Source organism: Heptranchias perlo, chromosome 26 (genome assembly GCF_035084215.1).
Source record: "Heptranchias perlo isolate sHepPer1 chromosome 26, sHepPer1.hap1, whole genome shotgun sequence".
In the NCBI taxonomy this organism is placed as follows: Eukaryota; Metazoa; Chordata; class Chondrichthyes; order Hexanchiformes; family Hexanchidae; genus Heptranchias; species Heptranchias perlo.
In genome coordinates this window covers 3,220,636-3,323,033 of record NC_090350.1, presented here as the reverse complement: position 1 = coordinate 3,323,033, position 102,398 = coordinate 3,220,636, and the positions used below count along the sequence as shown (strand labels likewise).

General features: G+C 47.7%; 1 protein-coding gene across 1 annotated transcript; it reads left to right on the top strand.

The window, feature by feature from the left end:
* The first annotated feature begins 9,647 nt into the window (after positions 1 to 9,647).
* LOC137342472 (uncharacterized) lies at positions 9,648 to 79,943 on the top strand. The gene is made up of 9 exons (XM_068006363.1): positions 9,648 to 9,716; positions 10,212 to 10,371; positions 17,578 to 18,372; positions 28,614 to 28,685; positions 46,184 to 46,246; positions 52,427 to 52,531; positions 66,567 to 66,675; positions 74,377 to 74,599; positions 79,704 to 79,943. Exons 1-9 carry the CDS (start codon positions 9,648 to 9,650, stop codon positions 79,941 to 79,943), a joined length of 1,836 nt encoding a protein of 611 aa, XP_067862464.1.
* The last annotated feature ends 22,455 nt before the right edge of the window (positions 79,944 to 102,398 follow it).

Sequence of the window (102,398 nt, the reverse complement as noted above, 5' to 3'; positions counted from 1 at the left end):
GAGGGGATCTCATTGAAACATATAAAATTCTGACAGGACGAGACAGACTGGATGCAGGGAGGATGTTTCCCCTGGCTGGGGGGTCCAGAACGAGGGGTCACAGTCTCAGGATACGGGGTAGGACATTTCGGACTGAGATGAGGAGAAATTTCTTCACTCAGAGGGTGGTGAACCTGTGGAATTCTCTACCACAGAAGGCTGTGGAGGTCAAGTCACTGAATATATTTAAGAAGGAGCTGGATAGATTTCTAGACACAAAAGGCATCAAGGGGTATGGGGAGAGAGCAGGAATATGGTATTGAGATAGATGTTCAGCCATGATCATATTGAATGGCGGAGCAGGCTCGAAGGGCCGAATGGCCTACTCCTGCTCCTATTTTCTATGTTTCCTCCACGTGATCTCCGACCCCCCTCGCGATCTCCGACCATCTCGCGATCTCTGACACCCCTCGCGATCTGTGACCCCTCCCCACCTCGAAGACCCCCATTGGCTGACCTGACCCCCCGATGACTGGACCTCCCCCCCCCACCCTGCATCTAACCTGTTCACGTCCTCTTCCTTCCTCTTCTCCCGTCCGACTGAGGCCAGCCTGTCAATTTGACTCTCTGGGCATGATTTTAACCCCGAAGAAAGGGTGTGTTGGGGGCGAGGGGCAGTAAGAATTTTTAAAGTTTGGAGCAGGAACGAGTCCCGGCTTCAACACATTGAAAAATGAGTTTCACCCAAAAACACCTGGGTGCACGTGCGCTTCAGAAACCCGGAAGTCCCGCCAGCAATTAAACCCAGCGGGATGACATTTAAAGGGGAATTAAGATAGTTGAAGTACTTAAACTAATTAAATTTTGGGGATTGAGGCAGACAAATGACTTTTACTCTGCCTAAACGCGTCTCCCGTGGCCTCTGAAACACGCCATGGAAACGGAGGTGAGTTGCAGCCGGCAGCAGATTAGACTTTAAACCAGTGTTTGACAGATGGTGATTAAAGGTGAGTTTTTGCAGCAGGGCAATCAGTTCTCTCAGACAAACCTTTGGCTGGGAGTTAGAACCATAGAACCATAGAAAAGATACAACACAGAGGGGGCCATTCGGCCCATCGTGTCCACGCTGGCTTGAAGAACAACCAGGTACCCATTCTAATCCCACCTTCCAGCACCCGGTCCGTAGCCCTGCAGCTTACAGCACCTTAGGTGCAGGTCCAGGTACTTTTTAAAAGAGTTGAGGGTCTCTGCCTCTACCACCAATTTGGGCAGCGAATTCCATACACCCACCACCCTCTGTGTAAAAAGGTTTTTCCTCATGTCCCCTCAAATCCTTCCGCCAATCAGCTTAAATCTGTGTCCTCTAGTTCTTGAACTCTCCGCTAGGGGAAACATGGACTTCCTGTCTACTCTATCTGGGCCCCTCATAATTTTGTACACCTCAATCAAGTCTCCCCTCAGCCTCCTCTGCTTCAAGGAAAACAATCCCAGCCTATCCAATCTCTCCTCGTAGCTGCAATTTTCAAACCCTGGCAACATTCTTGTAAATCTTCTCTGCACTCTCTCCAGAGCAATTACGTCCTTCCTGTAATGTGGTGACCAGAACTACGCACAATACTCCAACTGTGGCCTTAGCAGCGTTTTATACAGTTCCATCATTACATCCCTGCTTTTGTATTCTATACCTCGGCTAATAACGGAGAGCATTCCGTATGCCTTCTTCGCAACCTTATCTACCGGTACTGCCACCTTCAGGGACTTGTGCACATGCACTCCAAGGTCTCTCACTTCCTCTACCCCTCTCAATATATTCCCGTTTACTGCGTATTCCCTTTTACTGTTTGCCCTCCCTAAGTGCATTACCTCACACTTCTCCGGGTTGAACTCCATTTGCCACTTTTCCACCCACTCCACCAACCCATTGATATCTTCTTGGAGTCTACAGCTATCCTCTTCACTATCAACTACACGGCCAATTTTTGTGACATCTAAAAATTTGCCAATCATGCCCCTTACATTCAAGTCCAAATCATTAATATATACCACAAACAGCAAGGGACCCAACACTGAGCCCTGTGGCACACCACTGGAAACAGATTTCCATTCGCAAAGACATCCATCGACTTTTACCCTTTGTTTCCTGTTACTGAGCCAATTTTGGATCCAATTCGCCACATTTCCCTGTATCCCATGGGCTTTTACCTTTCTGACCAGTCTGCCATTTGGGACCTTGTCAAATGCCTTACTAAAATCCATGTAGACAACATCCACTGAACTACCCTCATCAATCCTCCTTGTCACTTCCTCAAAGAATTCAATCAGATTTGTAAGGCATGACCTTCCCTGAACAAATCCATGCTGACTATCCCTGATTAAACCATGCCTTTCCAAGTGACAGTTTATCCTATCTCTCAGTATTGATTCTAATAGTTTGCCCACCACCGAGGTAAGACTGACTGGCCAATAATTTGGCCTTTCCCTCATACCCTTTTTAAACAATGGTACTACGTTTGCAGTCTTCCAGTCCTCCGGTACCTCCCCTGTATCTAGTGAGGATTGGAAAATGATCCTCAGAGCATCTGCTATTTCCTCCCTGGCTTCCTTCAATAGTCTTGGAAACAATTCATCCGGCCCTGATGACTTATCAACTTTGAAGGATTCCAGTCCCTCTAGTACTTCCTCTCTTGGTATCCAATATTTCACACCTCTCCTCTTTAACTACTATGTCCGGATCATCCCTTTCCTTTGTGAATACGGAGACAAAATATTCATTTAAAACCCTACCCACATCCTCTGCTTCTACACACAAGTTACCCTCATCATCCCTGATAGGTCCCACCTTTACCTTAGCTATCCTCTTGTTCTTAATGTACTGATAAAACATCTTTGGGTTTTTTTTAATCTTACTAGCTAATATTTTTTCATGCCCTCTCTTTGCTTTCCTTATTTCCTTTTTTACGTCATCCCTGTACTTTCTATACTCCTCTAGGCTTTCTGCAGTATTTAGTTTTCTGTGACAGTCATAAGCTTTCTTTTTCCGCTTTATCTTGCCCTGTATACTTTGAGACAACCAGGGGGCTCTAAATTTGGCAGTGCCACCCTTTCTCTTTGAGGGGACGTGTCTGCATTGTACCCGTAGAATTTCACTTTTTAGTGCCTCCCATTGGCTTGCCACTGATTTCTCCTCAAGTTGTTGTGTCCAGTCCACTTCTGCCAAATCACCTCTTAGTTCTGTAAAATTTGCCTTCCCTCAATTTAAAACATTTACTTCTGATTTAACTCTGTCCTTTTCCATAATAATGCTAAAACTAACTGAATTGTGCTCACTATCCCCAATATGGTCACCCACTGTCACTTCACCCACTTGCCCATCTTCATTTCCCAGGACTAAATCTAGAATTGCATCCCCTCTAGTTAAGCTTGTCACATACTGGCTAAAAAGTTCTCCTGGACACCAATCAAGAATTTTGTGCCCTCTGTGCCCCTCACACTGTTTGAACCCCAGCTGATGTTAGGGTAGTTGAAGTCCCCTACTATTCTTGCCCTCTTATTTTTGCACTCAGAAATTTGCCTACATATTTGTTCTTCTATCTCCCTTTTGCCATTCGAGGGTCTATAGTACACTCCTAGTAGTGTGACTGCATCTTTTTTATTTCTTAGCTCAACCCATATGGCCTCGATTGAAGATCCATTTAGCATATCATCGCTTCTCACAACTGTAATTGATTCTTTAACCAATAATGCTACCCCCCTCATTTTTTATCACCCACTCTATCCTGCCTGAAAACTCTATATCCAGGGATATTTAGCTGCCAATTATCTCCCTCTTTAAGCCAGGTTTGCATTATAGCAATGATGTCATGCTGCCATGTGTCTATCTGTGCCCTTAGCTCATCTGCTTTGTTTGTAATATTCCTTGCACTGAAGTATCTACCCTTTAACCCCGTCAAATTCCTGTGCTGAACATTATTTAACCTTTGCTTCTTTTGCCTTTCTGAGTTGCTAACTACGTCACTAACTGCTTTTCTACTTCCTGTTTCCTGGTCTGAATTTGTCCTATCTGTACCTGCCCTTTGGTTCCCATCCCCCTGCCATACTAGTTTAAACCCTCCCCAACAGAACAAGCAAATGCCTACATGAGGATATTGGTCCCAGTTCTGCTTGGGTGCAACCCGTCCGGCGAGTACAGGTCCCGCCTTTCCCAGAATCAGTCCCAATGCCTCAGGAATTTAAACCCCTCCCCACTACACCATCTCTCAAGCCACGCATTCATCTGGTCTATTCTCCTATTTCTGCTCTCGCTAGCACGTAGCACTGGGAGTAATCCTGAGATTACTACCTTAGAGGTCCTGCTTTTTAATTTATTTCCTAACTCCCTATATTCTGCTTGCAGGACCTCATCCCTTTTTTTATCGATGTCGTTGGTACCGATATAGATCACGACCTCTGGCTGTTCACCCTCCCCCTTCAGAATGTCCTGCAGCCGCTCCGTGACATCCTTGACCCTAGCACCAGGGAGGCAACATACCATCCTGTTCTTTGTGTTTAGACTCAGATTTCTTTGTTCACACTCAGAATTCTTGTTTTCAGACGTATTTGCCTGCATCAGGATGGGGTGCAATGGATTTATTCAGCACTACATCTGAGTAGGAGGCACATCAGCACCCGTGCCAGGTACGGCATGCAGTTATGGGAGTTGCAGCTCCACAAGACAGAGGTGTGCCACAGGTACCTGCAGAAGAGCAGAGAGGGGACCAATGGAGTGGCCGAGGTCACAGGAGGCACTACTCTTGTGAGAGGTTCCATGGACCGAGGCTGAGCTTCCTGGACCTCTCTGAGGAGCAGTGCCTACGCAGGCTCAGATTGAGTCGCCAGGTGGTCGCAGACATATGCAGCCTCCTTCATGCAGAGCTGCTCCCAACTGGGCCTGGTGGCCACGCATTTAAAGTTACCACTGCCCTCAACTTCTTCACCTCTTGATCCTTCCAGTGTGCCATCGGTGACAACACCAGGATCTCTCAGTCGTCTGCACATAAGCGTTTACAACAGGTCACAGATGGATTGTTTTGCGGAACATCCCACTACATCAAGTTCCCCATCGACAACATCAGCCAGACTGAGAGAGCAGTCGGTTTCCACTCTCTGCCTGGCTTCCCACGGGTGCAGGGCACAATTGATTGCGCACATGTAGCAATCCGAGGACCTCCACATGATTCAGTACTGTTCATCAACTAAAAGGGATATCATTCCATCAGTGCGCAGCTGGTTTACGACCACCGGATGAGGTTTCTGCAGGTCTGTGCCAGATTCCCTGGCAGCTGCCATGACTCCTTCATTTTTCGTGAATCCAACATCCCGGCCCTCTTCCACTCACAAAACAGACGTAAAGGCTGGTGCAGACGTGGCTCCATGACACCTCTGAGAAACCCCACCAACGAGGCACAGCCACGGTACAATGGGAGTCACATCACCATCAGGTCTGTCATTGAACAAGCCATTGGAATGCTCACAATGCGCTCCAGGTGCCTGGATCGATATGGGGGAACCCTTCAGTACTTACTGGCGAGGTTGTACAGAATAATAGTCGTGTGTTGCGTGCTGCACAGCATCACTCAACAGAGAGGGTTACCAGTGGATGAGGTCCCATGCGTTCATGAAGCATCTTCACCTGCCATCAACACAGAAGAAGACAACGAGGAGGAGGACAATGTGCAAAGCATCAGCAGAGCTGCATCTCACCTGTCTGCTCGTCATGCCAGGGAGTCACTCAAATTTGATAGTTTCTCATAGGGAGATCTACAAAGTGACTACAGCCAAGTACTCAGAACACCTGAAATGACCGCCAAAACCAGCATTCCCCCCACCCCACAGGTTGCGCAAAACATTCCTACAACAGCACATTGGAAATGTACCAAATGGGTGGCATCAAGTCTCACCTTTCATGAACAACTATATGAAAGGACGCTTTCACAAAAGGGACTCAGGAATGGGCATGACGTGGCAGTGGTGGTGATAATCATAACATTTAATGTGATGTTAACATAAACCAAATGTAAATGAAAAACATGACAGTCAGACACCGCTTGGTGATTACAAAACCTTAGCCTTCTTCTTCCTACAGCTTCTGTGTGGTGCATACCCTGTGGCAGAAGTTGTGGCAGGTTGCTCAGATTCATGCCCGGGCTGAAGGGTATTGGATCCCTTGAGGGGCCTCTCCAAAGACTGCTCCCACCTGCACCTGTGCAGGGACAAACTCGATCACCTGGAGAGGAGGCGGCATTGCGGGTACCGGTTGAAGGGGGAGCAACAGGTGAGACGTGGGAGCGCGATGAGTGGAGTTCCCTATTCCATGTTCCCTTTTCCCATCATCCCTCTCCTGGGCCAGGCCTACAACACTCCCACCACTTTGCTGGTCAAGGATAGAATATTAGAGCCTGGTCTACAGTTGCTTCCAAGCCTTTATTGAAAGAGATCTCCCGTACATACACACCACACCCTAGATAAGCTCTCATATAAAAAGGATGGGCGGAGATGTGGCAGATGAAATTTAATGCAAAAAATGTGACGTGGTACATTTCAGTAGGAAGAATGAGGTGAGGTTTGATAAACTAGAGGGCACAACTCTAAAAGGGATACAGGAACAGAGAGATCTGGGGGTATAAGTGCACAAATCGTTAAAAGCGGCAGGGCAGGTTGAGAATGCGGTTAAAAAAGCATATGGGATCCTGGCTTTATAAATAGAGGCTTAGAGTACAAAAGTATGGAAGTTATGGTGAACCTTTATAAAATACTGGTTCGGCTACAACTGGAGCATTGTGTCCAGTTCTGGGCACCACACTCAAGGAAAGATGTGAAGGCCTTAGAGAGGGTGCAGAAGAGACTTACCAGAATGATTCCAGGGATGAGGGACTGCAGTTACGTGGGTAGACTGGAGAAGCTGGGGTTGTTTTCCTCAGAGCAGAGAAGACTGAAAGGAGATTTGATAGAAGTGTTCAAAATCATGAAGGGTCTAGACAGAATAGATAGACAGAAACTGTTCCCATTGGCGGAAGGGTCAAGAGCCAGATGACATAGATTGAAGGTAATTGGCAAAAGAACCAAAGGTGACATGAGGAGAAACTTTTTTACACAGTGAGTGATTAGGATCTGATTAGTTCAGCAGTGTATTTTGACTATAATTCAGCGTTGCAAATTGACGAGAATTCGGCATTGAATTTCCACTATAGTTCAGCATTGTATTTTCATTATAGTTCAGTATGGTATTTTCATTATAATTCTGCATTGTATTTTGACTATAATTCAGCATTGTATTTTGATCATAGTTCAGCATTGTATTTTGACTCTCGTTCAGCATTGTATTTTAACTATAATTCAGCATTGTATTTTGATTATAGTTCAGCATTGTATTTTGATTATAGTTCAGCATTGTATTTTGATTATAGTTCAGCATTGTATTTTGATTATTTTTCAGCATTGTATTTTGATTATAGTTCAGCATTGTATTTTGATTATAGTTCAGCATTGTATTTTGATTATAGTTCAGCATTGTATTTTGATTATTGTTCAGCATTGTATTTTGATTATAGTTCAGCATTGTATTTTGATTATAGTTCAGCATTGTATTTTGATTATATTTCAGCATTATATTTTGATTATATTTCAGCATTGTATTTTGATTATAGTTCAGCATTGTATTTTGATTATAGTTCAGCATTGTATTTTGATTATTGTTCAGCATTGTATTTTGATTATAGTTCAGCATTGTATTTTGATTATAGTTCAGCATTGTATTTTGATTATAGTTCAGCATTGTATTTTGATTATAGTTCAGCATTGTATTTTGATGAGAATTCAGCATTGTATTTTTTCTCTAGTTCAGCATTGTATTTTGATTATAGTTCAGCATTGTATTTTGATTATATTTCAGCATTGTATTTTGATTATAGTTCAGCATTGTATTTTGATGAGAATTCAGCATTGTATTTTTTCTCTAGTTCAGCATTGTATTTTGATTATAGTTCAGCATTGTATTTTGATTATATTTCAGCATTATATTTTGATTATATTTCAGCATTGTATTTTGATTATAGTTCAGCATTGTATTTTGATTATATTTCAGCATTATATTTTGATTATATTTCAGCATTGTATTTTGATTATATTTCAGCATTGTATTTTGATTATTGTTCAGCATTGTATTTTGATTATAGTTCAGCATTGTATTTTGATTATTGTTCAGCATTGTATTTTGATTATAGTTCAGCATTGTATTTTGATTATAGTTCAGCATTGTATTTTGATGAGAATTCAGCATTGTATTTTTTCTCTAGTTCAGCATTGTATTTTGATTATATTTCAGCATTGTATTTTGATTATAGTTCAGCATTGTATTTTGATGAGAATTCAGCATTGTATTTTTTCTCTAGTTCAGCATTGTATTTTGATTATAGTTCAGCATTGTATTTTGATTATAGTTCAGCATTGTATTTTGATTATATTTCAGCATTATATTTTGATTATATTTCAGCATTGTATTTTGATTATAGTTCAGCATTGTATTTTGATTATTGTTCAGCATTGTATTTTGATTATAGTTCAGCATTGTATTTTGATTATTGTTCAGCATTGTATTTTGATTATAGTTCAGCATTGTATTTTGATGAGAATTCAGCATTGTATTTTTTCTCTAGTTCAGCAATGTATTTAGATTATTTTTCAGCATTGAATTTCGATTATTTTTCAGCAATGTATTTAGATTATTTTTCAGCATTGTATTTTGATTATTTTTCAGTATTGTATTTAGATTATTTTTCAGCAATGTATTTAGATTATTTTTCAGCATTGTGTTTTGATTATAGTTCAGCATTGTATTTTGATTATTTTTCAGCAATGTATTTAGATTATTTTTCAGCATTGTGTTTTGATTTTTGTTCAGCATTGTATTTAGATTATTTTTCAGCATTCTATTTTGATTATTGTTCAGCATTGTATTTAGATTATTTTTCAGCATTGTATTTGGATTATTTTTCAGCATTGTGTTTAGATTATTTTTCAGCATTGTATTTAGATTATTTTTCAGCAATGTATTTAGATTATTTTTCAGCATTCTATTTTGATTGTAGTTGAGCATTGTATTTAGATTATAGTTCTGATGTGGAGATGCCGGTGATGGACTGGGGTGGACAAATGTAAGGAATCTTACAACACCAGGTTATAGTCCAACAATTTTATTTTAAAATCACAAGCTTTCGGAGATTATCTCCTTCGTCAGGTGAGTGAGTGAATGACAGGTTCTCAAATCGCATATCTCATATTAGGCTGGGACACCATCACACCAATCAAAGGTGTGTTTGGTGTTCAGACAGGTTAGCCACGGAAAACAGTAGCTCCCAGTGTGCTGAATACACATTGGGCCCGATTTTAGCAGGCCTGCGGGTTCCCAGCGGGTGGTCCTTCGGGAGTGTGGAAAACGCGAACCGCTAAATGAGTGCGCCCCCCGCGCGATCGCGGGATAATTGATTCCATTAAGCCGTGGTTACGGGTTCTCCGCTCCCCAGCTGCGCGCCGGCGGGCTGCGCATGCGCATTAACGTTATCGCGATGGTGGAGCTCTATTTAAAGGGGCAGTCCCCCAAAGCCCCTCCTGCTGCAAGCAAGAGGCATCACAGCATGGCGCACCCCAGGGGCAAGGCTGCGCCACGGTTCTCCGACTTCGCGCTGCAGCTGCATCTGGAGGGTGTGAGGAGGAGGAGGGACACGCTGTTCCCGACAGACGGACGCAAGTGCCCTGGCTCCGTCACCAGGAAGGCATGGGCAGAGGTGGCGGCGGAGGTCAGCAGCAGGGCCAACACCACCAGGACATGGGAGCAGTGCCGCAAGCGGTTCAATGACCTCACTAGGTCCGGCAAAGTGAGTACACCAACGCACCCTCCCACAACCCGTCCCCACCATCACACCAAACAGATCACAACCCCTCCTGCAGAGCCACCACAGCGCTCCCGCAGCAATCCTCACAGCCACTCACTCACCATCCTCGCCGTGCCCACAAGTACCCACCGTCCCTGTCCCCACTCGAACACTACCACACACCCCAATCCCCATGCAATGGGATGGGCATGTGGCACACGCATCCTCCCATCCATCTGCCCCACGCTCAACCCACCCACACCGATGCTTGAGGCGTCTCACTATGCAATCTGCACTCACTCACGCATCTGTGTTTTGCCTTGACAGGAGAAGAGATGCAAGAACGCGCGAGAAAGGGCCCGCACCAGAGGGGGCCCGCCGCACGTGCTGGTACTTACGGATGCAGAGGTGGAGGCGCTCGACATCAGCGGAACGCAACATTGCCTCTCCATGGCGGATGGCGAGTCTGGCGCTGCAGAAACGGCCGGTAAGGGAAAGCTGACACTCACCACTCATGATCGCGAATGACCTTAGCATCACCTGGCATCTGCCGCACCGCAACATTTGTGCACATGCCTGATATTGTCCTCTGTTCTCTTGCAGGGCCGTCTGCGAGCGCTGTGTGTGAGGAGGGCGATTCCTCAGAGGACATGCCGGTCTCTGAGGGTGCATCGTCACATATAAGCCAACCATCCACCAGCGCAGAGACACACACCTCGGTGGATCCCCCTCGCCAACTAGTTGGGGTTGCACATGGTGATTCACCGCGCACGTGTGAGCACGAGCAGACCCTGGTGGCAGGGGCAGCCGCGGAGGGTCCGCGTCGGTGGGAGCACTCATCTCCAGGCTCTGCTCAGCCGGACCCAGATGCTGAACCCAGGGGGCAACCAGTCAAAAGGAGAGTCGTCGAGGGGCACCAGCACATTGCCGAGGTACTGGCAGAGGTGCCACGCGCATTGTCCACGATCGCGCAGGTGATGGAGGAGTCCAACTCCTGCATGTGGGCATTGGTGGCACAGGTACAGGAGGGTATCGGCGACATAGTGTCGCGGGTAGGTGCGGGAACGCCTGCGGTGGAGGACAGGCTGGCCTCCCTCGAGCGTCACGCACAGCTCCACATCGAGTCCATGCAGGCCCTGACAACGGCTGTACGGATTCAGGGTGAGCAACATTCCGCCGCCATAAACAGACTGACGGATACATTGGAGGTGGCCTTGCAAGGCCTCACACATGCCATCCAAACTGTCGTCCAGCAGGGTGGAAGGGGTGATGTGGGCCGAGGCCACGAGAGGGATGATGGTGAACGGGGACATGGAAGCGGGGACGCTACTCAAGGTAACCCCCTCTCAACCAGTACCCGCAATGGTGCCTCCTCTCCAGGTGGCCGAGTCTGCCCCTGCACAGGTGCAGGAGGAGCAGTCTGTGGAGGTGCCCTCCCGGGCACCGAAACCCAGGGGGCGTCGGCTGAAAGCATCTACCAGGTCAGGGCACCAAGACGAGCAACCTGCCACTACCTCTGCTGGAGCCACAGGGGTAGCACTACGTAGGGGTACCCGTAAACGTAACCCAAGGGCGTTATAAGCACAAAGGGAATGCACCAGGGTGTCTGTTAATTTGTAATCTTTTTGTTTATAGTCGTTCACTATGTACATATTAAACGCAATCGTTCTCACCACTCCTGCCACCTCTCGTCCATTCTTCTGCGGCCTGTGCAATAGGTGGATGAACTGAAGGTGTTGATAAACACATGGGAGTATGATATTGTTGCTGTCACAGAGACATGGTTGAGGGAGGGGCAAGACTGGCAGCTCAATATTCCAGGGTACAGAATCTTCAGGCGAGACAGAGGGGGAGGTATAAGAGGAGGGGGGGTCGCAATATTAATTAAAGAATCAATTACTGCCATAAGGAGGGATGATATATTAGCAGGTTCCTCTAATGAGGCCATATGGGTGGAGCTTAAAAACAAAAAGGGGGCAAGCACTTTGATGGGAGTGTACTATAGACCCCCAAACAGTCAGGGGGAGATAGAGGAACAGATATGTAGGCAAATCTCAGAAAATTGTGCAAATAATAGGGTAATAATAGTGGGGGATTTCAACTTCCCCAATATTAACTGGGATACTCAGAGTGTAAAAGGCTTAGAGGGTACAAAATTCTTAACGTGCATCCAGGAGAGCTTTTTGAGCCAGCATGTAGAAAGTCCTACAAGAGAGGGGGCGGTACTGGACCTAATTCTAGGGAATGTGGCCGGCCAAGTGGAAGAAGCGCTAGTAGGTGAGCACTTTGGTGACAGTGACCATAATTCAGTGAGATTTAAGGTTGTCATGGAAAAGGACAGGGAGGGGCCAGAAATAAAGGTTCTAAATATTGGGGGAAGGCCGATTTTAATAGGATAAGGCAGGATCTGGCCAAAATGGACTGGGATCAGCTGCTTGTAGGAAAATCCGCATCGGAGCAATGGGAGTCTTTCAGAAGGGAGACTGAGACCATACAATGGCAACATGTTCCCGTAAAGGTCAAGGGTGGTTCCAAGAACTCCAGGGAACCTTGGATGTCAGGGGATATACGAGAATGGATTAGGAAAAAAAGGAGGGCTTTTGGCAGATACAAAAGGCTAAAGACGGAGGAAGCCCTAGAGGAGTACAAAAAGTGCAGGGGGATACTTAAAAAAGAAATTAGGAGATCAAGGAGGGGCCATGAAATAACACTGGCGAGCAAAATAAAGGAAAATCCTAAGATGTTTTATAAGTATATTAAGGGTAAGAGGATGACTAGGGAAAAAATAGGGCCCATTAGGGACAAAAATGGCAATCTGTGTGTGGAGCCGGCAGATGTAGGAGGGGTTCTAAATGAATTTTTTGCATCTGTTTTCACTATGGAGAAGGACGATGTAGACATAGAAATACGGCAGGGGGACTGTGATATACTCGAACATATTAACATCGAGCGGGAGGAGGTATTGGCGGTTTTAGCAGGCCTAAAAATGGATAAATCCCAAGGCCCGGACGAAATGTATCCCAGGCTACTGTGTGAGGCAAAGGAGGAGATTGCGGGGGTTCTGACACATATATTCAGAACCTCTCTGGCCACAGGGGGTGTGCCAGAGGACTGGAGAACCGCTAATGTAATACCATTATTAAAGAAGGGGAGTAGGGAAAAACCGGGGAACTACAGGCCAGTGAGCCTAACATCAGTGGTAGGAAAATTATTGGAAAAAATTCTGAAGGACAAAATTAGTCTCCACTTGGAGAAGCAAGGATTAATCAGGGATAGTCAACATGGCTTTGTCAAGGGAAGATCATGTCCGACTAATTTGATTGAATTTTTTGAGGGGGTGACTAGGCGTGTGGATGAGGGTAACGCAGTGGATGTGGTATACATGGATTTCAGTAAGGCCTTCGATAAAGTCCCCCACAGGAGACTGGTCAAGAAGGTACGAGCCCATGGAATCCAGGGTGCCTTGGCACTTTGGATACAAAACTGGCTTAGTGGCAGAAGGCAGAGGGTGATGGTCGAAGGTTGTTTTTGTGACTGGAAGCCTGTGGCCAGTGGGGTACCACAGGGATCGGTGCTGGGTCCCTTGCTGTTTGTGGTCTACATTAACGACTTGGATATGAATGTAAAAGGTATGATCAGTAAGTTCGCTGATGATACAAAAATTGGTAGGGTGGTAAATAGCGAGGAGGATAGCCTCAGTCTGCAGGACGATATAGATGGGTTGGTCAGATGGGCGGAACAGTGGCAAATGGAATTTAACCCGGAAAAGTGCAAGGTGATGCACTTTGGAGGGACTAACAAGGCAAGGGAATACACAATGAATGGGAGGACCCTAGGCAAGACAGAGGGTCAGAGGGATCTTGGTGTGCAAGTTCACAGATCCCTGAAGGCGGCGGAACAGGTAGATAAGGTGGTAAAGAAGGCATATGGGATACTTGCCTTTATTAGCCGAGGCATAGAATATAAGAGCAAGGAGGTTATGATGGAGCTGTATAAAACACTGGTTTGGCCACAGCTGGAGTACTGTGTGCAGTTCTGGTCGCCACACTACAGGAAGGATGTGATCGCTTTGGAGAGGGTGAGAAGTGTTCCTGGTTCAACTGGTCCGTGGGTGGCACTCTACACCAGTATCCCCCACAATGATGGCATCGCTGTATTTTGATTATAGTTCAGCATTGTATTTTGATTATAATTCAGCATTGTATTTTGATTATAGTTCAGCATTGTATTTTGATTATAATTCAGCATTATAATTTGACTGTAATTCAGCATTGTATTTTGACTATAATTCAGCATTGTATTTTGATCAAAGTTCAGTGTGGTACTTTGACAAAAGTTTAGCATTGTATTTTGACGAGAGACCGATATTGTATTTTGACTGTTGTTCAACATTGTAATTTGTTCAGCTTTGTCTTTTGACCTCAGTTCAAGGTACCCATCGTTCCTTCCTTATGAGCAGTAATCCCCACTGTCTCATCCTCCTCTCTCTCTGGCCTTGCTGCTCAGAGTGCACTCCATGGGCTAATCTCACCAACCTCCTTCCCGTCTCACTCAGCCCTACCATCGCTGCCCCCTTGGACTCTTCTCATCTCTGCATTTCCCTCCAGAATATCCATTCACTCATAAACAAGGCCCTTGCCATCCATGGCCTTATTGTGGATGATTGCATTGACATCATGGCTTTGACTGAACTTGGCTTATGGGTGGCGACACCTTGCCCCTTACATAGGAACATAGGAACAGGAGTAGGCCATTCAGCCGACTGAAGCCTCTCCGCCTGGCTATACCTTCCACCACCTGCCCTGCCCAAATAGTCGAGGTGGAGGTGTGGCCCTTATCACCAAATCGCCTAGGTCTGTCCCCCAACTCCTCTGGTACCTTCTCCTCCTTCGAGTACCTCACCTTGTTCCACCCCTCTCACCTCTCCTTTAAGGTCCTTGTTCTTTACCGGCCCCCAAGCCCCACCCCATGGTTCTCACTGAGATATCCTCACTGAGCGACTCATCCGTGGTATGATTTCAACCTCCATCTCAGCTCCCCTTCCTCTCCTCTTAATTCACTGCCTTCCTGTCCTCCCTAAACATCTTCCTTCATATAAACTCTCCTACCCATATTCACAGCCACCCCCTCAACCTTGCCATCTCTCGGAGCCTCTCTATTGCCATCGTCTCAATCACAGACAAGGCCACCTCTGATTACTTCCTTGTATCCCTCACCACCCGCATCCCCCTTCCAACCCCACTTCCTTCTGTGTCCGCCCCTGAAAAAAACTCTCCCCAAGTCATTTACGATGGCACTTTCAAACTCCCAACTATCTAGCCTTTGGTCCTGCATTTTCCACTGGATTTCTGCACTGTCGATCTGCTCAATCAGTCCCTTTGATGCCTTTGTCCTCAGTAAATCCCATACTTTCTTCCATTCTGGTCGTTCCTCTTGGTATGACCCCGATCTTTGCTCCCTCAAGTCCAAGGGGTGCCAACATGAGCGTATCTGGTGCACAAATGGTTTAGCCACCCATCACCGTCAATAGATAAGTGGAGCGAGGGAGTGTACTGTTCCGTGAATAAAGGGAAACAGGAAGAGTCCGGCTACACTGTTTGTATTTAGATCACCGCCTGACACATCAATATGAAAAGTGCTACCATCCAACTGAGCTTACAAAGCATCTGATTGATAAGCATTTTTACAACTTATTTCTGAATGGCAAAACCTCTCAGACTTACGAATGCTCTTACTATCTTTTTTGTCTTCCTTTGCTGATCTTAATATCTCTCCCAGTCCCCTGGATCTGCACTATTCTTTGCACTTTTGTATGCTGTTTCCTTTAGTTTTATGTTACTGCTTATGTCTTCTGTTGACTGTGGATGTTTTATTTGGTAAGTAGAGTTCTTGCCCCTCGGGGGTATATATCCATTGTTTCCTGCCCATCAGCCAATTTCTAATCTTTACCCAAGATTTACCCTGAATCCCCAAATCTTTGAGCTTAACTTTTGCCCTTTCGTGACAAACTTTGTCAAAGGCCTTCTATAAGTCCAAGTACAACATGTCATAGGTCAACATTACCACAGTCCACTTGGAATGTCATTTCCTCAAAGAATTTAAGGAGGTTGGTTATGCAGAATCTTCCCCTTCTGAAACCAGTTATTATTGTACAGATAATTTTCAAGTTTACACTGATAATCGTTCCATTGCTTAACATGGGATTGAAGTATAACTAATGGGTCTGCAGTTGTTTGTGTCCGTTTTGTCCCCTTTTTGAACATGGGCACCACATCAGCCTGTTTCCAATGTACGGGTACCTCCCCAGCGACCAGTGACTCCGGCATAATGATTGTCAGTGCCTCACAAATCTCCACCCTAGTCTCTCAGCACTCTGGGATAAGTACTGCCTGTTTGTGAGGGTTTATTGTTTTTGAGTCCTTGTCAGACACGTGGCTGACCAAAAACAAAAAATAACCTGACCTGGGAGTGCCTGATGGTGACATTGTGCAGGGAAATGTTATCCTCTATCAAACCAGTTATATGTCTGACCTGGGAGTGCCTGATGGTGACATTAGGAGCCAATATATAATCAGGTAGTTCCGTTCTGAGCAGTGACATCCCTCACCCCATTGAACAGAAAGTAAAATCACCAAAATAATAACTAATAATATTAGTCGGAAGTGCTTTGAAACTCAAATGGTTCCAAAAATGATGATCTTACATAGAATTACATAGAATGTACAAAACAGAAACAGGCCATTTGGCCCAACAGGCCCATATTGGTGTTTATGCTCCACACGAGCCTCCTCCCACCCTTCTTCATCTAACCCCATCAAAATATCCTTTTCCTTTCTCCCTTGTGTTTATCGAACTTCTCCTTAAATGCATCACCTTGGTAGCAACCCCATTCCAGGAATCCAACCTGAATGAAAATCCCAGCCAGACGATGACATGAGGTCCACACCTCAACTTTGGTTCAATTTTCTCCCCCTCGCCCTCCTGAAACCTCATCCTTCATCAGTAAGTGCATTTGGTCCAGTGGTACAAAGTACACGGGAGCTTCCAGACACAAATGCAATACATTTTCCACAAATTAACAATATGATTAATGATCTGAACTCTTTCTCGACAATTCAAAGGATGTTATTTTTAAAATTCGTAACAAAATATTATAATTCATTTAAATTAGGTGCACTGCACATGCTCAGACTGCACGGTCCAAATTCAGCTCCCACCATTGGCCAAATTATCAAGGCCAAGTCCTGGATTTTGGGAAAAGCTGAAGCCTTCAAGTAAAAACGTTATTGAACGCATTAAGAGACAATTCAATGGACAAATGTATCCATTGAACCTTCCTAACCCGAATGTTATTGTGAATTACAGAATTTTAATTTACATTTGTTTAAATCCTTGTTTGGCTCATTAGAAAAAAATGGCAGATGGAAAAATGATCAAAGCATTTGGGAATTGAGCGACCAGATGCCCATTCAGAGTTAGGAGTTTACACGGGGAAATGCCATTATAAATGTGGACATAGGAATTTATAAAGGGAAAAAGTTCACACAAAAATGTGACAAAACGTAAATCCATGGGAAGAGTTTTTAATGATTATGGATATGTAGCTCCAAATAATTCATTCCATTCTCCAAACTCCATTAATTTATTTCATGCTCTTCTTCCAACTCCATCATTTATCGAATTCTCCCCGAAGCCTCAGTGATTGATCTTATTGAAGATCTTTCCTCCTTTTCATCGCAAAACTCAAAAGTCTTTTCCCCATCAACCGACCCCACGCTCCGATTAACCTGGAGCACGGCACGGGGCTGGGAGCAGTGCCGGTGCAACACAGCGGGAGCTGGCGGGACCGGGAGTCCCCGAGTCCGGATCGAGCCGGCGGGACCGGGAGTCCCCGAGTCCGGATCGAGCCGGCGGGACCGGGAGTCCCCGAGTCCGGATCGAGCCGGCGGGACCGGGAGTCCCCGAGTCCGGATCGAGCCGGCGGGACCGGGAGTCCCCGAGTCCGGATCGAGCCGGCGGGACCGGGAGTCCCCGAGTCCGGATCGAGCCGGCGGGACCGGGAGTCCCCGAGTCCGGATCGAGCCGGCGGGACCGGGAGTCCCCGAGTCCGGATCGAGCCGGCGGGACCGGGAGTCCCCGAGTCCGGATCGAGCCGGCGGGACCGGGAGTCCCCGAGTCCGGATCGAGCCGGCGGGACCGGGAGTCCCCGAGTCCGGATCGAGCCGGCGGGACCGGGAGTCCCCGAGTCCGGATCGAGCCGGCGGGACCGGGAGTCCCCGAGTCCGGATCGAGCCGGCTGATGTGCCCGTTCACTGTGTCCCGGAGCCGGAGTTACTGAGCAAGACTGAGCCCGGAAACATTTGTAATTCTCAGCGAGCGATTGGCCGCGGTTTTGATCGACTTGTGACACATCATTGGGAAACGAAAGTGGAACCTCGGGCGGGAGAGATCAGAAAGCCCAGCAACAGGAGCTCGAACCTCCATCCCGGTAAGTGTGAGAATTAGTGTAACTGTACAATCAGTGAGTGAGAATTAGTGTAACTGTACAATCAGTGAGTGAGAATTAGTGTAACTGTACAATCAGTGAGTGAGAATTAGTGTAACTGAACAATCAGTGAGTGTGAGAATTAGTGTAACTGTACAATCAGTGAGTGAGAATTAGTGTAACTGTACAATCAGTGAGTGAGAATTAGTGTAACTGTACAATCAGTGAGTGAGAATTAGTGTAACTGTACAATCAGTGAGTGAGAATTAGTGTAACTGAACAATCAGTGAGTGAGAATTAGTGTAACTGTACAATCAGTGAGTGAGAATTAGTGTAACTGTACAATTAGTGAGTGAGAATTAGTGTAACTGTACAATCAGTGAGTGAGAATTAGTGTAACTGTACAATCAGTGAGTGAGAATTAGTGTAACTGTACAATCAGTGAGTGAGAATTAGTGTAACTGTACAATCAGTGAGTGAGAATTAGTGTAACTGTACAATCAGTGAGTGAGAATTAGTGTAACTGTACAATCAGTGAGTGAGAATTAGTGTAACTGTACAATCAGTGAGTGAGAATTAGTGTAACTGTACAATCAGTGAGTGAGAATTAGTGTAACTGAACAATCAGTGAGTGAGAATTAGTGTAACTGTACAATCAGTGAGTGAGAATTAGTGTAACTGTACAATCAGTGAGTGAGAATTAGTGTAACTGAACAATCAGTGAGTGAGAATTAGTGTAACTGTACAATCAGTGAGTGAGAATTAGTGTAACTGTACAATCAGTGAGTGAGAATTAGTGTAACTGAACAATCAGTGAGTGAGAATTAGTGTAACTGTACAATCAGTGAGTGTGAGAATTAGTGTAACTGTACAATCAGTGAGTGAGAATTAGTGTAACTGTACAATCAGTGAGTGAGAATTAGTGTAACTGCACAATTAGTGAGTGAGAATTAGTGTAACTGTACAATCAGTGAGTGAGAATTAGTGTAACTGTACAATCAGTGAGTGAGAATTAGTGTAACTGCACAATTAGTGAGTGAGAATTAGTGTAACTGTACAATTAGTGAGTGAGAATTAGTGTAACTGTACAATCAGTGAGTGAGAATTAGTGTAACTGTACAATCAGTGAGTGAGAATTAGTGTAACTGTACAATCAGTGAGTGAGAATTAGTGTAACTGCACAATTAGTGAGTGAGAATTAGTGTAACTGTACAATTAGTGAGTGTGAGAATTAGTGTAACTGTACAATCAGTGAGTGAGAATTAGTGTAACTGTACAATTAGTGAGTGTGAGAATTAGTGTAACTGTACAATTAGTGAGTGAGAATTAGTGTGACTACAATTAGCGAGTGTGAGAATTGGTGTAACTACAATTGGTGAGTGTGAGAATTGGTGTAAACTACAATGAGCGAGTGTGAGAATTGGTGTAACTGTGTCAGTGCTCACTTGTTTGCTCACAGCTCCCCTCTCTATCTCTATGGTTTCACCCCCAGTCTCTGGTATGAAAGTGTGTCCCGGGAGTAACCAGGGCCATTCATTCTGTGCCAGTCCCCAATGTGCTGCTTGGGGCCAGTTTTTAAGAACGTGCTTTGTATTAAGATCGATACATGAGCCTGTGCTCGGTTTAAATGCACGAAGTGCACTCCTCGCAGACTGAGGAAGCGGTGGATGCTTCTTAGAGCAGCAGAGAGGGTTTGGGCGTGAAATGTGCAGATCTCCCTCCATCTCTCACACACCAGACGTGGGAGGAACTAACCGCCAGAGCAGGGGCTGAGAATCGCAGAAATCAAATCAAAACGGCAACTGCAAGAATTTACAGCAGATCTACTGCACTTGAAAGAACCATAGTCGCAGGCAATTCGGCCCATCATATCTGTGCCAACCCTTTGCCAGAGGAATCCAGAACTAATCTCACCGCTCCGCTCTCCCCATAGCCCTGGATCAATCCCAAACTAATCCCACTGCCCCACTCTCTCCCCATAGCCCTGGATCAATCCCAAACTAATCCCACTGCCCCACTCTCTCCCCATAGCCCTGGATCAATCCCAAACTAATCCCACTGCCCCACACTCTCCCCATAGCCCTGCATCACCCTAAACTAATCCCACTGCCCCACTCTCTCCCCATAGCCCTGGATCAATCCCAAACTAATCCCACTGCCCCACTCTCTCCCCATAGCCCTGGATCAATCCCAAACTAATCCCACTGCCCCACACTCTCCCCATAGCCCTGCATCACCCTAAACTAATCCCACTGCCCCACTCTCTCCCCATAGCCCTGGATCAATCCCAAACTAATCCCACTGCCCCACTCTCTCCCCATAGCCCTGGATCAATCCCAAACTAATCCCACTGCCCCACTCTCTCCCCATAGCCCTGGATCAATCCCAAACTAATCCCACTGCCCCACTCTCTCCCCATAGCCCTGGATCAATCCCAAACTAATCCCACTCCCTCCCCATAGCCCTGGATCAATCCCAAACTAATCCCACTGCCCCACTCTCTCCCCATAGCCCTGTATCACCCTAAACTAATCCCACTGCCCCACTCTCTCCCCATAGCCCTGTATCAATCCCAAACTAATCCCACTCCCTCCCCATAGCCCTGGATCAATCCTAAACTAATCCCACTGCCCCACTCTCTCCCCATAGCCCTGCATCAATCCCAAACTAATCCCACTGCCCCACTCTCTCCCCATAGTCCTGGAACAATCCCAAACTAATCCCACTGCCCCACTCCCTCCCCATAGCCCTGGATCAATCCCAAACTAACCCCACTGCCCCACTCCCTCCCCATAGCCCTGGATCAATCCCAAACTAATCCCACTGCCCCACTCTCTCCCCATAGCCCTGTATCAATCCCAAACTAATCCCACTGCCCCACTCTCTCCCCATAGTCCTGGATCAATCCCAAACTAATCCCACTGCCCCACTCCCTCCCCATAGCCCTGAATCAATCCCAAACTAACCCCACTGCCCCACTCCCTCCCCATAGCCCTGGATCAATCCCAAACTAATCCCACTGCCCCACTCTCTCCCCATAGCCCTGTATCAATCCCAAACTAATCCCACTGCCCCACTCTCTCCCCATAGTCCTGGATCAATCCCAAACTAATCCCACTGCCCCACTCCCTCCCCATAGCCCTGGATCAATCCCAAACTAACCCCACTGCCCCACTCCCTCCCCATAGCCCTGGATCAATCCCAAACTAATCCCACTGCCCCACTCTCTCCCCATAGCCCTGTATCAATCCCAAACTAATCCCACTGCCCCACTCTCTCCCCATAGTCCTGGATCAATCCCAAACTAATCCCACTGCCCCACTCCCTCCCCATAGCCCTGGATCAATCCCAAACTAACCCCACTGCCCCACTCCCTCCCCATAGCCCTGGATCAATCCCAAACTAATCCCACTGCCCCACTCTCTCCCCATAGCCCTGGATCAATCCCAAACTAATCCCACTGCCCCACTCTCTCCCCATAGTCCTGGATTAATCCCACTGCCCCACTCCCTCACCATAGCCCTGGATCAATCCCAAACTAATCCCACTGCCCCACACTCTCCCCATAGTCCTATATTAATCCCAATCTAATCCCACTGCCCCACTCTCTCCCCACAACCCTGGATCAAGCCCAAACTAATCCCACTGCCTTGCTCTGGCTCTATCCCTGTATCATCCACGGTTCTGTTAGTTGCAGTTGGTAGAGACTCTTTTTAAGCAGACTGTAAATAGACCTTGTTTGCTTTGCTGTTTGCTGAGTAAATAAACTTTGCTTTGTTTGCTGTAAAACACACTGGCCGCAAATCCTGCCTGTCTTAAGTCCCGATCCGCCTCCAACTGATTGGCTGACACAGTGGTGTCAATAGACTCTCCGATCTTCCTCTGCTTCAAGCATTTATCCAATTTTCCCTTAAACATGTGATGGTCTCTGCACATCCTCTCCCAGTGTCCTGACCAATATTTATCCCTCAACCAACACGAAAAAACAGATTGGGGCAGAAATTGCGTGGAGCGGTGAAGTCATGGTTACCACCGCTCTATAGTTTTAAATTAACGAGCTTGCTTACTGCAGTCTTTATTTTGGGCACTTCCTCAGATAGGAAGTGGAGAAGAGCTCAGCGTCAGTTCAAGTGAAGAGGAACATGCTTTCCCCTCGAACAATCAGATTGCAGCTCCCAAACTGTTTCTGCAGGAACTGAATTAAAACCAATTTAAAAACAGTTATAGACCGCAAATAAAAAGTCCAGGCCAGAAATAATTGAAGTAAAGACCGCAGTAAGCAAGCTTGTTAATTTAAATAAGAGACAGAAGGGAAAAGTTTAAAACAAAAAGTAAAATTTTTTAATTTAAATTTTTTTTAATGACCAAAAACTACTAAAATAAGGAGTAATGAGATCCACATTTTTAAAAGTTAATTTTCAGTTGTTTGGCAGTCATTAAGACTTACCGCGCTGTTAAAACTTAGATTAGACCTGGTATTTTTAAGCATACCTCTTTTATGGCGATATTACTTACTTTCCAACTGGGCAGATGAGCATGTTGGCCTTTTCAATGATTTCACAGATTGCAGCGTGCAAGATCCCTTTAATTAGAAGCTGTCGTATCGCTGGCGAACCAGGAGGAGCAAGTTCCGGATTTCCACGTTTCACTGCGCATGTGCGAATGCCGGAAACTTGCTCCTCCATTTCGCCACGATCAAAGGTGAACGCTGTTGAGCTCAGCATTCTTTTCCAAGCAATTTCTGGCCCATTATCTCACCATTTCTTATTGCTGTTTGTGGGACCTTGCTGTGCACAATTTGTCCATGTTGCCCTATATTACACCAGTGACTACACTTCAAAAACACTTCATTGGCTGTGCAGCAATTTGGAATGTCCTGAGGTTGTGAAGGATGCTATACACATGCAAGTTCTTTTTTAAACCCTTCCACCTGTCCACTTCCCTCTCCTCTTTTAAGATCCTCCTCAGAACACATCTCTTTGACCAAGCTTGGTGAACCTCAACTTCTAAAGGGCACTTTACAAAGTCCCTCATGAAAGGCTATTAATTAAACTTAAAAGTTAGGGGATACAAGGTAAAGTCTAGGAATAGACAAAGAACTGGTTGAAGGGTAGAAAGCAATGAGTATTTGGCAGAGGAGTTTGGTTTTGTGGGGTGAAGTACTGACGGGAGTGCCCCAGGGCTCGGTGTTCTCATTTACGTAAATGACTTGGACTCAGAAACCCAATACAACGTGGTCAAACTTACTGATACAAAACTGGCTTAGTGGCAGAAGGCAGAGGGTGATGGTCGAAGGTTGTTTTTGTGACTGGAAGCCTGTGGCCAGTGGGGTACCACAGGGATCGGTGCTGGGTCCCTTGCTGTTTGTGGTCTACATTAATGACTTGGATATGAATGTAAAAGGTATGATCAGTAAGTTCGCTGATGATACAAAAATTGGTAGGGTGGTAAATAGCGAGGAGGATAGCCTCAGTCTGCAGGACGATATAGATGGGTTGGTCAGATGGGCGGAACAGTGGCAGATGGAATTTAACCCGGAAAAGTGCGAGGTGATGCACTTTGGAGGGACTAACAAGGCAAGGGAATACACAATGAATGGGAGGACCCTAGGCAAGACAGAGGGTCAGAGGGATCTTGGTGTGCAAGTTCACAGATCCCTGAAGGCGGCGGAACAGGTAGATAAGGTGGTAAAGAAGGCATATGGGATACTTGCCTTTATTAGCCGAGGCATAGAATATAAGAGCAAGGAGGTTATGATGGAGCTGTATAAAACACTGGTTAGGCCACAGCTGGAGTACTGTGTGCAGTTCTGGTCGCCACACTACAGGAAGGATGTGATCGCTTTGGAGAGGGTGCAGAGGAGATTCACCAGGATGTTACCAGGGCTGGAGCGCTTCAGCTATGAAGAGAGACTGGGAAGATTGGGTTTGTTTTCCTTGGAGCAGAGGAGGCTGAAGGGGGACATGATTGAGGTGTACAAAATTATGAGGGGCACAGATAGGATGGATACTAAGGAGCTTTTTCCCTTCGTTGAGGGTACTATAACAAGGGGACATAGATTCAAGGTAAAAGGCGGGAGGTTTAGAGGGGATTTGAGAAAGAACTTTTTCACCCAGAGGGTGGTTGGAGTCTGGAACTCACTGCCTGAGAGGGTTGTGGAGGCAGGAACCCTCACAACATTCAAGAAGCATTTGGATGAGCACTTGAAATGCCATAGCATACAAGGCTACGGACCAAATGCTGGAATATGGGATTAGAGTAGACAGGGCTGATGGCCGGCGCGGACACGATGGACCGAAGGGCCTCTATCCGTGCTGTATGACTCTATGACTCTATGATGATTCAAAACACGGAAGGGCAGTGGGATTGGAGGAAACAGCTCAAAAATTACAGAGTGAGTTCAACAAAATAAACATGTGAACAGAGTGATGGCAAATAAAACTTAAAGCAGACAAGTGTAAAGTACTGCATGTAGGACGGAAAAGTAAACCATACACGTACTCCACGAATGGTGCGGAAATAGCTAAGGATGAAGTGGAAAGAGACCTAGGAGTCACAGTAAATTCAACACTGTAGAGCAGCAGTCAACAAAACCAATAGAATGTTGAATTACAGAGCCAAAACAGTGAATACAAGTCCGAGAAAGTCATGATCGTACTGTACAGGGTTCTTGCCAGACTCCACCTTGACTATTGAGTCCAGTATTGGTCACAGAGACACAAGAGAGACATTCAAGTGCTGTAGGCAATGTAGAGAAGAGCCACAAGGCTGATCTCCAGTCCCCAGGGTCGGGTCTGGGATGTGAGGAAAGACTGGAGAAACTTGGAATTTTCAGCCTGAAAAGAAGGCATCTGAGAGGTGATCTTATCGAGGGATATAAGATTGGGAGTAAGACAAGGAAACAAAGGTTCAACTCGTGAAAGGCAACTTCAAGACTAATATCAAGGAGTTCTTCTCAAAGAGTAATTAAACATGGGATGGACTTTAGTTACATTTCCCCTTCACCCCTGAGTGATTGTACTCCCTCTGATTCTTTTACTGTTAGAACTGGTTAGAATGTGTAACTTAGAAGGAGGAGTTGAGGTGACGAGCATAGATGCTGGTAAGGAGGGGGGAGCAGGGGGAGGCTCGTGTGGAGCATAAGCACCGACATAGACCTGTTCAGCCGAATGGCCAGTTTCTGTGCTGTACGTTCTTTTGAATTCTATGTAAGCCTGAAGCTGTGATGTTGTATCGTTCATCGAAGAATGGAAGGAGCTGCAATGGAGACTTTCGGTTAATTCCAACAGCTAACGCAATGCTCATTCATTGGACCTGTCATTGAAAGCTTACCAAGATACCAAGTCTGATAGAGACGTTTGTGAAAGATTCACCAGAATGTTACCAGGGCTCCAAAGATTTAATTATGAGGAGAGATTACATAAACTAAGCTTTTATTCCCTGGAATTTAGAAGGATAAGGGGTGATTTGATTGAGGTTTTTAGGATTTTGAAAGGGTAGATAGAGAGAAACTTTTTCTGCTGGTGGGGGAGTCCAGGACAAGGGGATATAACCTTAAAAATCAGAGCCAGGCCATTCAGGAGAGAAGTTAGGAAACACTTCTTCACACAAAGGGTGGGAGAAGTGTGGAACTCTCTCCCACAAAAAGCAGTAGATGCTAGCTCAATTCATAATTTTAAATCTGAGATCGATAGGTTTTTTGCTAGCCGAGGGTATTAAGAGTGACGGAGCCAAGGCGGGGACTCACAAATGAAACTAACCTAAGAGGCAAAAAATCTAGAGTAAGAAGGAAAGAAAAGGCCAAAAATATATCACCATCCATTGTTTCTGATCAAACTTTTCTCCAGTTTAGTGCTTGGACTTTCTGTCTGTACTTAACAACAGCACTGGTCAAATCAAAAATTGGAAAACCGTTTCAAAGCAAGATTACGTCCATGCTCGTAACAATGCGAGCCCATGCTTGTAATGATACCAGGCCAAGTTTGTAATAATGCAGGCCACACATAGGAGTGGGAGTAGGCCATTCAGCCCCTCGAGCCTGTTCCACCATCCAATGAGATCATGGCTGATCTGAATCTTAATCCATTTACCCGCCTTGGCTCCGTCACTCTTAATACCCTCGGCTAGCAAAAAACCTATCGATCTCAGATTTAAAATTATGAATTGAGCTAGCATCTACTGCTCTCTGTGGGAGAGAGTTCCACACTTCTCCCACCCTTTGTGTGAAGAAGTGTTTCCTAACTTCTCTCCTGAATGGCCTGGCTCTGATTTTTAAGGTTATATCCCCTTGTCCTAGACTCCCCCACCAGCAGAAAAAGTTTCTCTCTATCTACCCTTTCAAAATCCTAAAAACCTCAATCAAATCACCCCTTATCCTTCTATATTCCAGGGAATAAAAGCTTAGTTTATGTAATCTCTCCTCATAATTAAATCTTTGGAGCCCTGGTAACATTCTGGTGAATCTGCGCTGCTCTCCTTCCAAGACCAATATATCCTTTCTGAGGTGCGGTGCCCAGAACTGTACCCAGTATTCCAGATGTGGTCTAACCAGGTCATTGTATAGATGTAGCAAAACTTCCCTTTATATTCTAGTCCTTTAAATATAAAGGCTAACATTCCATTAGCCTCTTTGATTATTTTTTGTACCTGACCACTACATTTTAGTGATCTGTGTACATGGACTCCTCAATCTCTTTGGACCGCCACTGTTCCGAGCTTTTCACCATTTAAACAATACTCGGATCGATCCTTCCCTGGTCCAAAATGGATGACCTCACACTTACCTGCGTTGAAATCCATCTGCCACAGTTTTGGCCACTCTGTCAATGTCTCTTTGAATTTTATGCTCCCGTCTACACTACTTACCATGTCACCAATCTTTCTGTTGTTGGCAAACTTGGATATATGGCTCTCTATTGTGTGATCAAAATCAATAATAAATATAGTGAATAGTTGAGGCCCCAGCACAGATCCTTGTGGGACACCTCTAGTCACTTCCTTCCATTTTGAGTATATACCCATTGTCCCTACTCTATCTTTTACTGCTTAGGCAATCTCCTAACCAGGTCAATAATTTGCCTTCAATTCCATGAGCTTTAATCTCAGCTAACAGTCTCTTATGTGGAAACTTATCAAATGTCCTGTGGAAGTCCATAGAAACGACATCCTTTTTTTAAATATTCGTTCATGGGACGTGGGCATCGCTGGCAAGGCCAGTATTTATTGCCCATCCCTAATTGCCCTTGAGAAGGTGGTGGTCAGCCACTTTCTTGAACCGCAGTCCATGTGGTGAAGGTTCTCCCACAGTGCTGTTAGGTAGGCTGTTTCAGGATTTTGACCCAGTGATGATGAAGGAATGGTGATATATTTCCAAGTTGGGATGGTGTGTGACTTGGAGGGGAACGTGCAGGTGGTGGTGTTCCCATGTACCTGCTGCTCTTGTCCTTCGAGGTGTTAGAGGTCGCGGGTTTGGGAGGTGCTGTTGAAGAAGCCTTGGCGAGTTGCTGCAGTGCATCCTGTGGATGGTACACACTGCAGCCACAGTGCGCCGGTGGTGAAGGGAGTGAATGTTTAGGGTGGTGGATGAGGTGCCAATCAAGCAGGCTGCTTTTTCCTGGATGGTGTCAAGCTTCTTGAGTGTTATTGGAGTTGCACTCATCCAGGCAAGTGGAGAGTATTCCATCACACTCCTGACTTGTGCCTTGAAGATGGTGGAAAGGCTTTGGGGAGTCAGGAGGTGAGTCACTCGCCGCAGAATACCCAGCCTCTGACCTGTAGCCACTGTATTTATGTGGCTGGTCCAGTTAAGTTTCTGGCCAATGGTGACCCCCAGGATGTTGATGGTGGGGGATTCGGCGATGGTAACGTCGTTGAATGTCAAGGGGAGGTGGTTGGACTCTCTCTTGTTGGAGATGGTCATTGCCTGGCACTTGTCTGGTGCAAATGTTACTTGCCACTTATCAGCCCAAGCCTGGATGTTATCCAGGTCTTGCTGCCTGCATCCATAGACATTCCCCTGTCTATTTGTAATGATGCCAGCCCACAGCATGAAAGTTTATTGAAAAGTATGCACTCTCTCTTTTCTAGAGGATTGGATTGAGGAACTGAGAAAGGTTCACATCTTAGAAAGTAGATGAGTTGCACCGAGAGTCAACGATCAGGATCACTCTGTAAACTGTTAAAACTACGGTCATCTTCATGTTGGACTATACTATTGACAATTAATAGAAATGGTTTTCTTTCAGATCAGTTCAGCACAATGGAGCCGGCTGATTCAGAGGGAGCCCCCAACACTTCCTTTCCCTACACTTCCGCAGGTACAGCTCATTGTGTAACAATGTGGAGCCTTTTATTATTCAATTGAGAAAATGATTGAGTCTCAGGTTCACTCCTGAAATGCCACCTTCCTCAATACACTGGGGCGCTGAGTGGGAAAGCTCGCTGGAGAGGCTGGTGGAAGGGTAGATATCATGTTGGTGGTGTGGCCCCAATTATCACAGCTTCAGACTTGTACAGAACCAAGATCTGTCCAGTATAGAAAACTGCTCCGTCATCTTACTCCTGGGCTCAGTATAGTCCAAGCCAGGGGTGCCAAACTCATGTTGTATGTTGGGCCTGATCCGATATCCTGCCACATTCAGCAAAAATATTAAAATAAGATAAACTATATTGGTACTTACATTTAGATTTTATTTTCTGCTACTGTTGCTCCCAATACCTGGCACTTCTTAGCTTGAACCTTTGCATCAACATTTGGAGCAACTGACTGGGCTGAAGCCTGTCTTGGATAAAAACATGAGAACCACTTATCACTACAGAACTTTCTGCCCCAAACACCAACCCAGGAAGTGAATTCCACAGCCTCAATTCTTCTGTGTAAAGAAGTTTCTCCTGCCCTTTGTTCTAAATCTCATACATTTAATCTTATATCTATGACTCCTTGTCTTGACCCCTCAATAACTGAAAACAGTTGGTTTCTATCTCCCCATCCCATCTTTCATCAGTTTAAACATTTCAATCACATCGCCCAGGATATGTGTTGAATATGAGAAGGAGGAATCCTAACACAAAGGGCACAAAGTCAGAATGGGCCAGAGCCGGAGACACCTACCTTTCTTGTCAGGAATGCTCCTGTCTTGTTTGACTTCCTGTACTCCTAATCTGTTCTCCAACTGTAACTGGCTGCCTCAGTGATTATTAGCTATAAAGCACAAGCCCCTAACACTCTGCTGCACACACCTTATAAGCATCATTCACGATGCAGGCTGTTCCAGTTTCTGAGATATTTATGGACCTATTCTGTTTGATTCTGAGAGTCAATTTGAATATTTCTGAGAAAAGGAAGTTTGAAACTCCTGACAGAGAAAACAAAGCGTTTGAAGCTTCCGAGAGATTATTTAAATGAGTAAAGGTTCCTGCAGACATGAAAATACAAGAAAAGAAACACTCTAATGTAAAAGTTATTTACAAAGTGTTAGCTTATACTTTGAGATAAAATCCAATTATTATTTTCCTGCTGAGGAATTCAGTGGTAAATAGATAACTATATATTACAACTGTTAGTTTATTCACTTCTTGTAAAAATAAACTTGCTCAATAATTTTAAAGATTAAAAGGAAGTGGTTAGAATGAGTAACACACTACCACAAGGAGTAGTCGAGGCGACGAGCAAAGGTGCAGTTAAGGGGGGAGGAGGCTCGTGTGGAGCATAAACACCAGCCAAATGGCCTGTTTCTGTTCTGTTCATTCTATGTAAGCCTGAAGCTTACAAAAGGGTGGTGGGTGTATGGAATTCGCTGCCTGAATTGGTGGTAGAGGCAGGGACCTTCAACTCTTTTAAAAAGTACCTGGACCTGCACCTAAAGTGCTGTAAGCTGCAGGGCTACGGACCGGGTGCTGGAAGGTGGGATTAGAATGGGCACCTGGTTGTTCTTCGAGCCAGCGCGGACACAATGGGCCGAATGGCCCCCTTCTGTGCTGCATCTATGGTTTCTATGGTATCGTTCATCGAAAATTGGAGGGAGCTGCAATGGAGACTTGAGATTAATGCTCATTCATTGGCCCTGTCATTGAAAGCTAACCAAGCTCCTTCTGTACTGTAACCATTCTATGATTCTATAAAAAATTTGTCGGGCTATGGGGAAAGGGCAGGGGAGTAGGACTAGCTGGATTGCTCTTGCAGAGAGGTGGCATGGACTCGATGGGCCGAATAGCCTCCTTCTGTAACCAGTCTATGATTCCATCTCTGGGTCCTTCACAATGGGGAGGAAAACTGCAAGAAGAGTGAAAAGATGAGCCCTTCCTTCCCATGGCAACCTACGTACTTTACTCTGTAACCTTTACTCTTTAAATGAAGTATCTCCCGACCAGCTTTTTTGGATGCCTTTTCCCCCATTCTGAGTAACACAACACCGCCCCACATCGTGCTATTGACACTGCACGATTTAGGGATAGCGGCTAGGGGCTGGGCTTAAAGTGTCGGGGGCTCGGATTAGGGTCGGTGTCGGGGGCTCGGATTGGGGTCGGTGTCGGGGGCTCGGATTGGGGTCGGTGTCGGGGGCTCGGATTGGGGTCGGTGTCGGGGGCTCGGATTAGGGTCGGTGTCGGGGGCTCGGATTAGGGTCGGTGTCGGGGGCTCGGATTGGGGTCGGTGTCGGGGGCTCGGATTAGGGTCGGTGTCGGGGGCTCGGATTGGGGTCGGTGTCGGGGGCTCGGATTAGGGTCGGTGTCGGGGGCTCGGATTGGGGTCGGTGTCGGGGGCTCGGATTGGGGTCGGTGTCGGGGGCTCGGATTAGGGTCGGTGTCGGGAGCTCGGATTGGGGTCGGTGTCGGGGGCTGGGCTTAAAGTGTCGGGGGCTCGGATTGGGGTCGGTGTCGGGGGCTCGGATTAGGGTCGGTGTCGGGAGCTCGGATTAGGGTCGGTGTCGGGGGCTCGGATTAGGGTCGGTGTCGGGGGCTCGGATTAGGGTCGGTGTCGGGGGCTCGGATTAGGGTCGGTGTCGGGGGCTCGGATTAGGGTCGGTGTCGGGGGCTCGGATTGGGGTCGGTGTCGGGGGCTCGGATTAGGGTCGGTGTCGGGGGCTCGGATTGGGGTCGGTGTCGGGGGCTCGGATTAGGGTCGGTGTCGGGGGCTCGGATTAGGGTCGGTGTCGGGGGCTCGGATTGGGGTCGGTGTCGGGGGCTCGGATTGGGGTCGGTGTCGGGGGCTCGGATTAGGGTCGGTGTCGGGGGCTCGGATTAGGGTCGGTGTCGGGGGCTCGGATTAGGGTCGGTGTCGGGGGCTCGGATTAGGGTCGGTGTCGGGGGCTCGGATTAGGGTCGGTGTCGGGGGCTCGGATTAGGGTCGGTGTCGGGGGCTCGGATTAGGGTCGGTGTCGGGGGCTCGGATTAGGGTCGGTGTCGGGGGCTCGGATTGGGGTCGGTGTCGGGGGCTCGGATTAGGGTCGGTGTCGGGGGCTCGGATTGGGGTCGGTGTCGGGGGCTCGGATTGGGGTCGGTGTCGGGGGCTCGGATTGGGGTCGGTGTCGGGGGCTCGGATTGGGGTCGGTGTCGGGGGCTCGGATTGGGGTCGGTGTCGGGGGCTCGGATTAGGGTCGGTGTCGGGGGCTCGGATTGGGGTCGGTGTCGGGGGCTCGGATTGGGGTCGGTGTCGGGGGCTCGGATTGGGGTCGGTGTCGGGGGCTCGGATTAGGGTCGGTGTCGGGGGCTCGGATTGGGGTCGGTGTCGGGGGCTCGGATTGGGGTCGGTGTCGGGGGCTCGGATTGGGGTCGGTGTCGGGGGCTCGGATTGGGGTCGGTGTCGGGGGCTCGGATTAGGGTCGGTGTCGGGGGCTCGGATTGGGGTCGGTGTCGGGGGCTCGGATTAGGGTCGGTGTCGGGGGCTCGGATTGGGGTCGGTGTCGGGGGCTCGGATTAGGGTCGGTGTCGGGGGCTCGGATTGGGGTCGGTGTCGGGGGCTCGGATTGGGGTCGGTGTCGGGAGCTCGGATTGGGGTCGGTGTCGGGGGCTCGGATTGGGGTCGGTGTCGGGGGCTCGGATTGGGGTCGGTGTCGGAGGCTCGGATTGGGGTCGGTGTCGGGGGCTCGGATTGGGGTCGGTGTCGGGGGCTCGGATTGGGGTCGGTGTCGGGAGCTCGGATTGGGGTCGGTGTCGGGGGCTCGGATTAGGGTCGGTGTCGGGGGCTCGGATTGGGGTCGGTGTCGGGGGCTCGGATTGGGGTCGGTGTCGGGGGCTCGGATTAGGGTCGGTGTCGGGGGCTCGGATTGGGGTCGGTGTCGGGGGCTCGGATTGGGGTCGGTGTCGGGGGCTCGGATTAGGGTCGGTGTCGGGAGCTCGGATTAGGGTCGGTGTCGGGGGCTCGGATTGGGGTCGGTGTCGGGGGCTCGGATTGGGGTCGGTGTCGGGGGCTCGGATTGGGGTCGGTGTCGGGGGCTCGGATTGGGGTCGGTGTCGGGGGCTCGGATTAGGGTCGGTGTCGGGGGCTCGGATTGGGGTCGGTGTCGGGGGCTCGGATTAGGGTCGGTGTCGGGGGCTCGGATTGGAGTCGGTGTCGGGGGCTCGGATTGGGGTCGGTGTCGGGGGCTCGGATTAGGGTCGGTGTCGGGGGCTCGGATTGGGGTCGGTGTTGGAAAATGCTATTGTCAACGCCATTGTCACGAGACACGTCGATTTTCATTTTATGTTTTTTTTATACCTCAAACTTACGAGTCACAGTACAGGCTCATGAATTGTTCATTCAAGGAACCTTCTTCCTGTCCTGAGCCCGATTTCCTCCCTTCTTTCACTTCTATACATTTCTCACAGAAAAAGACATCAGGGTCATGTGACTTTGGGATTTTGACACAAGAGCAGGTGATCCAGGCGTTGCGCTGGTTACATCCAATCATTGGACTGCCTGCAAAGGGCTTCTGACAGTAACATGTCACCAGGCTCCAGCAGCCGCCATCTGATTCCACCGTCAGTTCTTCATCCATTACCCGCCTTTGGCCCTCACTAAAGCTGGTTTCACCCCCATGTCTATTCCCCTCACTGAGGCTCTCTGATTCCTATTTTATAGTCTCAGTATAATGGTCATTGGATTTAGTCTCCTCTTTAAATAAACCAGTAAGTGAGACACTGTTGCCCCAGTGTCATCAACTATAATCAAATAAAAGTGCCCCTTAACGGTCACAGAAGGCCTCATGCGTACCAGCGGACACCGCTTGGTCCTTTTCCAGGGCCAACCGGGCACCCCCCCCTACAATGGGCTGCATCCAGTCTGGACCAGTGGATGGCCACCTTGGCCAGGTCCAGGAGGAGACCCACCAGGAGATTTGGTGTCTCGGTGTAAGGGGTCTCTAGCTTTGGTCTCACTACCTCTCCTCCCACTCCACTTCACTCACCAACTTTTGACCTTTTTCTCAGCTCTTTTTTCCCTCAGCCTTTCAGCCTTCGCATTTTGCTCCTCTTTCTAATGTGGGTGAAACGAGACCTCTCCCCTTCGAGCCCCCTCTGCTGTTCCATTTCCTTGCTCAACTGATTGCTCTATTATATAACTTAAAGCGGTGTTTAACTGCAGGACAGAGGAGCACGAGGCCCCGCTGCAGGGTGAGTGAAGGTGACTGAAGGATGGGCATGAGCTGAGCATCAAACCAAGCCACCGAGAGTGGTGGCACTCAGTGCCAGTCATGTTGGTGAGAGTGGGCAAAGTGCCAGTACTGGGGTTTAGCACGATCATAGATCGATCGACTTTTGTTAGTTATGGGTATGAAGGAATATAGATCAAAGGCGAATAAATGGAGTCAAGGTGCAGATCAGCATAATTTAATGAAATGGCGGAACAGGCTCGAGGAGCTGAATGGCCTCCTCCAGTTCCTATGTTACATGGGATTATCGCTCAGCCAATGTCAAGCGATTACTGTGAGTTATGGCAGAGCAGCGTTGGAAAGGATCTTTGTGTCGCCTCCAGGGCACAGTATCTGGAAACGGTCCCCTGGATTTTTGTCAACAGTTATGTTTTCTCAAGCAGTTGAACAAACAAGATGTTTTTCCTACCAGTCACTGCATTTCTAGCTGCAGAAGGGGCAGGAACGTCATTCATAACATGTAAAGTTAACAGAGCCGCAGAAATTCCATAAAGCCCACTCGACTGCCACAAATGGAAATTAAGTGGTGTGCAACTGACGAAAGAAAGCAGAACAAGCCTGAGCGTGTGCTGTCATCATCGACCTATTGAGTGAGACCGCTCCTCTCTCAGGGAGAACAATGCAACACATGTATTTCCAACAACTCTAAACTGGAGTTTGCAATTGGGAAATTTACCCTCTTTGCTATAATAGCTCTGCTCATAAGTGTTTAACCTGTTTCCTGAAAGTATTTAGTGATAACAGACACAGAATGTCCGATGTACATTTGAATAGCATTAATTACATTGTGTCAGCCAGCAACCCAATTGGGAAAAGTAATTGATCCCCTCTAGTGACGGTTTGTGGCCTTCCTGAGGACCTGAGTAGAACTCACTCTAGTTTCCACATCGTTCACCTGAGGAAGGAGGTAGCCTCCGAAAGCTTGTGAATTTAAAATAAAATTGCTGGACTATAACTTGGTGTTGTAAAATTGTTTACAATTAGTTTCCCTGAGGCCTTGTAAGGGCAGAATGGGCAGACACAGCTCTTGGTGTAAAAGCTCCACACATGTCCTGACACCCCGCCAACATTTATAGAGACACTTTGGTGAATCCTGCCAAGACTGGATTCGGCCCCAAACTCCTGCCCCCCCCGCCCCCCCCACCCCATCTCAGAAACCTTCTTTTCCACCTCCCCTGAACCTGGGAGTGTTGAGGCCTTTTTGTGTTTTGGGTCCTTCGCTCCATTTACTGTGACTGGAACTTTTGTCTACTCTTCCTTTCTGAAAGCTGGTGAAAAATCTGATCACCTGCTACAGTTTTACCCTGAGAACAGAATGTACAGAGCAAAGTGCTCCTAGATCTATCTGATAAGGAAGGACAGGCTGGGCAGGCACCACAGGAGACTGATAGCCCCCACACACCATTCCCAAACATACAGACCAAGGTGCTCCGAGCTCAACCTGACCCCGAACCAGTGCTTGAAGAGGTCGCATTTCACAAGGGAAGCCATCACTGAGTTGTGCCACAAGCTGGAAGCTGACCTCAAGCCTCCAGTGCAGGCCCTGCACTGCCAGTAACCCGCAATCCTGTTTCTTCCAACAATCTCAGAGTGGGTACAGGAAAGATTTACGAGAATGATTCCAGGGATGAGGGACTTTAGTTATGTGAACAGACTGGAGAAGCTGGGGTTGTTCCCCTTGGAACAGAGAAGGTTGCGAGGAGATTTGATAGAGGTGTTCAAAATCATGAGGGATGTAAATTGTAAACAATTTTACAACACCAAGTTATAGTCCAACAATTTTATTTGAAATTCACAAGCTTTCGGAGGCTTCCTCCTTCCTCAGGTGAATGTTGTGGAAATGAAATCCTCAAACCCTTCGCATTTATAAATCACAGAACAATACCTGTGATTACAGACAGTCTTTCCAACTGCCCGTTGCCACGGCAATCACAGTGTGCAGACAGAGAGGTGTTACCTAAAAGGCCACCGAATATACAAACCACCAAAAAAAAACAGAGAGAGAGGCAGAAACATAGAAAAGACAGCAAATGACCCGTTATATTAAAAACAGATAACATTTGTTCGCTGGTGGGGTTACGTGTAGCGTGACATGAACCCAAGATCCCGGTTGAGGCCGTCCTCATGGGTGCGGAACTTGGCTATCAATTTCTGCTCGACGATTTTGCGTTGTCGTGTGTCTCGAAGGCCGCCTTGGAGTACGCTTACCCGAAGGTCGGTGGCTGAATGTCCATGACTGCTGAAGTGTTCCCCAACTGGGAGGGAACCCTCCTGTCTGGCGATTGTTGCGCGGTGTCCGTTCATCCGTTGTCGCAGCGTCTGCATGGTCTCGCCAATGTACCATGCTCTGGTGCATCCTTTCCTGCAACGTATGAGGTAGACAACGTTGGCCGAGTCACAGGAGTATGAACCATGTACCTGGTGGGTGGTGTCCTGTCGTGTGATGGTGGTATCTGTGTCGATGATCTGGCATGTCTTGCAGAGGTTACCGTGGCAGGGTTGTGTGGTGTCGTGGACGCTGTTCTCCTGAAAGCTGGGTAATTTGCTGCGAACGATGGTCTGTTTGAGGTTGGGTGGCTGTTTGAAGGCGAGTAGTGGAGGTGTGGGGATGGCCATAGCGAGGTGTTCGTCGTCATCGATGACATGCTGAAGGCTGCGGAGAACATGGCGTAGTTTCTCCGCTCCGGGGAAGTGCTGGACGACGAAGGGTACTCTGTTGGTTGCGTCCCGTGTTAGTCTTCTGAGGAGGTCTATGCGATTTTTCGCTGTGGCCCGTCGGAACTGTCGATCGATGAGTCGAGCGTCATATCCCGTTCTTACTAGGGCGTCTTTCAGCGTCTGTAGGTGTCCATCGCGTTCCTCCTCGTCTGAGCAGACCATGTGTATTCGCAGGACCTGTCCATAGGGGATGGCCTCTTTGACGTGGTTAGGGTGGAAGCTGGAAAAGTGGAGCATCGTGAGGTTGTCCGTGGGCTTGCGGTAGAGTGAGGTGCTGAGGTGCCCGTCTTTGATGGAGATTTGTGTGTCCAAGAAAGAAACTGATTCTGAGGAGTAGTCCATGGTGAGCTTGATGGTGGGATGGAACTTGTTGATGTTATCGTGTAGTCTCTTTAGTGATTCCTCGCCGTGGGTCCATAGAAAGAAAATGTCGTCGATGTATCTGGTGTATAGTGTTGGTTGGAGGTCCTGTGCAGTGAAGAAGTCCTGCTCGAACTTGTGCATGAAAATGTTGGCGTATTGGGGTGCGAATTTTGTCCCCATAGCTGTTCCGTGTGTTTGGGTAAAGAACTGGTTATCGAAGGTGAAGACATTGTGATCCAGGATGAAGCGGATGAGTTGTCGGATGGCGTCTGGAGATTGGCTGTTGTTGGTGTTGAGTATTGATGCTGTCGCAGCGATGCCGTCATCGTGGGGGATACTGGTGTAGAGTGCCGAGACGTCCATCGTGGTGAGAAGTGTTCCTGGTTCAACTGGTCCGTGGGTACTGAGTTTTTGTAGGAAGTCTGTAGTGTCGCGACAGAAGCTGGGTGTTCCCTGTACGATGGGCTTCAGGATGCCCTCGATGTATCCAGAGAGGTTCTCACACAGGGTTCCGTTGCCTGATACGATGGGACGTCCGGGTGTGTTGGCTTTGTGTATCTTTGGGAGGCAGTAGAAGTCTCCCACGCGGGGAGTACGTGGGATGAGAGCGCGTAGGATGCTTTGAAGGTCTGGATCGAAGGTCTTGATCAGTTTGTTGAGCTGGTGGGTGTGTTCTTTGGTCGGATCTGCGGGTAACCGTCTGTAGTGTTCCTGGTTGTCCAGTTGTCGGTATGCTTCTTTGCAATAGTCCGTTCTGTTCTGTATGACTATGGCTCCTCCTTTGTCCGCTGGTTTGATGACGATGTTGCGGTTGGTCTTGAGAGCGTTGATGGCGTTGCGTTGTGCTCGGGTGACATTCTGGACTGTCTTCTGAGTGCGGCTGATGAATCTGGCATTGACACATTTCCTGACAGCTTGAGCATACATGTCAAGCTGAGGGCAGCGACCCTCCGGAGGAGTCCAGTGTGACTCTTTCCTCTTCGGTTGCTGTACTGCGGATCCCTCTGTCTGCTGTTCCAGATCGTTGATTGTCTCATTGGGTTCGCTGCTGAAATCTTGGGGTTTGTGGAGGTATTCCCGGAGCCTCATTTGGACACAGAGGAATTAATCAGGAGAATGAGGCTCCGGGAATACTTCCACAAACCCCAAGATTTCAGCAGCGAACCCAATGAGACAATCGACGATCTGGAACAGCAGACAGAGGGATCCGCAGTACAGCAACCGAAGAGGAAAGAGTCACACTGGACTCCTCCGGAGGGTCGCTGCCCTCAGCTGGACATGTATGCTCAAGCTGTCAGGAAATGTGTCAATGCCAGATTCATCAGCCGCACTCGGAAGACAGTCCAGAATGTCACCCGAGCACAACGCAACGCCATCAACGCTCTCAAGACCAACCGCAACATCGTCATCAAACCAGCGGACAAAGGAGGAGCCATCGTCATGCAGAACAGAACGGACTATTGCAAAGAAGCATACCGACAACTGGACAACCAGGAACACTACAGACGGTTACCTGCAGATCCGACCAAAGAACACACCCACCAGCTCAACAAACTGATCAAGACCTTCGATCCAGACCTTCAAAGCATCCTACGCACTCTCATCCCACGTACTCCCCGCGTGGGAGACTTCTACTGCCTCCCAAAGATACACAAAGCCAACACACCCGGACGTCCTATCGTATCAGGCAACGGAACCCTGTGTGAGAACCTCTCTGGATACATCGAGGGCATCCTGAAGCCCATCGTACAGGGAACACCCAGCTTCTGTCGCGACACTACAGACTTCCTACAAAAACTCAGTACCCACGAACCAGTTGAACCAGGAACACTTCTCACCACGATGGACGTCTCGGCACTCTACACCAGTATCCCCCACGATGACGGCATCGCTGCGACAGCATCAATACTCAACACCAACAACAGCCAATCTCCAGACGCCATCCTACAACTCATCCGCTTCATCCTGGATCACAATGTCTTCACCTTCGATAAGCAGTTCTTTACCCAAACACACGGAACAGCCATGGGGACAAAATTCGCACCCCAATACGCCAACATTTTCATGCACAAGTTCGAGCAGGACTTCTTCACTGCACAAGACCTCCAACCAACACTATACACCAGATACATCGACGACATTTTCTTTCTATGGACCCACGGCGAGGAATCACTAAAGAGACTACACGATAACATCAACAAGTTCCATCCCACCATCAAGCTCACCATGGACTACTCCTCAGAATCAGTTTCTTTCTTGGACACACGAATCTCCATCAAAGACGGGCACCTCAGCACCTCACTCTACCGCAAGCCCACGGACAACCTCACGATGCTCCACTTTTCCAGCTTCCACCCTAACCACGTCAAAGAGGCCATCCCCTATGGACAGGCCCTGCGAATACACAGGGTCTGCTCAGATGAGGAGGAACGCAATGGACACCTACAGACGCTGAAAGACGCCCTAGTAAGAACGGGATATGACGCTCGACTCATCGATCGACAGTTCCGACGGGCCACAGCGAAAAATCGCATAGACCTCCTCAGAAAACTAACACGGGACACAACCAACAGAGTACCCTTCGTCGTCCAGCACTTCCCCGGAGCGGAGAAACTACGCCATGTTCTCCGCAGCCTTCAGCATGTCATCAATGACGACGAACACCTCGTTATGGCCATCCCCACACCTCCACTACTCGCCTTTAAACAGCCACCCAACCTCAAACAGACCATCGTTCACAGCAAATTACCCAGCCTTCAGGAGAACAGCGTCCACGACACCACACAACCCTGCCACGGTAACCTCTGCAAGACATTGCAGATCATCGACACAGACACCACCATCACACGAGAGGACACCACCCACCAGGTGCATGGTTCATACTCCTGTGACTCGGCCAACGTTGTCTACCTCATACGTTGCAGGAAAGGATGCCCCAGAGCATGGTACATTGGCGAGACCATGCAGACGCAGCGACAACGGATGAACGGACACCGCGCAACAATCGCCAAACAGGAGGGTTCCCTCCCAGTCGGGGAACACTTCAGCAGTCAAGGACGTTCAGCCACCGACCTTCGGGTAAGCATACTCCAAGGCGGCCTTCGAGACACACGACAACGCAAAATCGTCGAGCAGAAATTGATAGCCAAGTTCCGCACCCATGAGGACGGCCTCAAGCGGGATCTTGGGTTCATGTCACGCTACACGTAACCCCACCAGCGAACAAATGTTATCTGTTTTTAATATAACGGGTCATTTGCTGTCTTTTCTATGTTCCTGCCTCTCTCTCTCTGTTTTTTTTTGGTGGTTTGTATATTCGGTGGCCCTGTCGGTAACACCTCTCTGTCTGCACACTGTGATTGCCGTGGCAACGGGCAGTTGGAAAGACTATCTGTAATCACCAGGTATTGTTCTGTGATTTATAAATGCGAAGGGTTCGAGGATTTCATTTCCACAACATTCACCTGAGGAAGGAGGAAGCCTCCGAAAGCTTGTGAATTTCAAATAAAATTGTTGGACTATAACTTGGTGTTGTAAAATTGTTTACAATTGTCAACCCCAGTCCATCACCGGCATCTCCACATCATGAGGGATGTAGACAGAGTAGATAGAGAGAAACTGTTCCCATTGGCAGATGGGTCGAGAACCAGAGGGCATAGATTTAAGATGATTGGCAAAACAACCAAAGGCGACATGAGGAAAAACTTTTAGGATCTGGAATGCACTGCCCGAGGGGATGGAGGAGGCAGCTTCAATCATGGCCTTCAAAAGAGAACTGTATCAGTACTTGAAGGGAAAAAATTTGCAGGGTTACAGGGAAAGGGCAGGGGAGTGGGACTAGTTGGATTGCTCTTGCAGAGAGCCGGCACGGGCTCGACGGACCGAATGGTCTCCTTCAGTGCTGTAACCATTCTATGATTCTATGATTCTATCAGATTTCTAAGGCCCTTTTTTTAAATTACGGAATTTATGAGCCGCACAAAAAGAATCTTCATTACTATTGATTCAGTGAACGTTTGTGTTTATCGAAGTGAAGGTTGTTCGTGCTGGGCAATGAAAACAATTTACAATTGGTACCTAGTCTTGGCATCAAGTGTCCCCTGGTCAGGTACAGCACGGGTTAGATAGAGGGTGAAACTGCCCTCATATTCTCAGTGTCCCCTGGTCAGGTACAGCACGGGTTAGATAGAGGGTGAAACTGCCCTCATATTCTCAGTGTCCCCTGGTCAGGTACAGCACGGGTTAGACAGAGGGTGAAACTGCCCTCATACTCTCAGTGTCCCCTGGTCAGGTCACATGGAGTTTGGATGTTGTTGGAGCAGGGTTGTTGGGAGCTCTGGGGATGTTTCTTTCACCTCCTGGCTGTACTCTCGTGTTTATCCAACACTCTGGGGACGTTTCTTGTCTCCTTATCACCTGTAAGATGCTGAAATCAGGGCGGTAGTGAGATGAAAATGTAAAAAGAAACTTATTGCTCACTTGCCACTCGAAGCCCACCCAAAGGGATTTTCGAGCGGGCCTCGATTTCGGCGGCCAAAGCAGGCAGGAGCCTCATCACAATATTTAAATCAGGACCCCCGAGGCGATTCTGGTGGGAGAGCGAGTGGCGTGCGCTGTACCTGCTCCTTAAAGGGACCACGGGAGGCCACTCCGCAAACAGCATGGGAAAGGATTTGAAATGATTTCTGTGAATGCTCCTCCTGGCCTCACAAAAATCGTCCCACCCTCTGCCGGTCCCTCTGCAGCCCCCTCACCCTACAGGATTGCATGATCCCATCCCCCTTTGAAGAGATCCCCCCCTGTCATTGCTCGCTCAGCGCTGGCAACTTGCTGATTTTATTTTAATGAGGCTCGACCGCAAGAATGGATCGGGCCTCCTGCACGTGACATTGGGCGGGCGGTGTGATTTCTCTGCCCAACCTCTGACCCGTCTCTGACCTTCGCCCGACCTCTGCCCTTTTCTACCCGATTCTCGAAATACTTTTGATTTATTGTTTTAGCCGATCAAACCTCAGGCCTGTGGAGGGTGTAGTGGAATCCTCCGTAAATTGCAATATGCAGTTTGCTGCGGATGGGATTGTTCTCAATGCTGATCCACACACTCAGCAGGGGCAGAAACAAGACGATGTAGAGTTTGGACTGTGAGGGGCGGCTACACTTCGAATAACTCTCAGGCTGCTGAACATGAAAATGATGTGGAACAGCTGAAGGCGGAACATATACACGGTCAACACTTGGGAGGGGACACTTTGGACCTATGGTTCCCAAAGCTCTCCTCCACTGCGGTTTTCCTCGTGTTATTTCTGGGTCTGTAGACTAACCGATTTAACATGACCGGACAGATGGTCTGAGAAAGCAGGGCAAAGACCAAGGGAAGTCTAGATTAAACTGCATTTATTTCAATACAAGAAGTCTGATGGGCAAGGCAGATGAACTCAGGGCATGGATGGGTACATGGGACTGGGATGTTATAGCTATTACTGAAACATGGCTAAGGGAGGGGCAGGACTGGCAGCTCAATGTTCCAGGGTACAGATGCTTTTGGAAAGATAGAGCAGGAGGTAAGAGAGGAGGGGGAGTTGCGTTCTTAATTAGGGAGAACATCACGGCAGTAGTGAGAGGGGATATATCCGAGGGTTCACCCACTGAGTCTATATGGGTAGAACTGAAAAATAAGAAGGAAGAGATCACTTTGATAGGATTGTACTACAGACCCCCAAATAGTCAACGGGAAATTGAGGAGCAAATATGTAAGGAGATTACAGACAGCTGCAAGAAAAATAGGGTGGTAATGGTAGGGGACTTTAACTTTCCCAACATTGACTGGGACAGCCATAGCATTAGGGGCTTGGATGGAGAGAAATTTGTTGAGTGTATTCAGGAGGAATTTCTCATTCAGTATGTGGATGGCCCGACTAGAGAGGGGGCAAAACTTGACCTCCTCTTGGGAAATAAGGAAGGGCAGGTGACAGAAGTGTTAGTGAGGGATCACTTTGGGACCAGTGATCATAATTCCATTAGTTTTAAGATAGCTATGGAGAAGGATAGGTCTGGCCCAAAAGTTAAAATTCTAAATTGGGGAAAGGCCAATTTTGATGGTATTAGACAGGAACTTTCAGAAGTTGATTGGGAGAGTCTGTTGGCAGGCAAAGGGACATCTGGTAAGTGGGAGGCTTTCAAAAGTGTGTTAACCAGGGTTCAGGGTAAGCACATTCCCTATAAAGTGAAGGGCAAGGCTGGTAGAAGTAGGGAACCTTGGATGACTCGGGAGATTGAGGCCCGAGTCAAAAAGAAGAAGGAGGCATATGACATGCATAGGCAGCTGGGATCAAGTGGATCCCTTGAAGAGTATAGAGATTGCCGGAGTCGAGTTAAGAGAGAAATCAGGAGGGCATAAAGGGGACATGAGATTGCTTTGGCAGATAAGGCAAAGGAGAATCCAAAGAGCTTCTACAAATACATAAAGGGCAAAAGAGTAACTAGGGAGAGAGTAGGGCCTCTTAAGGATCAACAAGGTCATCTATGTGCGGAACCACAAGAGATGGGTGAGATCCTGAATGAATATTTCACATCGGTATTTACGGTTGGGAAAGGCATGGATGTTAGGGAACTTGGTGAAATAAATAGTGATGTCTTGAGGAGTGTACATATTACAGAGAGGGAGGTGCTGGAAGTCTTAACGCGCATCAAGGTAGATAAATCTCCAGGACCTGATGGAATGTATCCCAGGACGTTATGGGAGGTTAGGGAGGAAATTGCGGGTCCCCTAGCAGAGATATTTGAATCATCCACCGCTACAGGTGAGGTGCCTGAAGATTGGAGGGTAGCAAATGTTGTGCCTTTGTTTAAGAAGGGCGGCAGGGAAAAGCCTGGGAACCAGAGACCGGTGAGCCTGACATCTGTGGTGGGTAAGTTGTTAGAGGGTATTCTGAGAGACAGGATCTACAGGCATTTGGAGAGGCAGGGACTGATTAGGAACAGTCAGCATGGTTTTGTGAGAGGAAAATCATGTCTCACGAATTTGATTGAGTTTTTTGAAGGGGTAACCAAGAAGATAGATGAGGGCTGTGCAGTAGACGTGGTCTATATGGACTTTAGCAAAGCCTTTGACAAGGTACCGCATGATAGGTTGTTACATAAGGTTAAATCTCATGGGATCCAAGGTGAGGTAGCCAATTACGACAGAAGACAGAGGGTGGTTGTAGAGGGTTGTTTTTCAAACTGGAGGCCTGTGACCAGCGGTGTGCCTCAGGGATCGGTGCTGGGTCCGCTGTTATTTATTATTTATATTAATGATTTGGATGAGAAGTTAGTAAGTTTGCAGATGACACCAAGATTGGTGGCATTGTGGACAGTGAAGAAGGTTATCGAGGATTGCAACGGGATCTTGATAAATTGTGCCAGTGGGCCGATGAATGGCAGATGGAGTTTAATTTAGATAAATGTGAGGTGATGCATTTTGTTAGATCGAATCGGGCCAGGACCTACTCCGTTAATGGTAGGGCTTTGGGGAGAGTTATAGAACAAAGAGATCTGGGAGTACAGGTTCATAGCTCCTTGAAAGTGGAGTCACAGGTGGATAGGGTGGTGAAGAAGGCATTCAGCATGCTTGGTTTCATTGGTCAGAACATTGAATACAGGAGTTGGGATGTCTTGTTGAAGTTGTACAAGACATTAGTAAGGCCACACTTGGAATACTGTGTACAGTTCTGGTCACCCTATTATAGAAAGGATATTATTAAACTAGAAAGAGTGCAGAAAAGATTTACTAGGATGCTACCGGGACTTGATGGTTTGACTTACAGGGAGAGGTTAGACAGACTGGGACTTTTTTCCCTGGAGAGTAGGAGGTTTCGGGGTGATCTTATAGAAGTCTATAAAATAATGAGGGGCATAGATAAGGTAGATAGTCAAAATCTTTTCCCAAAGTAGGGGAGTCTGTAACGAGGGGGCATAGATTTAAGGTGAGAGGGGAGAGATACAAAAGGGTCCAGAGGGGCAATTTTTTCACTCAAAGGGTGGTGAGTGTCTGGAACGAGCTGCCAGAGGCAGTAGTAGAGGCGGGTACAATTTTGTCTTTTAAAAAGCATTTGGACAGTTACATGGGTAAGATGGGTATAGAGGGATATGGGCCAAGTGCAGGCAATTGGGACTAGCTTAGTGGTATAAACTGGGCGACATGGACATGTTGGGCCGAAGGGCCTGTTTCCATGTTGTAAACTTCTATGATTCTAACTCACTCGTCTGGTGGAAACCGGGTCGGGGAGCAGTTAAAATGAGTGGAACAACTTGCCCTCTCCGATCACACTGCCTTCCTGCTGTGTCCCGATCTTAACCTACTCTTTTGAGCAGACGAGGAGGACACCCGTCCCAAGCTGTGGGGTCCTTTGCAGATTGGGGCCTGACCTGATATTTTAGTCGGATGCCTGAGCGGTGGAGCAGTGACGGCTTCCCCCCCACCCCGGCCAGACCTGTCGGGAGAGGGATTGTAGACCAGGAGTGTTCCTCCGGGTCAAACAAGGAAACCTTGGGCCTCCCTTGTCCCGGGCTTACTCCCCACTCCCCCAATCGCTTTTGTCACCCGACCCCCCCATCTTACCACTTACCTAACTGCCGGAGACCAATCCCGTGGGTCCCCGTCTGTGACCTCCTGCTTCAGGGCTCGTGCAAACCGTACCTGCCCCCATTTAAAATCGGGGCTAATGATTGCTATCATTGGTCAACAGCTCCATCATTGTTGTATCATGTGACTATCAGCATGGTAGAAGGAGAACTAGAGGAACATTGGTCTTTTATCGTCTCGCAGTTCCGACTTGAAGAAATTCTGCAGGGAAAGCTGTCACAACGGGCCCTTCTTTGAGTACTCGGGCAAAAAATACATTTCTTGCATTTTTGAAAACTTGAGATAGACATTCAGCTAATTTCTTGTTTAAATTCAGCCTGTGGATTCTGTCCTGCCAGGGGCCGCCATCTTTGGCGTGTTTTTGACATTAGACTTGGTTTTACGACAGGCCTCGGCTCCCAGCAGCCTCTCTGTTGTTTGCCGGAGATGTTTATGAAAGAAATGGTCTTGTCCTCTCCATTTATGAATTCAAACTGTTGTCTTTCAGCTTCGGCCTGCAGAGGGGAGTCCGATAACTGTGGGGCAACCAGCCGCAGTGGTACACCCAAAGGTCGGTCTCAAACACTTTTATCAACGTTTCTGTTTCATTTTTTGTATGAACAATATGCAAACATGATAATGAAATGAGACGGTCTACAGACAGGCCAGGAAAGTACGCAGTCATGTGATGCTCATTAAAGGGGAGGAGCAGAACTGGTAACAGCAGATTGGGGGAGTGATGAGCCAGTGTCCCAGAATGCTGGAGCCGTCCTCTGCCCCTGTCCTGTGTACTCACAGCAGCAGTAAGCTCGAATCCACAGTTTTCACCAAGGTTCCCTCAAATTTTTTTCGGCCATGTGTGGAGTGAATTTGGGTTTGTGAACAGATATAAAGGGTGTGTGCCACCGTAAAAAATCACAACTTTAAACAGACATCTTAGAAAACATTATTCAGGGTAAATAACAAACAGAAGAAATGTACAAAATAATGGATAATTGTAACAATTTAATGTTATATTGGCTGATAAATTAATATAGTTTATGAAATGGGTTTCTTAAATTGCACCAGGATTGAGCAGACCAGTCTCGTTATATTTTATTAAAAATTACCTGATGGGAACGATTCCAGTCAGCTTTTGGCTGAATCAGCTTAATGATTCAAACAGAAATAACCGTGTGCAATCAGAATTTTTAAATTGAGTCAGAAATACAAAACAGCTGTCAAATCAGTCCGTGTGAATTTGGGAATCGGGAACAGTTTAATTAAAACTCTCCCCTTCCCACGCCCTCCATTGACTCCTCAGCGAGGTTTAACAAATTATTGCATTCCAATTGTACAGGTTACAGGTCTCATTCGTTCTGGCTGCTTCCATGTATGGGCTGCTGGTCTCTGATTGGGCGGAGGTGCCTGGTCTCTGATTGGCCGCTGACAAACACATCTGTTTCATTTCACTTCCTGGTCTGGTTTCCGCACAGCCAATCAGCTGCTCGCTGACTGCATTTCCTAACAACGCGATAAACTATTCGGCGGCTGGGGCCCGAGCCGCGGGATTGGACACTCAGACACTCCCGAGCACCAGAGGCAGAGCAGCCTACCTGGGGCTGGAGCACTGGGGACAAGGGAGGCAGAGCTGGAGGAGGGCCTGTGGCCTGGGGTCCGGCTGGCGCGTGGGAGAGGGGCCTGGGGTCCAGCCAGCGTGTGGGAGAGGGGCCCGGGGTCCGGCCAGTGTGTGGGAGAGGGGCCCGGGGTCCGGCCAGTGTGTGGGAGAGGGGCCCGGGGTCCGGCCAGTGTGTGGGAGAGGGGCCCGGGGTCCAGCCAGTGTGTGGGAAGGGGGCCCGGGGAAAAGCCAGCAGGTGGGAGAGGGGCCCGGGGTCCGGCCAGTGTGTGGGAGAGGAGCCCGGGGTCCGGCCAGCGTGTGGGAGAGGGGCCCGGGGTCCGGCCAGCGCGTGGGAGAGTGGCCCGGGGTCCAGCCAGCGTGTGGGAGAGGAGCCCGGGGTCCGGCCAGTGTGTGGGAAGGGGGCCCGGGGTCCGGCCAGTGTGTGGGAGGGGGGCCCGGCGTCCGGCCAGTGTGTGGGAGGGGGGCCCGGCGTCCGGCCAGTGTGTGGGAAGGGGGCCCGGGGTCCGGCCCGCGCGTGGGAGAGGGGCCCGGGGTCCAGCCAGCGTGAGGGAGGGGGGCCCGGGGTCCGTCCAGCGTGAGGGAGAGGGGCCCGGGGTCCAGCCAGCGTGAGGGAGGGGGGCCCGGGGTCCGGCCAGCGTGCGGGAGGGGGGCTGAAAGCACTTTCTTGGTGCACGGACGGAATGTTTAAGTGCGTGGCCCACAACAGACTGCTGCGCAGTCACGCATGCTTGCAGCTTAGAGGGAACAATGGTTTCCATCCACACGTTCTGTACAATATTCATTAACCAGCAATAAAGGATTGCACAGGTCACCGGGTAAAGTACATACTTATTACCGCAATACTGAACAAACTCTTTACTGCCCTATATCTAGTCAGACGATAGCATGACCCAGGGCCGTAATCATAAAGCCCCATGTTAAAGGAACTGGACACTGTCATTTCACATGTTCCCTCGTGTCTGCTTCTCATGACTTCCAAAAGGCAGACTGATTAATACTTTCGTGAGATCGGACCAATGAATAATCAAGAGGCTGCTTAATTTTACAGATTACTCGTGACTGAACAGAGTAGCAAATCCTCAATTTTGACTTATTTCGTAACACTTCCAGCAACATATGAAAGAACAATGCACTCCACACTGTCCCTGTTAGTGGACTAACACACACACTTTGAACTCGATTGGCCCTATCCTTTATCCCTGGTGCTCCCTGCCTGCACAGGAAACCAGCTGCCTGACCTCTGACCCTCCCCCTGTCTGGGAATGGACCAGTCGCTACTGCCCACCCCCCCACCGCACACACCATTTAGGGGCCCCTGAGAAACTATCTCCTGCTGTTCACAAATGAATGGGACCATCTCAACACAGTGGCCTAGAAATTGCTCCGTCTGAATGGAGAGGCCCGAGGAGCACCTAATATTGGGCCTGGAGCCTCATGTTCACCGAGCCAGCGAGCTACGGCCATCAGTCAGATCACTGGGCGTGAGGCCTCGAAGATCATGCTGCTACATCGCCAGCAGTGACACTGGGGCAAGTCCTTAAAGGGGGCGACCGGGAAGGGGTGGGTCAATTGTACAGGATGGGCAATCAGCTAGAGGGGATCGATTGGCTAGAGGGGGTGATCGGGAAGGAGAGCAAAGAAGGAACACAGGAACAGCAGGAGGCCATTTAGCCCCTCGAGCCTGTTCCGCCATTCAATTAGATCATGGCTGATCTGTATCTTAACTCCATTTACCCACCTTGATTCCATAACCCTTCATACCTTTACCCTACAAAAATCTACCAATCTCAATTTTGAAATTTTCAATTGACCCCCGGCCTCAACGGCTTTTTGGGGGAGAGCGTTCCAGATTTCCACTCCCCTTGATGTAAAGAAATGCTTCTTGACATCACCCCTAAATGGTCGAGCTCTAATATTAAGGTTATGCCCCCTTGTTCTGGACTCTCCCACCAGGGGAAATAATTTCTCTCTATCTACACTATCAAATTGTTTAATCATCTTAAACACCTCAATTAGATCACCCCATGATCTTCTATATTTAAAGGAATACAAGCCAAGTCGATGCAACCTATCCTCATAATTTAATCCCAGTATCATCAGTCCCAGTGAATCTGCGCTGCACCCCTCCAAGGCGAATATATCCTTCCTGAGGTGCGGTGCCCAGAACTGAACGCAGCATCTCCAGATGGGGTTTAAATAGAGCTTTGCACATTCCATAGCCTTTTTAATGATTTTCTGTACCTGTCCACAAGTTTTGAGTGATTTCTGTACTTGGACCCCTAAATTTCTCTGCTCCTCCACAGTTCCGAGCTTCTCCCCATTTAGAAAATACCCTGATTTATCTTTCTTCGGTCCAAAGTGGATGACCTCACACTTCCCCATGTTGAACTCCATCTGCTGCAGTTTTGCCCACTCACTGAATCTATCAATGTCCCTTTGCAACTTTCTGCTCCCATCTACACTATTTACTTTGCCTCCTAACTCAGAGTCGGCTGCAAATTTGGTTATACGTCTCTTGATTCCTTCATCCAAGTTATTTATAAATATAGTGAAACGGTGAGGCCCCAGGACAGATCCCTGGGGGTCACCACTAGTCACATCCTGCCTATTTGAATACATACCCGTTATCCCCACTCTCTGTCTCCTGCCTCCTAACCAATTCCCTACCCAAGCCAATAGGTTGCCTCCAATTCAATGTGTTCCCATTTTTGTTAACAGTTTCTTATGTGGAACCTTATTGAATGCCTTCTGGAAGTCCATATAACTAACATCCATAGACACTCCCTTATCTACCATGTTGCATCCTTTAAAAATTCAACTAGGTTCGTTAGACATGATTTACCCTTTACAATCGGGTGGATGTTGGCGGTGGGCGGAGGGAGGGAGGGTGGAGGTAGGAGGGAGGGAGTGTGATGGAGGGAGGGTGGCAGTGGACGGTGGGAGGGAGGAATGGGGTGGGGGAGGGATTGTGGGTGGCGGTGGGAGGAGTGGGGAGGGTGGGAAGGTGGCAGTGGGCGGAGGGAGGAAGGGTGGAGGGAGGGAGTGTGATGGAGGGAGGGAGTGTGATGGAGGGAGGGAGGAATGGGGTGGGGGATGGATTGTGGGTGGCGGTGGGTGGAGTGGGGAGGGTGGGAAGGTGGCAGTGGGTGGAGGGAGGAAGGGTGGAGGGAGGGAGTGTGATGGAGGGAGGGTGGCGGTGGATGGTGGGAGGGAGGAATGGGGTGGGGGAGGGATTGTGGGTGGCGGTGGGTGGAGTGGGGAGGGTGGGAAGGTGGCAGTGGGCGGAGGGAGGAAGGGTGGGGGTAGGAGGGAGGGAGTGTGATGGAGGGAGGGTGGCAGTGGACGGTGGGAGGGAGGAATGGGGTGGGGGAGGGATTGTGGGTGGCGGTGGGTGGAGTGGGGAGGGTGGGAAGGTGGCAGTGGGCGGAGGGAGGAAGGGTGGGGGTAGGAGGGAGGGAGTGTGATGGAGGGAGGGTGGCAGTGGACGGTGGGAGGGAGGAATGGGGTGGGGGAGGGATTGTGGGTGGCGGTGGGTGGAGTGGGGAGGGTGGGAAGGTGGCAGTGGGCGGAGGGAGGAAGGGTGGAGGGAGGGAGTGTGATGGAGGGAGGGTGGCAGTGGACGGTGGGAGGGAGGAATGGGGTGGGGGAGGGATTGTGGGTGGCGGTGGGTGGAGTGGGGAGGGTGGGAAGGTGGCAGTGGGCGGAGGGAGGAAGGGTGGAGGTCGGAGGGAGGGAGTGTGATGGAGGGAGGGTGGCGGTGGACGGTGGGAGGGAGGAATGGGGTGGGGGAGGGATTGTGGGTGGCGGTGGGTGGAGTGGGGAGGGTGGGAAGGTGGCAGTGGGCGGAGGGAGGAAGGGTGGAGGGAGGGAGTGTGATGGAGGGAGGGTGGCGGTGGACGGTGGGAGGGAGGAATGGGGTGGGGGAGGGATTGTGGGTGGCGGTGGGTGGAGTGGGGAGGGTGGGAAGGTGGCAGTGGGCGGAGGGAGGAAGGGTGGAGGGAGGGAGTGTGATGGAGGGAGGGTGGCAGTGGACGGTGGGAGGGAGGAATGGGGTGGGGGAGGGATTGTGGGTGGCGGTGGGTGGAGTGGGGAGGGTGGGAAGGTGGCAGTGGGCGGAGGGAGGAAGGGTGGCAGTGGGCGGCACCGATCGTAAAGGGTGTTGAGGTCCTGATTGGAGTGGGGAGGAGAGAGCAATGGCCTGCAGCGGCCTGTGGTTTTAACGTGGGGTCAGGAGGAGTACTCCTGCACATCTCGATTTCACAGTCAGTTATGTTTATTTGAAACACTTACCTTGTTGATGGCGGCCTGCAGCTTGTTAGGCCACATGTCGACCTGGTTTTCCTGAGTGCAGCCGTGCTGGCTTCTTCAGGGCAAACCAAACCTGGAGTGGGGGCCTCAAACTGGCGTTAGGCCCCTTATTTGCATATGCAAAGGGCCTAACACCTGTTTCAGGCACAGGCCCTGGACGACGATATTTTTGCCCTCACCAATTTGACGGGCAGTGCATTTCCGGCTCGTAATGAGCGTGCGTTTCCTGCCTGCCATATTGGAGACTTAGGCACCAATTTAGTGCCTGAAAAACGGGTGTGGCACCATTGAGTTTCGAGGCCAGTTTGTCCAGTTGGCTCATTGGGAGGAAGCCACATCAGTATAATCACCCAATCTCCTGTTCAGGCTGAATTAATGAATCTGATTGTATCAAGTTGGAATCGTATGTGGGAAGCAACATGGCATAAAATGGCCCATCCAGCTTTGATACACAATCTCCCCCATGACTGTGGGCTGCTGTGGAACATTTTACTCCCCTGTGAGCTAAATTTAACTTAATAGTAAGGTTTTAATAAAAATCAAACCAAGATCCTTGCATAGTGAAACAGTGAGAAACCCATTTTTTTGGCCCTCAAGAAAGGAGTCCCAGAAAAGGCAGCGAGAAGCATCTCCAGCCGTCCCTGCACAGCTTCTCTGCGCATCGTCGGTCTGCGTCTCATCAGTCTGTTTTATAACTTCTCGTGTATTCTCTGTCTGTATTATGAGTTATGCATATTATTGTTTGATAAATTTGATACCATTTGATGATATAGGATAATGATAATGGATGATGATAATATTGGATGTCAACATTAACTTTCCAAGGAACCAAGAGAAACTTGTCAGCTGAATTTACAGGGCGGAAGAAGCGCAAAGAACCAGCCTTTAGCCCTGATATGCCAGAAGAAGATTATAAATTGTGGCAAAACTGTGAGTATAATATTTTGGGCACTTTAACTACCACAAGCGGGGGAGGAGGCTGGGATAGTGGACTTCTCATCGTTATGAAACGGGGAGTTCCAGTTAGTCGTAAAACTATCCAATCACAATGATTAATACACTTCTTCATCAGTGGTTGGTGTGTTACCGAGATACTGATTGGTGTGTTACGGAGATATTGATTGGAGTGTTACTGGGATATTGATTGGAGTGTTACTGGGATATTGATTGGTGTGTTACGGAGATATTGATTGGAGTGTTACTGGGATATTGATTGGAGTGTTACTGGGATATTGATTGGAGTGTTACTGGGATACTGATTGGTGTGTTACGGAGATATTGATTGGAGTGTTACTGGGATATTGATTGGAGTGTTACTGGGATATTGATTGGAGTGTTACTGGGATATTGATTGGTGTGTTACTGGGATATTGATTGGAGTGTTACTGGGATATTGATTGGAGTGTTACTGGGATATTGATTGGTGTGTTACTGGGATATTGATTGGTGTGTTACTGGGATATTGATTGGAGTGTTACTGGGATATTGATTGGAGTGTTACTGGGATATTGATTGGAGTGTTACTGGGATATTGATTGGAGTGTTACTGGGATATTGATTTGTGTGTTACTGGGATATTGATTGGTGTGTTACTGGGATATTGATTGGAGTGTTACTGGGATATTGATTGGAGTGTTACTGGGATATTGATTGGAGTGTTACTGGGATATTGATTGGTGTGTTACTGGGATAGTGATTGGTGTGTTACTGGGATAGTGATTGGTGTGTAACTGGGATAGTGATTGGAGTGTTACTGGGATATTGATTGGAGTGTTACTGGGATATTGATTGGTGTGTTATGGAGATATTGATTGGTGTGTTACGGAGATACAGATTGATGCGATGCTGGGATACAGATTGGTGTGTTACTGGGGTATTGATTGGTGTAAAATTTCATGATCGATTGGTGTGTTATTGGGATCTTGATTGATGTGTTGGTGGATCTTGATTGATGTGTTTCTTGGCATTGTAAGCAGTGTAGATGAAAACATAAAATTACAAAGGGATATTGATAGATTAAGTGAATGGGCAAAACTGTGGCAAATGGAATTCAATGTAAACAAATGTGAGGTCATCCACTTTGGATCAAAAAAGGATAGAACTTTCTAAATGGTAAAAAGTTAAAAAACAGTGGATGTCCAAAGGGACTTCGGGGTTCAGGTACATCGATCATTGAAGTGTCATGAACAGGTGCAGAAAATAATCAATAAGGCTAATGGAATGCTGGCCTTTATATCCAGAGGACTGGAGTACAAGGGGGCAGAAGTTATGCTGCAGCTGTACAAAACCCTGGTTAGACCGCACCTGGAGTACTGTGAGCAGTTCTGGGCACCGCACCTTCGGAAGGACATATTGGCCTTGGAGGGAGTGCAGCGTAGGTTTACTAGAATGATACCTGGACTTCAAGGGTTATGTTAGGAGGAGAGATTACACAAATTGGGGTTGTATTCTCTGGAGTTTCGAAGGTTAAGGGGTGATCTGATCGAAGTTTATAAGATATTAAGGGGAACGGATAGGGTGGATAGAGAGAAACTATTTCCGCTGGTTGGGGATTTTAGGAGTAGGGGGCACAGTCTAAAAATTAGAGCCAGACCTTTCAGGAGTGAGATTAGAAAACATTTCTACACACAAAGGGTGGTAGAAGTTTGGAACTCTCTTCCACAAACGGCAATTGATACTAGCTCAATTGCTAAATTTAAATGTGAGATAGATAGCTTTTTGGCAACCAAAGGTATTAAGGGATATGGGCCAAAGGCAGGTATATGGAGTTAGATCACAGATCAGCCATGATCTTATCAAATGGCGGAGCAGGCACGAGGGGCTGAATGGCCTACTCCTGTTCCTATGTTCCTATGTTCCCATATTGATTGATGTGTTTCTTGGATATTGATTGGTGTGTTACCGGGACATTGATTGGTGTGTTACTGGGATATTGATTGGTGTGTTGCTGGGTCATTGATTGGTGTGTTACTGGGACATTGATTGGTGTGTTAGTGGGTTATTGATTGGTGTGTTAGTGGGATATTGATTGGTGTGTTAGTGGGACATTGATTGGTGTGTTACTGGGACATTGATTGGTGTGTTACTGGGATATTGATTGGTGTGTTGCTGGGATATTGATTGGTGCGTTACTGGGACATTGATTGGTGTGTTGCTGGGATATTGATTGGTGTGTTTCTGGGTCATTGATTGGTTTGTTTCTGGGTCATTGGTGTGTTTCTGGGTCATTGATTGGTGTGTTTCTGGGTCATTGATTGGTGTGTTTCTGGGTCATTAATTGGTGTGTTACTGGGACATTGATTCGTGTGTTACCGAGATATTGATTGGTGTGTACGGAGATATTGATTGGTGCGTTGTTGGCGTATTGATTGGTGTGCTACTGGGGTAGTGATTGGTGTGTTACTGGGGTATTGATTCGTGTGTTACTGGGACATTGTTGTTTTACGGAGATATTCATTGTTGTGTTATTGGCATATTGATTAGTGTGTTACTGGAATATTGATTGGTGTGTTTCTGGGTCATTGATTGGTGTGTTACTGGGCTATTGTTTGGTGTGTTATCCGGGTATTGGTTGGCGTGTTACTGGGATATTGATTGGTGTGTACGGAGATATTGATTGGTGTGTACGGAGATATTGATTGGTGCGTTGTTGGCGTATTGATTGGTGTGTTACTGGGGTATTGATTGGTGTGTTACTGGGATAGTGATTGGTGTGTTACTGGGGTATTGATTCGTGTGTTACTGGGACGTTGATTGTTGTTATACGGAGATATTCATTGTTGTGTTATTGGCATGTTGATTAGTGTGTTACTGGGATATTGATTGGTGTATTTCCGGGTCATTGATTGGTGTGTTTCTGGGTCATTGATTGGTGTGTTTCTGGGTCATTGATTGGTGTGTTTCTGGGTCATTGATTGGTGTGTTACCGGGACATTGATCGGTGTGTTTCTGGGTCATTGATTGGTGTGTTTCTGGGTCATTGATTGGTGTGTTTCTGGGATATTGATTGGTGTGTTACCGGGACATTGATCGGTGTGTTTCTGGGTCATTGATTGGTGTGTTGCTGGGTCATTGATTGGTGTGTTGCTGGGATATTGATTGGTGTGTTTCTGGGTCATTGGTGTGTTTCTGGGTCATTGATTGGTGTGTTTCTGGGTCATTGATTGGTGTGTTTCTGGGTCATTGATTGGTGTGTTTCTGGGTCATTGATTGGTGTGTTTCTGGGTCATTGATTGGTGTGTTTCTGGGTCATTGATTGGTGTGTTACTGGGATATTGATTGGTGTGTTTCTGGGTCATTGATTGGTGTGTTTCTGGGTCATTGATTGGTGTGTTACTGGGATATTGATTGGTGTGTTACCGGGACATTGATTGGTGTGTTACCGGGACATTGATTGGTGTGATACCGGGACATTGATCGGTGTGTTACCGGGACATTGATCGGTGTGTTACCGGGATATTGATCGGTGTGTTACGGAGATATTGACAGGTGTGTTACTGGGATATTGATTGGTGTGTTACTGGGATATTGATTGGTGTGTTACGGAGAATATAGATTGGTGTGTTACGGAGATATTGATTGGTGTGTTACCGAGATATTGATTGGTGTGTTACGGAGAATATAGATTGGTGTGTTACGGAGATATTGATTGGTGTGTTACCGAGATATTGATTGGTGTGTTACCGGGACATTGATTGGTGTGTTACCGGGACATTGATTGGTGTGTTACGGAGATATTGACTGGTGTGTTCCTGGGATATTGATTGGTGTGTTACTGGGATATTGACTGGTGTGTTACTGGGATATTGATTGGTGTGTTACTGGGATATTGATTGGTGTGTTACTGGGATATTGATTTGTGTGTTACTGGGATATTGATTGGTGTGTTACTGGGATATTGACTGGTGTGTTACTGGGATATTGACTGGTGTGTTACTGGGATATTGATTGGTGTGTTACTGGGATATTGATTTGTGTGTTACTGGGATATTGATTGGTGTGTTACTGGGATATTGACTGGTGTGTTACTGGGATATTGATTGGTGTGTTACTGGGATATTGATTGGTGTGTTACTGGATATTGATTGGAGCGTTACTGAGATATTGATTGATGCATTACCGGGACATTGATTGGTGCGTTACCGGGACACTGATTGGTGCGTTACCGGGACACTGATTGGTGCGTTACAGGGACACTGATTGGTGCGTTACAGGGACACTGATTGGTGCGTTACCGGGACACTGATTGGTGCCATACTGGGGTATTCGTTGGTATGTTACTGGGGTATTACTGATGTGTTACTGGGGTATTGGTTGGAGTGTGGCAGTGATATTGATTGGTGTGTTACTGGAATAATGATTGGTGTGTCACGGAGATATTGATTGGTGCTTTACGGAGATATTGATTGGTTTGTAACTGGGATATTGATTGGTGTGTTACTGGTATATTGATTGGTGTGTTTCTGGGTCATTAATTGGTGTGTTACTGGGACATTGATTGGTGTATTACTTAGATATTGATTGGTGTGTACGGAGATATTGATTGGTGCGTTGTTGGCGTATTGATTGGTGTGTTACTGGGATAGTGATTGGTGTGTTACTGGGGTATTGATTCGTGTGTTACTGGGACATTGATTGCTGTTATACGGAGATATTCATTGGTGTGTTATTGGCATATTGATTAGTGTGTTACTGGAATATTGATTGGTGTGTTTCTGGGTCATTGATTGGTGTGTTACTGGGCTATTGTTTGGTGTGTTATCGGGATAGTGGTTGGCGTGTTACTGGGATATTGATTGGTGTGTACGGAGATATTGATTGGTGCGTTATTGGCGTATTGATTGTTGTGCTACTGGGGTATTGATTAGTGTGTTACTGGGATATTGATTGCTGTGTTTCTGGGTCATTGATTGGTTTGTTTCTGGGTCATTGATTGGTGTGTTTCTGGGTCATTGATTGGTGTGTTTCTGGGTCATTGATTGGTGTGTTTCTGGGTCATTGATTGGTGTGTTTCTGGGTCATTGATTGGTGTGTTTCTGGGTCATTGATTGGTGTGATTCTGGGTCATTGATTGGTGTGTTTCTGGGTCATTGATTGGTGTGTTTCTGGGTCATTGATTGGTGTGTTTCTGGGTCATTGATTGGTGTGTTTCTGGGTCATTGATTGGTGTGTTACTGGGATATTGATTGGTGTGTTTCTGGGTCATTGATTGGTGCGTTACCGGGACACTGATTGGTGCGTTACCGGGACACTGATTGGTGCGTTACCGGGACACTGATTGGTGCGTTACCGGGACACTGATTGGTGCGTTACCGGGACACTGATTGGTGCGTTACCGGGACACTGATTGGTGCGTTACCGGGACACTGATTGGTGCGTTACAGGGACACTGATTGGTGCGTTACCGGGACACTGATTGGTGCGTTACAGGGACACTGATTGGTGCGTTACCGGGACACTGATTGGTGCCATACTTGGGTATTCGTTTGTATGTTACTGGGGTATTACTGATGTGTTACTGGGGTATTGGTTGGAGTGTGGCAGCGATATTGATTGGTGTGTTACTGGGATATTGATTGGTGTGTCACGGAGATATTGATTGGTGCTTTACGGAGATATTGATTGGTTTGTAACTGGGATATTGATTGGTGTGTTTCTGGGTCATTGATTGGTGTGTTTCTGGGTCATTGATTGGTGTGTTTCTGGGATATTGATTGGTGTGTTTCTGGGTCATTGATTGGTGTGTTTCTGGGTCATTGATTGGTGTGTTTCTGGGTCATTGATTGGTGTGTTTCTGGGTCATTGATTGGTGTGTTTCTGGGTCATTGATTGGTGTGTTTCTGGGTCATTGATTGGTGTGTTTCTGGGTCATTGATTGGTGAGTTTCTGGGATATTGATTGGTGTGCGACTGGGATATTGATTGGTGTGCGACTGGGATATTGATTGGTGTGTTACTGGGATATTGATTGGTGTGTTACTGGATATTGATTGGTGTGTTTCTGGGTCATTGATTGGTGTGTTTCTGGGATATTGATTGGTGTGCGACTGGGATATTGATTGGTGTGCGACTGGGATATTGATTGGTGTGTTACTGGGATATTGATTGGTGTGTTACTGGATATTGATTGGTGTGTTTCTGGGTCATTGATTGGTGTGTTTCTGGGATATTGTTTGGTGTGTACGGAGATATTGATTGGTGCGTTATTGGCGTATTGATTGGTGTGTTACTGGGATATTGATTGGTGTGCGACTCGGATATTGATTGGTGTGCGACTGGGATATTGATTGTTGTTATACGGAGATATTCATTGGTGTGTTACTGGGATATTGATTGGTGTGTTACTGGGATATTGATTGGTGTGTTCCTGGGATATTGATTGGTGTGTTACTGGATATTGATTGGTGTGTTTCTGGGTCATTGATTGGTGTGTTTCTGGGATATTGTTTGGTGTGTACGGAGATATTGATTGGTGCGTTATTGGCGTATTGATTGGTGTGTTACTGGGATATTGATTGGTGTGCGACTCGGATATTGATTGGTGTGCGACTGGGATATTGATTGTTGTTATACGGAGATATTGATTGGTGTGTTACTGGGATATTGATTGGTGTGTTACTGGGATATTGATTGGTGTGTTACTGGGATATTGATTGGTGTGTTACTGGATATTGATTGGTGTGTTTCTGGGTCATTGATTGGTGTGTTTCTGGGTCATTGATTGGTTTGTTTCTGGGTCAGTGATTGGTGTGTTTCTGGATCATTGATTGTTGTGTTACCGGGATATTGATTGGCGTGTTACTGGGGTATTGGTTGGCGTGTTCCCGGGATATTTATTGGCGTGTTACGGAGATATTGATTGGTGTATTACCGGGATATTAAGAGGCGCATTACGGGGATATTGCTTGGTGTGTTTCTGGGTCATTGATTGGTGTGTTTCTGGGTCATTGATTGGTGTGTTTCTGGGTCATTGATTGGTGTGTTTCTGGGTCATTGATTGGTGTGTTTCTGGAATATTGTTTCGTGTGTTATCGGGATAGTGGTTGGCGTGTTACTGGGGTATTAATTGGTGTATTACTGGGGTATTGGTTGATGCGTTATTTTGGTATTGATTGGTGTGTTACTGGGATATTGATTGGTGTGTTTCTGGGTCATTGATTGGTGTGTTACTGGGTCATTGATTGGTGTGTTTCTGGGACATTGATTGGTGTGTTACTGGGTCATTGATTGGTGTGTTTCTGGGTCATTGATTGGTGTGTTTCTGGGACATTGATTGGTGTGTTATGGGGACATTGATTGGTGTGTTTCTGGGTCATTGATTGGTGTGTTTCTGGGTCATTGATTGGTGTGTTACTGGGTCATTGATTGGTGTGTTTCTGGGTCATTGATTGGTGTGTTTCTGGGACATTGATTGGTGTGTTATGGGGACATTGATTGGTGTGTTTCTGGGTCATTGATTGGTGTGTTTCTGGGACATTGATTGGTGTGTTACGGGGACATTGATTGGTGTGTTACTGGGTCATTGATTGGTGTGTTTCTGGGTCATTGATTGGTGTGTTTCTGGGACATTGATTGGTCTGTTACTGGGACATTGATTGGTGTGTTTCTGGGTCATTGATTGGTGTGTTTCTGGGACATTGATTGGTGTGTTACTGGGTCATTGATTGGTGTGTTACTGGGATATTGATTGGTGTGTTTCTGGGTCATTGATTGGTGTGTTACTGGGTCATTGATTGGTGTGTTTCTGGGACATTGATTGGTGTGTTTCTGGGTCATTGATTGGTGTGTTTCTGGGACATTGATTGGTGTGTTACTGGGACATTGATTGGTGTGTTTCTGGGTCATTGATTGTTGTCTTTCTGGGTCATTGATTGGTGTGTTTCTGGGTCATTGACTGGTGTGTTTCTGGGTCATTGATTGGTGTGTTTCTGGGTCATTGGTGTGTTTCTGGGTCGTTGATTGGTCTGTTTCTGGGTCGTTGATTGGTGAGTTTCTGGGATATTGATTTTTGTGTTACTGGGATATTGATTGTTGTGTTCCTGGGATATTGATTGGGGTGTTACCGGGGTATTGGTTGGCGTGTTACGGAGATATTGATTGTTGTGTTACCGGGTTATTGATTGGCGCGTTACAGGGATATTGCTTGGTGCGTTTCTGGGTCATTGATTGGTGTGTTTCTGGGTCATTGATTGTTGTGTTTCTGGGTCATTGATTGGTGTGTTTCTGGGTCATTGATTGGTGTGTTTCTGGGTCATTGATTGGTGTGTTTCTGGGTCATTGATTGGTGTGTTTCTGGGTCATTGATTGGTGTGTTTCTGGGTCATTGATTGGTGTGTTTCTGGGTCATTGATTGGTTTGTTTCTGGAATATTGTTTGGTGAGTTATCGGGATAGTGGTTGGCGTGTTACCGGGATATTGATTGGTGTGTACGGAGATATTGATTGGTGCCTTATTGGCGTATTGATTGGCGTGTTACTGGGATAGTGATTGGTGTGTTACTGAGATAGTGATTGGTCTGTTACTGGGGTATTGATTGGTGTGTTACTGGGACGTTGATTGGTGTGTTTCTGGTTCATTGATTGGTGTGTTACTGGGTCATTGATTGGTGTGTTTCTGGGTCATTGATTGGTGTGTCTCTGGGTCATTGATTGGTGTGTTACTGGGTCATTGATTGGTGTGTTTCTGGGTCATTGATTGGTGTGTTACTGGGTCATTGATTGGTGTGTTTCTGGGTCGTTGATTGGTGTGTTTCTGGGTCATTGATTGGTGTGTTTCTGGGATATTGTTTGGTCTGTTTCTGGGTCATTGATTGGTGTGTTTCTGGGTCATTGATTGGTGTGTTTCTGGGTCATTGATTGGTGTGTTTCTGGGTCATTGATTGGTGTGTTTCTGGGTCATTGATTGGTGTGTTTCTGGGTCATTGATTGGTGTGTTTCTGGGATATTGATTGGTGTGTTTCTGGGTCATTGATTGGTGTGTTTCTGGGTCATTGATTGGTGTGTTTCTGGGTCATTGATTGGTGTGTTTCTGGGATATTGATTGGTGTGTTTCTGGGTCATTGATTGGTGTGTTTCTGGGTCATTGATTGGTGTGTTTCTGGGTCATTGATTGGTGTGTTTCTGGGTCATTGATTGGTGTGTTTCTGGGTCATTGATTGGTGTGTTTCTGGGATATTGTTTGGTCTGTTTCTGGGTCATTGATTGGTGTGTTTCTGGGTCATTGGTTGGTGTGTTTCTGGGTCATTGATTGGTTTGTTTCTGGGTCATTGATTGGTGTGTTTCTGGGTCATTGATTGGTGTGTTTCTGGGTCATTGATTGGTGTGTTTCTGGGATATTGATTGGAGTGTTTCTGGGTCATTGATTGGTGTGTTTCTGGGTCATTGATTGGTGTGTTTCTGGGTCATTGATTGGTGTGTTTCTGGGTCATTGATTGGTGAGTTATCGGGATTGTGGTTGGCGTGTTACCGGGATATTGATTGGTGTGTACGGAGATATTGATTGGTGCCTTATTGGCGTATTGATTGGTGTGTTACTGGGATAGTGATTGGTGTGTTACTGGGGTATTAATTGGTGTGTTACTGGGGTATTGGTTGATGCGTTATTTTGGTATTGATTGGTGTGTTACTGGGATATTGATTGGTGTGTTACTGGGATATTGATTGGTGTGTTACTGGGATATTGATTGGTGTGTTTCTGGGTCATTGAATGGTGTGTTTCTGGATCATTGATTGGTGTGTTTCTGGGTCATTGAATGGTGTGTTTCTGGATCATTGATTGGTGTGTTTCTGGGTCATTGATTGGTGTGTTTCTGGGTCATTGATTGGTGTGTTTCTGGGTCATTGATTGGTGTGTTTCTGGGTCATTGATTGGTGTGTTTCTGGGTCATTGATTGGTTTGTTTCTGGGTCATTGATTGGTGTGTTTCTGGGTCATTGATTGGTGTGTTTCTGGGTCATTGATTGGTGTTTTTCTGGGTCATTGATTGGTGTGTTTCTGGGTCATTGATTGGTGTGTTTCTGGGTCATTGATTGGTGTGTTTCTGGGTCATTGGTGTTTTTCTGGGTCATTGATTGGTGTTTTTCTGGGTCATTGATTGGTGTGTTTCTGGGTCATTGATTGGTGTGTTTCTGGGTCATTGATTGGTGTTTTTCTGGGTCATTGATTGGTGTGTTACTGGGTCATTGATTGGTGTGTTTCTGGGTCATTGATTGGTGTGTTTCTGGGTCATTGATTGGTGTGTTTCTGGGTCATTGATTGGTGTGTTTCTGGGATATTGTTTGGTGTGTTATTGGGATATTTGTTGGTATGTACAGAGATATTGATGTGATTGCTGTGTTACTTGGGTATTGATTGATGTGTTCCTGGGACATTGATTGTTGTTATACGGAGATATTCATTGGTGTGTTATTGGCATATTGATTAGTGTGTTTCTGGTTCATTGATTGGTGTGTTTCTGGGTCATTGGTTGGCGTGTTACCGGGATATTGATTGGTGTGTACGGAGATATTGATTGGTGCGTTATTGGCGTATTGATGGGTGTGTTACTGGGCTAGTGATTGGTGTGTTACTGGGGTATTAATTGGTGTGTTACTGGAGTATTGGTTGGTGCGTTATTTTGGTATTGATTGGTGTGTTATTGGGGTATTGATTGGTGTGTTACTGGGATATTGATTGTTGTTATCGGGACATATTCATTGGTGTGTTATTGGCATATTGATTCGTGTGTTTCTGTGTCATTGATTGGCGTGTTTCTGGGTCATTGATTGGTGTGTTTCTGGGTCATTGATTGGTGTGTTTCGGGGTCATTGATTGTTGTGTTTCTGGGTCATTGATTGGTGTGTTTCGGGGTCATTGATTGGTGTGTTTCTGGGTCATTGGTGTGTTTCTGGGTCGTTGATTGGTGTGTTTCTGGGTCGTTGATTGGTGTGTTTCTGGGTCGTTGATTGGTGTGTTTCTGGGTCGTTGATTGGTGTGTTTCTGGGTCGTTGATTGGTGTTATACGGAGATATTCATTGGTGTGTTATTGGCATATTGATTAGTGTGTTCCTGGGATATTGATTGGTGTGTTACTGGGATATTGATTGCTGTCTTTCTGGGTCATTGATTGGTGTGTTTCTGGGTCATTGATTGGCGTGTTTCTGGGTCATTGATTGTTGTGTTTCTGGGTCATTGATTGGTGTGTTTCTGGGTCATTGATTGGTGTGTTTCTGGGTCATTGATTGGTGTGTTTCTGGGTCATTGATTGGTGTGTTTCTGGGTCATTGATTGGTGTGTTTCTGGGTCATTGATTGGTGTGTTACTGGGATATTGATTGGTGTGTTTCTGGGTCATTGATTGGTGTGTTTCTGGGTCATTGATTGGTGTGTTTCTGGGTCATTGATTGGTGTGTTTCTGGGTCATTGATTGGTGTGTTTCTGGGTCATTGATTGTTGTGTTTCTGGGTCATTGATTGGTGTGTTTCTGGGTCATTGATTGGTGTGTTTCTGGGTCATTGATTGGTGTGTTTCTGGGTCATTGATTGTTGTGTTTCTGGGTCATTGATTGGTGTGTTTCTGTGTCATTGATTGGTGTGTTTCTGGGTCATTGATTGGTGTGTTTCTGTGTCATTGATTGGTGTGTTTCTGGGTCATTGATTGGTGTGTTTCTGGGTCATTGATTGGTGTGTTTCTGGGTCATTGGTGTGTTTCTGGGTCGTTGATTGGTGTGTTTCTGGGTCGTTGATTGGTGTGTTTCTGGGTCGTTGATTGGTGTGTTTCTGGGTCGTTGATTGGTGTTTTTCGGAGATATTCATTGGTGTGTTATTGGCATATTGATTAGTGTGTTCCTGGGATATTGATTGCTGTCTTTCTGGGTGATTGATTGGTGTGTTTCTGGGTCATTGATTGGTGAGTTTCTGGGTCATTTATTTTTGTGTTACCGGGATATTGATTGGCTTGTTACCGGGATATTGATTGGCGTGTTCAGATATTGATTGGCGTGTTACCGGGATATTGATTGGCGCGTTACGGGGATATTGTTTGGCGCGTTACGGGGATATTGTTTGGCGCGTTACGGGGATATTGATTGGTCTGTTACGTGGATATTGCTTGGAGCGTTTCTGGGTCATTGGTGTGTTTCTGGGTCATTGATTGGTGTGTTTCTGGGATATTGTTTGGTGTGTTATTGGGATTGTGGTTGGCGTGTGCAGAGATATTGATTGGTGCGTCATTGGCGTATTGATTGGTGTGTTACTGGGGTATTGATTGTTGTTATACGGAGATATTCATTGGTGTGTTATTGGCATATTGATTAGTTTTTTATTGGGATATTGATTGGTGTGTTTCTGGTCATTGATTGGTGTGTTTCTGGTCATTGATTGGTGTGTTTCTGGGTCATTGATTCGTGTGTTACTGGGATAGTGATAGGTGTAATACAGAGATATTGATTGATGTGTTATTGGGACATTGATTGGTGTGTTACTGGGATATTGATTGGTGCCATACTGGGGTATTACTCATGTGTTACTGGGGTCATGGTTGGAGTGTGGCTCCGATATTGATTGATGTGTTGTTGGGATATTGATTGGTGTGTAACTGGAATATTGATTTGCGTGTTGCTGTGATATTGATTCCTATGTTAATGGTTAATGATTGGTGTGGTAGTGGATATCTGTTGCTGTTTTACTAAGATATTGATTGGTGTGTTGCTGGGATATTAATTGTTGTGATACTGGGATATTGATTGGTGTGTTACGGAGATATTGATTGGTGCGTTTCAGAGATATTGATTGGTGCTTTACGGAGATATTGATTGGTGTGTTTTTGCGTCATTGATTGGTGTGTTTCTGGGTCATTGATTGGTGTGTTTCTGGGTCATTGATTGGTGTGTTTCTGGGTCATTGATTGGTGTGTTTCTGGGTCATTGATTGGTGTGTTTCTGGGTCATTGATTGGTGTGTTTCTGGGTCATTGATTGGTGTGTTTCTGTGTTGGTGATTGGTGTGTTTCTGGGTCATTGATTGGTGTGTTTCTGGGTCATTGATTGGTGTGTTTCTGTGTTGGTGATTGGTGTGTTTCTGGGTCATTGATTGGTGTGTTTCTGGGTCATTGATTGGTGTGTTTCTGGGTCATTGATTGGTGTGTTTCTGGGTCATTGATTGGTGTGTTTCTGGGTCATTGATTGGTGTGTTACTGGGGTATTGGTTGATGTGTTACTGGGTCATTGATTGGTGCGTTATGGAGCTATTGATTGGTGCGTTACGGAGATATTGAATTGGTGCGTTACGGAGACATTGATTGGTGTGTTACGGAGACATTGATTGGTGTGTTTTTGGGATATTGATTGGTGACTTACGCAGATATTGATTGGTATGTTATGGAGATATTGATTGGTGTGTTATGGAGATATTGATTGGTGTGTTATGGAGATATTGATTGGTGTGTTATTGGGATATTGATTGGTGTGTTACTAGGATATTGATTGGTGTGTTGCTGGGATTGTGATTGGTGTGCTATGGAGATATTGATTGGTGTGCTATGGAGATATTGATTGGTGTGCTATGGAGATATTGATTGGTGTGTTACGGAGATATTGATTGGTGCTTTACGGAGATATTGATTGGTGTGTCATGGAAATATTGATTGGTGTGTCACGGAAATATTGATTGGTGTGTTCCTGGGACATTGATTGGTGTGTTACTGGGATATTGATTGGTGCAATACTGGGATATTGATTGGTGTGTTACTGGAATATTGATCGGTATGTTACTGGAATATTGATCGGTGTGTTGCTGGGATATTGATCGTGTGTTGCTGGGATATTGATCGGTGTGTTACGGGGATATTGACTGGTGTGTTACGGGGATATTGATTGGTGTGTTACGGGGATATTGATTGGTGTGTTACTGGCATATTGATTGGTGTGTTACTGGGATATTTATTGGTGTGTAACTGGGATATTGATCGTGTTGTCAAATTCATTACTTTATCAGTAAACGAATGGGAAGAAAGAACAAAGAAAGTTGTAGAAGAGATTTGCGAGAATCTGGAGAATGTGAACTACGTTGACTCCGATGAAAAGGAACTGCTCGACTCTCTGAAGTATGTACGGTACAAAATGAGGTGTCAACAGAAAACACCAGAGTATTGAGAACTCCCCAATCCGTTTTCATGTGTCCAACTCAATTAATTTCATATTTTTATATCATTTTTCTTTGTTTTTATTTGGTCAGGTTCCAGTTGTGTGATCCAGTTAGGTGCAATATTGGATAACCTTGGTGCCTGCTCGCTGCCTCCTTCAGTCACTTGTTCAGCCAGTTGTTCCTGAGTGTCTGCAGCCAGAACGCACCTCCCCTTTAAAAAGGTGCTGGCTGCCTTTAAGTAGTGCCATGGACCACCGATATTGTATCCCTCCCCCCCCCCCCCATATAGGCGTACAACCAGCACGAATATTACTTGCTGCCTGCATTGACTATGTGGGGGGCAGTACGCTGCCCGCCCTCTGCACACCTATTTGAGCTCGATCGAATTTCTCGGCCTCTTTCTCTGAATATATTTACATCCTGTGAAAGGTTTTTTTTCACATTTCCTTTATTACTTTCTTTAGATCCCTTTATGGTTTTTTAAAGCTCTCCTCGTCTGCGTGATTTCCACTTTTCCTTGCATTTGTGTAAACCTTTTCTTTTAGCTTAATTCTGTCTCTTACCTCGTTTGTCGACCATGGTTCATGATCTGCACAAGTGGAGCCTTTGCCTTTTCGGGGTAAGTACTGGTTTTGTATCACACTAAATACTTCCCACTGTTTGTCTGTACATTTACCCGTTAACAGCTCAGCCCAGTTTACTGCGGTCAGTTTATTTCTCATCCCTTTGAAGTTTGCCTCACTTAAATTTAATACCAAGGTTTGTGAATCTCTTCTCCCTCTCAAACCTGATCTCAAATTCAATCACATTGTGGTCAATATTCGCAACATGTTCCCTTTCCATCAGATTGTTCACTAAATCTGGTTCGTTACTCATCACTAAATCCAGTATCGCCTGTTCCCTTGTCAGTTCTAAATCATATTGTTCTAGAAAACTGTCCTGAATTCATTCTAGAAATGTATTGCCTTTACTACTTGAGCTGTTCTGCTTCTCCCAGTCCAAATGAAAATTAAAATCTCCCATTATACCCACTTTGTTTCTCCAACATGCCTCCCTGATCTCTGTATTTATAAATCCCCCCACTACATCACTACTTTCAGAAGGTCTGTAGACAACTCCCACCAGAGTCTTGCATCCTTTGATGTTCCTTAGTTCTACCCACTGTCTGATCACCCTCACTAATGTCCTTTCTTTCTACTGCTGTATCAATATTGCTCCTCCTCCTTTCCCAACTTCCCAGTCCTTTCCATAGTTCCCATAGCCTGGAATATTTAGCTTCCAGTCTTGCCCATAAGAACATAAGAAATAGGAGCAGGAGTGCCTGCTCCGCTGTCCAATAAGATCATGGCTGACCTTCGACCTCAACTCAACTTTCCCGCCCAATCCCCAGATCCCTTGATTTCCCCGAGAGACCAAAAATCTATCGATCTCAGCCTTGAATATACTCAATGACTGAGCATCCACAGCCCTCTGGGGTAGAGAATTCCAAACATTCACCACCCTCTGAGTGAAGAAATTCCTCCTCATCTCAGTCCTAAATGGCCGACCCCTTATCCTGAGACTATGCCCCCTATTTCTAGACTCTCCAGCCAGGGGAAACAGCTTCTCAGCATCTACCCTATCAAGCCCTCTAAGAATTTTATACGTTTCAGTGAGATCATCTCTCATTCTTCTAAACTCCAGAGAGTATAGGCCCATTCTACTCAATCTCTCCTCATCCCGGGAAACAATCCAGTGAGCCTTTGTTACACTGCCTCTAAGACAAAGCCCTGTACAATTGTAGCAAGACTTCCTTACTCTTGTACTCCAACCCCCTTGCAACAAAGGCCAACATACCATTTGCCTTCCTATTTGCTTGCTGTACCTGCATGTTAACTTCCTGTGCTTTGTGTACAAGGAAACCTGAAACTCTCTGAACACCAACATTTAATAGTTTCTCACCATTTAAAGAATATTCTGTTTTTCTATTCTTCCTACCAAAGTGGTACCTACCTACGTCATATTTCCCCACATTATGATCCATCTGCCACCTTCTCGCCCACTCACTTAACCTGTCTATATCCCTTTGCAGACTCTTTGTGTCCTCCTCACAGCTTACTTTCCCACCTAGCTTTGTATCATCAGCAAACTTGGATACATTACACTCGGTCCCTTCATCTAAGTCATTCATGTAGATTGTAAATAGCTGAGGCCCGAGCACTGATCTTTGCGGCACCCCACTAGTTACAGCCTGCCAACCTGAAAATGACCCTTTTATTCCTACTCTCTGTTTTCTGTCCATTAACCAATCCTCTATCCATGCTAATATATTATACCATGAGCCCTTATCATGTGTAATAACCTTTTGTGTTGCACCTTATCGAATACCTTTTGAAAATCCAACTTTATTACATCTACTGGCTCCCCTTTATCTACCCTGCCAGTTACATCCTCATAAAACTCTAATAAATTTGTCAAACACGATTTCACTTTCATAAAACCATGTTGACTCTGCCTCATCATATTATGATTTTCTAAGTGCCCTGTTCCTTAATAATGGATTCCAGCATTTTCCTGACAACTGATGTCAGGCTAACTGGGCTGTACTTCCCTGTTTTCTCTCTCCCTCCTTTCATAGAATCATAGAAAACTTACGGCACAGAAGGAGGCCATTTGGCCCATCGTGTCCGTGCCGGCCGAAATGAGCCACCCAGCCGAATCCCACTTTCCAGCCCTTGGTCCGTAGCCCTGTAGGTTACGGAACTTCAGGTGCACATCCAGGTACATTTTAAATGAGTTGAGGGTTTCTGCCTCTTCCACCCTTTCAGGCAGCGAGTTCCAGACCCCCACCACCCTCTGGGTGAAAACATTCTCCTCAGCTCCTCCCTTATCCTTCCACCAATCACATTAAATCTATGCCCCCTGGTTATTGACCTCTCTGCTAAAGGAAATAGGTCCTCCCTATCCACTCTATCTCGTCCCCTCATAATTTTATACACCTCAATTAAATCTCCCCTCAGCCTCCTCTGTTCCAAAGAGATCAAACCCAGCCAATCCAATCTTTCCTCATTGCAAAAATTTTCCAGTCCTGACAACATCCTTGTAAATCTCCTCTGCACCCCCTCTAGTGCAATCACATCTTTCCTGTAATGTGGTGACCAGAACTGTACACAGTACTCAAGCTGTGGCCTAACCAGTGTTTTATACAGTTCCAGTATAACCTCCCTGCTCTTATATTCTATGCCTCGGCTAATAAAGGAAAGTATTCCATCTGCCTTCTTAACCACCTTATCTACCTGTCCTGCTACCTTTTAGGGTCTGTGGACCTGAACTTCAAGGTCCTTCACTTCCTCTGCACCTCTCAGTATCCTCCCATTTATTGTGTATTCCCTTGCCTTGTTTGCCCTCCCCAAATGCATTACCTCACACTTCTCTGGATTAAATTCCATTTGCCACTTTTCTGCCCACCTGACTAGTTCATTGATATCTTCCTGAAGTCTACAGCTTTCCTCCTCACTATCAACCACACAGCCAATTTTTGTATCATCTACAAACTTCTTAATCATGCTCCCTACATTTAAGTCCAAATCATTAATATATATCACAAAAAGCAAAGGACCTCGTACTGAGCCCTGCGGAACCCTTCTGGAAACATCCGTCGACCATTACCCTTTGCTTCCTGCCACTGGGCCAATTTTGGATCCAACTTGCCACATTCCCTTAGATCCCATGAGCTTGTACCCACATCATGGGTACTTTTTTGACCAGTCTGCCATGTGGGACCTTGTCAAAAGCCTTGCTAAAATCCATGTAGACTACATCAAATGCACTACTCCCATCGACCCTCCTTGTTACCTCCTCAAAAAATTCAATCAAGTTAGTCAGATACGACCTTTCCTTAACAAATCCATGCTGACTGTCCTTGATTAATCAGTGCCTTTCTACGTGACGGTTTATCCTGACTCTCAGAATTGATTCCAATAATTTGCCCACCACCGAGGTTAGACTGACTGGCCTGTAATTACTCGGTCTATCCCTTGCTTCCTTTTTAAACAACGGCACAATGTTAGCAGTCCTCCAATCCTCCGGCACAACGCCTGTATCAAGTGAGGATTGGAACCCTAAGATGTAGGCCAACGGGTCCATGGGATTTATCGGCCTTTAGTCCTGTTAATTTCTCCGGTACTTTTTCTTTACGGATATTAATTACTAATATTAAGTTCCTCACTCTCATTAGCCCTTTGGTTCCCCACTATTTCTGGTATTGTAGCTTGTAGCCGGGTCTCTGTAATGGCCACTACATTATATCCTGTAAGTTGAGTTTGTGCTTCTAACTCACTTGTTTTATTTCTTATGCTATGTACATTCATGTACAGAATTTTTCTCTGGGTAACTGTCCCCACCCTGCCCTTATGTCCTGATGGTCTTTTTTTCATTCTTTTTGACTTAACAGTGTGGATTTTCCCCTCCCAGCCCCATTAACTCGTTTAAATCTTTCCCCACTGCCCTATTTACCCTGGCCCTAAAGACACGGGTGCCATCCCTGGCCCCAAAAGTGGGACAAGGAAGGAGAGCCAGCATGACCTGGTTGTGTGGGAGATGGAGAGAATGTGTCGATGCACAGGGGTTGGAGAGGGGTGCAGTGAGCCCAGAGGGGCAGTGTGCCACTGTGAGCTGGGTCTGGTGTGAGGGGGTGGAACAGTGACTATTGAGGTAACGTCACCGTGGGCCATAATTTGCTGTCAAAATAACAGTGAGGTTAATGGCGCTCATCGTTAATTGTGCGCAAATACCACAGCGATTTCAGGCGAGGGACAGATGCGCGGTTAATCACGGAAATCCAAAAGTTTCTGCCAACAGCTGTGGGAAAACGGTATCTCGCTGTCTGCCTCACCATTGAAATACATTGAACGGCGAGAAGTTCCTGTATTTTCACGGTAGATACGAAGCAAACTCACCACAGAAAGTTAAGTCTTGTCCATTTCAGTCTAAGGACCCTTTTGATGACATAATAAATGTTAATTACTGCCAGTCAACCTCTCTGGCACTGAAAATTAACTATTACACGTGTGGAGTCTCATTCCTTCAACTTTTAATTGTTGTTGGAGATTTAAAAAATAAAATTTAAAAGTTTTAAATTTGTTTTCACTTTTTCCATCTCTTTTTTTTTCTCTCCCTTAATCCAGTCTTTCTTTCCCTCTCTTTATTTCTCTTTCTGTACCTGATTTGACATTGAATTCACCCACTCTGACTTACACTTCCTTCTCAGTCCTTGTGCTGTTAATTTCACAATCCTTCAATCTGATTGGTTAAGGAGATACCCAGTTGCTTGCCCTGTTCACTCAGGTCCCAGATGCCCTGTTTCCCTCACTGTCCCATTATCACCACACACTTCCAGCAATTTGCTGCGCAAAATATCATGGAGATTAAATGTGTAAAGGCAAGTCTAACTAACGGCAGGCACTGTTAGATGTCCTGCTACAGCAAATTATGGCCCAATATTTTTCTGTTAATTGTGAAGTAGGAAAGTGTTTAAAATTAATGCCTTTCCAGGTGAGCCCCCGACCCACTCACCCTGAATGCAGCCCTAATTGGCAAACACACGGGGCAGGAACATCTGGACCGAGTATGAATTATTCTACAATGGAACCAACGGTCAGCAACTGAGTTCAATTAGGGATTAGGCATTTTTTTAAAACAAAGAAAATGGATATAAATGTTTGTCTCCCAATTATGGATTGTTGGCTGATCAATTTTAAAATACAAATGGAAATAATAATTCCGAAATGGCAAGTGGAGCTTTCCAAAAATTGCAACGGGCCATGTTAATTTCAGATTCCAAATTACTGGAAAATGCACCAACGTGAAGTGTCAAGATGTAAAATGGCCTCCCATTAACCTGACAGATAAACTGTATGAATTCAACATTTGCATTTCACCCTCAGCCTTTCACGTACCGTTCGCCAGGAATTTCCTCAGCACTGCTCCTCCTCCACCGCTGTGTTTCTGCTGCGCGTCCGGCAGTTAAGGCAGGGAGAACGCGGCTCTGAGGGAATTTCGGCTGTGTGTCCTTTTCTCGAGTGAAGGGACATCGAGAGTACTCAGTTTAAGTTACAGACCCCTACAACGACTTGTCGGAGGCTGATAATCAGGGGTGTTCTTGAGTTGTCAGCTTCATTTTACTTGTTTCCCGGAAACATTGATTTTACTGGTAGCTAATGGGAGTATCTGCATGTTAGATGGGAACCCCCCCACCCCACAAAAACACTTTGAAACCCAAATCACCAACTCACCAATGAGTGAATCCAGTCCTGTTCTTCACAGGTTCTCTTAGATTCCACAATATTACCAGTTGGAACACAAAACCTCTGTCACAGCGAGAACCCAGCTGTGGTGACGATAAGAAGCCAGCAAGTTCCTCCTACCTGGGATGGCTCCCCCCCTCCCTCCCCCACCCACAGTTCTTCATCAGTTGATGCTCTTGACCTCACTGAGGTAGATCGTGACTTTGTGCGACGGTGTGAAACGGGCGACAGTGAGTCAGCAGCCCGTTTCCTTTACATCGCTCACCATTTTGATTTCCATTGACTTCAAACGGAGCTCCCGGATCCCAGATCCCAGATCTATCTCCTTCATTGCTGAACCTGCCTCCAAGAAGCTCAATTTCTTTTCATTCCAGCCAGCTCTTCTCCATTGAACAACTCTATAAAACCCAAGCCCATCCTTCTCTTCTAATGCCTCACTCACACTCCTCAACAGGATACAAAAAGCTTGTTGTCTGTAGGTAGCCTCATTTTCTCCTCTGTTGCAACTTTTCTTCTCTATTTAGCAATATAACACTCATCGTTGCTCCTCTGAATTTTCCTCTTGTTTCTGTCACAGGCCCATCCTCCTCTCTGTGATGAACATAAGAAATAGGAGCAGGAGTAGGCCATACAGACCCTCGAGCCTGCTCCGCCATTCAATCAGATCATGGCTGATCTTCGACCTCAACTCCATTTTCCCACCCGATCCCCATATCCCTTGATTCCCCTAGAGTCCAAAAACCTATCGATCCCAGCCTTGAATATACTCAACGACTGAGCATCTACAGCCCTCTGGGGTAGAGAATTCCAAAGATTCACAACCCTCTGAGTGAAGAAATTCCTCCTCATCTCAGTCCTAAATGTCTGACCCCTTATCCTGAGACTAGTTCTCGACTCTCGAGCCAGGGGAAACAGCCTCTCAGCATTGACCCTGTCAAGCCCACTCAGAATTTTATACGTTTCAATGAGATCACCTCTCATTCTTATGTTCATCCCCCACTCAACACAAAAATGCGGAACTACTCACCTGTCTCAGACATCCCTTCCTCTTAAACTCTTCTTCAAAACCCAATCTCGGTTTTAAATCATCACCAAGCCTGGATTCTCGCTGTGACAGAGGCTCCCTGATTATGTGGACTTCTCATTTTCTCTCATTTTCAGCCTTTTCAGCTTTCTAGTGTCCGTCGGCCACGGCTTCACAATTAAAAATATTTTTTTAGCAGCCCGAGCAGGCAGACTGTTTGGACAAATGTGAGTCCCTTATTCAGAGCACAGTTGGGACGTATGAGGTGGGCCGGGGTTTCGTTAAATAACTGCTTTGTACAGATTCTAGCAAATCCACCAATCACTGCTCCTTTGTGTTTTTTTTGTCTCAGAAGAAAGACCCTGAAATTAAAGGACAAATGTCTCCGGGAGAACATGTACATCGGGGCGTTTGGACAGACGGGCGCTGGAAAAAGTTCACTAGTGAACGCAGTTTTACACGAGAGGGGTTTGCTGCCCACGTCATCGTCAGGAGCCTGCACATCAGCCGTGGTAAAAGTGCAGTCTGCCGGAGGACGCAAGTTTAAAGCAGAGATTGAATTCCTCACTGAGGAGGTAACGATCGTCACACGGCCTCATCCTGCTGCTCTCTGTTCACCATCTCTTCCTTTTCAGACTCGTGTAATAATCTCCAGTCACCGTCCAGTGACTCCCCTCCCCCCTCACACCGTCCAGTGACTCCCCTCCCCCCTCACACCGTCCAGTGACTCCCCTCCCCCCTCACACCGTCCAGTGACTCCCCTCCCCCACCCCACGCACTGTCCAGTGACTCCCCTCCCCCCCCACGCACTGTCCAGTGACTCCCCTCCCCCCCCCACGCACCGTCCAGTGACTCCCCTCCCCCCCCACGCACTGTCCAGTGACTCCCCTCCCCCCCCCCACGCACTGTCCAGTGACTCCCCTCCCCCCCCCCACGCACTGTCCAGTGACTCCCCTCCCCCCCCCGACGCACTGTCCAGTGACTCCCCTCCCCCCCCCACGCACTGTCCAGTGACTCCCCTCCCCCCCCCCACGCACTGTCCAGTGACTCCCCTCCCCCCCCCCACGCACTGTCCAGTGACTCCCCTCCCCCACCCCCACGCACTGTCCAGTGACTCCCCTCCCCCCCCCACGCACTGTCCAGTGACTCCCCTCCCCCCCCCCCACGCACTGTCCAGTGACTCCCCTCCCCCCCCCCACGCACTGTCCAGTGACTCCCCTCCCCCACCCCCACGCACCATCCACTGACTCCCCTCCCCCCCCAAGCACCGTCCAGTGACTCCCCTCCCCCCCCACGCACCGTCCAGTGACTCCCCCCCCCTCCCCCCCCCAAGCACCGTCCAGTGACTCCCCTCCCCCCCCCACGCACCGTCCAGTGACTCCCCTCCCCCCCCACGCACCGTCCAGTGACTCCCCTCCCCCCCCACGCACCGTCCACTGACTCCCCTCCCCTCCCCCACCACACGCCGTCCAGTGACTCCCCTCCCCCCCCACGCACCGTCCAGTGACTCCCCTCCCCCACCACGCACCGTCCAATGACTCCCCTCCTCCCCCCACGCACCGTCCAGTGACTCCCCTCCCCCCCCACGCACCGTCCAGTGACTCCCCTCCCCCACCACGCACCGTCCAGTGACTCCCCTCCCCCCCCCACGCACCGTCCAGTGACTCCCCTCCCCCCCCCACGCACCGTCCAGTGACTCCCCTCCCCCCCCCACACGCCGTCCAGTGACTCCCCTCCCCCCCCACGCACCGTCCAGTGACTCCCCTCCCCCCCCCACACGCCGTCCAGTGACTCCCCTCCCCCACCACGCACCGTCCAATGATTCCCCTCCTCCCTCACACCGTCCAGTGATTCCCCTCCTCCCTCACACCGTCCAGTGACTCCCCTCCCCCCCCCACGCACCGTCCAGTGACTCCCCTCCCCCCCCCACACGCCGTCCAGTGACTCCCCTCCCCCCCCACGCACCGTCCAGTGACTCCCCTCCCCCCCCCACACGCCGTCCAGTGACTCCCCTCCCCCACCACGCACCGTCCAATGATTCCCCTCCTCCCTCACACCGTCCAGTGACTCCCCTCCCCCCCCCACACGCCGTCCAGTGACTCCCCTCCCCCACCACGCACCGTCCAGTGACTCCCCTCCCCCACCACGCACCGTCCAATGATTCCCCTCCTCCCTCACACCGTCCAGTGATTCCCCTCCTCCCTCACACCGTCCAATGATTCCCCTCCTCCCTCACACCGTCCAGTGATTCCCCTCCTCCCTCACACCGTCCAGCGATTCCCCTCCCCCACCACGCACCGTCCAGTGGCTCCCCTCCCCCACCACGCGCCGTGCAGCGATTTTCCCCCTCCCACGCTATCCAGGGTGGGGTTAGGCAGTGTTAGGAATGTGAATTTTGAATCATAGACAGAAGTGACAGTTCTGTCTGTGTGCCAAGAATACACAGTCAAACACTTAGAGGTTTACTCAGTGTTAAATGTAAACAATTTTACAACACCAAGTTATAGTCCAGCAATTTTATTTTAAATTGCTGGACTATAACTTGGTGTTGTAAAATTGTTTACAATTGTCAACCCCAGTCCATCACCGGCATCTCCACATCAGTGTTAAATGAACAGACATACTCACAATCAACATTGAGATTACATGAACTGCGGTTGCAGTGGAACAGGTTACAGCCTGCTGAGCTCAACTCTCTCTCTCTACTTCTGTCTCTATCTCTCCCTCTCTTTCTGTGTCTCCTTCCAATTTCAAGGTGCATCGAGGACTTGGATAGACAAATATCATTAGAGTAAAGAATGGTTCAGAAATAGGGGAGATCGGACAGTGGGTAAATGCGAGGCAATCTAAGATGGGTTTGGAATGCAGGTGCGTAAATGCAGGTAGCGTGGAAAATAAGATTGGTGAGCTGCAGTCACAAGTGGGCACATGGGAATATGATATAGTGGCAACATCAGAGACCCGGCTCAAAGAAGGGGAGGATTGGGTACTTAATATTCCCGGCTACAAGGTGTTCAGGAAAGCTCGGGAAGGATAGAAAGTTGGGGGTTGTGGCGGGGGCGCTGGTGGGGTCGGGTGCCAGTATTGATCAAAGAAACTATTTTGCGCTGGAAAGGGATGATATAGTTGAGGGTCAAAGACAGAATCTATTTGGTTAGAATTAACGAACATTGATAAAGTGCCACATAATAGGCTTGTTAGCAAAATTAAAGCCCATGGGATGAAAGGGACAGTGGCAGCATGGGTACAAAATTGAATAAGGGACAGAAAGCAGAGAGTAAGTGGTGAACGGTTATTTTTCAGACTGGAGGGAAGTTTACAGTGGTGTTCCCCAGGGGTCAGTATTGGGATCACTGCTCTTTTTGAGATATGATGTGGAGATGCCGGTGATGGACTGGGGTTGACAATTGTAAACAATTTTACAACACCAAGTTATAGTCCAGCAATTTTATTTTAAATTCACTTTTTGAGATATATTAATACTTTTTGAGATATATTAATGATCTGGACTTGGGTATAAATTCATACTTTTTGAGATATATTAATGACCTGGACTTGGGTATAAAGTGTATAATTTGAAAGTTTGCAGATGACATGAAACTCGGGAATGTAGTGAACAATGTGGAGGATAGTAACAGACTTCAGGAGGACAGAGACAGACTGGTGAAATGGGCAGACACATGGCAGATGAAATTTAACGCAGAGAAGTGTGAAGTGATGTATTTTGGGATGATGAATGAGGAGAGGCAATATAAACTAAATGGTGTAATTTTAAAGGAGGTGCAGGAACAGAGACCTGGGGGTGAATGTACACAAACCTTTGAAGGTCGCAGGACAAGTTGAGAAGGCTGTTTAAAAAAATAGCATATGGGATGCTGGGCTTTATTAATAGAGGCATAGAGTACAAAAACAAGGCAGTTATGCTAAACCTTTATAAACACTGGTTGGGCCTCAGCTGGAGTATTGTGTTCAATTCTGGGCATCGCACTTTTGGAAGGATGTGAAGGCCTTAGAGAGGGTGCAGAGGAGATTTACGAGAATGGTACCAGGGATGAGGGACTTCAGTTATGTGGAGAGACTGGAGAAGCTGGGGTTGTTCTCTTTAGAACAGAGAAGGTTGAGGGGAGATTTGATAGAGGTGTTTAAAATCATGAATGGTTTTGACAGAGTAAATGAGGAGAAACTGTTTCCAATGGCAGAAAGGTCGGTAACCAGAGGCTCTATTTAAAGTGATTGGCAAAAGAACCAGAGGCGACATAAGAAAGAAAATTTTTATGCATCGAGTTGTTATAATCTGGAATGCGCTGCCTGAAAGGGCGGTGGAAGCAGATTCAACAATAACTTTCAAAAGGGAATTGGATAAATACTTGAAGGGGAAAAAATTGCAGGGCTGTGGGGAAAGAGCAGGGAATGGGACTAACTGGATTGCTCTTTCAAAGAGCCGGCATGGGCTTGATGGGCCGAATGGTCTCCTTCGTGCTGATTCTATGACTTTTCCCCTTTGAGTTCTTCCCACCCGTGCTCATGATCTCACCTCATTTCTGCTGTTTCTAGGCTGCACCAATCTATAGGCCTTTGGAGCCATAACCCATCACCCATATTTCCTGCACTGAGTCTCTATCAAAGTGATCCAGGCCTGCTGAATATTATGTTCCCAAAGTCACACAGCCAGAAAGCATCAATGCTTGGGCCAGCAAGGCATAAAAAGAGAACTGAATCTCCAGTTGGGGTTGATAAAGTGAATCTAAGTGTAAACATGTGCCAGCTGGTCTTGGAGAATGCTGTGGTTAATCTGTGTACAGACACTGTCAGCCTTTTTTGCAGTCTATCAATTAGTATCATAGTAGGTACAGCACAGGTTTAGGCCATTCGGCCCATTGTGGCTGTGCTGGCTCTTTGACGATTTTCCTTTCACAAATCCGTGCTGACTTTCATTTATTGGCCCAGACTTTTCCAAGTGCCAATTAATTTTGTCCCGGATTATTGTCTAAAACTTTCCCCACCACTGACGATAGGCTGACTGGTCTGTAATTACCAGGTTTATCCCTCTCCCCTTTTTTGAACAGGGATGTAATATTTGCAATCCTCCAGTCCTCTGGCACCGCTCCCATATCTAAGGAGGATTGGAAGGCCAGAGCCTCAACAATTTCCCCCCTTACTTCCCTCAGTAACCCAGGATGCATCCCATCCGGATCGGGTGACTTTTCTACTTTGAGTACTGCCAATCTTTTAAGTACCTCCTCTTTATCTATTTTTATCCTATCCAATATCGCTACCTCCTCCTCCTTTACTATTCCAATGGCAGCATCCTCTTCTCTAGTGAAGACCGATATGAAGTATTCATTTAGTGTCTCTAAGATTTAATTACAGAACATAATATAAATTAATTAAATAAATTATTTTCATACAAGATAGATTCCTTTACCAATTCTTGATCTTGATCTCTAACAGTAGAGTGATTTAGATAGGATGGGGTTGGGTAGAGTTTGGTTCGATAGTCCTGTTTGATGTTCTGAGTGGGCTGTGAAGGTGAGGCATGTTTTGGCGCTGATTACTGCGTTTATGGTCCTGTCTCGAAGGACATTGATTTTGATATGATGTAATTGGGAAACTTTCTGTACATGAAGATTAAGTAAAAGTAAACACAGAAATCTGAAATGGAAATGACTCTTATTGCAGGAGTGGAATGAAGAACTGAAAGTTCTGGTCAAGTTGTGTGAGAAGGAGGAGAATAGTGACACTGATGATGATGAAGATGGAGATACAAAAGAATTTGAAATGGCAGAGAAAAAACTGAAAACTGTTTATGGAGATTGCGGTCTGGGGAAGAGCCATGAGGAACTGTTAAAAATGAAGATTTATCGAGAAATCCCCAAAAACAACAAGAAATCTTTATCTGAAGACACTGTGAGTACTTAATTGAGCAATGACGTTCAAAAGGGAACTGGAAGAGTTTCAGAATTTACTTTCACTGCTGTCCTGTTGGTATTTTTTGAACAAGACTGAAGAATCAGAGTTAGTGTGTTGTATCCCTGTCTTCTACTGGTTGTGAGCACAGTAAACAGTAGTAAAAAGAGGGGTGGGGCCGATTAGGGACCATCAAGGAGATCTACTCATGGAGGCAGAGGGGATGGCCGAGGTATTAAATGAGTACTTTACCAAGGAAGAAGATGGTGCAAGAGTCTCGGTAAAAGAAGATGTAGTTGGGATACTGGATGGGCTAAAAATTGATAAAGAAGAGGTACTTGAAAGGCTGGCTATACTTAAAGTAGATAAATCACCCAGTCCAGATGGGATGCATCTTAGGTTGCTGAGGGAAGTAAGGGTGGAAATTGCGGAGATACTGGCCATAATCTTCCAAACATCCGTAGATACGGGGGTGGTGCCAGAGGACTAGAGAATTGCAGATGTTACACCCTTGTTCAAAAAAGGGTGTAAGGATAAACCCAGCAACTATAGGCCAGTCAGTTTAACCTCAGTGGTGGGGAAACTTTTAGAAATGATAATCTGGGACAGAATTAACAGTCACTTGGACGAGTGTGGATTGATCAGGGAAAGCCAGCATGGATTTGTTGAAGGCAAATTGTGTTTAACTAACCTGATATAGTTTTTTGATGAGGTAATAGAGAGGGTAGATGGGGGCAGTGCAGTTGATGTGATGTATATGGACTTTCATAAAGTGCTCCATGGTAGGCTTATCATCAAGATTGCGGCCCATGGAATAACGGGGGCAGTAGCAACATGGATACAGAATTGGCTAAGGGACAGGAAACAGAGAGTAGTGGTGAATGGTTGTTTTTCGAACTAGAGGGAGGTGTACAGTGGTGTTCCCCAGGGGTTAGTGCTGGGACCACTGCTTTTCTTGATATATATTAACGACTTGGACTTGGGTGGACAGGGCACAATTTCAAAATTTGCAGATGACACAAAACTTGGAAGTGTAGTGAACAGTGAGGAGGATAGTGATAGACTTCAAGAGGATATAGACAGGCTGGTGGAATGGGCGGACACGTGGCAGATGAAATTTAACGCAGAACGAGGAGAGGCAATATTAACTAGAGGGCACAATTCTAAAAGGGATACAGGAACAGAGAGATCTGGGGGTGTATGTGCACAAATCATTGAAAGTGGCAGGGCAGGTTGAGAAAGCGGTTAAAAAAGCATTCGGGATTCTGGGCTTTATAAATAGAGGCATAGAGTACAAAAGTATGGAAGTCATGATGAACCTTTTTTAAAACACTGGTTCGGCCACAACTGGAGTATTGTGTCCAGTTCTGGGCACTGCACTTTAGGAAAGATGTGAAGGCCTTAGAGAGGGTGCAGAAGAGATTTACTAGAATGATTCCAGGGATAAGGGACTTCAGTTACGTGGATAGACTGGAGAAGCTGGGATTGTTCTCCTTGGAACAGAGAAGGTTGATTGGAGATTTGATCGAGGTGTTCAAAATCATGAAGAGTCGAGACAGAGTAGATAGAGAGAAACTGCTCCCATTGGTGGAAGGGTCAAGGACCAGAGGACATAGATTTAAGGTGATTGGTAAAAGAACCAAAGGTGACATGAGGAAAAACTTTTTTACACAGCGAGTGGTTGGGATCTGGAATGCACTGCCCGAGGGAGTGGTGGAGGCAGATTCAATCATGGCCTTCAAAGGGAACTTGAAAGGAAAAAAATTGCAGGGCTATGGGGATAGGTCGAGGGAGTGGGACTAGCTGGATTGTTCGTGCATAGAGCCGGCGTGGACTCAATGGGCCGAATGGCCTCCTTCCGTGCTGCATCCTTTCTACGATCACAGAAATTACCCCAAACTTGAGGTTACCCGTGGAACTGTCTGCTTTTGTCTGTTCTTGTCTGTAAGTTTGACTGTCTGTCAGCCTCTGTCATCTCTTTGTCCGCCTTTGTTGATCAAATGTCAGCTTCTGTAATTAATCTCTCTTTCTTCGATCGTTCTATATCTCTCTCCAATCTTTCTTTACTCTCTCCCTGTTTCTCTCGAACCCCTCTCCAGTCTGCCTTGCTAGTCTCTGTCTCTCTCTCACTTATCTCTGCCCCTTCCTCTCCAATCTGTTTTTCTGTGACCCTGTGACTGTGTCTTGTTTTTCTGTCTGTGGTTCTCTAAGCTCTCTTTCCCTCTGGATATATTATGGTAAACCTTTATAAATCAGGTTTTATAAAGGAGGCAACAAGGAGGGTCGATGAGGGTAGCGCATTTGATGTAGTCTACATGGATTTTAGCAAGGCTTTTGACAAGGTCCCACATGGCAGACTGGTCAGAAAAGTAAAATCCCATGGGATCCAAGGGAAAGTGGCAAGTTGGAACCAAAATTTGCTCAGTGCCAGGAAGAAAAGGTAATGGTCGACGAGTGTTTTTGTGACTGGAAGGCTGTTTCCAGTGGGGTTCCGCACGGCTCAGTACGAGATCCCTTGCTTTTTGTGGTATGTATCAATGATTTAGATCTAAATGTGGGGGCATGATTAAGAAGTTTGCAGATGATACAAAAATTGGCCGTGTGGTTGATAGTGAGGAGGAAAGCTGTAGGCTGCAGGAAGATATCAATGGACTGGTCAGGTGGGCAGAAAAGTGGCAAATGGAATTCAATCCAGAGAAGTGTGAGGTAATGCATTTGGGGAGGGCAAACAAGGCAAGGAAATACACAATAAATGAGAAGTGTAGAGGAAGGGAGGGACCTTGGAGTGCATGTCCACAGATCCCTGATGGTAACAGGACAGTTAGATAAGGTGGTTAAGAAGGCATACGGGATACTTTCCTTTATTAGCCAAGGCATAGAATATAAGAGCAGGGAGGTTTTGCTGGAACTGTATAAAACACTAGTTAGGCCACAGCTAGAGTACTGTGTACAGTTCTGGTCACCACATTACAGGAAAGATGTGATTGCACTAGAGAGGGTGCAGAGGATGTTGCTAGGGCTGGAGAATTTTAGCTATGAGGAAAGATTGGATTGGCTGGGGTTGTTTTCCTTGAATCAGAGGAGGCTGAGGGGAGATTTAATTGAGGTGTATAAAATTATGAGGGGCCTATTTCCCTTAGCAGAGAGGTCAATAACCAGAGGGCATAGATTTAAAGTAATTGGTAGAAAGATTAGAGGGGAGTTGAGGAGAAATTTTTTTACCCAGAGGGTGGTGGGGGTCTGGAACTCACTGCCTGAGAGGGTGGGAGAGGCAGAAACCCTCAACTCATTTAAAAAGAGCTGGAAAGTGGGATTAGGCTGGGTAGCTCTTTTTTGGCTGGCGCAGACACGATGGGCCGAATGGCCTCCTTCGATGCTGTAAAATTCTCTGATCCTATGATCACTGGTTAGGCCTCAGCTGCAGTATTGTGTCCAATTCTGGGCACCACACGTTAGGAAGGATGTCAAGGCCTTAGAGAGGGTGCAGAGGAGATTTACCAGATTGGTACCAGGGATGAGGGACTTCAGTTATGTGCAGAGACTTGACAAGCTGGGATTGTTCTCCTTGGAACAGAGAAGGTTATGGGGAGATTTAATAGAAGTGTTCAAAATTATGAGGACTTTTGAGAGTGTCGATGGGGAGAAACTGTTTCCACCGGCAGGAGGGTCAGTAACCAGAGGACACAGATTTAAGGTGATTGGCAAAAGAACCAAGTGGGAGATGAGGAGAATTTTCTTATGCAGCGAGTTGTTATGATCTGGAATGCGCTGCATGAAAGGGCGGTGGAAGCAGATTCAATAATATATTTCAAAAAGAAATTGGATGAATACTTGAAGGGGAAAAATTTGTAGGGCTGTGAGGAAAGAGCAGGGGACTGGGACTAATTGGATAGCTCTTTCAAAGAGCCAGCACAGGCACGATGGGCTGAATGGCCTCCTGTGCTTTGAGATTCTATGATTCTGTCCTTGTGGCTACATGTTTCTGTGTCCGTATAGTCTCACTAATGGTTAGGCTTTCTCTTGGTGTCAGCTGTGGCTCAGTGGGTAGCTCTCTTGCCTTTGGGTCAGAAGGTCATGGATTCAAGTCCCACTCCAGACACTTGAGCACAAAATCTAGGCTGATACTCCAGTGCAGTACTGAAGAAGAGTTGTGTTGTTGGAGGTGCTGTCTTTTGGATGAGACGTTAAACCACGTCTGCCCTCTCAGGTGGACGTAAAAGATCCCACGGCATTATTTCAAAGAAATATCCCCGGTATCCTGGCCAATATTTATCCCTCAACCAACATCACTGAAACAGATTATTTGCTCATTATCACATTGCTGTTTGTGGGATCTTGCTGTGCCCAAATTGGCTGCCGCGTTTCCTACATTACAACAGTGACGACACTTCAAAAGTACTTCATTGGCTGTGAAGCGCTTGGGACATCCTGAGGTCATGAAAAGCGCTGTATAAATGCAAGTCTTTCTTCTCTTTCTCTCTCTCTGTCACTGCAGCTATGTATTTCTGTGCCTGTGTTATAGGCCAAGGTCGGAGCTGAAAGGATAAATAGGGCTGTAGAAAGTGGAGGGGGGAGGTGGGGGGTGAGGGCTCAGGCAGAAATAATATGAAAATAGCCTAAAGATAAGAGAAAAGGATGAGAGCGAAGTCCAGATCATAAATAGTGTTAGAGATAAAATAAATACTTCAGGTTCAGAAAAAAATATCGGAAATGATAGCAAAATAACTGCTAAAAATACATCAGGAGTGATGAAAAACAGTGACCCCAATATTTGCGGGGAAGGAGCGTGTTTGCGGGGGAAACCCCGGGAACATGAAAGTCCTGCCGAATTTAACAGCAGGAACTCCTGATAATTTTTTAATTTGGTTTCCCGCCCGGCAGCCAGAGAGATTGAGAGGCGAACCGGCTGCTGTGCAGGAAAGTCTGCGTTAGAAGGTCGCATCCGGGAACCCTTGGGGACGGCCCCCGGCAATCGGGAAAGATCGCGGGGCGGAGGGGGAGGGGTCGGCAGATCGCGGGGCGGAGGGGGAGGGGTCGGCAGATCGCGGGGCGGAGGGGGAGGGGTCGGCAGATCGCGGGGCGGAGGGGGAGGGGTCGGCAGATCGCGGGGCGGAGGGGGAGGGGTCGGCAGATCGCGGGGCGCAGGGGGAGGGGTCGGCGGATCGCGGGGCGGAGGGGGAGGGGTCGGCAGATCGCGGGGCGGAGGGGGAGGGGTCGGCAGATCGCGGGGCGGAGGGGGAGGGGTCGGCAGATCGCGGGGCGGAGGGGGAGGGGTCGGCAGATCGCGGGGCAGAGGGGGAGGGGTCGGCAGATCGCGGGGCGGAGGGGGAGGGGTCGGCAGATCGCGGGGCGGAGGGGGAGGGGTCGGCAGATCGCGGGGCGGAGGGAGAGGGGTCGGCAGATCGCGGGGCGGAGGGGGAGGGGTCGGCAGATCGCGGGGCGGAGGGGGAGGGGTCGGCAGATCGCGGGGCGGAGGGGGAGGGGTCGGCAGATCGCGGGGCGGAGGGGGAGGGGTCGGCAGATCGCGGGGCGGAGGGGGAGGGGTCGGCAGATCGCGGGGCGGAGGGGGAGGGGTCGGCAGATCGCGGGGCGGAGGGGGAGGGGTCGGCAGATCGCGGGGCGGAGGGGGAGGGGTCGGCAGATCGCGGCAGCGAGGAGAGGCCACGATCACGGCAGAAGATTTGCTTGAGGGGCCGGGCGATGAGGCCCTGCTCCTCCTGGCAGTGCTATAAAAAGCATTTACGTTCTTGATCTGGCTGCTCCCATCTCCGTTTCACTGCCGGGTTTTCCGAGCTCTGGGAAACCCGGCCAGCCAGCGTTAAATTTAAATCAGGCACCCAACTGCACTGTGGGAGCCTGATTTAAATATTATAATGAACCGTCCCACCTCTCGAGCGCGGGTGACAGGCACATCTCAGAACCCACCGCCATAAAAATGGCAGCAGTTGGAGTCAGCTTATGCGATTTTATATTTTTAACCTTCTCCCTCGACCCTTTCCCACCCTTCAGGGGGAGGTTAATATCGACCTCAAGAAGTGTGATAAATTAAAAGTGTGAGAAAAACAGCATCAGGGCAAAAGGGCAGGGCAGGGTCTGCTGCCCAATTAAGAGTTCTATAAACAAATGCACGTAGCATAAGGAATAAAACAAGTGAATTAGAAACACACATTCAGCTTAAAGGGTATGATGTAGTGACCATCACTGAAACCTGGCTACAAGCTGGGCATGACTGGGAGATAAATATTCCAGGTTATAAGGTCTTTAGAAAGGACTACGGGGAGGTTCACGAGTGCTGTGGAGGAGGGATTAAACTAATTTGGCAGGGGGATGGGCACCAGGATGTAGCATTAGAAAGGAGAGACAAGGTGCACAAAGGATTGGGAGAGATAGATAGCACTAGAGTCAGAAATAGTACAGTATTAGGTGGGATCAGACTATGAGAGAATACAAGGTCTAAGATAGGTTTACAGTGCATGTGTGTCAACGCACAAAGTGTGATAAACAAGGTTGGTGAGCTGCAGGTGCAAATAGCCACATGGGAATATGATGTAGTGGCGATAACAGAGACCTGATTCAAAAAAGGGCAGGATTGGGTACTAAATATTCCTGGATACAAGGTGTTCAGGAAAGACAGGGAAGGAAAGAAAGGAGTGGGAGGGGGGGTTGGAAGTATTGATTAAGGAGAATATTGCAGTGCTGGAGAGAGAGGATGTCCTGGAGGGGTCAAAGACAGAATCTATTTGGTTAGAATTAAGAAACAATAGAGGTGCCATTACATTACTGGGTGTATTCTATAGGCCACCAACGAGTGGGAAGGAGATAGAGGAGCAAATTTTCAGGGAAATTACAAAGAGGTGCAAGAACTGCAGAGTAATGATAATGGGGGACTTCAACTATCCTAATTTAGACTGGGATAGTTGAAGTCCCCCATTATCATTATTGAAGTGTGTTCAGGAGAACTTTCTTGATCAATATGTTTCCGGCCCAATGAGGAAGGAGGCATTGCTGGATCTCGTTCTGGGGAATAAGGTGGGTTAAGTGGAGCAAGTGTCAGTGGGGGAACATTTAGAGAACAGTGATCATAGTATCATTAGGTTTAGATTAGTTATGGAAAAGGATAAGGAGCAATCTAGAGTAAAAATACTTAATTGGAGGAGGGCCAATTTCAGTGGGTTGAGAATGGATCTGGCCCGGGTAAATTGGAATCCAAGATTGGCAGGCAAAACTTTAAAGAGGAGACAGTTAGGGTACAGTCTAGGTATATTCCCATTGGAGGAGGGCCAATTTGAATCAAAGATTGAGAATAGACTGGCGGCTAACATTAAAGGGAATCCAAAAGTCTTCTATAGGTGTATAAATATGATGGTATGAGAGTGGAATTGATTAAAGGGGACTGGGAAAATAGATTTAAGGGTAAGACAGTCCATGAGCAGTGGTGTTCATAAGAACATAAGAACATAAGAAATTGGAGCAGGAGTAGGCCAATCGGCCCCTCGAGCCTGCTCCGCCATTCAATAAGATCATGGCTGATCTGATCCCAACCACAAATCTAAAGAACACAAGAAGTCGGAGCAGGACCCGGCCACATAGCCCCTGGGCCCTCTCCGCCACCCACAGGGCATTGACCGATCCGAACTCAGCTTCATGTCCAATTTCCTGCCCGCTCCCCATAACCCCTAATTCCCTTTACTTCTAGGAAACTGTCTATTTCTGTTTTAAATTTATCTAATGATGTAGCTTCCACAGCTTCCTGGGGCAGCAAATTCCACAGACCTACCACCCTCTGAGTGAAGAAGTTTCTCCTCATCTCAGTTTTGAAAGAGCAGCCCCTTATTCTAAGATTATGCCCCCTAGTTCTAGTTTCACCCATCTTTGGGAACATCCTTACTGCATCCACCCGATCAAGACCCTTCACAATCTTATATGTTTCAATAAGATCGCCTCTCATTCTTCTGAACTCCAATGAGTAGAGTCCCAATCTACTCAACCTCTCCTCATATGTCCGCCCCCTCATCCCCGGGATTAACCGAGTGAACCTTCTTTGTACTGCCTCGAGAGCAAGTATGTCTTTTCTTAAGTATGGAGACCAAAACTGTATGCAGTATTCCAGGTGCGGTCTCACCAATACCTTATATAACTGCAGCAATACCTCCTTGTTTTTATATTCTATCCCCCTAGCAATAAAAGCCAACATTCTGTTGGCTTTCTTGATCACCTGCTGCACCTGCATACCAACTTTTTGATTTTCTTGCACTGGGACCCCCAGATCCCTTTGTACTGCAGTACTTTCCAGTCTCTCGCCATTAAGAAAATAACTTGCTCTCTGATTTTTCCTGCCAAAGTGCATAACCTCACATTTTCCAATATTATATTGCATCTGCCAAATCTCCGCCCACTCACCCAGCCTGTCTATATCCCCTTGCAGGTTTTTTATGTCCTCCTCACTCTCTACTTTCCCTCCCATCTTTGTATCATCTGCAAATTTTGATATGTTGCACTCGGTCCCCTCCTCCAAATCGTTAATATAGATTGTAAAGAGTTGGGGACCCAGCACCGACCCCTGTGGAACACCACTGGTTACTGGTTGCCAGTCCGAAAATGAACCATTTATCCCAACTCTCTGCTTCCTGTTCGATAACCAATCCTCCACCCATGCCAGAATATTACCCCCAATCCCGTGATTTTTTATCTTAAGTAATAATCTTTTATGTGGCACCTTGTCGAATGCCTTCTGGAAGTCTAAATACACTATGTCCACTGGTTCCCCTTTATCCACCCTATACGTTATATCCTCGAAGAACTCAAGCAAATTTGTCAGACATGACTTCCCCTTCATAAAGCCATGCTGACTTTGTCCTATTAAATTATGCTTATCTAAATGTTCCGTTACTGTCTCCTTAATAATAGACTCCAAAATTTTACCCACCACAGATGTTAAGCTAACTGGCCTATAATTTCCAGCCTTCTGCCTACTACCCTTTTTAAATAACGGTGTTACATTAGCAGTTTTCCAATCTGCCGGGACCTCTCCTGAGTCCAGGGAATTTTGGAAAACTATCACCAAAGCATCCACAATCCCTACTGCCACTTCCCTCAAGACCCTAGGATGGAAGCCATCAGGTCCAGGGGATTTATCCGCCTTGAGTCCCATTATTTTACTGAGTACCATCTCCTGAGTGATTTTAATCGTATTTAGCTCCTCCCCCCCGAGAGTCCCCTGTTTGTCCAGTGTTGGGATATTCTTAGTGTCCTCTACTGTAAAGACTGAAACAAAATATTTGTTCAGCATTTTTGCCATCTCCATGTTTCCCACCATTAATTTCCCGGTCTCATCCTCTAAGGGACCTATGTTTGCCTTAGCCACCCTTTTTCTTTTTATATAACTATAGAAACTCTTGCTATCTGTTTTTATATTTTTTGCTAATTTCTTTTCATAATCTAACTTCCCTTTCTTAATCAATCCTTTAGTTACTTTTTGCTGTCTTTTGAAGACTTCCCAATCTTCTATCCTCCCACTAAGTTTGGCTACCTTATATGTCCTTGTTTTTAGTCGGATACTATCCTTGATTTCTTTACTTAGCCACGGATGGCTGTCATTTCTTTTACACCCTTTTTTCCTCAGTGGAATATATTTATTTTGAAAGTTGTAAAATAACTCCCTAAATGAACACCACTGCTCATGTACCGTCTTACCCTTTAATCTATTTTCCCAGTCCACTTTAATCAATTCCGCTCTCATACCATCATAGTCTCCTTTATTCAAGCTCAGTACGCTTGTTTGAGAATCAACCTTCTCACCCTCTAATTGGATATGGAATTCAACCATGTTGTGGTCGCTCGTTCCAAGGGGATCCTTAACTAGGACATTATTAATTAATCCTGACTCATTACACAGGACCAGGTCCAAGGTTGCCTGCCCCCTTGTAGGATCAGTTACATACTGCTCAAGAAATCCATCCCTGATGCACTCAATGAACTCGTCCTCAAGGCTGCTCTGCCCAATTTGATTTGTCCAGTTAATATGATAATTAAAATCCCCCATAATTATGGCTGTTCCCTTATTACATGCCCCGACTATCTCCTGATTAATACTTCTTCCAGCAGAGTTGCAACTATTAGGAGGCCTATATACTACGCCCACTAATGTTTTTTTTCCCTTATTATTCCTTATCTCCACCCAAACTGTTTCATTATCTTGATGCTTTGTCCCAATATCATTTCTCTGTATTACAGTGATTCCTTCCTTTATTAACATAGCCACCCCACCTCCCCTTCCTTCCTGCCTGTCCTTCCTGATTGTTAAATACCCTGGCATATTTAATTCCCAGTCGTTGTCACCCTGCAGCCATGTTTCTGTAATGGCCACAAGATCATACCCATACGTAGTTATTTGTGCCGTTAACTCGTCCATTTTATTATGAATGCTACGTGCATTCAGATAAAGAACTTTCAAATCTGTTTTGTGACGCTTAGTTCCTGCTTTTTCCTTTTTTAACACTTTACCTATTACTCCATACCTTCTGTCCCTTCCTGTTACGCTTTCCTCTCTCTCCCTGCTCAGGTTCCCAACCCCCTGCCACTTTAGTTTAAACCCTCCCCAACAGCACTAGCAAACACTCCTCCTAGGACAGCGGTCCCGGCCCTGCCCAGGTGCAGACCGTCCGGTTTGTACTGGTCCCACCTCCCCCAGAACCGTTTCCAGTGTCCCAGGAATTTGAATCCCTCCCCCTTGCACCATTCCTCTAGCCACGTATTCATTTGAAATATCCTCCTATTTCTACTCTGACTAGCACGTGGCACTGGCAGCAATCCTGAGATTACTACCTTTGAGGTCCTATTTTTTAATTTACCTCCTAACTCCCTATATTCTGCTTTTAGGACCTCATCCCCTTTTTTACCTATATCGTTGGTGCCTATGTGCACCACGACAGCTGGCTGTTCGCCCTCCCCCTCCAAAATGTTCTGTAGCCGCTCCGAGACATCCTTGATCCTTGCACCAGGGAGGCAACACACCATCCTGGAGTCTCGGTTGCGGCCGCAGAAACACCTGTCTATTCCCCTTACAATTGAGTCCCCTATCACTATAGCTCTGCCACTCTTTTTCCTCCCAGCCTGTGCAGCAGAGCTACCCGTGGTGCCAGGAAGTTGGCTGCTGCTGCCTTCCCCTGATAAGTCATCCCCCCCAACAGCATCCAAAGTGGCATATCTGTTTGAGAGGGGGATGGCCACAGGGGACCCCTGCACTACCTGCCTGCATCTCTTACTCTTCCTGGTGGTCACCCATTCACTTCCTGCCTGTATACCCTTTACCTGCGGTGTGACCAACTCGCTAAACGTGCTATCCACGAGTTTCTCTGCATCGCGGATGCTCCACAGTGAGTCCACCCGCAGCTCCAGCTCCGAGATACGATCGGTCAGTAGCTGCAGGTGGACACACTTCCCGCACACATGGTCGGCAGGGACACTGGTAGTGTCCATGACTTCCCACATCTTGCAGGAGGAGCATATCACGGGTGCGAGGTCTGCTGCCATGACTTGCCTTAGCTTAGTTACCCCTTTTAAATTACGTTGAAATTAGAAAATGTTAACTATACTAGGGACCTAGGTTCACTAAAAAAAAACACTATCTGCTATAAAACCTGCAGATCTTCCCTTTCTTATTACTTTACTTACAGTAAAATGGTAGAAATACTCACCTGAACCTACTCACCAATCAGCTGCCTCCCCTGTGCCGCGTCACTTTCTGACTGGTGACGTCACCCCGAACTCTGCCGCTGGTCTCAGAGTCTCGCTCTCAGAGTAAGCTCTGGTCTCGCTCTCTCCGCGCTGTTTATATCCCCGCTCTGGTCTCGCTCTCTCCGCGCTGTTTATATCCCCGCTCTGGTCTCGCTCTCTCCCGCCGCTCACCGACTGGACTCTCGCTCTCTCCACGCTGTTTATATCTCCGCTCTGGTCTCGCTCTTTACCGCCGCTCACCGACTGGACTCTCGCTCTCTCCGCGCTGTTTTTATCCCCGCTCTGGTCTCGCTCTCTCCCGCCGCTCACCGACTGGACTCTCGCTCTCTCCGCGCTGTTTATATCTCCGCTCTGGTCTCGCTCTTTACCGCCGCTCAAAAAAAATATATTCCACTGAGGAAAAAAGGGTGTAAAAGAAATGACAGCCATCCGTGGCTAAGTAAAGAAATTAAGGATAGTATCCGACTAAAAACAAGGACATATAAGGTAGCCAAACTTAGTGGGAGGATAGAAGATTGGGAAGTCTTCAAAAGACAGCAAAAAGTAACTAAAGGATTGATTAAGAAAGGGAAGATAGATTATGAAAATAAATTAGCAAAAAATATCAAAACAGATAGCAAGAGTTTCGATAGTAATATAAAACGAAAAAGGGTGGCTAAGGCAAACGTAGGTCCCTCAGAGGATGAGACCGGGAAATTAATGGTGGGAAACATGGAAATGGCAAAAATGCTGAACAAATATTTTGTTTCAGTCTTTACGGTAGAGGACACTAAGAATATCCCAACACTGGACAAACAGGGGGCTCTAGGGGGGGAGGAACTAAATACGATTAAAATCACTGAGGAATTGGTACTCAGTAAATTAATGGGACTCAAGGCGGATAAATCCCCTGGACCTGATGGCTTACGTCCTAGAGTCTTGAGGGAAGTGGCAGTAGGGATTGTGGATGCTTTGGTCATAGTTTTCCAAACTTCTCTGGACTCGGCAAAGGTCCCGGCAGATTGGAAAACTGCTAACGTAACACCCTTATTTAAAAAGGGTAGTAGGCAGAAGGCTGGAAATTATAGACGAGTTAGCCTAACATCTGTGGTGGGTAAAATTTTGGAGTCTATTATTAAGGAGACAGTAGCGGAACATTTGGATAAACATAATTTAATAGGACAAAGTCAGCATGGCTTTAGGAAGGGGAAGTCATGTCTGACAAATTTGCTTGAGTTCTTTGAGGACATAACATACAGGGTGGATAAAGGGGAACCAGTGGACGTAGTGTATTTGGACTTCCAGAAGGCATTCGACAAGGTGCCACATAAAAGATTATTGCTCAAGATAAAGAATCACTGGATTGGGGGTAATATTCTGGCATGGGTGGAGGATTGGTTATCGAACAGGAAGCAGAGAGTTGGGATAAATGGTTCATTCTCGGACTGGCAACCAGTAACCAGTGGTGTTCCGCAGGGGTCGGTGCTGGGTCCCCAACTCTTTACAATCTATATTAACGATTTGGAGGAGGGGACCGAGTGTAACATATCAAAGTTTGCAGATGATACAAAGATGGGAGGGAAAGTAGAGAGTGAGGAGGACATAAAAAACCTACAAGGGGATATAGACAGGCTGGGTGAGTGGGCGGAGATTTGGCAGATGCAATACAATATTGGAAAATGTGAGGTTATGCACTTTGGCAGGAAAAATCGGAGAGCAAGTTATTATCTTAATGGCGAGAAACTGGAAAGTACTGCAGTACAAAGGGATCTGGGGGTCCCAGTGCAAGAAAATCAAAAAGTTAGTATGCAGGTGCAGCAGGTGATCAAGAAGGCCAACGGAATGTTGGCTTTTATTGCTAGGGGGATAGAATATAAAAACAGGGAGGTATTGCTGCAGTTATATAAGGTATTGGTGAGACCGCACCTGGAATACTGCATACAGTTTTGGTGTCCAAACTTAAGAAAAGACATACTTGCTCTCGAGGCAGTACAAAGAAGGTTCACTTGGTTAATCTCGGGGATGAGGGGGTGGACATATGAGGAGAGGTTGAATAGATTGGGGCTCTACTCATTGGAGTTCAGAAGAATGAGAGGCGATCTTATTGAAACATATAAGATTGTGAAGGGGCTTGATTGGGTGGATGCGGTAAGGATGTTCCCAAGGATGGGTGAAACTAGAACTGGGGGGCATAATCTTAGAACAAGGGGCTGCTCTTTCAAAACTGAGATGAGGAGAAACTTCTTCACTCAGAGGGTGGTAGGTCTGTGGAATTTGCTGCCCCAGGAAGCTGTGGAAGCTACATCATTAAATAAATTTAAAACAGAAATAGACAGTTTCCTAGAAGTAAAGGGAATTAGGGGTTACGGGGAGCGGGCAGGAAATTGGACATGAATTTAAATTTGAGGTTAGGATCAGATCAGCCATGATCTTATTGAATGGCGGAGCAGGCTCGAGGGGCCGATTGGCCTCCTCCTGCTCCTATTTCTTATGTTCTTATGTAAACGGGTGGTAAGAGGGGGGGTGGGGCCGATTAGGGACCAAAAAGTAGATCAACTCATGGAGGCAGAGGGCATCGCTGAGGTACTAAATGAGTACTTTGCATCTGTCTTTACCAAGGAAGAAGATGCTGCCAAAATCACAGTAGAAGAGGAGGTAGTTGAGCTACTGGATGGGCTAAAAATTGATATGAAAGAGGTACTAGAAAGGCTGGCTGTGCTTAAAGTAGATAAGTCACCCAGTCCGGATGGGTTGCTGAGGGAAGTAAGGGTGGAAATTGCAGAGGTGTTGGCCATAATCTTCCAAACATCCGTAGATACAGGGGTGGGGCCAGAGGACTGGAGAATTGCAAATGTTCCACCCTTGTTCAACAAAGGGTGTAAGGATAAACCCAGCAACTACAGGCCAATCAGTTTAACCTCAGTGGTGGGGAAGCTTTTAGAAACGATAATCTGGGACAAAATCAATACTCACTTGGACAAGTGTGGATTGATTTGGGAAAGCCAGCACGGATTTGTTAAATTCAAATCGTGTTTAACTAACTTGAGATTTTTTGATGAAGTAACAGAGAGTGTTGATGAGGGCAATGCGGTTGATGTGGTGTATATGGACTTTCAAAAGGCGTTTGATGAAGTGCCACGTAATGGGCTTGTCAGCAAAGTTCAAGCCCATGGAATAAAAGGGACAGTGACAGCATGGATATGAAATGAGCCAAGTAACAGGAAACAGAGAGTAGTGGTGAACGGTTGTTTTTCGGACTGGAGGGAGGTGGACAGTGGTGTTCCCCAGGGGTCAGTGCTGGGACCACTGCTTTTTTTGATATATATTAATGACTTGGACTTGGGTGTACAGGGCAGATTTTCAAAATTTGCAGATGAAATAAAACTTGGAAGTGTAATAAACAGTGAGGAGGATAGTGATAGACTTCAAGAGGAGAAAGACAGGCTGGTGGAATGGGCGGATGAAATTTAATGCAGAGAAGTGTGAAGTGATATATTTTGGCAGAAAGAATAAGGCTGGGGGTCAATTGAAAATTTCAAAATTGAGATTGATGTATTTTTGTTGGGTATTAAGGGTTACGGAACCAAGGCGGGTAAATGGAGTTAAGATACAGATCAGCCAGGATCTAATTGAATGGCAGAACAGGCTCGAGGTGCTGAATGGCCTCTTCCTGTTCCTGTGTTTATATTATGTCTTTCACTCTGTGTCTATTTGTGTCTTTTCCTGTGCCTGGGCGGTTTCCATATGTGTCTGTCTTTCTATCTTACACTCTCTCGCACTGTTCCTTTCTGTCCACCTGCCTCTCTTTCTCTCTCAGCCGCTCCCTATCCTTCTGTCTCTCTCTCTTTCTGTCCTTCTCTCTGCCTCTCATTTCTCTCCCTCTCTCTGTCTATCTCTGTCTGTCTCTTTGGTCCTGATATTTAAGGGGAGACGGGGAGGGTGGAGGTCCTGCCTAATTTAACGCCAGGACCCCATTTGAATTTTTTTACTCAGTTTCCCACCCAGGAGCCAGTTTGAGAGGCTGACCACTGCCGGGCGAGAAAGCCTGCTGTACAAGGCCGCAGCTGGGGGACGGAGAGTAGGGGAGAGGGAGGGAGGGATCGTGGGAGGGGGAGAGATCGTGGGAGGGAGAGAGATCGCGGTGGGGAGGGGGGAAGGAAATCGCGTTGGGGGAGATCGCGGCGGGGGTAGAGAGATCGCGGGAGGGAGAGATATCGCGGTGGGGAGGGGGGAAGGAAATCGCGTGGGGGGAAATCGCGGCGGGGGGGAGAGAGATCGTGGGAGGGAGAGAGATCGCGGTGGGGAGGGGGGAAGGAAATCGCGTGGGGGGAAATCGCGGCGGGGGGGAGAGAGATCGTGGGAGGGAGAGAGATCGCGGTGGGGAGGGGGGAAGGAAATCGTTTGGGGGGCGGAGATCGCGGCGGGTGGGGGAGAGAGTTCGTTTTGAGGGAGAGAGATCGCAGGACGGAGAAGATTGCCAGGGGAAGATCGTGGGCTCCTCCTGGCCCATAAGCAGTGTTATAAAAAGCATTTACCTGCTGGACCTGGCCGTTCTCGCCTCCCTTCAGCTGCCGGGTTTCCCGAGCCCTGGGAAGCGCAGCTGTTAAATCTAAATGCCTGCTAAAATCTGAGGCTCGCAGCTTCATTAACATATTATAATTACTGACCCGCCTCTCGAGAGCAGGTTACTCACCCGCCCCGGCTAAAGCAGAAGTAGGCATGTTCTCGCGGGTTGGAGTCAGGTTTCAGATTTTTTACAATTTAACCTCCCCTGACCCTCTCCCGTCTATCCTGGCTGTTTAAAATTCCCCCCCTCTCTCGCTATGTCTCTCTCCCTCTCTCGTTTTTTCTATCTGTCTCTGATCGGGCGTGGGGAGAGAGAGAGGGAGAGACTGTGATCAGGTGGGGGAGAGAGAGAGAGACTGTGATACAGAGGGGGAGAGAGAGAGAGACTGTGGATCGGGCGGGGGAGAGAGAGAGAGACTGTGATCAGGTGGGGGGAGAGAGAGAGACTGTGATACAGAGGGGGAGAGAGAGACTGGATCAGGCAGGGGGAGAGAGAGATAGAGAGAGAGAGACTGTGATCAGGCAGGGGGAGAGAGAGACTGTGATACAGAGGGGGAGAGAGAGAGACTGGATCAGGCAGGGGGAGAGAGAGACTGTGATCAGGTGGGGGGAGAGAGAGAGACTGTGATACAGAGGGGGAGAGGGAGAGACTGTGATCAGGTGGGGGAGAGAGAGAGAGACTGTGATACAGAGGGGGAGAGAGAGACTGGATCAGGCAGGGGGAGAGAGAGATAGAGAGAGAGAGACTGTGATCAGGCAGGGGGAGAGAGAGACTGTGATACAGAGGGGGAGAGAGAGAGACTGGATCAGGCAGGGGGAGAGAGAGACTGTGATCAGGTGGGGGGAGAGAGAGAGACTGTGATACAGAGGGGGAGAGGGAGAGACTGTGATCAGGTGGGGGAGAGAGAGAGAGACTGTGATACAGAGGGGGAGAGAGAGAGAGAGACTGTGGATCGGGTTGGGGGAGAGAGAGAGAGAGACTGTGATCAGGTGGGGGGAGAGAGAGAGACTGTGATACAGAGGGGGAGAGGGAGAGACTGTGATCAGGTGGGGGAGAGAGAGAGAGACTGTGATACAGAGGGGGAGAGAGAGAGAGAGACTGTGGATCGGGTTGGGGGAGAGAGAGAGAGAGACTGTGATCAGGTGGGGGGAGAGAGAGAGACTGTGATACAGAGGGGGAGAGAGAGACTGTGATCAGGCAGGGGGAGAGAGAGATAGAGAGAGAGAGACTGTGATCAGGCAGGGGGAGAGAGAGAGAGACTGTGGATCGGGTTGGGGGAGAGAGAGAGAGAGACTGTGATCAGGTGGGGGGAGAGAGAGAGACTGTGATACAGAGGGGGAGAGAGAGACTGTGATCAGGCAGGGGGAGAGAGAGATAGAGAGAGAGAGACTGTGATCAGGCAGGGGGAGAGAGAGATAGAGAGAGAGAGACTGTGATCAGGCAGGGGGAGAGAGAGACTGTGATCAGGTGGGGGGAGAGAGAGAGACTGTGATACAGAGGGGGAGAGAGAGAGACTGTGGATCGTGTTGGGGGAGAGAGACTGTGGATCGGGCGGGGGAGAGAGAGAGAGACTGTGGATCGGGCTGGGGGGAGAGAGAGAGAGACTGTGATACAGAGGGGGAGAGAGCGACTGGATCAGGCAGGGGGAGAGAGAGATAGAGAGAGAGAGACTGTGATCAGGCGGGGGGAGAGAGAGAGAGACTGTGATACAGAGGTGGAGAGAGAGACTGCGGATCGGGCGGAGGGAGAGAGAGATAGAGAGAGAGACTATGATACGGGGAGGAGAGAGAGACTGTGGATCGGGCGGGGGGAGAGAGAGAGACTGTGATCAGGCGGGGGAAGAGAGAGAGAGACTGTGATACAGAGGGGGAGAGAGAGAGAGAGACTGTGATCAGGCGGGGGGAGAGAGAGAGACTGTGATTGGGAGGGGGAGAGAGAGAGACTGTGATACAGAGGGAGAGAGAGAGAGACTGTGATTGGGAGGGGGAGAGAGAGAGACTGTGATTGGGAGGGGGGAGAGAGAGACTGTGATTGGGAGGGGGAGAGAGAGAGACTGTGATTGGGAGGGGGGAGAGAGAGACTGTGATTGGGAGGGGGAGAGAGACTGTGATTGGGAGGGGGAGAGAGAGAGACTGTGATTGGGAGGGGGGGAGAGAGAGACTGTGATCGGGAGGGGGAGAGAGAGAGACTGTGATTGGGAGAGGGAGAGAGAGAGACTGTGATTGGGAGGGGGAGAGAGAGAGAGACTGTGATTGGGAGGGGGGAGAGAGAGAGACTGTGATTGGGAGGGGGAGAGAGAGAGACTGTGATTGGGAGGGGGAGAGAGAGACTGTGATTGGGAGGGGGAGAGAGAGAGAGACTGTGATTGGGAGGGGGAGAGAGAGAGACTGTGATTGGGAGGGGGAGAGAGAGAGACTGTGATTGGGAGGGGGAGAGAGAGAGAGACTGTGATTGGGAGGGGGAGAGAGAGACTGTGATTGGGAGGGGGAGAGAGAGAGACTGTGATTGGGAGGGGGAGAGAGAGAGAGACTGTGATTGGGAGGGGGAGAGAGAGAGAGACTGTGATTGGGAGGGGGAGAGAGAGAGACTGTGATTGGGAGGGGGAGAGAGAGAGACTGTGATTGGGAGGGGGAGAGAGAGAGACTGTGATTGGGAGGGGGAGAGAGAGAGACTGTGATTGGGAGGGGGAGAGAGACTGTGATTGGGAGGGAGAGAGAGAGAGACTGTGATTGGGAGGGGGAGAGAGACTGTGATTGGGAGGGGGAGAGAGAGAGACTGTGATTGGGAGGGGGAGAGAGAGAGACTGTGATTGGGAGGGGGAGAGAGAGAGAGACTGTGATTGAGGAGGGGGAGAGAGAGAGACTGTGATCGGGAGGGAGAGAGAGAGAGACTGTGATTGGGAGGGGGAGAGAGAGAGACTGTGATCGGGAGGGGAGAGAGAGAGAGACTGTGATTGGGAGGGGGGAGAGAGAGAGACTGTGATTGGGAGGGGGAGAGAGAGAGACTGTGATTGGGAGGGGGAGAGAGACTGTGATTGGGAGGGGGAGAGAGAGAGACTGTGATTGGGAGGGGGGAGAGAGAGAGACTGTGATTGGGAGGGGGAGAGAGAGAGAGACTGTGATTGGAGAGGGGAGAGAGAGACTGTGATTGGGAGGGGAGAGAGAGAGACTGTGATTGGGAGGGGGAGAGAGAGAGAGACTGTGATTGGGAGGGGGAGAGAGAGAGAGACTGTGATTGGAGGGGGAGAGAGAGACTGTGATTGGAGGGGGAGAGAGAGAGAGACTGTGATTGGGAGGGGGAGAGAGAGAGACTGTGATTGGGAGGGGGAGAGAGAGAGAGACTGTGATTGGAGGGGGAGAGAGAGAGACTGTGATTGGGAGGGGGAGAGAGAGAGACTGTGATTGGGAGGGGGAGAGAGAGAGACTGTGATTGGGAGGGGGGAGAGAGAGAGACTGTGATTGGGGAGGGGAGAGAGAGAGACTGTGATTGGGAGGGGGAGAGAGAGAGACTGTGATTGGGAGGGGGAGAGAGAGACTGTGATTGGGAGGGGGAGAGAGAGAGAGACTGTGATTGGGAGGGGGAGAGAGAGAGACTGTGATTGGGAGGGGGAGAGAGAGAGACTGTGATTGGGAGGGGGGAGAGAGAGACTGTGATTGGGAGGGGAGAGAGACTGTGATGGGAGGGGAGAGAGAGAGACTGTGATTGGGAGGGGAGAGAGAGACTGTGATTGGGAGGGGAGAGAGAGAGACTGTGATTGGGAGGGGGAGAGAGAGAGGCTGTGATCGGGAGGGGGAGAGAGAGAGACTGAGATTCGGGAGGGGGAGAGAGAGAGACTGTGATTGGGAGGGGGAGAGAGAGAGACTGTGATTGGGAGGGGGGGAGAGAGAGACTGTGATCGGGAGGGGGAGAGAGAGAGACTGTGATTGGGAGGGGGAGAGACTGTGATTGGAGGGGGAGAGAGAGAGCTGTGATTCGGGAGGGGGGAGAGAGAGAGACTGTGATTGGGAGGGGGGAGAGAGAGAGACTGTGATTGGAGGGGGGAGAGAGAGAGACTGTGATTGGGAGGGGGGAGAGAGAGAGACTGAGATCGGGAGGGAGGGAGAGAGAGAGAGACTGTGATTGGGAGGGGGGAGAGAGAGAGACTGTGATTGGGAGGGGGAGAGAGAGAGGACTGTGATTGGGAGGGGGGAGAGAGAGACTGTGATTGGGAGGGGGAGAGAGAGAGACTGTGATTGGGAGGGGGAGAGAGAGAGACTGTGATCGGGAGGGGGAGAGAGAGAGACTGTGATTGGGAGGGGGGAGAGAGAGACTGTGATTGGGAGGGGGAGAGAGAGAGACTGTGATTGGGAGGGGGAGAGAGAGAGACTGTGATTGGGGAGGGGGAGAGAGAGAGACTGTGATTGGGAGGGGGAGAGAGAGACTGTGATTGGGAGGGGGAGAGAGAGAGACTGTGATTGGGAGGGGGAGAGAGAGAGACTGTGATTGGGAGGGGGAGAGAGAGACTGTGATCGGGAGGGGGGAGAGAGAGAGACTGTGATTGGGAGGGGAGAGAGAGAGACTGTGATCTGGGAGGGGGAGAGAGAGACTGTGATCGGGAGGGGGAGAGAGAGAGACTGTGATCGGGAGGGGGGGAGAGAGAGACTGATTGGAGGGGGGAGAGAGGAGACTGTGATTGGGAGGGGAGAGAGAGACTGTGATCGGGAGGGGGGAGAGAGAGAGACTGTGATCGGAGGGGGGAGAGAGAGACTGTGATCGGGAGGGGGGAGAGAGAGAGACTGTGATCGGGAGGGGAGAGAGAGAGAGACTGTGATCGGGAGGGGGAGAGAGAGAGACTGTGATCGGGAGGGGGAGAGAGAGAGACTGTGATTGGAGGAGGGGAGAGAGAGAGACTGTGATCGGGAGGGGGAGAGAGAGAGACTGTGATTGGAGGGGAGAGAGAGAGACTGTGATTGGGAGGGGGAGAGAGAGAGACTGTGATTGGGAGGGGGAGAGAGAGAGGACTGTGATCGGGAGGGGGGAAGAGAGAGGACTGTGATTCGGGAGGGGGAGAGAGAGAGAGACTGTGATTGGAGGGGGAGAGAGAGAGACTGTGATTGGGAGGGGAGAGAGACTGTGATTGGGAGGGGGAGAGAGAGAGACTGTGATCGGGAGGGGGAGAGAGAGAGACTGTGATCGGGAGGGGGAGAGAGAGAGACTGTGATCGGGAGGGGGGAGAGAGAGAGACTGTGATCGGGAGGGGGGAGAGAGAGAGACTGTGATTGGGAGGGGGAGAGAGAGACTGTGATCGGGAGGGGGAGAGAGAGACTGTGATTGGGAGGGGAGAGAGAGAGACTGTGATTGGGAGGGGGAGAGAGAGACTGTGATTGGGAGGGGGAGAGAGAGACTGCTGATTGGGAGGGGGAGAGAGAGAGACTGTGATTGGGAGGGGGAGAGAGAGAGACTGTGATCGGGAGGGGGGAGAGAGAGAGACTGTGATTGGGAGGGGGAGAGAGAGAGACTGTGATGGGAGGGGAGAGAGAGACTGTGATTGGAGAGAGAGACTGTGATTGGGAGGGGGAGAGAGAGAGACTGTGATTGGGAGGGGGAGAGAGAGAGACTGTGATTGGGAGGGGGAGAGAGAGAGACTGTGATTGGGAGGGGGAGAGAGAGAGACTGTGATTGGGAGGGGAGAGGAGAGAGAGACCTGTGATTGGGAGGGGGAGAGAGAGAGACTGTGATTGGGAGGGGGAGAGAGAGAGACTGTGATCGGGAGGGGGGAGAGAGAGAGACTGTGATTGGGAGGGGGGAGAGAGAGACTGTGATTGGAGGGAGAGAGAGAGACTGTGATTGGGAGGGGGGAGAGGAGAGACTGTGATTGGGAGGGGGGAGAGAGAGATGACTGTGATTGGGAGGGAGAGGAGGATTGAGGAGAGAGAGACTGTGATTGCGGAGGGGGAGAGAGAGACTGTGATTGGGAGGGGGGAGAGGAGAGAGAGACTGTGATCGGGAGAGGGGGGAGAGAGGAGAGACTGTGATCGGAGGGGGGTGAGAGAGAGAGACTGTGATTGGGAGGGGGAGAGAGAGACTGTGATTGGGAGGGGGAGAGAGAGAGACTGTGATTGGGAGGGGGAGAGAAGAGACTTGTGATTGGAGAGGGGGGAGAGAGAGAGACTGTGATTGGAGGGGAGAGAGAGAGACTGTGATTA

Coding starts and splice junctions, on each gene's coding strand:
- LOC137342472 (XM_068006363.1), top strand. CDS start 9,648: ATGGCGCACCCCAGGGGCAAGGCTGCGCCACGGTTCTCCGACTTCGCG. Junction 10,372..17,577: donor TGGCGCTGCAGAAACGGCCG/GTAAGGGAAAGC, acceptor TTCTCCCCGAAG/CCTCAGTGATTGATCTTATT. Junction 52,532..66,566: donor TTATAAATTGTGGCAAAACT/GTGAGTATAATA, acceptor TTACTTTATCAG/TAAACGAATGGGAAGAAAGA.